Consider the following 144,179-nt stretch of genomic DNA (forward strand, 5'->3'; position numbering starts at 1 on the left):
AATAGCGCTGTTAAAAAAAAAATACACCGTGCAATGGATTTTCACGTTGTGTGGTCATTTGATGGATGTTATCATTTACCTGCGTGTTTGTTTAGGATTAGAGTGTGACAATGAGCACAGAAATAGGGCTCACATAGTGGCTTCCTATGGACACAAATCCAGGAGATGAAATCTAGTTTTAAGTGAATAATTAATCATTACCAGAGGGTGAAAGGTGGCTTGATATCATGGCATCTCCATTGTTCTCTCCAGGGCTACTGGCTACTGAAACTGTTATGCCTCAATCCCACCAGCCCTGCGCAGATGATGCTCTTGAGGAGTTTCCCTGCCTGATGCTCCCCTAGCTCTCAGGTTCATTGCCAGACCTGCAGAGATCTGGAGGTTCTGGATGGTATCTTGAATGAACCCACTGTGTGGGCTATGATGCCATCCTACAAAGTAATCCTTATTACTGCAGCTAGTATTTACTGTTGTGAGTAAGCTGAACTGTTCACAATAGGTAGTTGCACTTCCAACCCCAATAATAAGGTGGCAGATTCACAAAAAATCAAGAGCTCATTATAAGGATAATGATATTTGGTGGAAAAGATTAGTAAATAATGAGTGTTTGTATACATTTATGCTCTACCTCTTTGTTTAAATTTCCTTACTAATTTTTTAAAATTGCATACCCATAAGAATCATCTTTACAAGAAATAAAATATTAACTTGATTTGATTCATACAAAATATCATGACTCCAAGGGCTGGGATTTTTCAGAATACCAAGAAATATCATTAAAGTCCCTCCAAAGTTAGAAGTGGCCACCATAATGAATCGGCACATTCTTGGTCCCTGAGTTAACACACAACACGATGAGGGATCTGTTCCCCTGGGGAGAAAGCGCAGGGATGACAGAGACTGCAGAGTTAAGATCATGCTGTTGCTATGGTTAGTAGTGTGTGAGAGTTGAGGATTTTTTTTTTTAACTTTTAACTTTTTTCTTCTCCCCCCCCCCCCCCGCCCCCCCCTTCTGTCTATGTGCTAGTATTACTGCAAAGGGAAACCCAGGATTACAGTTCTCATAAGAAAGACATCTGTTTTGGTTATCAACTTGAAGGATATCAGGAATGGGCTGTCAAAGATGGATGTCATACAGTAGATGATAAATCCACGGTGAAATTCAGTAAGTGGGTGTTTTTAATGGTAGGCATCTAAAATGTCTAGAGAGACACCCAGTCTGTTTTTTCAAGAGACCTCTATACTGTTGCTGAGACCCAGCAGAATTATTGCATGCATGAGAATCACAAAATCATAGAATCGTTGAGGTTGGAAAAGACATTTAAGATCAAGTCCAACCATTAACCTAACACTACCAAGTCCACCACTAAACCGTATCTCTAAGTGCCATGTCTACACATCTTTTAAATACCTCCAGGGATGGTGACTTAACCACTTCCCTGGGCAGCCTGTTCCAATGCTTGACCACTCTTTCAGTAAAGAAATTTTTCCTTATATCCAATCTAAATCTCCCCTGATGCAACTTGAGGCCATTTCCTCTCATCCTATCACTTGTTGCTTGGGAGAAGAAACCAACACCCACCTCACTACAACCTCCTTTCAGGGAGTTGTAGAGAGTGATAAGGTCTCCCCTCAGCCTTCTCTTCTCCAGACTAAACAATCCCAGTTCCCTCAGCCACTCCTCATAAGACTGGTTCTCCAGACACTTTACCAGCTTTGTTACCCTTCTCTGGACATGCTCCAGCAACTCAATGTCCTTCTGGTACTGAGGCGCCCAAAACTGAACACAGTATTCAAGGTGCAGCCTCACCAGTGCCAAGTACAGGGGCACGATCACTGCCCTGCTCCTGCTGGCCACACTATTTCTGATACAATCCAGGAAGCTGTTGGCCTTCTTGGCCACCTGGGCACACTGCCGGCTCATGTACAGCCGCCTGTTGACCAACACCCCCACGGCTTTTTCCACCAGGCAGATTTCCAGCTGCAATCCCCCAAGCCTGTAGTGTTGCATGGGGTTGTTGTGACCCAAGTGCAGGACCTGCACTTGGTCTTCTTAAATGTCATACAATTGACCTCAGCCCATCGATCCAGCCTGTCCAGACACCTCTGCAGAGCCTTCTTACCCTCAAGCAGATCAACACTCCTGCCCAGCTTGGTGTCATCTGCAAACATACTGAGGGTGCACTCAATCGCCTCATCCAGATCATTGATAAAGGTATTAAACAAGACTGGCCCCAAAACTGAGCCCTGGTGAACGCCAACTTGTGACCGGTTGCCAACTGGATTTAACTCCATTCACCACAACTATTTGGGCCTGGCCATCCAGCCAGTTTTTTACCCAGCAAAGACTACACCAGTCCAAGCCATGATCAGCGAGTTTCTCCAGGAGAATGCTGTGGGAGACAGTGTCAAAGGCTTTACTAAAGTCCAGGTAGATGACATCCACAGCCTTTCCCTCATCCACTAGGTGGGTCAATTGGTCATAGGAGGAGATCAGGTTGGTCAAGCAGGACCTGCCTTTCATGAACCTGTGCCAGCTGAGCCTGATCCCCTGGTTGTCCTGCACATGCCATGTGATGGCACTCAAGATGATCTGCTTCATAACCTTCTCCAGCACCGAGGTCAGGCTCACAGGCCTGTAGTTCCCCATCATCCTCTTTCTGGACCTTCTTGTAGATGGGTGTAACACTTGCTAACCGCTGGGCAACTAGGACCTCCCCTGTTAGCCTGGACTGCTGATAGATGATGGAGAGTGGCTTAGCAAGCTCTTCTGCCAGCTCCCTCACTACCCTTGGGTGCATCTCATCTGGCCCTATAGACTTGTAAGTGTCCAAGTGGCATAGCAGGTCGTTAACTGCTTCCTCCTGGATTATGGTGGCTTCCTTCTGCTCTCTGTCCCCGTCTTCCAGCTCAGGGGGCTGAATACCCTCAGGATAACTAGTCTGACTATTAAAGACTGAGGCAAAGAAGGCATTGAGTACCTCAGCCTTTTCCTCATCCTTGGTGGCAATGTTTCACCCACATCCAATAAAGGATGGAGAGTCTCCTTGGCTCTCTTTTAGTTGTTAATGTATTTGTAAAAACATTTGTTATTATCTTTTACACCAGTGGCCAGATTGAGTTCTAGCTGGGCTTTTGCCTTTCTAATTCTCTCTCTGCATGACCTAACAAGATCCCTGTACTCTTCTTGAGTTGCCTGCCCCTTCCTCCAAAAGTGGTAAACTGTCCTTTTTTTTTCTGAGTCCCAGCAAAAGCTCTCTGTTCAGCCAATCCAGTCATCTTCCCTGCCGGTTTGTCTTACGGCACATGGGGACAGCCTGCTCCTGCACCTTTAAGACTTCCTTCTTGAAGAATGCTCAGCCTTCCTGGACACCTTTGCCCTTCAGGACTGTCTCCGAAGGGACTCTCTCAACCAGTGTCCTGCATAGGCCAAAGTCTGCCCTCCGGAAGTCAACGGTAGTGGTTTTGCTGACCCCCCTCCTTACTTCACCAAGAATCAAGATCTATCATATCATGGTCACTAAGCCCAAGGTGGCCTTCATCTATGCACCATCACGCCATGCTTTTCTCTCTGGAACTCACTAAAGGCAACTCCTGGGTGACCTGCAGTCAGCTTTGCTCTTCAGTGCACCATCCATGCTGTGTTTTGAAATCCCAACACATACATAAGGGAGCTTCTTCCCTCACACAATCTCCCAGCAGCCAGATCCTGAAGCATGAGATTAGAGGAAATGGAAGTTATAAAAACTCACTTGCAGGAGAAATGCAAACAAAACCCAGCCCAGGTCAGGACACGACTGGCATTCACCCAGCTTTTCTATGAGTGAGCACCAGGACCAGCTGTACAAGAAGGAGGGTAAGCGCTTCACTGCTGCTGAAGGACAGAAGTCAGACAAGTGTCCAGAGGAGGATTGCAAGGAAATGCACTGATAGATAGATAGCTGGGCAGGCAGATATGGATATATAGATGTATTGATAGAGATAGAGATAGATACAGATATATAAAAATTATTTATAGATTCTCTTCCTTTCTCCCACCCTTTTGCATCAATACCTTTTTTTTTTTGCTGGGGTCCAAGAACAGCAGTACACCTGCAACCAGATCTGTAACCAGATCTCCACAGCCCACGTGACAGTGGTCTCTGGGGACTTAAAAAATCTGCCTGTGCCTCAGAAGACTTTATTTCCAGTCTTATTTCCTGTGGGTCTTTAAACTCCTGAGGGCAATGGGATGCTATACAGAAGGGTGTTTCTATAGACCTTGCTTTAAAGATATGTTAAACACCAATAACAAGACACCTATGAAAATCTACAGTGAGAGCAATTAATTCACACTGATATGATACTGGGAGCAGCTTGTTTGAGAGCACTGTAAATGGAAGGCGATCAGGCTTTCCTGTAGGTCTAATTAGGAAATCTTCTCATTAAACCCTGATTATGTTTCTTGAACAGGACATTTCCTCAAGGGGTAAATAACTTGCCATGATTTCCTTACTTTGAGTTTACCCATAGCCATTGGCAACCCAGGGGAGGAAGGTATATATCCCCTCTCCTCCCTTAAGGCTTGAAAACAGGGAAAGAATATCAAGAAAACTATGAAATGAGCTGGTTCCTGTGTCCTGCTTTGCAACCACAGGACACCTTGCACTCTCTTGCAGCTGGTACAAGACCGGCTGGGCAGTGCTGTGAATTAGTAGGGCTCATTACTGCATACTTTAGCATTCAGAGCCTTGTGGACGTCTGCGAACCTCCTCAAGAGCCCAGTGGAACATTTAAAAGAGAAGCTGCAGCATTTTCTTTTAAAGAGCTGTTGTTCTGTCTCCAGCTAAAGTGCTGTTGTAGCTCCCTTCTGGGAGGGAGAGGCCTTCTATGGCTGTGTGACTACGCTACTTCAGACTGGAGTCCTTGGGGAACCATCATAAATACACTGTTGAAACAGCCTAATAACCCAGGCAGCATTTCAGCAATCCTTCTTCTGCATGGGAAGGGGATGGTCCTGGCACAGCCCACCCCATCCTATCAACAGTCCCCCAAGGGATGGTCACTTCATGTCTTCCCCTTTGGGAGATGTCTGAATTGGACACCAGCAGAAAGTTATTTTTCTTCCCCCAAACATCAAATTGCTGAGCACTAGAGCAGAGTCAGCTTACAGATATTTTTAATTCAAGTAGCAGCTAAGGGAGCTTCGCTGCCCTGTGCTGCTGTTTGGTTTGGTGGCATCTGAAGAGGCTCCCATCACTCTGGCTCCTCAGATTTTCATTCATTCCCCACAGCCCTCTGGCCAGCTCCTCTCTCTCTTACAATCGCTAGACCTTGTTCTCATGGGGGACTGCAACCTACCAGATGTCTGCTGGAAATACAATACAGCAGAGAGGAAACAGTCTAGGAGGTTCCTGGAGTGTGAGGAAGACACAGGAAGACCTGACACAGCTGGTGAGGGAGCCAACTGGGAAGGTGCCCGATAGACCTGTTGTTTACAGAAAAGGACTTGTGGGTGATGTGATGGTTTTAGGCCATCTTGGGCACAGTGATCATGAAATGAGAGTTTTCAATTCTTGGAGAACTAAGGAGGGAGGTCATCAGAATGGCTACCTTGGACTTCCAGAGGGCAGACTTTGGCCTGGTTAGGAGCCTGGTTGACAGAGTCCCTAGGGAGGCTGTCCCCACATGCTGAAAGACGAGCTGGCGGGGTAGAAGACCAGCCTGGCTGAACAGAGAGCTTTTTCTGGAGCTCAGGAAAAAAAGGAGAGTTTATGACCTTTGGAAGAAGGGGCAAGCAACTCAGGAGGACTACAAGATGTCATGAGGCTATGCAGGGAGAAAACTAGAAGGGCCAAAGCCCAACTAGAACTTAATCTGGCTACTGCAGTAAAAGACAATAAAAAATATTTCTATAAATACATTAACAACAAAAGGAGGGCTAAGGAGGATCTCCATCATTTATTGGATGTGGGGGGAAACATAGTGACAAAGGATGAGGAAAAGGACGAGGTACATAATGCCTTCTTTGCCTCAGTCTTTAACAGTCAGACTAGTTATCCTGAGGGTATTCAGCCCCCTGAGCTGGAAGACGGGGACAGAGAGCAGAAGGAAGCCACCATAATCCAAGGGGAAATGGTCAGGGACCTACTACGCCACTTGGACACTTACAAGTCTATAGGGCCAGATGAGATGCACCCAAGGGTAGTGAGGGAGCTGGCAGAAGAGCTTGCTAAGCCACTCTCCATCATCTATCAGCAGTCCAGGCTAACAGGGGAGGTCCTAGTTGCCCAGCGGTTAGCAAGTGTTACACCCATCTACAAGAAGGTCCAGAAAGAGGATGATGGGGAACTACAGGCCTGTGAGCCTGACCTCGGTGCTGGAGAAGGTTATGAAGCAGATCATCTTGAGTGCCATCACATGGCATGTGCAGGACAACCAGGGGATCAGGCTCAGCTGGCACAGGTTCATGAAAGGCAGGTCCTGCTTGACCAACCTGATCTCCTCCTATGACCAATTGACCCACCTAGTGGATGAGGGAAAGGCTGTGGATGTCATCTACCTGGACTTTAGTAAAGCCTTTGACACTGTCTCCCACAGCATTCTCCTGGAGAAACTCGCTGATCATGGCTTGGACTGGTGTAGTCTTTGCTGGGTAAAAAACTGGCTGGATGGCCAGGCCCAAATAGTTGTGGTGAATGGAGTTAAATCCAGTTGGCAACCGGTCACAAGTTGGCGTTCACCAGGGCTCAGTTTTGGGGCCAGTCTTGTTTAATACCTTTATCAATGATCTGGATGAGGCGATTGAGTGCACCCTCAGTATGTTTGCAGATGACACCAAGCTGGGCAGGAGTGTTGATCTGCTTGAGGGTAAGAAGGCTCTGCAGAGGTGTCTGGACAGGCTGGATCGATGGGCTGAGGTCAATTGTATGACATTTAAGAAGACCAAGTGCAGGTCCTGCACTTGGGTCACAACAACCCCATGCAACACTACAGGCTTGGGGGATTGCAGCTGGAAATCTGCCTGGTGGAAAAAGCCGTGGGGGTGTTGGTCAACAGGCGGCTGTACATGAGCCGGCAGTGTGCCCAGGTGGCCAAGAAGGCCAACAGCTTCCTGGATTGTATCAGAAATAGTGTGGCCAGCAGGAGCAGGGCAGTGATCGTGCCCCTGTACTTGGCACTGGTGAGGCTGCACCTTGAATACTGTGTTCAGTTTTGGGCGCCTCAGTACCAGAAGGACATTGAGTTGCTGGAGCATGTCCAGAGAAGGGTAACAAAGCTGGTAAAGTGTCTGGAGAACCAGTCTTATGAGGAGTGGCTGAGGGAACTGGGATTGTTTAGTCTGGAGAAGAGAAGGCTGAGGGGAGACCTTATCACTCTCTACAACTCCCTGAAAGGAGGTTGTAGTGAGGTGGGTGTTGGTTTCTTCTCCCAAGCAACAAGTGATAGGATGAGAGGAAATGGCCTCAAGTTGCATCAGGGGAGATTTAGATTGGATATAAGGAAAAATTTCTTTACTGAAAGAGTGGTCAAGCATTGGAACAGGCTGCCCAGGGAAGTGGTTAAGTCACCATCCCTGGAGATGTTCAAAAAATGTGTAGACATGGCATTTTGGGACATGGTTTATAAGGCATGGTGGTGTTCGGTTGATGGTTGGACTAGATGATCTTAGACGTCTTTTCCAACCTTAATGATTTGATTCAATTCGATTTGATTCAATTCAATTCTATCTAATACCAGCAAACCAGTGGACCCTGAAGCAGAAGAGTGTCTCCAAGGTGGCATTACACTGGAATATAGAACAGACTGAGACTGAATGGCTAAATAGGGGAAAGCTACGGCAAGGGACAGGGCATCGAGGGAGGAGCATGAGCTAAAGGTGAAGGGGAGCCTGTGTGAGGGGAAGAAACCATTATAATGAGAGAAAAGAGAATTAGGGAATTAAATGAGAAATCAGAGGGAATGTCTGAAGGGCCTTAACGCAATGGCAAAACTGCCAAATCTGTAATGTTGCTGATAAACATGAATAGTGTAGGGAAGGAATGAGGCATCTTGGGGACTGAGAGAAGGACTGGAACTGAGGATTTTGAAGAAAGAAAAGCTGTGCAAAGATGCTAGAGAAAACCAGAAACATTGACCTGAGGCAGAGAAGAGGGATAAAAGATGTAGGACCAAAACACAGAGATGCAAGATTGATTTATGGAGAGAGGAGAGCCTGGAGGAGAACAGCCAAGGGGAAACACTAGCAAGAAGAATTCACTTGAGGGAGAAGTAATGCCATGGACAGGGACAGCCTGCCAGATCTTGGTACTCTCTTCATTTGAGTTTGTCACTTTGCTGTAATTTCGCCTCCATCTATCCCTTCCGCAACCACCTTGCTGAGTTTCTTAAGGATGATTCATTAAAAGCAAAAAAAGAAAAAAGGGAAAAAAAGCAAAAGAAAAGCAATAGCCACATATTTCTGATCTAAAATGAAAGGGCAAACTGTGTTTTCTATTTGGGCTAGAAAATGCTTTTCAGATCTCAGCTGGCATTTAATTTGTTTATTCTTTCTCAGGACTCTCACTTGTCTCTCTCTGCTCGTGTTTTTCACAGTTGCTCCTAAATGGAAGGCAAAGCCAATAACAACCAGGTTGGAGGTGAACTTTCAAACCCACAATATTGGAGCAGGTTCAGAAGGAAACAAATGGAGGCTGCTCGGGCATAATTTAGGAAATGGCTGGAGACAAATGGGCATTTGGAGCTGAAACAGGAACAGGAAGACCATGAAGTTTGGGGCAGCAGGAGGATTTTCTGCTAGTTCAAAGAAGCCAACAGTGTTGTCTCAGGGATAAAGAGGGGTGCTAACAACATCCCCATCTGCGGGATGGAACCCAGGTGAAACTGGCTTTCCCCTTCCTGGAGATGTGACCTTGGCACTGTGGTGGCAGTGGGTGGCAATTAATGATAACAGCTTTATGAGCATATCTGTAACGATGAGGTTTAGCTCCTGAACAGCTCCAAATGGGACTTTTAAAGGCTATTAAACCAGCTGTGCAGTATTTTCTGTTTCCCAAGAACAGCAGTGGCAAGGTCTGTGCCAATTTTCAATGTGAGGGTGTGCATGTGGGCATGCGTGTGTGTGCAAAAACTGGAAGCATTCCAGTGCACTAAAGCTCTCCCTGCTTCCCAAGGCCACTTTCTGATTTCAGGTCTGATCTGAGGAGGAATGGAGCTGGAAACACAATGTCCTTTGAAAGAGGAGCGTAACTCCCACTGGCCTTGTCTACAGAGACGAGGACATTGAGGTAAAAAAGTTGCCATCTCTCACCTTGCTGTGCACGGCCTCATTCCCTAGTTCATGCTGCCCTCTCTCTGTCCCAGACACTCCAACTGCTTCCCTATGTCCTGGAGGTTTAGGGTTTTTTTTCCCCTGAGCTCACACTCTCAGCACTCATGGATGATACCTTCCTCCTAGATGAGGAGTTTCTGATTAGTCAAACTAGAGGTCAACAGATCAGCAGGGCCTTCTGGCAGGTTGTAGTGGGGGAAACCAGGCATAGATGAGTGGTTACGAGGACAGGTTAATCAAGAAAGCAGCTAAGAGAAGCAAAAGGACATCAACCTTTGACACTACAGCAGATCACTTAAAGATGGAAAATAAGTGTAAAATATCTTCATGTTTCACCTGGACAAATTCAATTTCAGAAAGGGTATGTGTGGAGAAATCAAAGGAATGAAGTCAGTGTTTGACTCCTGGGAGGCACTTGACAAGCCAGACATCTCTGATATCCCATCCATCTATCTGCAGCCCAGCCTGAGTTTTGGGAGTCACCCATCACTTAGCCCAGCTAAGCCTGGCTAAGCCACGCGGTCCCTTCTGGCAGAAAATTCGCTACTCTGTCTTGTCCTTGTCTTGCCTCTGCCTGCCTTGTAGCATGAGTCTCTGCAGAGTAGCCAGACCGCCAGTATCTCTTTCACTTTGGGTTTGCACAGCCTTTTCCTTGGGATCCAGGGGACTTGTTTGTATGAACATAATTGGCAAACACATTGTTCAAATATTAGCAGTGGCAGCAAAACCATTGTGCAGGACTAGTCAAGGCAAGCGGTCTCTTCACTCGCAACAGTTAAAACCTGGATGCTGTTGCCAGGCATGTTAGGCGTTGAATATGATCCAGAAAAGCCGTCCAGCTCTGAAGCTGGCTGAGCTGCTCCAATCTTAGTCATTATTAATTTGACTGCGGATAAACTACATATAAAAGCCACTTTCTGCAACCGAAAGTAAGTGACAAAGCATTTGGCATTATGTTCAGCTGCCTCAGTGCAGGGAGTGAATGAGGCAGTCTGGGTGCAGGAGCAGGATTAAGGGAGCTGTGCTGAAGAGGCCTTCCCGTGTCTGCCTGCCAGGTTCACTGCACCCTCCCCTTCACCAATTCCAGGCATGTCATCCCAGCAGGAGGTGAAGCAGGAAGGTTGCATAAGGCTGGAGAAAGGTTTGAATCAGCAGCTTCGACACCACGGGAAAATGCCCTAATGGCTTTGCCACTGCATCATGATTATGTAAGATATGAGTAATGAGGTTTTCCAGATAGTTCGTTGCGTGGGAAATGGGAAATGTTTATAGCAGTGAGCCAAATTCCACAAGCCCACTGAAATCAATGGCATTTTATGCCAGGTATGAACTGGGTCAATATTTTGATGATGATGCCTTCACTGATATACTATTTGCCTAAAAAATGGAATGAAAGTGATCATAAAGCTCAGTTTAGGCTCAAACGTATGGATATGTGAATAATGCAGTTTATTATATGACAATAAAAAGGATGGCAGGAAGATCTTTTAAATTCTTTATTGATCAATTTAATGTAGCAGACAATACCAAGTCAATGACATGATGAAGGGGCTGGGGTTGCCAGGTCCACGTCTCTGATTTGGGCCAGTCTAATGGTTGATGAAAGTGAGAATGTCTCTCCCTTCTGAGGCTGTGAAAAGAAGTGCCAATAAGATCACAGAGATCTCCAGCTTACTTTCATGTAAAACAGAGTGCCAATGAGAGGAAGCTGGCAAAAGTATCGCAGATACTGAGGATTAATAGGAAGGTACTTACATATCAGTGCCCTATATACAAAAATCCCAGACACCTCCTCCTTCATCCCACTGTCCAATGGTACCAGCTTTCTTTGGTCTTTCAGGTAAATACCCAGTTCTTGGAACATGTATTAAGGAATACTCTTTTTTTTTTTTTTTTTTTTTTTTTTTGGGGGGGGGGGTGTAAGAAAACATGCAGTGCTTTTTTTCTGTAATGTAGTTGGAAAAAAAACCAATCCACAACTCCCTTCTCTCCCCGCCCCCCATGATCCCAGCATATCCTAAAGATTTAAACTAGAGAAGACACATAAACAAGAATTCAAAACGTGCTTGTAAAAACCTCATGCATTTTTTCAGCTGTTCTCATGCTGTTTGAGCACAGAAAGCTGGGCACACTCTGGATACAGTTGACGTATCTCCTGTTACAACTCTGTTGGAGTTGAGATGAGCTACATAAGCAGACAATTTGGCCCATAATTTTTCTCACGATCAGCAATTTAAAAAATAATCTCTGAAGGCAGTGGGTGTTTGAACACTGTTATCTCTGCTCGTGCTGACACTTTTCCTTACTGCTCCATCCTGAACCAAATCATGTGTGCTGTTTGAAGCCTTGGCAATAGTGCAGCCTGGAGATGGAGTGGCCCTCCACCTTGTTTAAACCGCCCAGACCATGCTTCTCCTCAACTAGGTTGAGACTAGACTACAATGGGAATAAATGCCTCCCAGCCTGTCCTCTCACTTCCCCAAACAACTGACATTTGAAAGAAAATCCATCCAAAGTTGCCTCTACTTCAGGTATGTCACCGCAATGCCATGTCCTCCCTTCTTCTATGGGTAAACTGAGGTATGGAGGGGACACCTGTACATAAAAACAAGGATCTATAGTAACAATAGAGACTTCAACCCCAAACCACATATCCTGCTCATCGGAGTAATTTTCTTCTTAAGCCCAATCTTATGCTTTAACTGAAAGTCTGTCTTTAAATGAGAAGACAGCAAAACCTGTCTTTCAGCAAAGTGTTTATGTTAGAACTGGAAAACCCTAGAGCTTTGGTACATTATTGTGTTCATTTAAAATTTGTTAAAATTAATGGTGAAAAATAAGAAAACAAAAATCATTAAAGGACGCTTTTTTGTTTAATAGGTAGAAAGAGAGATTGATGAACTGATTTTTTTTTTTCTACACAACTGTTTTGTTAATGAAGTATTTTAATGAAGTTTATTTACCTTTACAAATATCCAAGGACAGATCCACAGCAGGGTGTATGTTATTCCCCAGGAAGCAGGACGTTTGTGGGTTTAAGGAAATGTTTTTATTTAACAGTTATACCAGAATACAGATCTGATTCACATGCAGAATTTTGCCCCACTAAGATATTAAAATATATGAATAGGATTTATAGCAGAAAAAGTTAAATATAAATGTAATTTTGTTGTAAAATAGTTAAAGGATTGTTTGAAAATGCTACGAATTTTGTTTTAAGTTAAAATCATCTGGATATGTCAATTTGCCTCATGATAATGATATTTTGGGGCACATTATTCTCTCCCACGGGCTTCAGAGTAGGGCTCATACCTGTCTACTTCAAAGGAAATGTTGAGGCAATTTCTGTGATGCTGATATTTTTCAGCTGTTCTTTTTTTATTTTATTTTATTTTGATAGAAACCAAATACTTCCTTGCAAATATTTTGATGGAAAATTCCTAGCAATTTCCCACAATTCAATGAACTCAGCTGGATTCCTTAAATTGTCTGAATTCCATGAAAACCATCACCCTGAATCTGTGTCCAAGGGAAATATGTGTACAATTTTTAGTAGTTTTATTATGTTTGGATCTTCCTTGGTTGTGTCCCTGTGCCCCCTCTGATTTCTGCTGTTCCCACAGATGATTGAGCACTATTATAATTTTGGGTGCTCCCCATTTGAGTGTCCTGGCTGCTTGTTACATCCTGTAGACAGTGGCCTGGAGTGGTGCAGGGAAATGGGAGAAGAGGAAGGATGCTTTCTGAGGAGCATAATTTCTGATCCATGCCAAACTTTTGTGACCACCCGGCATTAAAATGGCATTTGTCTCCTATTTCCACATCCCCAGACAACTATTGAAAACAGACATCTTCATTTCCAGCAGGTTGCACTCATCTTTCCAGCCTGTACGTACTGATATACCTGTGACAAACACAGGAACAGGAGCTCTTCAGATGCAGCTGCAGATCCTGGACCATTTGAGATGTTTCCAACAGGCTCCTTTTATTATCTCTACAACCTTCTTTGCTACCAACAGCCAACCAGCCATGAAATAGCTGGCTAAGCCACATGAAATTGAACACATCTCACTCTTTTTTCCCCCTGTGGTTGTATTTCATACTGAGTTTTGATGAGCCTTAGGGATATGTACCCTTGTATGATCCAAATTTAATAAAATAACAATGACATTCCAAAAGTACTAATAGGATAGTATATGGTAAGAAAAAGGTACTGGGGAGAGAAAAAAAGCAAGGGACAATATGAAGGAAAGGTGAGGAAAACAGGGGGAACAAAAAGAAGAAAGAAGAAAAGAGGGACAGGAGCAAAAAGGAAAAAAAATGAAAGTGATGCAAAAACAAAAATATGGGAAAGGATAAAATGAAAAAGTGCTGATGGAGGAGGCAGAACAGAGAGGATGAATGGGTGGGCTGAAGGAAGACAAGGGAAGGGGAAAGCTGAGTAAGGAGTGATGAAAGAATGCCAGAGTGATCGGTTTTGCAGGTGCATCTCAGCAGGTTGCCTCTGATCGGCTCTCTCAGGGACACAGCATGTTACCTGGACTAATTTATAAAGGAAATGAAAAGGAAATGGACTTGTTATAATGAACACCATTAATTCACCTCTTCAGACTTCACTGTTTGAACAGAGAGTATCAAACTACTCAATTGTCATTTGTCTATTCCATTCTTCTCTGTTGCCTGTTGGAAATGACTGGTGAGCACATACACCCCTGAATGGCTACACAGCCAGTAATTAGCATATATATTGTTTGTCCTGGTACAAATTTATAGCAAACAGCAATATTTTACACTCCAGTAAAGTTAATAAATGAGGCTTTAGGCTATAAAAATTTCATGTTCTTTTGTGCAAAGGTCAATTATAAATAGTTAAGCACATATTCATCCAAAAGCTCTGGGCTTCCGCACTGGAAGAATAAAATATATTTTGGTCAGTCTGTTTGCCAGCTGGACAAATGCCTCTCATACAGCCTCTGAGACACTTCTCTCCAAAAGACTGCTCAGCTGTAGAGTGCTTTTGGCTGTGAGATGACTGACATCCCATTTTAGCTTAGAGGAGTGTCCTGGTTTTGGCTGGGATAGAGTTAATTTTCTTCCTAGTAGCTGGCATAGTGCTGTGTTTTGGATTTAGGATGAGAATAATGCTGGTAACACTGATGTTTTAGTTGTTGCTAGGTAGTGCTTACACCAGTCAGAGACTTCTTCAGCTTCCTATGCTCTGCCAGTTGCACAAGAAACTGGGAGGGGGCACAGCCAGGACAGCTGACCCAAACTGCCCAAAGGGCTATTCCATACCATATGACATCATGCTCAGTATAGAAACTGGGGGGGGTTGGCCGGGGGGGCAGCGACTGCTGCTTGGGAACTGGCTGAGCATCAGTCAGTGGGTGGTGAGCAATTGCATTGTGCATCACTTGTTTTGTATATTATTATTATTATTATTTTCCCTTCCTTTTCTGTCCTATTAAACTGTCTTTATCTCAACCCATGAATTTTACTTTTTTTTTCTGATTCTCTCCCCCATCCCACTGGGGAGGAGAAGAGTGAGAAAACGGCTGTGTGGTGTTTAACTGCCTGCCAGGTTAAACCACAACAAGGAGGAAGATGCTCTGAAGTGTTGGAAGTACAATACTGGGCCAGGCTAGGGGAGACTTTAATGACTGGAGTTGTCTTCTCTGAGAAGGAGTTCTGGGGTTAGAAAATCAGATGCATTCACTCATCAGCTCCCATGATGCTACAAAGGACAAGAACACAGGAAGAAGCTAAAACTAAGGAATATGAAAGCCCCTATTTTCAAGATAGAAAGAAATCTGGGTTTAAAGATATCTTTTATTTGCATTATGGGAACACGTAGGAGCCACATTGTGCTCAACACTATAAATATATGAAAGAGAGGTGGCCTATGTTTTAAAGGGCATCATCTGCATGTGAGTAATGGAAAGAGATGTTTGGCAGTTATGTGCATTATTACTAATATTATTCCTTTATAATACAGTTGCAACAGTGAGACTATATCCTATTATATGAGGTCACATGTGAACATCTAAAGATAACATCTCTCCTCAGCACTGAGAGCTTATAAGGTAGGGGATCAATGATATATGGATATATCTTCTTTCTAGTGCAGGGGGAGAGGAAGAGCATTGATCTTTCCTGCAACAGCCTTCTTGAGAATGGAGGCATTAAATCATAGATTCTTTTTTGAGGGATCCCAGGGAAGCTGGTCTTTGACAATGTGACGAGGTAATTCAATCAGAGGACATTGGCGATTACAGGATAGACTACACAGAACATAGGATGCAGGAGTCTAGTTACTGGAAGGAGACACTGAACAAGAGCATCTGAAGACTGGACACTGCAGGAGGTTAGGAACGGAGAAGGCTGGAGCCCAGATCACGGAGCAAGCAGTGTTAAACAAACTGTCATCCAGCATTTGTCATCAGTGTTAACCTGGTAACCAGGCAACTGAGAGATATATAAGAAGCTCACTGCATCATCCAGAGTGAAGGGATGTGTTTGGAAGGGATGAGAAAGGGCTTAAGATCTCTGTGATTCATGGGATCAGCAACCTGCCATCAGGGACTGTCAGGTTGGCAACTCAGGGGACACACACACACACAGACTTCATAAGGTAGATCAAGGGTGAAGCAGAAAAGCATGGAAATGAAGGGAAGAAATCAGCAGAGACAGGGGCTGTACTGCATATCCTAAGCTTCAATTATTGCCATCACGAACTACCTCTGAGCAATTCCTACAGTTGTCCCAAATGCAGTTTTTCACTTTGGTTTTATGCTTTCCTTCTCCCTCTCCAGGGTTGTGCATCCAATGTGTCTCTGTGGAGCTTCAGGTCATATTCAGCTATGGCTTCACAGCTACAGGTCATATTCAGACAGACATATCATCCCTCCACTGCCAGCGACCATGTCAGACACCACCAGCTCCAACAAAGGGAAGGAGAGCCACTGGACTACAGTGAACTTCCCCACAGCAGCAGGTGGGGATGGAGGAATAAAGTTGTTGAATTAGACCATTGACATCCTGAGACTGGCATGTCTGCAGATTGGAGCAAGGAGACTCCCAAGTTGGAGTCATTTCATACAGGGAATGGTTTGAAGTTCCTATACAGGAAGGAGAAGTTTGGCAGGGAACAGAAAGCTGTGTAGAGAAGAGATGAAATCAGGAATGCTTGGCACATGGAGAGATGCAGAAAGATTTTGGGACAAAGGAAGGGGTGTGAAGAAGGGGTAGGAGGAATGGGGAGAAACATCATGCTACTGGAAGGGTTGTTAACACTCTTCATGCATCCAGAAAGGAGAACTCAGCAGTCAAAGCTTAGCTTTCCCACTCACCCTTCTTTTTGCTGGGTGAGCTAGGAAGCTGGCCATGTGAACAGAGGGTGTGCAGAGAGTTACCAGTTCTCAGCTCTCTATGAGGAGGAGCAGTGAGGAGGCACCCTAGACACCACAAACTTCTGTAATGGGCTTAATGGTAAAGTTGAATGAAGCTAAACTATTTCCATCATAACAGCCTGTGAGTTCAGTTCCCCGCATTTCCACCCAATCCATATTTTCTGCTTGACATTAAGGGAGCTCTGCAGCAGCAGGAAATCCAGCAGAAAGCAATAATGGGATTGGAAAGGAGACGCAGTCACCCAAGGTCAGCAGAAGCCTTTGGCTCCTAGTGCCAGGGTGGCTCAACAAAGGTCACCACAAATGGGCAGAGACATCTGTTTTGCAAAAGGATGGTTAGCATATAAAAGAGGCCAGGCCTGAGCTGGGCTAGTCAGGGGTGTTTCAGAGATGCATCTGGTACCCAGAAAGGGAAGGGATGCTGATGGCTGCACTTGGTCAGAAGAGACAAAGCTCAGCAAAGAAGACAATCCAGCTGTGACTGTCATGTTGGCTTTGCTTCATTTACAGTGCCTGTTAATTACACAAGGTTCATGTTGGGAACAGCTGGCAAAGTCCCTCCTCCTGTCCTGCTTCTGCATGAGTTGGTTTGGTTGTGTTCTTCTCAGGATTTCAGTTCCAGGTTCTGGAGGAATTTATTTGATCATTTGTCTCAAAGTTGACCCAAATCAGACCCAGGAGATTCTTGTCTTTGTGTGTCCAGGCACCAGTTCTCATTCTGGTTCTAGTTCTGTAACTTCCCAATTTTAAATTGAGCTGTGAAACAATTTCACAATTTCTTTTCATTTCAAACCATAAAGGTTGACAAAAGAGGGGGGGAAAAAAAGCGCATCTCTTCTGTTTGGACGTTTTCAGGGCCCCTATATTCTTCAAATTACAGGGATTCCTAGAGCCAGATAATTTCAGATCTCACTGCTCCAAACCTAGATCGTCCATATTGTAAATAGGTGAGGATTTTTGCCTTTTAAACTTTTGGAATTACTAGAGCCAGAATGGAAAAGACGTCTCAAGTTTAAGATACAGAACTTTTGTTACTCCCTCAAATTCAAGGGAGATTATATTTGTTAGGCAGTGGTATATATGGAGAGCTCACTTTCAGAGAATGTTTTTAGATATAACTCCTGGGATTTTAAAGCATTTAAATCAAGTTTGGTGAAGACTTTGAATACAGCCTGGATCTCGTTGTATAAGAGCAAAGGCTTGCATTCACCCACCTGTGAACAAAATCTGGTCTGAAGGTGCTGTGCACAAGCAAAAATGACAAGCCTTGTGACAGCACACCACCTTCACAAGGGTAGTTAGAAGAGGTCCTGCCAACCTGGAGTTCAAGCAAAGGGAGCAGATATATGTCTGCAAAAATCCAGGCAAAATGGGTATGGCAATATCTTGCATTAAGAGAAGATTTGGATGGGGGTGGCTACTGGTTGAGAAGAAAACAGCCACAGGAGTGTCCCTTTGTGAGACAAAGCCACTTTCAATGGTCCTCAGTTTCAACTGATGTGTCTTTAAACCTGCCACTGATGGTGTGGGTCAAACCCCTCTCCTGTACTGCAGGAATCACCCAGTTTCCAAAATACTGAGTGCTGGACACTGTGCCGTAGCAAGGGCAGGAGAAGAGAGGCATCAGCCCTGCTACCTTGAAGGCAGGAGCAGATGTTAGAGGAGGGCACACCCATACTAGAGCACACCCAATTCTGCTGCTGTTATTTCTACCTTGGAAGTGGGGCTGCAGGTCGACACAGGGGCCTGGAAGGAGCCTAAGGATTGTGAGGGGGGTGTCCTGTGATCCATATCATCTCCAGTAGCTCCAGCTGTGGTGAGCTGAGTGGTTGATAGATACAGGTTAGTTGTCCATTCTCTCACCTGGATATATTAACCCCTCAGGAGTTCAAAACCTCATATAGATTCAGAAATTTGGAAGCTCAGGCTGGTCTCATCAAAGCTTTCTGTGTTATTATCTCTGCTAGTCAGAGGTAGATTCCAAACACCCTCAGGAATTCACCTTTAATAAACAGTTGTGGGGCGAGGGGGTGGAGAGCATCCAGCAAGGCCCCTGTTATTATATTTTCCCCTTGTTCAGTACCGCTCTCACTCAAATGTCTCTGAGCCATAGGGGGCTGCTGGTGGTGATGGGGATCTTATTGCAATTCATTTCTCATCCAAATTAAAATCAGCGCATTCAGTTCACATTGCTGTGCTGACTGAGTGCTTTTGCTGGTGTAGAGTAAGGCCAGTGGTCCTTGGCAGTCACAAAGATGGGAGGTGGACACTGGAGACTTGCTACCTGTGAAGATAAATGATCACTTAGCTATTGCAAAATTAAAGGTAGCCCAAATTACCCCCTCCTGTTTCGGCTGAACTCCATAGTCAAGCTTGGAAAGCAACAAGACTGCCTTCAGACCACAGTCTTGTGAGGATGTGATGTAGCAAGTGTCATCTACATCTGGAAAAGGCTGAAGCAGAAAAAAATACTAGTCCTATGTCAATATGCAATAGGTACAACCTGAGTGCCACAGCTAGGCTGGCCCCCTGAGGTGTTGGTCAAACCACTTTTCTCCTGGCAACAACCATCCTCTGAGACCTGGGTCTGCTCCAGGCCTCCCCTCAGGCTCTGTTGTCCCCCTCTCCAGCCTGCTGTGTGAGAAGCAATAACAACCTCCAAATGTCTGCCACAGCCACAGGTCCCTTTTAGCCTATGATAGTGGCAACTTCAGGCATTTTCCTCACTGTAGCAGGATTTGGCATCTCCAGGCAATGGAGGAGATGTGGGGGCAAGCCAGGCTGATAAAGCCCTGATCTGAATCATTTGAGTGACTTGCAGAATTCATATGACTAAATAGCTGAAGGGGTTTGGGTAGTTGTTCACGGGCTTATTCCCAAATCTTCTATCACTATCACTAACAGAGGAACACAGCCTTGGCATCTTCAGTGGAGAAGAGTCAGTAGTGGGGCTCCTCTTCACTGCTATTCAGAAATATAAATTACAAATATTTCCCTTTGAAATCTCCTTTCACTTGAGAGTAGAGGCATGGGCTCCAGGATTTATTTTATGTTTTACTGTTTTATTCTCATTCTTTCTTTCTTGTCTTCACAATGTGCTTCTCACAATGCAGAGGGAGGGTCTATTTCTTAGTTTAAGAAGGGAAAAAGTAAATGTGGAACAATACTTGACAAAATGAGCCTATAAGGGAAAATCTTCCAGCATTTTTTCTTTTTATTGCAAATTATTATACACACCCCCTCCTCTGACACTGTTTTATAATCTAAAATACTGCCACACAGTAGAAAAAATTAAACACAAATACATTATTACATCTTTGCCTGGCTTAATGATGGACACCTTGGGTAGGTTTACCCTCAAGGTATAAGCAGCTGGTGTCCCTGTTGCCTTCAACAACTGCTCTTGTCCCCTGCTTTGACTCTGTCACCTCATTTTTATATGCTGCAGCACCTATTTACTTGGCCAAGAGCCGGGAGCCTCCCAAATGAGGGAGGAATTTGAGCCTATGAAGCTATTTATTGTCATATATATATATATACAACCTCTGACATCAATTTCATTTCTTGTTTTTATTGACCCATTTCACACTTCTGAAGAAATTTTCAAAGCCTGTTAGGGGCAGGTGTGCTCCCGTGTCCTTGTTAAATGGCCACACTCTTCAGAGATCCCAAAGAGCACAACTGAGCAGCATCACTTTACATCCAGGGCTCAGACTCCTGGTGTCAGCTGCCGCACACCTCTTCCCTGGAGCCCAGGATTGGGACAGCCTTGGAGCCAGACAGAGAAAAGCTGTGAGAGGCAGAGAGGAGGGGGAAGGACTGGAACAAACTCAAGGAAAAGGAATGAAAATAAGAGAACAGGAAAATGTGATTTGCCATGACAGATCAGGATGGAAAAAAGTAAGACACAAGAACAGGAGGATAAGATGGTGTTAACATATAAAGGGCAGTGTGGGGAGATGGAGGTGGAAGAGCAAAGATTCATGGGAAGAAAGGAGAAAAGAGGGAAGATAAAAAGAAAAATAATTAAAAAATGATTCTGAGGAAGACAAAGATAGAAGGAAAAGTAAGCATAAAGACTTTGTACTTATTCCTCCTGGAGCTGCTGGGTCCAGTTTATGGATAAGAATCCTGAGACTGTGTTTTACAGGCTTTTCTCATTCCATGTGTGAGTGTCAACCCTTTGAGCTGTCCCTATTGATGGTGGCCTGGTAAAAGGACACTACAACAAGAACGGAGTAGTCCCCACCAAAAAGGTGCACTTCTTCCAAGGGTGGGTTCCTCTCTTCTAGGGCAAGCTAGGAGATTGCTCTGAGTGTGCATGAGAGTCATCTTGGGCTTTTCTACACTGTCAATAACACTCCTGCCTCAGGGCAAATACCTTGTGTCCAGCTTCACCTCTTACCAGCCACAGCCATGTGAATTCATCTTCATAAGGCTCAGCCCTGCAAACTGCTGATACACTTGCCCTTGCTCAAGGTAAAGTGCTTCACAGTATATTCAGTGCTAAACAGATATTTAAGTACTGCACAGAATTGGGGCCAGCATGCCCAGTACCTCACAGGATCAATCCCTACCAAAGCAATGGCTTAAGTTTTCATGTACTAGCTTGCGGTAACGATTTTTATGTTACAGACATTGTGGATATCACAAATAAAACAAAAATGTAGTTGATGAGGCAGCAGGGATGGAAGGAGAGTCTTTACAAATTTTTAGCTAAATTCTGCCTTTATTACCCTATTACTGAGGCAAAACTCTCTTTGGAAGCTTCTGAGGAAAGTACATCAATGTATTTCACCGTCTTAGCAGAGCAGAACTGGGTCCATGGATACACCCATTCCTGGGCCTTCAGAGCTCAAAGCCAGCTAGGGCTGGGCAGAGACTACAACCTTCTCCTGCTTCCTCACTTGAAATCACTACCTGCCACCCTTGGAAGCTGCTGAAATATGCTCTCCACAGCTTCTCTGAGCTCCCCACTGTCAGAAGCCTCTCTGGATTTCCAATTTAACTCCTCCAGGGACAGTGTGCCTGGAAGGAAGGAACATAAGCTTACTAAATTAATCTCTTAATCAGTGTCATTGTAATCCTAAAAAACCCAGCCAAAACAATGGTATTTTTTTTGCAGACAGATAGAAGTCCAGAAGTTAATTCTCCCTTCATCTGATCGTATCCCTCTTGAGAAATCTTGCTTGTTGAGGTGATTATACTTTTTTTTTTAATAAAGCATATTTCGTTTGAAATAAGGGGAAAATGCAAGTAAAAATGTTTTATTTCTGTGCAGAAGGAAAAATAATGTGTATACCAGGCTTTGAAGCCTTCTTGACTAAACATACCCACAGCGTGCTCGGGAGGAGCCAAGCCCAGGACGTGCCTTGATAGACCAGGCTGTAACCTGCTATCAGTTTGGGCTAGGACTGAGAGGACTTTTGCCTATCACCAGTGGTGGGTGCACACTAAGACTGAAGAGCAGCACAGACTCATGTTTCCAGTTCACTACTGACGCAGCCATACTCGTGATGGCATTAGTGTTGCCCCTAGCTCCCAGTTGGTCAAAATTATGGTGCACCCAATATGAAGTATCATAGTTAGATGAACCTGAATGCATAAAGTCTGGTCTACTCTCCATGTTAAACTATCATAACACATTCAGGGTCCAGGGGGCAGAATTAACCCGTATTTCTACTCACTGTGAGGCTCGCAGGATTTAATTATGTTCACGTTTGGCCTGGTGATCCTATGCACCCCTTCTGAGTGTGCTGCCTGTAGATTTATTGTGGTTCACCTGTGATTGTGGACAAACAACTTGTATAGATATTTCTTCCTTGCTATTAATTTTCCTGGGGTAAGTCTCACCCCAGGAAATATCTGGAAATAGAGGAAATAGCTCTGCCTAGGAGAAAGTGGTCTTTGAAGAAAAGACTAAAATGAAATAGCAGAAACTCAGCAGCTGCAGTGACATTACCTGCATGCCATGCATAAGAAGGAAAGGTATGGATTGAAAGCTGATCCCTACCGTTCATCCATGCAGCGTGCTTCCTACATCTGGGGAAGGTCATCCCAGATTTGCGAAACAAAAGAAATGCAAAGAAGTCCCACCATCCTCTGCTTCCTCCCCCAGCTGGATTAAAATTTTGCATTCAGAAAGCAAGCCAAAATGGATTCCGTTTAATAAATTCTGTTTGAAAGCTGGAAGGAGTTTTGCAGCCAGGAGAGGAAAGAAGCTCTGGAACAGCCTTCAGCAGGAAGAGTGGGTGGTGAGCAGCAGCCTGACTAGTTTTTTGATGAAGCTTGATCAGTTTACAAGTGGGATTATGTGGTGCAGTTGCCTGAGATAGCAGGGGACTGGATGCAATGACCTTTGAGATCTCTTTCTATCACATGTTCTTCAACTGCAATGAAGTCACAGGATATAATAGGCATAGTTCAATATTTTTCATGGAAGCTACTTTAGTTTACACCAGCTGAGAATCTGCCCTAGCGTGGCCAAAGTCAAGGCTGGCAACCTTTAATCCTTGTAATGTATGATAACACTTCAGTCCTCTCTGCCCACACCTGGCTTCCTGATAATATCAATGATGTCTTTATTCTGCAATGTCTTTTTCTATTGTAGAGATGTCAGCAATGGCCTATCTGGTGGCCGCATTCAAATATATATTTTTCCCTTTGTCTGGCAATAAAAGATACCTTGAAAGAGCAAGGATGGTGGTGAGAGTGTCAGGTGGGGTCACGAGGTACAGGCGTTCCACAAAAGGGAGCAAGACGACAATGAAAAAATACCTCAAAACACTTTCCAGAAATAACAGCCTAATTAGTACAGCTTTTGTTTGCTCAGTGACTGAACCTTCTTTTCCTATGCTTGGGAATGACTACTGGGGAACATTAGAGGGAACTCGACTTTGTTTCTAAGCTTTACCCCTAACAACCTGCTTTGATAGAGAAATGTGTATGAAATCAGGGGGACAGATACACAGCATGTGAACTGTGGGTTGTGTCAGAACTAACCAGCACAACGTGAACATGGGATACAGAGTACTAACAATATACTGCCAATTTTATATATATATATCTATATATCTATCTCACAGAGGGACTGTGTGCCCCCAGTCAAAGTGCTAGATGGACTACAAACAGAGAACAAAAAAGACAACCTGCAGAAGCTTACAATTCAAGTAAGTTATGACACAGAAAAATAATTCCAGGAAAAAATATTTGGCAAATAAATCCAAAGAATTAATGATCTCAATTGTAGGAGGATAACTCACAGAAAGACAAAATTAGTCTAATAAATTAGAAAGAAGCAAAATTAGCCTAATAAACCTTTGGCTAGAAGTTAATCATTGCAGCGCACAGGTAAAATGTAACTTCCCTCTGAGTGACCCCGAGCATGGAGAGTGACTCAGCATGGATGTACCGGTCTGGACGTGTCAGAGCTGGGGAGGAAAGTGGGAAACGACAGTTTGTTTCACTCCTTTATGAAACTCTCACAACCCATTGCTCATCAGATAACAGATGTCTCAGTGTGTACCCAGTACATTCCTGATAGGAGACAGACACCAGGTTTGTAGATCTATCTGTTAAGCTTTGTAAGACTTCCAGCTTTGTAGGGCTTTTTTCCCAGTTTCTGTGGTCAGCCAAAATGGCATCTGTTTTGCTGTTGTTTCTCTAGAGGTCTTATCTGCTGTGCATGCACTGCTAGTGTAAACTTGCAGTGCTGGACTCATCCCTATGCATTTGAGGATACCAAAAGAAGGATCTAGCTTTATAACCCCATAAAATAAATTTGTCCAAGCTGCACAGGAAAGCAAGCCCAGTTGCACATTTTTTGGATTAATCGATCCTACCGGCAACAGCTCAAGGGTACAAAAGTTCATGGTTTCTCTTACTGCCCCATATTACCAAGAAGCACCTCTACATTTGACATGGGAATGGCACTGAGATGTCCCTCCATCTGCGCCTGTGAAAGGGCAGGTCAGAATAGGGAACATGCCAGCTCAGGACTCTGTGGCCCCAAACTATAGCCACAGAGTAGGGAATAATATCCCCAGACAGATGTCTTGCTCTTGCCAGCACGCATAATAGCATTTTTTCTGTGCATCCCCACTGCTAGTGAGGAAAGACTTGAAGTGCTGTCTAAACTCCACTTTTAAGAAACCTCAGCAGCTGCCCAAGGACACTAGTTCACTTAATTGCTGTATCAGTACATTCAAAGATACTCACTATCTCACTATTGGCCCTAGCGAAACATGTATTATCCATTTGTCCTTGAAACCAGCCACCCCCTTGTGAAGTGATTAAAGTAGTGCCGGATGAACCATGCACATCTTTTTTTCTCCCGCTCCCCCCAAAAGATATCATCCCCCCTGCCTTCCTACTAGTCACGACAGAGCTTCTTCCCTGCAATTTATTATGTTTGCACTCATTTGTCTGCCTTCAGACAGTCTTTGAGACACTGCATCCAGTGACCTCTGGCAAAGGAATGAGAATAGCACACACTTTTATCCTGGCAGTAGGCAGCAGCAGTGACAAATTGGTTTACTTTCCTGCCTGACACTGGGGGTTGTGAGTAGGGAAAGGGGGTTTTATTAGCCTGGACGTACTTATGCATCTGAAATATGCTTTGTAATCTCTCCTCTCTGATGTTATTTAAAATATGTATTTGGGCTTGTCTATTACTGTCTGGGAATGCAGAAAGTTTTGCCCAAATGGATGGAACCTTCTGGTGGGAAATAAACTTGTTACCATGATATGCCGGGATTTTTTTTTTTTTAACAGCTAAATATACATGTTCAGTTGTGTATGGATGTATTCAGATATGCTAGGAAAAGGAACAGCAGACATATCCACAACCACACTCTCCAGCACAAAAATATCCAGCCATTTACCAGTGAAAAAAGATTAGGAGGTGTGCACAGCCACTAACACTTCTCAAAGCCTATGGGAACATTTTGGAAAGAAAGTACTTTTCCCACTTCATTCCTCCTAAACTGAGCAAAAATAGCCCAGCAGATGGGGGACTCTGGGTGATTCTTGAAAGTGCAAAGTGATAACAGCGATGATTTGTTTTCACTATTTCATGTTTTGTTAGCACCCCTCCTGCCCCCCAGTGCACATGCCCCCCTGGGGACATCCACCTTTGAGGGTTGCCTAGCAGAATGGCACAGGAACTGAAGCAATGGAGCTAACCTGTGTGGAATTCAAAATATTGACCCTTTTTGCAAAGCCTATAAGATCTACTGATGAAAAGCACTCTCTAACAGGTGGGTATTGTTGCCTATGTTATATTCCTCACTGATTTAAAAATCATGGAAAAGGTGTAACGCTTGAGGACTTTTCCATAAGAGTCTGCATAACCATTTCTAAAAGGACACTTGTATATTTGACTATTCATCTTCCATTCTGGCTCTGCCTGTTGCTGTTGTTCTGAGGATGATTCGTGCAACATACTGTTCATCTCAGTTTAGTGCACTATCAGAATAGCATTTTCACTGTTCCCATGTTGCTGCTATGTCCTGACCTCAAAGGGACGATCTCAATGTGGCCTCGTCAGAAAACTGCATTTGTGTTCCCTCCTCCGCTTTCATTTTTGTGGCTGATGTTATCTTGTGTTATCTTAATTACACACTTTAAGGATGCCTGCTGCACAGATCATTGATGGAGTTTGATGTTTGTTAATATCACGTTGCATTATGAAAATCTGGTACATTAAGACCTTGGTGTCTTTCCAAATTATTCTGAAGATATAAAAAACTTAATAAGCAACCCGCTTTAACTAATACAGACTAATAGGTTGAGAAGGGAGGGGGTGAGTTTGGGAACATGTTTATTTGAGGGGTTGTAAGTAAAATTATTTAAAGAGCCCTTGATCAGGACTTGCTATTCAAGGTCAGGATTTAGTGTCAAAATTAGGGTTAGTGCGGGTGGGGGTAGTAGATAATCAATTTGTGGTCAAATCAAGTCAACCTTCATGCTTGTATTTAATTTTTCCCCAACCAGCAATTTGTCTTTAAATGTGAACACTTAGCTAAATCAGGTGCAGGTGGTTGTTTTTATCAAACGAATGCTGTTTTATCACTTTAAAAGCTTTTGTTTTTACTCAAGTGAAGGAAGTGGGCAGCACTCCCTTGTTTTTGAAAGAAGAAGAGCATATGCTTTTTAATTTGAAATGTAGCACTAATAGCATTATCCACAGGGGGATAGGCTATGCTATTGTGGATTGTGGCTAATGCATTTATGCTCAAATATCCTTTATTCCCTCCTGAGTAAAAGAATTTAATAGCATATTGTATTACCATGCCATGGAGAATACAGTTTACTCTAAGAGTGAATTTTTTGACAGTATCAACTCTGGTTTTGTTTTTGTTTTGTTAATTTTTAGGGAAATTCTTGATGAATTTGCAATGTTTTTATAACACTGTGTTGAAAAAAACACCTCAACCTACCATGAACAACGAAAAAATACTGTCAAGGGGAGATCTGGAGATAATGCAGACAAGAGCCAGAGACAGTTTTGAAAATAGCTTTACTGACACGTCCTTTTTTTGCATTTCTCAGTCCCTGCTCTCTTCTCACCAGAAGCTGGTGCTCATGCTACAATGGTGCCAAGCTGGGGATGCAGCGAAATGGAGAGAAGCAGGCTTGGGACAAGCAAACTCAGTCCATTTGTGACTTTCTGTAGCAAACTCCTTTTCCCCAGGGCTGTAAGACAAATGGTTTAATAACCCAGAATGCTGTGCTCTTTGCTTCAGCAAAGTTGACTCTCTGCATTCAGCCTTATTCACAGGTATCTCCAACAACCTCCTGGGAAAATGCTGAACAAATGGAGATCACAGCATGGACGCCTGGGGCTGGCCTTGCATTGTTTGCTTTTTATTGTAAGGCTTATCTTGCTGTGTCATATGGTTAAAAACTGGAGCCTTGCCTCCAAGATAGCAGTGGGAAGGCAAGAAAAGCTTGTGCGCATTTGTCTTTGGGTCACTTTTATAAATGAATGTACTGATGCAGCCCTCAACAAAAAAGGGAGAAACTATGAGCAAAAGAGAGCAAGAACAAGTCCTAACTTCTTTGCCATCATGTGGTTTTTCTGGAAATGAAAAATTTGAACACTGCTCTCATGCTCTCTCACCAGAGAACTGGCTGTGCTCCAATAATCGTGTGAAGTGCTGGACGGGGTACTTCCACTCTGAGACAGCGAGCATGTCCATAGCTAGCCTAGCTGGAGGTACATTTGGAAAATGAAACCAGGTCTTGTACTCAGTTCCCATCTTCCCCAGGATCTTGGGATGTCCAGTAGTAGTGTCAGGGACAGTAAGCCAAAACTGTTAGAGATATTGGAATAGAATCAGGTGGCTAAGGATGAGAAGCTCAGTGGAAAGAGGCACCACAACCCACAGGGTTCAATGTCCAAGTGGGGTGGCAGAGGAGAGGGAAGAGATTTTTTAAATCAAACTGGACTCTGAGTGTTTACCCACTATGTAGTAGCAAGAAACACAAAAAGAATTCCTGCTGTCTCCCAGGAGAATTCAGCTGAGGCCTCAGCTTGAACCTGAGCTGACTCACTGATGGGCAGCAAGTACTTCAGACCTGTTTAGGACAAGACAGGAGGTCCATCCTGCAGCTCCACTTGCAGGATCACAGAGCAACAGTGGTTTGGTGTTCATCACAATGCTTCATTGAGAAGCATAGTAATACCTGTGCCTTCTTCAGCTAAGTGAAGATTACTTTTACCCAGTTTTAGCCATGTAAAAATTTATACGTCTAAGCCACTGATCTAGCCCTCCTCTACAGGCTGTGAAGAGAAAAGAAGGCATCTCCAGAGAATGAGTCACCTCTTCCTATGTACAGTGTCTAAAGTGGGTGGGATGACTCATCCTCCAAAGGTAATGGTCTCTCTTTCTATGGTTTAAATGACTAGTTTCAACTGAAAGCCTAACTTTTTGATGGCAGAAATTAGCTATCTTCACTGTTACCCACACTTGTCTCAAGTTATCTTCAAAATTCAGAGCGAGGTGAGAAGGCTTACTTCTCAGTAGATGGCCCCTTCAAAGGACCATTTTGTGCTTTCTCCTGGGACCTGCACATCTTTGTCCTTCAAAAATGATGCTGAAATGGTTTGTTCAAGTTTCCTGGAGGCAGAGAAACTAAAGCCTGTTGGAAACATAAAGAGAAGTCACTTGACCCATCCTCAATCCACAGGCAGAAAGATGCGGTTAAGTTTTGTTATCCTTAATGTTTCCTCCTTTCAACAATATCTTCCAACAGTCAGTAAGAAAATTTCAGTTGTCTTCAATGGGCTTTCATCCAAGCCTGCGGAGAGAGCAATAGAGAAAATTCAGTTGCAGAGGCAAATCAACAGAGGGGAAAGGTAATGACACGAGAGAGCTAAAAGACGTAATTGTGAGACGGGGGAGAGAGGGAAACAGAGAGATACTTTAAGATTGAGCAGTGGAGGAACACAGAGGTAATGCTCAGTGGAGAGCAGATCTGGACAGGGGGAGAGGGACAAACTCGTACCCTTGAAATACGCATCTCTCCACTGCTGCAGCATCACTTCCATTTGAAAATGCCTAATTGCTCTTCAGTTTAATCATTGCTGCACTTTTGGGTATAAGATGAATAATTAAGCCTGGGAGTAGAATACAGCAAGTGTTAATAGGGCAGAAGGTACTGCAAAGTCCTTATAAAAAGCTGTGCTTGCAGCACAAAGTGGCTGCTGTTCTCTGCGCCCCCAATCACGAAGTGAGGAGCATGAAAGTACTAAATTTAATGAAGTGCATCTGTATCCATTCTGCTGGACTTTTTTTCCCCTGCGTTTGATACTATTGCTTGCTAAATAATACCCCATCTCTAACAAACAATGAACAATGCAATTCTGAATCGTCCTTCCAAATCAAGCCAGGACAGACATCCTGCCCAGCCCTTCCTTCCATGCCTACACCTGCAGACTCCCGCAAGCACAGTCTTCTCCCTTATGTAAGTTAATGTTTAAAGAAAATATCTGGCACCTTAAAGAGACAATTCAGTCTGAAGTGGCAGTGTTATGGAGTTCATCCTCTTTGATGAGTTCAAGATTGCTTCCTGTTGCTGTCAGAAGACCAAAAATGAAGAAATAAATGCCCACTTCAAACCATGAAAGGCAACAATTAAACAATGTCCGAGAAGACACTGGGCCAGCTACAGTGCCGGCTCATGCATATAGCAAGAGAAGGCACAGTGAGGAAAAGCTGTAATGGAATAAGATGCAGCCGTTAATCCATGTACCATGCAAGTTACTGTAGTTTTCTGCTCTGTCTACTGTTTTCCCTTCAGTCTGAAGTTTGTCTTTCTTTCCCTGACCACACTTCTTCCTCAGACTGTGGACCAGCGGGACAACAAAGCAGTAGCTCAAAAGAGAGCAGTTCATATTTGAATCACCCAAAACATATTCAGGGACAGTGTGTGAGGAGTGTTGTTCATTCCTGTGAGAGATCAGACTGAGTGTCACGCTAAACAGCAAATGCAAAGCTCCTCTTTTAGGTCTTCATTTTCTGCATGCACCCAATTAAACAGAGCTATATAAACTAATCAAATTAGGCTGGGAAGGAAGAAAGACAGATTGTTATTTTTAAACACTTGGGAGATGTTTGGGAATAGGAGGTCATAAAGTCAAAGAGGGAGGTCAATAAATAGAAAGGAGGAAATTATTTTTAACCATTGCAGATAAGGTATTTTTAGAGCAATCACCTGAAAGCTCCCTGAACTACATAGAATGATAAGCACTGCTCAACACAGCAGCAGTAATGGGAGCTGAGCTGCAGCCTGGCTCAGACCCATGTTGCCTTGCTTCTTTCAAGTGAGTTTTCAGTGTAATTATTTTTTTTTTCTTTTCCTTTTTCTCCCACATCCTGTCCTTACTGCTTTCACTGAGGGTACCTCAGAGAGTCTGGCTCTTGTATGGACATTTGAGGAGGTTTTCAGTTGTTGCTAAGCGGGTATTTCCCCTCCTCTTTGGTTTGTTTTTCATCCTTTTCTTTTTGACTGGTCTCCTCTCACCTCTGCACTAAGTGGAAGAGATGAAGAGCCGAGACTCCACAGGCAAGCATGTGTGAAAAGAAACCAGAGGCTGACTTCCAAAAGGGCTGGAGGACCTTGGGGCCAGGGGCATACACCTCTGGCTGAAACCTCATCAAGGGGTGCCCCACAGGGGGCGGGGGTGCTGCTGGAGGAGCAATGCCCCATCCATCAGAGTCCTATGCAACAAATCTCCATGCTGGAGGCAGGAGATACAGGCAGAGCTGCCTGAGGAATCTGTGTGTGTTTGTGGTGGGAGAAAGGGACATCACTAGGTTTTTAATTTCACCTTTGGCTCTTTCTGCAGGCTATCACACACAGTCTCACCAATTATTTATATCACACTTTGTCAGCAAGGAGACAGGATCAACACCTTCATTTTTCATAGTCTGGACAATTGTCCAGGCAAATTTAGGTGAAGGAAAACACCTTTGGATCAGGATAAACTTAGAACAGGCCTCCCACATTCTGCACTAATGCTGTAGACAAAAGCATGGGATGCATTGACCATACTGTGTAGAAAACACTTTTTGTTGATCTCCACTCTTCTTAGAAATGGCCAGATCTTCAAGATGATTCAGCATAAATCAGGCTGTGCCATAATGTGTAAGCTGTGAATTTAAAACAGATGTTTTCAAAGGTAAGGGGAGATGTCTGAGTGTCTTCCTCAACCTGAATTAGTACTTTTCCCACCTGGATGCCAAGCTTTTGAACATGTCAGTATGTTGCCACAGTTTGGGGAAAACAATGATTTTTGGAGCCATCTTCCTATCTGCTCTCTTAAGTCAATCGTATTACTGCATCTTCCTGGCCATTCCATTGAAAATGATAGTGCCTCTGCCTTCATGGTTTTCCAGAGTGAGGGCAACGAGAAGGGATTTTTCTTTCTTTCAAGGATCAAAGCAAAACATGGAAGATGTCAAATTATAAATATTTGACTTTGAAACATGAAAAAGAAGAGGAAGAGCAGCTTCAAGGGAATAAATCTCTTGGGTTGTCCTGCAGTCTGAATGTGGATTTTGTTTTGCTAAGATAGGAGTTGTGGATGCAGTGTGTAAAGATGTTGGTTTTACAAGAAAATAGAATCAGCCAGGAGACCTCTGGGAAATCACAGAATGTGTGTACACTTTATGGTTTGTATAAAATTAAATGATCTTTTCTTCTTAGAAACATTGATCCTTGTTCTTTATTATTATTATTATTTATTTATTTATTTATTTATTTCCACCCTTATTTCATTGTCCATATCCCTGTCTTTCAGGTCCCTTGTTTGAATTGGTCCTATTTATGTGAAACAGGTTGATAACTCTCGTCTCTTCTCTCTTTTGCTCTCAATAATTATAGGTCTCCTAGGAAAGCTGGCCTTCAGTAGAAATTTTGTAAAGGTTTTGAAAGATTTTATTAGAAAAGATTTGGATCCTGCGCAATTATCAGTTCTGAAAGGTGCTTTGCCCACTTCTTCCAGTGGAAGTGCTATTGATCATCTCACAAAAGGAAGGCATGTACTTACAGAGAGAAAAGTTGAGGTCTGGTTGCCTTTTCAACTTCAATGATAAAATTGCATCTAATGTTCACCTCATTCACCTTAACTCCACTGGTCTGCACTAATTAAGGTGGAGCAAGCCTTGCCGGTTAATAAAGAATGCTGTAATTCAGCTTGTGCTGGCCAGTGATTGCAACAAGAGGAAAAACCCAGTAACTGATTCAAAAGATGGGCTTTGATTAACAGAAATATCTGGGGCTTTTGTTCACTGATTGTACAGCACACACTGTAAAACCCTGCCACTATCAATGGCTTAGATGTAAGACTAAAAATACCTTCTCTCCCTTTTAAGTTGGGCTCTAACTTGTAAAGTTCTGCTTTAAAATATTGCTGATAATCATCATAATTCTGCCTTCTATTTTGCAAAAACACTGTTCTACTTGGCCATATGTACCACTGTATTGCTCCAAGGTCCTATACTCAGGGCAATCACATCCCACATGATAACTGACTCCTTTTGGAGCAATCACCTTGTTCCCTGTAAGTCAAACACTAGTGTAGTTTACGGAGTATTTTGCTTCTGGGTCTATTTCAGTATCCATATGTATAACAAGTTTGGTTCTTTCTATCCAGGATAGTTCTTCACCACTGTCAGAACAGACTTTACTCTTTCATATCACTACCAGCCATCCTCACAACATGTCCTCCAATAAGGAGCATGTCCTCTGTGCCATGCTAGCAGAGCTGCAACACAACTCCTTTGCTACCTCCAGCACTTTGAGGTGAAAAAACATACACACAAAATAATTTTCTGGGGTGGTGGGAAGCCACACAAAGGCAAGAGCCAATCTGGGTGCTGTGTGATGTCTTGCCATCACAGCTGATTCCCTCTATGGAGCATTAGCCATGGAAAGTGTAATGGACACCAGCTTTTGCAGACTGGCCTGAAGATCAGGGTGGAGGTTGTAAGCACCTCGAGCAAACCCCCAGGCTTCTCACACCCTAGCCCTGTCTGCATCAGCACATTACAGCAGTGCAGACAGGAGACAGTGTAATCAGGGATCACTCCTTCCTCTGAGGCCTCTCAGGAGCCGTAAGAAAGGTCTACATGTACTCAGCGAGGCCAACTTTTCACACCCCATTAGCCCAGATGTGATGAACTTCACTTCCCATAACTAGCTCTGCCAATAGAGCTGACCAATTTTTTTTTTTCCCCAGCTGAACAGTTTTCTCTTACAGAAATGTGAATTCAGCAAAATATATTTTTTGTTGACATTTTTAATGGGAAATTATTGAAACACTTCATTTCCATTTTAGCATGTGGCCAGTTCTGTCTCATCTGGCATGAAGCAATCAAAATCCAGCAGAGAAGCCCTTGCCTCTTTCAGTCATATACCAGAGTTTCCCTTCAAGAAGGCTGTCCTGAGATTCCTGAGCTGAAATATGATGTTGCCTTTCACTCTAAACTTTGAGAATGGCACTTTCCATTTAACTTTAGAACTTTCCTCCTCAGAATGAAAATATTGTTCCAGAAAGGTGCATTTCTAGGGAGGAAAGGTGTCTTGCACCAGCTGAATCATAGAAAGGATGGTTTGACTCAAGGTTTTTAAAGAATTAAGAGTTGCCACAACAGGACTCCCTTTTATGCAGCCAAGGCGGTGCAGAGAGGAGCTGGTACAGGGAGCCCTGCGTGGTTTAGGCTTTTTATAGTGACAGATTTCTTTGCATAATGCATTTTGGATGAAGCTTCACATTTATTTTGTACTTATCTGATGTCAGAAAAGTATATATTAAGTCTTAAAAAAAAAAAAAAGGCAGGTTTTTTAATCAGCTTATTACAGCCTTCCATGTATAATAAAGCAGTTATATGGCAGTAAACCTGGATTCCTACAGGAGCTGCTTGTAAAGTGACAGATTCAGGTCAGAGCTGTTAATGAACAGCCAGATTGATGTGATGCATAATGATGGGGGAAAAGGAATTATTGTTTTACAGAAGAGTGCAGAAAGGTAAGATATGCCAGGTCCGTTAGAACAACCGGGTACCCTGGCGTTTAATACTTTGCTTCTGGCAAATACCTGATATTTCAGAGAAATTAGAGCTATTCTACAACTGCTGAATAAAGTAGCCACACAGTAGACATGGTTTTGGCTCCTTAGCTCCCTTCACCCTGGCAACAACCCCTAAATTTCCCAGTTGAGTCTTGCTTCTGTAGGTACAGGCTTTGAAGACCACTGACACAGGCTGCACATGATTGGAACAGTGCCGCAAGAGACCCATTTTTTTTTTTCTTCTTTTGCTTCTGCCACTGACTGTGTGACCATAAGCAACTCTTTCAACATCTAATTCTGCCCTCTTTCTTGTTTTAAATACTTTTTGGAGCATGAGTTTCTCACGTCCATGTCATCTAGTTGGCTTTTATTCTATTTCTTGTTCTAAATTTGCTGGTCTTTATTTTCATTAACCGGATCCTATAATAGATACACAAGTAATGCTGACCTGAAGGAAATGCTGCTCACCCTATAAAGAATATTAGAGAGGTAAAAAAACACTTTACAAATGGGAATATATGTAGAGTGGCAAAAGCAATGGCTCCTGTTCAACATTTCCTGGGAAGAGAGGGCAGCAGAAAACCACCCTAACAAACAGATGAAGGACTGGTTCACCTTTATGGGACTGACCCTTGAAAGCCCACTGGGAACTTCAGCTGGTGCCACATGCATCTTCTTAATTAGTGTTCTTCTGAGAAGCTTCCTGAAACTGGATCTCCTTTTTCTTATGTCTCAGTAAAATGCCAGCTACTCTGGGGTCTTGGTGCATGACTGAGGTCCCCCAGTGCTACATGAGAGATATTAATTCTCATTAAGAAGTGATGCAATTGGTGTTCATTTAGACACGCATTGTGCATTCACTGGCTGCTCTAGGGTGCAATGTAAGTGTTCGTCTTGGTCTAAAGGGCTCTGTGTATACACCATCACAGCTGCCTAGGCTTACTGAACCCAACCCAGCCACTGAGATTAAAAAAGTAATTCAGGCTAGCAAGTTGTTCTGTGATCTTGAGACTCCTGGGCCTTTAGCCCTGAGATTTGGGATTCCCCCAGAGCTCAACATACATTATCAGTTATTGAGAACTCTGAATTCAAGCCAGAAAAATATATGGGTATGGTCTTAACTCATATGGTTTTGAACAGTCCCTTTGACTTTCATGCGTCTGTCTGCACACATGCAGACACAGTATTGCAATCCATCGTGCTCAGCACCTTGCAGGACTGAGCCCTTACTAATCCTTCTAAACCCAAGTCTATTGACTTTCAAAGCAACCCACGAGGGTTTCTTATCTACGTTTCCTGAATAAGCTGCTTGTTTAGGCTGAGCCTTTTTGCATTAGTCTTCAACCAGAGTTGATTTTGAGCAATGAACATGATTAAATTTTCATATCAAGAGAGACTGAAAGTATGGAGATCATTCCCAAGTATCCTGGAGTAAGTCAGGAGTGAGGTGCCTTCATTGAGTAGCTTGTAAAAACACAAAAAGATCAGAATTAGTGCCTAAATCCAACCCAGCCAATATCCAGGTTTTGCTTTCTCATCCTGGAATGAATCTTAACAGAACCCTGAATCTAAATGTCTTATGGAAGTTTGAAAACCAGTAGTTAGATGCATGACATTTGTATGATATCATCTTATCACATTGCAGAACAAGATTCAGTCCTAAATTACACCACAGCTTAACTCAGAGGGAGTGCTGCACACTGTCAAGAAGCCTGCCCCAGAAAACAGACTCTGAAATAAGGATTGCTTCATCTCTAGAAAATTTCTATTATGGGCTTCTCTTTGCACCAAAATCAGGCAAAAGCAGTTCTTTCAGGCTTGACATAAACATTTGGGATGTCACAAGTCTGAAACAAAATCCACATCATTGTAGGACATCATTATACATCTTTCTCAAGGTCACTATCAATGCATGTGAGAGCAGGACACTCAGATAACAGGAACTGTCAGTGCAAATAAAAGCATACCTGGAATAACCATTGCTGCCCTGCCATCTCTCCTCCTCTTCATACAATGGTCAGTCTTAACACTGAGGCTCAAGACAGACTGTGGTCCCAGTTCTGTGCAGGTTTTGGCATAACAAGCCAGTCTCTGTCTTGGGCTTGCCTTTCCCACCTATAAAAATCAGGCTAGCCCTAAACTGATCATGTCTATGTAAGTGACAAGCTTGTATTAATTCTGTGTATGCCCAGGACCAAACACAATGAGACTTGGATTGTAATCAAGATCTCAAAATACAGATTAATAGATAATTGATAGATATCTATTAATAAGTTAAAAATATCTAATATAAATATATCAAAATTTAAATAAATATATGGAATCATAGAATCATTTAGGTTGGAAAAGACCTTTAAGATCATCAAGTCCAACCATTAACCTAACACTACCAAGTCCACCACTAAACCAATTAAGGGTACAGTAATAATTAATTTCATGTTTCCTGGCTTGGTGGTTGGATTATTTTTTAATGAAAGTAAAACTAGAGTAGAATCATTAAGGTTCTAAAAGATCTCTAAGATCGTCAGTCCAACTGTCAACCGAACACCACCATGCCTAATAAACCATGTCCCAAAGTGCCACGTCTACACGGTTTTTGACCTTCAGGGATGGTGACTCCACCACCTCCCTAGGCAGCCTGTTCCAGTGCTTGACCATTCTTTCAGTAAAGAAATTTTTCCTAATATCCAATCTAAATCTCCCCTGATGCAACTTGAGGCCATTTCCTCTTGTCCTATCGCTAGTTACTTGGGAGAAGGAACCAACACCCACCTCACTACAACCTCCTTACAGGTAGATGTAGAGAGTGATAAGGTCTCCCCTCAGCCTTCTCTTCTCCAGACTAAACAATCCCAGTTCCCTCAGCCACTCCTCATAAGACTGGTTCTCCAGACACTTTACCAGCTTTGTTACCCTTCTCTGGACATGCTCCAGCAACTCAATGTCCTTCTGGTACTGAGGCGCCCAAAACTGAACACAGTATTCAAGGTGCAGCCTCACCAGTGCCAAGTACAGGGGCACGATCACTGCCCTGCTCCTGCTGGCCACACTAATCCTGATACAAGCCAGGAAGCTGTTGACTTGCTTGGCCACATGGCTGGCTCATGTTCAGCTGGCTGGCAACCAGCACCCCCAGGGCCTTTTCCACCAGGCAGATTTCCAGCTGCAATTCCCCAAGCCTGTAGTGTTGCATGAGGTTGTTGTGACCCAAGTGCAGGACCTGGCACTTGGTCTTCTTAAACGTCATACAAGTGACCTCAGCCCATTGATCCAGCCTGTCCAGACACCTCTGCAGAGCCTTCCTACCCTCAAGCAGATCAACACTCCTGCCCAGTTTGGTGTCATCTGCAAACTTACTGAGGGCGTATTCAATCCCCTTGTCCAGATCGTTGATAAAGGTATTAAAAAAGACTGGCCCCAAAACTGAGCCCTGGCAAACACCAACTTGTGACTGGTTGCCAACTGGATTTAACTCCATTCACCACAACTATTTGGGCCTGGCCATCCAGCCAGTTTTTTACCCAGCAAAGAGTACACCTGCCTAAGCCATGAGCCACCAGCTTCTCTAGGAGAATGCTGTGGGAGACAGTGTCAAAGGTTTCACTAAAGTCCACATAGATGACAGCTTGTATATACCTGTATATACCTGTGTATAGAAATACAAAAGGTATAAATCGTGTTCCTGTCTTCATGATGTTAAATTAAGTCTCTCGGCTTCCTCACTTGAATTTAATAGCACCATAATCCAGGTGCTCTTTCCTCTGTTCCTGGCAGCATCTTTGAGAACTGTTGACCTTCATCTCCCCTTGGCACACCCTGTTCAAGGAGATCTGCAAGGACCTTGGAAAGTCATCCAAGTTGAATTTCTTTTTCCTGTTTAGATAAATATATGTTCTAGACAACACGACTGACAATAATAAAAAGCAGGGTTAACTCAGATACTCAAAAAGTAGTATCTATCCCGCATGTTTCAATCAGAAAATCTTGACTTTAAATTGCTCTTTTTTAGACCTCCTTTAAAATTTCAGTCAAAGTAATTCAGTTGGACATTTTCTACTGGAAGCTGTTGTGTTGTTAAAAACTAAGGCATCTCACAGCAATTTATCACTGGCAAAAGCATCCCTAATAAACAGAATGGGTCTGTGTGTTTTTCCCATTTCATTTTGCTTCTCGGTTCAGTTCAATTTGGTTGACTTTTTCAGAGGCATTAAAATATTATTTTAAGCTGCACTTACATGATGTGTGTTATATATAACAGCTAATGGGCTGGGTTTGTTCATTACTGAGCCAAAACTGAAAAGAGGAGATGATGAGAGACAGGATGGGTTTGGGGAGTGAAAGGAGTCCTCCCTGAGCTGTGAGGTCAGTAATCCAATTTCTTTTGTGCCTGCCCATATCTGTTCAGGGTCACCTAACCAGATCTTGCTCCTCCACAGGTTTTACTGTCGTGATTATTTTTTCTAGCAATACCTTTTGTAGTTCTCCTGGGGAGGGACCCATGGCCTGTTTTTTCTAGGTCTCTACACAAGGTCAGATTTCCTTTTTGTCTGAAAAGCAAGTACTGGAGGCCAACAGGAACCACCCAGTGATTGCACTGCTCTACAGGTAAACACTAAAGGTGGGAACACAAAATGGTGTACCTGGGGCTGTTCCTGTAGATGTCTTTAATAGCACTAAACACGATTAAGATGTTTAGCTAGCTACAACCCACCTCATGTGTACTGCTAAACTTAATCCAGCCCAGACTGGAAAGTTACTCCTATTGTGAGACCCCCTCTCACCACAGTGTCTGGTGATACCTTTGTCGGTATTTATCTGAGAAGCCACACGGTATGCTGGGGAGTACCAATGCTCACCTGTTTCTTGTGGTCAGGATTCGTATGGACAGTCTTGTATGTGAGAAAGTTTGTTTTGCATATCCAAGGGGCATAGACTGGTACCATTTTTTTTTTCCTGGTTACACAAAAGGGAAGTCATTTTGGGTTGAACAATGTATTTGTACATAGCACCCATCTTTTGTCAGTTGCAAATTCAAGAGGAAGGACTGAAATTTCCAACAAGGTTTTTATATAGCTTTTAGTCCTCACTGTTTTCCATATTTATTTAATTTACAGAAGAAGAATAATCCTGATGACATTAAGAGAAGGCAGGTTTAGATTATGGGAAAAAAGATTACTGGAAGAAGTCACAAAGAAAATGTGAAGGGGTGTTAACTGATATGTGGATTAGAAAAAGTATCTTGGACAAGAAGGTCTATAATCTGACTGGGTCCACCAGGTCTAATGTATCATTTCAAACTTTCCAGAGTAGAAAGAACACGGAAATGTCTCCCTTGTGACCTCCTTATGCCTTATCTCATCTGTCTCCCTTCTGCCTCCCCCCTAACACACACCACTGACCACCCTCCTCTGTCCCTGCTTTCAGACAAGAAACTGCAGCACCTAAACCTTGTGCCATTTTTTCCTTTCAACAAGCACCAGGGTAGATTCATCAAGGAAAGCACTTTAGCTGCAGACAGAAACACACAGTTTGGATTGCCACTCAGCTTTTCTCCTCCAGCACTGAGCAGCCAGCTGGGTACCTTGCTACACCCCGGTGCAGGAGATGCCATCTGCCAAATGTCCTCCTGAGTGGTGTTTTAACAAGTGGGCTAAAAAGAACATCCTGTACATGGCAGCTGAAGTCCATCACAGCTGTCACAGGAACATACGCACACAGCCTGGGCTGGAGGTGGATTCTGGCTCTGGAGGGAGGCTGGGCAAGTGGCCAATAAGCCTCTCTTACTTGCCCATGTTTCCCTTTGGGGAAAGAGAGTCTTGGCTTAGCATGGCCAGAGATGGCTCTGAGGAGCAGGACAGCACCAGGGAGCATTGGCATTCACTTATCCCAGGTGCAGCTTACCTAGGAAGATGCTAACTCCATTAAATGAGTTTGCCAGGACCTTGTGGCCATTCTTGATTTCTTTGAGGTCACTGGCATATGTCCCACCAGCTCAGAAAGGAGCAGATCTCTTGTGATCTTCTATGCAACAGCAAACAGGCTTCCTGGGAAGGGGGAATAAGAGGGGAAATTGTCTCCATCCTTTATTTACTTCCCTGCCTTCTGCCTTTGTCACCCCCTCCCCCTTACTTGTCCACCCACTTCTCATGCCTCCAAGAAGACATTTCTGCTCCAGGACGTGGTTGTCATTGGAGCTGTGGAGGGGTCACTGGGTCTGACTGCAGGGTCACTGGGGCTGTGCCTTTTGCTTCTGAGGAGGGCAAAGCTGCTGAGGTCCAGATTCTTCCTGATGATTTCATGTGATAGCTAATTAATGGCCTCCCCACGTTTCCATGGCAACTCCATGCTGTGCTCTTAGCCTTGATCCAAATGGGCATTCTGTACACTTCTGAAGCCATAGCATCAGCATATTAATAAGACTTGCTGACGTCCTTTGCTTTCTGCCACATCGGCTGGTAAGTCTAAATTTGAATAACTTAAAAAAAGCACATTTCTTAGTAAGCTCCCAGCACGTTCTCTCTTGTGACTTGAAGCAAATGATCCCAGAAGTGTTCTGTGTTCAAAGAGAAGCAGCGGGTAGATTCTGCTCTACCTGCTGCTTTTTGCCATGCTTTGCCTTTGGGACACCTGGCATCTGGTATTTCTTTTTTTTTCTCTGGGTTATTTGGAAGCTCCAGCTTTCATGCAGGCCCTAATTTAATTGCAGCAAGGGACAAGTATCTGCCATGATCTGGTAGGACCATCTCTGTATTAGCTGAGCTGGACAATCTTATGGATTGCTCCCTAACTCTTTCTTGTACAAGGGATGGAAGCTGAGTTTCATTCTCATACAGTCAGAGAATGGTTACTCGTATTTCAAAGTATGAATGTACCTTTTATCATTAAACTCTATAACAATACCTACTGATCATGCAGTTTAGTGAATCTAGTTTTATCAGTGAAAGAATTCTCTGGGCCCCACCTAATTCTCCTCTATTAATTACCCTCCATTCTAGTCATTGTCTTGTAAAACATCTTTTTCTGACCAAGTGAAGGACTTGGACATAATTTCCTCAGAAGACCTTTAACACCACTGTAGCACTGGTGTGGCCTCTCTAGGGGGATCTGAACTACTTTCTCTTATCAAGATGGAAGTATGCAAGATGCCTCCACACCTTCAATTGCCTGCAGAACAAATAGCCTAAAACAAACCTACCGGATCTGGTTCTGGATTTAGCTGTCACAAGCTGTCCCCTTACCTGGGGAAGGGCTTATGGGACTGAGCAGTGAAAGCAGTGCATGTGCCCTGTTTGTGGCAGATGTTTCTTTCTAGCATCAAAAGCAGAGTGTAGCATGGTCCAGGCCACATTTGATTGGGTTGTTTGGTTTTGTTTCTTCTTTTTCTCTCCGACATAAACTTTGAGCCCCAAATGGTGACTGAGCTGCCAGATAGCTTCATTTTCCCCTACCCTGAAGGACAAGAGAATTTATTCTTGACATTTTGGCTTCATTTCATCACAAAATTTCATCTAGCCATGTTGCAACATGGCTCCAGATCATTGTGTTGATGTGCCATTATACCCTGGTGTCATGTTGCACTATCAGGTACTCCCAAGGTAAAGTTTCATGCGCTGACAGCATATCTATGCCAAACTTCCTTCCCTCTCCCCACACTGGTTTTCTACACTCCAGCTTCACTGCTCCCAGCCATGGTGGAAATGCTAGCTCAGGTCAGACAATGCCTCTTTAACTCCACTGCTGTTCTGCCATTGCTTGTGTCTGAACTGGACAGCAGTGATTTCAAGTTCTGTTGGCTCCCAATGTCTTGTTTAAGGTTTACAGTGTTGCCCCCTTTGCTGAAACCCAGTATAACTAGGGGCTGATCATCCTAAGGAATCATTAAAAATACATGAGAGCAATTGATTTGATCCCTAACAGTCCCACAAATATGGGACAAGATTTAGCTAATGTGTCGCTAGTTACCCACAAGATCTGAGATTTAATTGCAACTTCTCTGGCTTCTAGTCACTAGAGCTGGATACTTATCACATAGGCAAGCAATTTATCGGATTAATTTCACTTTGTGTTAGCACATTCACTATTCCCAGCCATGAACAAATCCCATCACTGAATGCAGACTGCATCTCAGGTTATAGGTTGCTCATAAGCAGTATTTAGTATTTTTAGAGCAGTAACTATAGTTCTTTTCAATGTCAGCTCTTTGGGTCATACATGTAAATTAAACAGTACATTTCTATTCCCTGCTTGAATGGATGTAACTGTCAGGAACATTATTTCCACTCATAATTACAAATATGACATTCATTTCCCATGAATACGCTCTACTATTTGCTTAAAACTAACTTCCATGCATACTATTGCTGGTGAATTTTCTCTTATTAGAAAGCTGACGCAGGAACATCACAACTCTAAAGAAACCTCTTTGAATGGTGGGGTCTATAAGCATGAACCTCTACTACACAAAACAAAGAGCAATCAAATGAAAAATGAACAAATGAACAAACTGGGAAAAGTAGGCATCCTTGCAAACTCTTGCATGGACTGACCAGTAGAGATAGAAAGAGATCTCAATGCAAGTTAGGGAAAACACAAAGTTACTACCAAAGGAAATCAATGGATGTCCCTAGAAACATCTTTGTTGTTCAATTCACCCAGCTCTTCTTCAGATGCATGCACTTACTCACCTTTTGGTAGACAGACATGGCCTGATGTGTGCTTTTGTGACTAGGACCCCTTTTTGTTTTCTTACTAACCACCCAGATAGTTTCTTATGTGCTCAATTCCTAGTTCAGCAAGAGAGTTCAGGGAATGTATATTTTCCTTGAGGTATCTAATTCCTTCTCAGTTTAGATGAGCATCAACCAAAACCACACAAATTAAACTAAACCTGAAGCCAAACTTAAATGTCTAAGTCCCTGGTGTCACATGAATAGCACCACAATGCATTTAGTTCTTTCCAGAAGAACTGATGTTATTCTCAGAATCTGAGCCAAAGTCTCTAAATAAGAAGGTCAACATTTCTACAAGACTATTTTGAACTTGATTGAATCAACACATTAAATCTCAAGCCAGATCTGAACCTTGGACTTTGGATCAGGACTGTCCCTTCTGCTCAGGCCTGTTTTTCCCCAGGATACTCCTCTAGCTCCAGGAGCCGGCAGGATCAGAGATTTATTTCTCACTTCTGGGATGGCAGAAATTCTAGTCTCTAGACTAGTCTCTAGAACTTCTCACAATCAACTTTAACTAAAAAGCAGTGAGATTAAGAGAAACACCCCACTACTCACCTTCTACACTTCACCTTCAGGCTTCATCACCCAGCTCAGCTGATCCTACATTCATACATTCCATTCAATATATTATTTTTTTTAAATCCAAACACACGTGAACACACACTCCACAAAATTTTACCCACCTCTTAGGTATTTTAGTTATTTTTTTGATAACTCATCCCTTTTTAATTTGGCTTTATCCTTGCAAATTCAGGATAGATCCAGTTATTGTGCTCTTCCCTCCTACCCCTCCCTTTTACAACTTTTGTGGATATTTTAATAAAATTTTCTCATCTGTTTTCTGTAGGGTTTTTTTGTGGACAAAGAAAGTGTAAGTGGAACAAGGAGATTATTCACAGACACAGAAACATAAGAAAATAAAAGGGATTTTGCCTTCCCCAAAGAACAAAAATGACATGTGTACCCTTCAGTGTCTCCAGGTTTCCTTGGAAATGTACTTTCTTGCATTGTGCTTTGGTTTTTGTGGTGATGAGGGTTTCCCAGTGTTATTGGAAAACCCAGAACCTGAGGCAAAAAGCCAAACTCAGGTTTGCCTTTAAGTCTAGGTTTATCAAAGTGGCATATGATTTTGGCTTTCTCTGTTTTAGGGACTCTGCTGAAGTACCTTAAAGATGAGTGAATCTGAAGATTTACAGGTGCTGATCCTCAAGGGGTTAAGCTCTGACATCACTGAAGGCAACAGCAGTCTGATGCAGGGCATGAACTCCAGTTCAGCAAAGTAGCCAAAGGGACCTGACAGGTCCCATTCTTCAGCAAATGCTGAGACTCTACCTCTGGTGAAAAGTCTTCCGAGATGGAAATCCCAAAGTGAAGACACCTGAGACTTGCACCCACCCTCCACCTCTTATGTGTCTTCTCACCAATGAGGTATTAGTTTTACTCTCAAAGGACTGCCATCACCTTCTGTCCTCCAGCAAAACTCAGCACAGGCTGTGTGAATAACTCAACATAAAGCTGGCATAAACCTCAACAGAAGAAATAGTTTTTATCTTTAACCATTTACTCCCACTATAGGAATAATGGCAGTTCTTTTACATTTACATATAACTCTTGTTTGTTTGTTTTGATTTTTTTTTTGTTTGTCTCTTTGTCTTGGCACCTGCATAGCAGAAAACTTTACAGTTCATTACAGAAGTTTGCCCCTCTCTACTGCTCCTCCCTTTATTTACTCTGCTGCCCCTGAGGACTAGCAAGCAACACCCCCAAGGTCAAGAGAGAGTAAGGTGTTACCCTTTTATGATGGATTATAGAAATAACAAACATGCCTGACAGTTTTACACAGCTGCTAGAACGGGTTTAGTTTTCAACAAATAAAGAATTTCCTCTTTTTTTCCCTCTTTTGTATATTAATTACATTTTACAAATCTTGGTTTTCCCTCCTTCCTTTACTTTCCCCCCACTTTCTTTCTTTCTTTCTTTTTACTTTTTTCTCTTTTTTTTTTTTCTCTTTTATTTTTTTTACAGCAAAAGGATCAATCACCAATATGTCCACTGAAAAGTCCAGGTTAGCAGAGTTTGGCTGTCATCTGGTCTGACTGTTTGAGGATCTCGGTGTTGTACAGGTCTAGAGCGTGGTTCACACGAATGATCTCGCTGTTGGTGAGTTTCAGGCGGTGCTTGAGCATACAAGAGAACAGATCCAGCTGGGGCTTCCCTGGGGCCACGGGAGGCGCCAGTCTATTGATTCGGTCCCGAATATCCAGCAGCAAGAGCATGACAGAGGAGGAAGAATAGAACTGCCCGCCTTGCGTGTACGACTGGTTGACCTGCTGCACAGCACTGCGCAGTAGGTCAGCATTAAAACGCAGGCTGTAGCCATACACCTGCACATCCGAGATCTTGATGTAGAACTGACGCTTGGTGGGGTCAGAAAGGTCCACAGGCCCTTGGCCAGTCTCATTACGCAGCAGGGAGGGCAGCCGAGTCCGGCTGCGTAGGTAGATGTGGACGGTCTCGAAAAAGGTTTTCCACCGGTTGCCCAGTAGCAGGGTCCAGTTGTAGCACTGGCTGTTTTGGAGGCGGATTTTCTCCCAGCGTGGGTAGCCATACTCTCCAAAGGGCATGTTCCAGCCCTCAGAGTGACTCCCACTGAATGGGTTGACATAGACAAAGAACATAGGGTCCAGGCTGCTGTTGCGCATCTGGCAGATTCGCATGGAGATCCCGATCACCATGTGGATGAAGTCCATCCGGTTCTTGTTGCTCTTTAAGGTGAGGGACATGCGTTTGCGCCACCTGGGGTCGAAGAAAGTGTCCAGGCGGATCTCATTGCTGATGAAGGTGGTGTGCACATACAGGCGAGAGTCCATTTTCTGCAGCAGGTACTTCAGCTCTAGGTCCTGGAAGTCCAAGTCCGTCTCAAAGCTGATGAACTGCTCACTCCGCTCCGAGTCTACATTTTGAGGCTCGCAGCGACCCCGGTAAAGCTTATAGCCCTTGTTGCATGAGCCGCAGAGAGAGATGTTGGCAAGGCTGCACATGGCACAGCTGTTGTTGCCCCCAATGATGCAGGGGATGGGGCGCTGGCACAGGCTGGTGCCACCATGGCAAACGCAGCTCCGTTGGCTTTCCAGAAAGGTCCCCCAGAACCCATTCTCATTGCAGTAGAGCAGGGACTGGACACGAGTTAGCCATTCCTGTATTGTCCTGCAGGTAGGGAGAAGAAAGCATTAGCATTGTAGAGTCTCACAGAGCCTTTGGCATTAGCATCTTACCAAAGCCACAGTGTTTTCAGGGATATATCTGAGGCAGAGCTCTCAGAACATTGATGCCCTACCGTGGCATCTGGGAGCTATTCCAGTCTATTTCAAGACTGAATCTTTCGTCTGCTGTTTACTCCTTTGGTAGAGAACGAAAACCCTCTAAGAAATAGCTAGAAGTTAGGATTGATCATCTGAAGTCTCTCTCTTCACACTGTTCTAGGAGCTGAGACTGGCACAGCCTCCTGCCAAGGATCCCATCAGTGCCACTGTAACAAAGTTCAACCATGGGAATGGAGCTAGTAAAGCCATGACAGAGGCTGAGGTGCTATCAGACATTGCAGGTCAGCATAACTTCTAGGCTAGCAGGAGAAAACTCTTCTCCATGTCTTTGGCAATTCCCCCCACTCTCCAAAAACAGACCTGTAATGGGATGAGGCAAAGCCAGTAGTAACCTCTGCTTATGGTGCAGAGCTCAATAACAGCAGAAAAGAAGGTGGAAGTCAGGGTGCATAGACACAAAACTGCTAGAACAGCTTCTCCTTTAAAAAAATCTGCTGCTAATTAACCTCCTCTTACAGCCTCTCCCCTTAACAAGCAGACACACTCGCCCATTCCCAAGCCCCACTACTCCCATAATTGCTATATCAGCACCCTCAACTCCACGTCCTGCAGCCCTGGAACAAATCCGAATGAATGACACCGTAACCCACGTTTGCTTTTTGTTATAACCCACTTGCAATGTTGCCTTGCTGCCTCCTCTTCCCCCCTCCCCACCGCCCCGGGAAATCTCAGCACAGCGACTCCTTTCTCAGCAGCCTTCAGCAGAATGCCTTGTTCAGCCGCCTGCTCCCTCCCCTCCGCCTTCCCCCCAGCTAATGAATACTTCATTGTCTCCTCTGGGCAAAAAGTTCTTGGTAGCGCTGCAGTGAGAGGACTGGCTAATGACAAATTAGGATTCAGTCCCTGTAGAACAGGAGGAGTGATTATGGACAGAGGCGCTCAGAGCTGGATTAGTGAAATTCATGGCACCTGCATCGCCTGACCTCCGAATAATCATTAAGCTGTAGGCTGTATCAAAGAAGGCATTAAATGATACAGCAGCAAAGAACAGCAAGATGATTAGGAGGAGGGAACGAGCGGAGAGATGAGAGTATAAAACAGAGGAAAGAGCTGGAAGGAAAGAAATAATCAAGGAGCAGAAAGGGTAGGGGAAGAAAGAGGGGGAAAATGTGCAGGTAAAAGGAAAAATGAGAGAGAAATGAGTAGGCAGGAGGAATAGGTATGGAAAAAGGGGAAAACTGAAACAACAGCAACAACTGAAAGAAAGAGGACAGGCAGGAATGAAAAGAAGCAGGAAGAAACTGAGTGAAAGGGAAAAAAAAATGAGACAGTGAGGAAAAAGGAAGTGCACTAGCAGGAAAATTCTGAAGCCTTGGATGTGGGAAGAGACAATTTTCACATTCCTTCTGTGGTACAGGGCTGCCAGGGTCTCTTTCCCCTATTCACAGCTAACAGGAGCCCTCCTGCTAGTGGAAAAGACAAGGTTGGCTGGGGAGCTTGGGAACAAGGCAGTGACCTCTATAAATATCTGCTGTAGAGGGAGAAGGTGACAGCCCTGGTCCCTAGAAAATATGCACAGGGCTACTCCTGGTTTCTAGGACAGCTCTGCTTTGGAGGGGAGGAGACAGCACAGTGTGACTGCAAAACATGTTGCTGACAGCAACAAGCACTCTCAAAACCATTCCCTGGGGACTGAGTCTGCCTTCTGCTCACAGGAGAATTTTTGCTCACCTTTTCAGCAATAGAAATATTTTTTACCCCATCTGAAGCCTTGCAGTTCCTGTTTGGAAAATCAGCCAAATGCACTTGAACTTAACAAGGCACCCAGCTTCCACGTTTCAATCTCCCTAAGGTGCTGTGAGCCCACCTTGATTCCTCCATGCACCTCCTTGAAAGCTTCTTTCTTTGCTTCTAACCACTAATCTAAGCATGAAGCTGAGGGATGATGAGCAAGTGGAAGATGAACTAAATCCAAAGCAACCCTCCAATATAAGCACACTGGCTGCCTGGGTTCGCTGGGTTGGGGGAATTGCTGAAGGGAAGCACAAGGTTCCTGCATGCTGCCTCGTCCCATGATTGGGTTTGATGACAATGATGAAAATCAGAAGTTGCTTTGAAATGAGTATCTTCTGCAGCCCCAAGCTTTGTCCCTAGCTCCCGCTGTAATTTCTACCAAGACAAGGACAGGGAGAAGCCCAGTAGCATGAAGAAAATGAAAGGCTGAGGCAGGAGGCTGGTGGCAGATAGATGGTAAATGTCCAGCTCCACCAAGCACCCTCTCAGCATCCCTATCCCTGACCATGAGGTGAGGACAGTATTTTGCTGATTTCCACAGCTCTCTCTATGGTCACATCTGTTGGTTTTTGTGGCACTGGGCTTCCAGATGAAGTAGTAACAGTTGCTCACAGGACTAAAGGTGATTTCTGAGGTGGGTTTGATGAGGTATTCGGCACTGTCAGGGGTGTGCCTGTGTGCACGTACTGCCACCACTTTCATACAGCTGTCAATAGCCTCATACAGCTGCATATGCAAACGACAGCCACACACTGAGCAACTACCATGCACAGATCTCAATTCCAGCTCTGTGCAAGTGAACGTGACTCTCCTGATTTCCTCATGCACTCACTTGTGCACAGGATTCCCAGTGTATTTGTGCAGTGCTGTCTTGATGCTTTACATGGGTTTTACATGTTGATAATGTCATTGAGTTCATGGGACAAGGAGTGCAAGGCTATACAAGAGGGTACACGATAAAAATTAGAGTCAGATGATCATATCCTGTCTGTCTTAGGTGTGCTCTCTCTTAGAGGAAAAAAAAATGCTATCTTTCTGTCTTTCTCTTATAGTAACAGTCAGCAGAGCAAAACAAGAAAGGAGTCTCATCTGATATCTTGCAATCAAAACTAGTAATTTTCCTGTTCCCCAGATCAACTTTGTGGAAGAAGGATGGGAGGGGATCAGGACAAAGAGGTTTTTTTTTTCTTTTGGGGTGTGTGTGTATATGTCTTAGCATTCAGCAAAGACACAAGTAGGACAAAAAAAAAAAAAAAGGTGGCTACCCACCATCTGCTGATGGCAGCAATAAAGGATGTAATTAAATGAAAATGCAGAATCCAGGGCAGAGCTGGGCATCAGCTACAAACATGACAATGGGAAGTGTGATAGAGAAAGAGAGAGGAAAAGTGGTATAAATTACCCCATTTTGTCTTGCAACTGGGACAGGATAAGAATATACACAGGACTAGTCACAGCTCTTCAGCTGACAGGAGGTAACTTCTTAAAACACATTCGTGTGACGGCTCAGAATCATGTGAATATAACCAAGAGATGTCAGGGCACAAGGACGCTGAAGAGAGCCACTGTTTAAAAGCTGAAAGCCAGTGGCAGAGTAGCCATTGGTTTTCATTTTAATTATTTCCTCTTTCATTAAGGAGTCATCAGTTTATCTTTCTCCCTCTTAATATCATTGCAAAAGTTATTTTGCCTAATGTTTGCTACCCCTGGAAGTTCAAAGTATAAAGTACTAGAGCATGTGAAATTAAAAAAAGGAAAACTATGTCTTCAAAGGTCACTGTCAAGCAATTTTACATTCAACTTTAATATCTTACATTCCAAACTAAAATGAAAAAAATGGCATCCAGGCAAAGCTGCGAGTGAGAGTTATTTTGCAGTGTTTTCTTGCTGTTGCTCACTGGAGACATGCAGTCCCCTGGCAATGCTGGGAACTGGGAGCCAGGTAATAATGCAGAGCTGTTTCACCATTTAAAACCTATCTCCTGTGACAAAAAAAAATGTTTTGCAGGACAGTGTGAGGCTTTCAGATCAGAAGTGGAGGTCAGGTTATAAAGAAAGGTGATGAATAATTTTCTTTCCTCCTGACTTGTTATTTTTCAGGTTGATCAGGTCTGGGGAGGGGAAGAAGCTGATGGGTGTTCCTTGAGACAAAGGTGCAGCTTTGATGTAGATGATGTCTAAGCTGATTAGAAAACCAAACTGTACCAAAACAAAAACCAAACAAACCAAACAAAAAACACTCAAAAACCCCAATCAAAAACCCAATCCAGCAGGACAGATTTTTTTTTTTTTTTTAATTGCAAGGAAAAAAGTAGGGATTTGTTGTGGTTTAACCCCAGTCAGCAACTAAACACCACACAGCCACCCACTCACCCTCCCTCCACCCCTGGTGGGACGGGGGAGAGAACTGGGGGAAAAAAAAAGTAAAACCCATGGGTTGAGATAAAGACAGTTTAGTAGGTCAGCAGAGGAAGAGAAAATAATAATAATAACAATGATAAAAGAATATACAAAACAAGCGATGCACAATGCAATTGCTCACCACCCACTGACCGATGCCCAGCCTGTCCCAAGCAGCGATCGCCGCCCCCCTGGCCAACTCCCCCCAGTTTCTATACTGAACATGATGTCATATGGTATGGAATAGCTCTTTGGCCAGTTTGGGTCAGCTGTCCTGGCTGTGCCCCCTCCCAGTTTCTTGTGCGCCTGGCAGAGCATGGGAAGCTGAAAAGTCCTTGACTAGCATAAGCAGTACTCAGCAACAACTAAAACATCAGTGTGTTATCAACATTATTCTCATCCTAAATCCAAAACACAGCACTATGCCAGCTGCTAGGAAGAAAATTAACTCTATCCCAGCCAAAACAAGGACAGGATTTAACAAGCTTTTCTTTGCAAACTCACCTTTCACTTTCCAACCAGCACTAGCTGCTGTGGAGGTACTTTTGGGCTTTCTGTATGGAACAGTGAAATAAAAAATGCTATTTTTATTCTCAGCAGCTGTGAGATGTACGCTTAACTAATGACAATCTGGCTGCAGCCCAGAACATGTATCAACCCTCCCTTTCCTTTGGATGTTATTTATATTTTACATCCAGAGTTTTAAAATGCAACGATAGGTACTCATTCAACATTGAAGCTTTAACAACTGAGGATTGGTTTCTTTTTTAAACAGACTTGCCTCCAAAGAGGTGTTTTTTAAGCAAAAGCAGTGCAGAGCAAATACATATCTATATGTATATTTCGTTCTTCGGTATTGCAGAAGGTCGTGGAGAATCAGCCTAATTGCCAAAATTCCTACTCTTTCTTTTGGAAACACCACCTCTTCCTTTCCCTGAGGACAATCAACAGCAATCCTATTTCTTTTTAACATTGCTTTTGAATATATAAAGTAGGCTTACTATTATGTGTATTAAAGAGAGAGAGGCTTGCTCTTAATAGAACCTTTCCATCCTTTCAAAGCCACTGGCATGCTTGATAAGTGTCTGTCCTTCTATACAGTAACAATTAGAAAATTAGAGTATTTCCAAGCCCTGTGAAAAGAACGATGAAATGCATACCGCTTCCACTACACATCTGTCTACTGAGCCCCTCCCCTGCCTTGCTACAAATGCAGAATGACAAATAAGAAAAGAAATTATAATATGCCTGGTGGTGTTGACTTAAACAAATCAAGCACATCAGTCAGTTAAAAACCCAGCTGCCATCATCCATTTTGTCCTCCTTCCCGCAGATTTTATACTACTAGTTGGAGGCTCCCTTTCTGTATGGCTGACTTTTTAAAAATAGAAGAGAAACGCAAAAGACATATTTATCTGAATGCTTTGCAGCAACATGGTTGGCTGGATATTTGCTCGCTGATGCTTTACTTTGTTGTTGTTGTGGCACAACTCAAAATAACGCCTTGACATGCTTGTGACTCCTCCACCAGTTGGCTTGTTTATAGCAACTCAGCTAATTGGCAGGAATGGGCCAACTTTAGGAAGTTCTCCAGACTTTTTTTCACAATCTCTTAAACTTAATAGATATTTCTCCTCATCCCTAGTAAGTCCATCAAGCCTTTGCCCAGAAACATGAGGGTTTTGAGTAATTAAAGAGTTGTTAAGCCCTGGAAGACTTTCCTGAGCTGCACAGCGATGAAATGAAAACTCGGTGTGCTTAGCAGCCAGGGGGCTGGATGATACCAGGAGACAACAGTCAGTCAGTTTATTTTCTCTTGAGATTTAATATTTAGGTGATGAAGGAGGTGAAAAAACAATTCCTCTACAAACATTAACTTGGTCTGACCCTTCCAAGAGAAGCATGAAAGAAAAGGCACTTGGACTCATTTTTTCTGAGATTTTCAGTGTTACTTCACTCCAGACAAAGTAGAAAGAAACAGCAAGAAGTGTTTATTAAAATCCATGGATGCAAGTCTCCAAAAATGATTGGAAGCTAACTTAAACTCAGCCATAGGTCAGGATTGAAATGAGCCAGCAGGAGGTGACTATTGGATATCAATAGTTGCTGTAGCTGTAATGGAAAATCTACTCTCTCTGTCTGTAATAACATTGCTAGGCTTCTGGTCAGTGCAGGTTTGCAGGCTCACTCTGCATTTTGTAGAAGAGATGTGATCTATTTCAAGTGAAACTGAAGCTTCTCTTTCCCTCTGGCTATATTCATTGAGGACCACAACTCAAAAATGTTCTGAAGCATCTTGTGCTCCATATGTCCACGTTAACAGCAAATGAAGGCTTAAAGCTTGGCTGTGGTACATGATGCAAGACCTTAAAAAGCAACTTAGTCTGCTTGGCTGTCTGTTGTCAGCCCTGTAATAGTCTTGCAGAACACTACAGAATAAATGGGTGCCTTTCACCTGGGTAGGTAAGACCACACAGAAGGGATGTGAATATGCTGAGGTATGTGATAAAGGTTACTTACACCTCCAGAAATGTCAACCCACTCCCAGACTTTACCATTTTCCCCCAAACCTCCATGTTAGCCCACCCTATATCCAAACACTTAGGCTGTTGGGCTTAGGTCCAAGCCCAGGCTCAGCTCCATCAATCACCCATCACAGCACACCCATCCCCAATGAAGGATGAAGGTACCTTTCTCTAGGCAGCTGGTGGTTAGGATTGTGCCGACACCGGACACTGAGGCCAAAGAGTTTGCGGGCAGTACGCTGGATCTTCTGGCGCTGGGCTTCCAGGGAGCTCTGCAGCAGCTTGTAGCGGTTCTGCAGATCCCAGTCATTCCCCCAGTGCTGGTGGATGCTCCCAATGGTCAGGAAGTGGTTGCTAGGTAGCCTTTTCATGAAGGATTTAAACTCATCTGGAACACACAAGAACGTGGAAAAATGCAGAGGTTTCTGAACTGTAAGAAAGTTACAAAGCTTTTCATTAGCAGGATGGAGAAACAGCAATGATGTATAAGGCCATCAGTGCTCTGCTAAAGGAAGGTGATGTTCATTAACTCACTGATCTGTCATTCTGCCCCAGGAAGCTAATTCCATGGCTGTTGCTGCTCCCATATGGGAAATGAAACCCAGAGAGTATTAGGGTGAAACAATACGGTTAATGTGTACAGGGTGGAGAAAAAAAGAGAGCAAATTCCCTGGAGCATGGGATTATAGTCTAGGGGTTATGAACAAAAAGCAGGGTGTTGTAATCATTGTCAGTTAAAGAGTTCTAATTTAAATTGTTTTTCCGCTGCTCCTAAAATGCCGTTTGTTGTTGAAGTCAAATCACTTTGGCTCTGTTGTTAAAAAAAAGAGAAAAAACAGCTTTAAAAAATCTCCAGAGGAAGGGTTTGGGTTGTGTTAAAATGTCCTACTTTCTTATTTTTTAAAAAGAGGATTCTGATTCTTTTTTCTCATTTAACTTAATTTGAAGTTAAATGAATTGCTTTATGTAACAGTGAAAATAAAATAAAATAGTTTGCAGGGCTAAAGTCAGAACAAAATGTGTCAATTTTAGCCAAAGGAAAAAATCTAATTGATCCAAAAATATGTTGTTAAATGTTGTTTTGTGATCACTTTATTTCAGTTTGATTTTGTCTGATAATGAAAAAACCATTATGTAGGGTTTGAGTTTTTTCATCACAAAACAGAAAATCTGATACTGTTTCTGTTTATGACCACCCCTTTCTTCCTAACTGAGAAGTACAGTTTTCTTAGACTCTGATTACCAGGCTGGGACACCCTTGTATGGAAAAAACAGATGGTTCCAACTTTCTCAGTAGAAAATAACCCAATTTTTGATACCAGAAAACTGTGTTTGACACACTGAGACCTTGAGAAATGCAAGGAGTGAGCCAACAAAAACCCCATAAAGTGCAATAGAGAAAAATAACAAAGCTCTGCACCAGGGCAGAACAACCCCGCGCATCTGTACAGGCTTGGAAACAACCAGTTGAGTAACAGCTGCTAGAATGGTCCTGGGGGTCACTGTGGGCACCATGCTGAAGGTGGGTCAACACTATGTTCTCACTGGAAATAACACAAACTGCATACTGGGCAAAACCCAGTAGGTTGGGGAAGTTAATTCTTCTTGGCACTACTGAGGCTGCACCTCCATTTCTCTGCCCAGCTTTAGGGACACGCAAAGATGGGTGTTGAGAAACTGGGGAGGGCACTGTTGAGGGCTACCGAGATGGTCAAGGGCCTGGAGCACAAGTCCTACAAGGTCAGGTGGAGGGAGCTGCACTTGTTTAATCTGGTGAAGAAGAGGCCAAGGGGCAATCTAATTACAGCTTACAACTGCTTGAAAGATACAAGTACTAAGGAGATAAACTCTTCTTATTAGAGACAGATGGTATAACAAGGAGTAATAGACAGTTTGCAGCTTGAGAAGTTCAAATGATTTACTGAAAAACTTCTTCACTTGGAGGTAATGCAGCACTGAAACATGCTGCCCAGAGATGTAGAAGAATGTCTCATTTTAGACTCATTTTAGACAAAACTGTGGCTGACTTGATCTAGTGCTGGTGGTAGTCCTGGTTCTAGAGGGAGGTGGACTAGAGACCTGCCATAAACCCCACAAAGCATCCAACAAGAAATGCAGCCATCTTTCCCTGTAAGTCATCTACATTAGTTTTCTTCCTTTCCTAATCCTTTTTTTATAAATTCCTTCATCCCATTTTCAGAAGGAAAAAAGGACAATACCCAAAAAAAAGGAAAAAATGAAAGCTTGTAAAAGCTGAAATCTTTTCAAAAAAAGAAATAATCCATAGAATTATTAGACAAAATCAGACCAGATAATTTACAACCTATTCTACAAACCTTATATATATTTGCATAACAGATTTCCTATTATTCAGCAACTTGCAGTTTATGCTTAACTGCGTAACAAAGAATATCTATGCATTAGTCAGTACCATCATTATATAGATGGTAAATGGATGTTCATGTCCTACTCGTCACATGGTGAAACTGAGCACCTAATAAAAATAATTATCAACATTGCACTATCAAGATCCACAGGACATCTGCTTGTCTCCTTTCTTCCCCAAAGATAACTGAGATTTTTTTTTTTTTTTAATCATCTCTCAAGTTTTCACTCTATTTGTAATGCTGCTTTCAGTGCCCTTCTCCTCCCCAAAAATGATTCTCTCCTGTTCAGTGGTCCTCTGAAACTATCATCATGTATAATTGCTTATGTTGACCATGCTGATTACTCCTGGTACCTTTCAGCAGTAAAAGCCTTGCATTTGCTTCCCGCCCCTTATAAATCAATTTCCTCAAAAGCCTGTTTGTGCAAAAGACCAAGCTCTTTTCCCTCTGATGATGAATGTGCTACATTTTTCATAGAGATGGGTAAGGCAGAAATTTCAGTGCAGTGTGCACATTTTGATACTGCAGTGCAACGTTAAGGGAAAAACAAATGAGCAAAATAAAGCTAGATGGGGTTGTTGTTTTTTTTTTTTTTTTTAAAGGGGGGTGAAAAAAGAAAATGCTTTCCAAAAAGAATAGTTTCTTCATTATTTATTTATATTTATTTATAACTATCCCTGGAGGCCCCAGCCAAAACTATGGTGGCATTTTGCTATGCCTTGTACCTTTCTGGGAATAGTTCATTCTTAACCCTGAGAATTTCCTATTAACTAATACGGATGTTTGCATTTGTTTTTATTTTATTCAGCAGCACAGAGAATGTTGATGAAGGCTAGGACTACATCTCCCATAATGCAACATGTCCTTCTTTTTGCAGAGTCACCCAGTGCCTGGAGGCAGTCCCATGGCAATGACTCATCATCACACATGGTACAGGGCAGAAGGCCCTGCCCCAGTGCGGGGCTCCTGGAGAACGGTGGCATCACAGTGAAATGGCCATGTCAAACACCTCTTTCAAAGATGAAACTTTCATTTTTCCAGTGCTTGTCTTTTCAGTTAAAAAAAAAAAACAACCAACCACATTTTCATCAGAAAGCAATATTACTGCAAAAAAACCCCCATGACTTTTAATCGAACGGCTGTTTTAAAATCCAGAATCACAGTCCTGACGCAGAATCTTTTGGCCAGCCATACTAAAATGCCACGAATAAGGCAGTGTTATTTTTCTCAATTTACACATGAGCAATGAAGCACAGGACTAAGAGAGAGCTCCTGGGCTGATTTAAAGCAGCATCAGTTCACTGCAGCCTTCTTGACTTTGAAGATGCTATCCCAAATCACACCAAGTCTTGATTTGCCCTGCATGATTTTTTCAAATTGACATAGGAATTCAACACAGATCAGAAACAGAATATAAATCTTTTAGGCTGTCAGCAGCTTCCTGTGCAAATGGTATTTGCTTTCAGAGCACTTATGTGCCTTTCAGCCCACTTTATTGGAAAAGTCTTCAGATGTCATTAGAGGCTTCGTTTCTGCTGTTCATTATGAAGAAAATCCTCTAGTTATTGGGAATATTTATTAAAACAAAGAAGCAAAATACTAATACTACATTGTTTTGTGGTAGCAACTTTCGTCTCAAAGGATAAGTTCACGCATGATGCAACAAAGTGATGAATGAGATGCAGCAGCTTTAAACAGAAGATAATCACTCCATCTAGCCCTGAAAAGCCTCCAGCCCTGGGTGGAATATGGCTACAGCACAGCAATGAATTGCACTGCAATGTGTCACTTTAACTTTGCAAATGAAAAACACCTTCCCCTGTTGAAATCTCAAGGGAAGGGAGACTGAATATAATTATCTACCACAGTCTTTGCTTAGATCAAGTGCAACAAGTACAGAATGGAACAGTAAAACAATCACTGTGGGACTGTAATTCTTCTCTCTCCATAAGGCTCTCACCTTCTAAGTGTCTGGGTTAGATCCCCTGGGAATGTAAAGGGATTTGATGAGTGGTGGCCAACATGTGGCTCTTCAGTACCTTGTGTGAAGATTCTGTGCCAGAACTAGCAACTAGTAACACTTCACTAGGGGCAGAGCTGTGCTGGCAGGTATGGCCAGTAATCCTAATTTGCATAGTACTAAGCTAGCAGAAGCTTCTGAAATCCGCAGTTCAGGTTTGCCCTGGTGTACCCACCCCATCCATGAATCTATAGAAATTCCCAGAAAGCCACTGACTTCTTCAGCTACTGACCTACTTCTGGAACTGCCCCAGCCTTGTGGTTCCCCATAGTGTATGGGGGGCTCTTGTCAAGATGGTCATTCAGCCTTAGGCCATTAACTGCTGCTCTGACTTTGCTCAGCTAAGCACCAAGTTGACAGTGTGAGCTGGACATAAGAATCTGTGCAAAAGCAGATGCACCAGCAGGGTCCACATATTGAAGTATGAAGTAGTCCTCAACAGCCTGTTGAGGAAACATCATAGGCTGCTTCATTTCAACCATTAAAGGGATTAAGGTAAACTTCAACATGAAGAAAGAAATTGCTTCCGGGAAGACTTCTGAAGAAGAATTCTTCAATGCCTTGAATGGAGCTATGGTCCCTTCCTCATAGTTTTTTTTTCTAACATGGAGACCTGGACAGTTATGACAATAATCATTAAAGAAAATGTGTTGGAAAGTAACTGGCTAAGACTAAGAGATGAGAGGCAGCACAGTGATAAGTTCTTGACCGAGTACTGCTTAGTGCCTGTGTGGCTTCAGGATAGGCAGACCACTTGCTAAAGGAAAGGATTTAATTACGCTGATAATATCGCTCTCTTTCCTATCTCAAGCCCTTGAAAGTGATGTTGCACACCTACTATGGGTGTTACCAGCATCAATGTGGAACAAACTCCGCTGACACCCCCAGCATCACACTGGGAGAAAGCAAAGGGAGAAGAGAAATGTTCACACAAGCAGACATCGGCACTGTAGGAGAGAAAAGCAATTTTCCCTTCTCCTCTCTATCTCAAATGAGGTGTCATCTGCCCGTGCTCTCTCTCTGTGAATTGCCTTTCACCAAAGCAGAATAAATCATTCATGCAAATCTGAAAAGCAATTTCTGCATCATTCATATTGTGGAAGTTTCGCTGTAGAAGTATTAAAGAGAGATTCTGAGCTGGTTTAGTATGAAAAAAACAGATTTTTAATCAAACAAACTCTTCCATGGAAAATATCCCCTTATACATAGAATTACATGTGGTGTGTGTTTTTGTATGTACATGTATAGAGAAAAAAAAGCACTCCCTCAAGACTAAGATCACATTTTTAGGTTTAATATCCTCTATTTTTTATCCAAACTGGAACACTATATTAAGGGAAGAAAGGGTTCTTAACTGGTATAATCTGATGTTGCTTTGTTTGAAATAAATCAATCGGAATACATGTTTTGCTTGGTTACCTGAATTCTCCAGATCTTTATAGGCTTCTGTCCAGGTCTTGGCCATGTTTGCTAGTGTGTACTCCATGATCTGGATGTCGGTGATGGGGCAGTTGCACTGCGGGAACTCCTCTGCACACTGGCAGCCACACTGGCTGTTCCGGCAGATGTACTCCCCCTCGCCATTGCACATGATGTAACTCAAGGCAGACTGGACAAACTTCTCTTGCAAATACTGAGGGAAGATGATCTGGAGACCTGGCATAGAAACAAGAGGCAAAGATGTGGAAAAAAAAAAATAGTCATTTCAGGTATCTGTTCTTCTTTTCAAAACCTGTTTCATTAACAGTTTGGAAAAGTGATGCTGAGGAATTAAAAGCTGCTGGGATATTTCTCTCAGACCTGTCATGAGTAAGGAAAGTGGGGTACAAATTGCATGCCTCCAGTGCAAATGGTGAGTTAGCTGAGAGCAGAGCCTATCTGCTCTATGAGAAAAGTGTGACAAGTAAATTCTCCCTCCCCAACACCCAGTGTACCCCCTTCATCCCAGTTCTGGATCCCAGTACAGTACAAAGCATCTGAATGCAAAGCCTCCCTTATTCGCAGGTGCAGGGTTTTTTATGCTTTGCAACCAAGCGCTAGTTGAGAAGTGATGAGCATTATGCTGTTCTGACCTGTTTTGAGAGAGACTAAATAGGTTTGGTACCACAGAAACAAGGAATCTATACACTGAAAGAGAAAAGAAGAAAGAAAGGAAAACAGAAGAAAGAAAAATAATACAAGCAGGGATTTATAAAAGACCCTTGCAGAGTTAAGTGCCCAGCTCCCACAGTATAAATACAGGAGCTGGGTACCTGAGTCTTTTCAGCTTGCTCCCTGCTAGGAAGGCTACTTGCCAAATCCTATAAAAGTGCAAATGGATTTAGTGCCAATGATTTCAGTGGTGCTTTGAAGATTTACATTAGCCGAGAGATCTAGCCCCATGTCTCTTTCTCCAAAGCAAGTGTTTGTGTATCCATCCATCTGTGCAGGCATTAGTGTACGTGTACACTTGCTCAGGTACCAGAGGACATGATAACAGTTTAAGTGTTTGCCCTGTGTACAGTGTAGATGTTTTTCCATCCTGTCCTTCTCCAGCCCCTGTTTCCGGGCTCCCTACAGATGTCCCTGAGGATTCACAGCTGTTTCCTTCTACCTGGCAAGTCCTGCCTGTCAAACTCAGTCAGCATCTGTGGTGCATGAGGCAGAGACGACAATAACTCTGAGCGAGCCTTTTGCAGGAAGCCTGGCCCGCTTTGCCTTCCTTGTAAAAGGCCCAGGGATTTCAGAGTGGCAGATAAAGGAGTTTATGGCTTGAACAGCAGTGCTGAACTCCAGTGTAATGAAGGCACGCAGGTCAATTACCCATCTGTTTGTGTTTCTATTGTGCTGAATTACTGTATCTGTGGCTGACAGCTCATTGGAGTGGAATGAAAATAAGACAATAATTCAGAGGATGAGAGTGTACAGGAAGGGCAGGAAGGGCAGGAAGGGCTGTGACTCCTTTCAGGAGTTCAGTCCCATCTCTGTGATGGGTCATGTTCACCTCAGACAAGAGAAAAATGGCAGGCGGTGCCTCAGGGACCCCCATTACCCTTTTGCTTTTGGTTCCACAGAGATACCTCAGCCTTGACAAGGTCCTTCTGGAAGACCAAGTCTGGGGGGATCAGGAGGGTGTTGAAGGCACAGGGACCTCTGTTTCCTCTCTCCTCCTGCTATTGCCAGGACACAGTCTCTGAGAGCACCATGCCCGGTGGCAGCAAGCTGCCCCAGTCTGACCTAATTCGCAGTCGAGTGTGGAGCAGTAGCAGCCAGGCAGGATAAACACAGGGCAACGTTCAGCTGGAGAAGACATTAGTGACACTTGCACAAGGAAGGATTTCAAACCCAGTATTTGGAGGCACTGTGTCTGTATAGGTCCTGCTGCCTTTTCTGCATCGCTGTTGCAGGAAAGGGAGGGAACATGCAAGGGGCTGACCACAGTCTACAGCATCCCTGTGAACACCTCAAGACTAGTCTAAGGAGGATCAGCATTTTGAGGTCCCTTTGGTCTTTCCTGAGATTTTTCTCAATAAGAAGCTCAGCTTTTTCCTCCTGTTGTCTTCAGGAAGGACTGAAGTTCAGTCTCTTTTAGGGATTTATCTGAAGCAACCACCACAGAGGAATGGTCCCTTTCCAAACCTGAAGGTTTGGACACACTGAGATGAAGGATGATCCCACCTGCCAGACTCCAGGACTTTCCTTCAGGATGGAAAGAAAATGCAGCACTATTGGAGAACTGAGATCTGCAAAAGGGGCTTGGAGAGCCTGAAGGCTGCTACACTCACTGAGCTTGCAAGCTCACAGGAGAGGTTGGCTGGACTTCTTGATGTACATTGACCCTCTTTATTCATGGTCCAAGTCTCATGAATAAATCTTTCCACTCTCTGCCTCATGGACGAGTGTCGTGGTTTAGCCCCAGCCAGCAACTAAGCACCACGCAGCCGCTCGCTCACTCCCCCTACCCCGATGGGATGGGGGAGAGAATTGGAGGAGTAAGAGTGAGAAACACTCCTGGGCTGAGATAAGAACAGTTTAATAATTGAAATAAAGTAAAATAGTAATGCTAATAGTAACAGTATAATAATGATAATAATAATAATGATACACGAAGCAAGTGATGCACAATGCAATTGCTCACCACCCGCCGACCGATACCCAGACAGTTCCCGAGCAGCGATCGCTGCTCCCCGGCCAACCCCCCCCCAGTTTATATACTGAGCATGACGTCATATGGTATGGAATAGCCCTTTGGTCAGTTTGGATCAACTATTCTGGCTGTGCCCCCTCCCAGTTTCTTGTGCGCCTGGCAGAGCATGGGAAGCTGAAAAAGTCCTTGACTAGCATAAGCAGTACTCAGCAACAACTACAAACATCAGCCTGTTATCAACATTCTTCTCCTACTAAATCCAAAACACAGCACTATGCCTGCTGTTAGGAAGAAAATTAACTCTATCCCAGCCGAAACCAGGACAACGAGCAACCTGCCCTGGTTGCTCCTCCAGCCTTTGAATATGAGGCCCAAATGCCCACAGGCTCTTTACCTCACAATATTTTCTCTTTGAATTTTAACTTGGCTAACAGCGCCTACATGCTGTCTGATCCCAGCTACAAATGATACTGGATTTGGAGATTTTTTTTCTAGAGGGGAGAGGGGTAAAAAAACCAACTAAAGTTTTGAGGAAAGAACTTCCCATGGCAAGGAATATCGTTGTGTATCTCAGCACATGCAGAAACATGAATACCCTCTAATCTCCAAAACATAACATGGTCCCATCCTAGACTACAGAGTGCCTTATGTCGATGCTTGATTTTCTCCATAAAACTCATGGTTTCTAAAACACATTTCAAGGATAACCTTCTCTGGTAAGAAATAATCTCATGTTTAAGAGGTAATCAGACCCCCTGTACACTTAGGACCAATTCAACAAAACACTTCTATAAATACTTAACTTTAATCAGGCAAAGAGTTCTGCTGGAATCCATGCAGTTAACTGTAGCATTTAACAAGCAGCACATACTCAAATATGTGCTTAGACCAGGAACAAGTGACACACAAATCCAGCTACTCATCAAAATACAAGTGTGCATACACCAAACACAAAGCCCTAACTTTAAAACTGTAAACATGCTGTAGGCATTACATGTGACTTGGAGATCTTCCAGCCAGGAATTTCCTTGTGGAAGAAATCAGCATTAGCATTACTGAAACACAACCACGACTGCTTTCAAGTTTGTGCATTGATATGTATGTATAAATAGCCACACATTTATCATCATACCCAGACACAGGCAGATTCATATCAATATTTTTGATTTTGTATTGACCATCCTTGTGACCTGATCCTAGCAAGATATTTTACAAGTACTGGGCCAATAGCATCTCACCCAGTCCTGGTACCCTCCTCCATCATTCCTATGCAGTTCTGTACCATGCCCAGTGACTAAATATTGCTGAAATTTAATTGATTACAGCTGTCAGTAAAGCACAGGTGTCATTAATCATTTTTAAGGTAAGCTTTATAAACATGAGATTGTAAGAAGGCCATACTGCTTGAGGCCACTGTTCTGGGCGCTCCAGTTGCCACTTTAAAGGACTGTAACAGCACACCAGCCCCACAGAGCAGCTTGCAGCCAGCCACGCTAGCCAGGAAAGCCCTGCTGTCAACCACAACTTTAATAAAACATCCTAAGATAATGTTTTGTTCTCTAAGAATTTTCTTTGAATACTGCAAACATTTAAAAAAAAAAAAAAATCTTTCAGTGTTGTCTACTGATAAAGCAACCTCATCTCAGCAGCCAAGCATTGGGGCAACCTGATCTTAAAGGCTGAGATACTGGACCATTTTCATGGGGTGAACACCTCAATCCAAGCCAGGGTACACAAGGAATGGGCTCGTCCTCCACAGCAGCCTCAGGAGCTGATAATACATGCAGAAGGTACATTTGCTGGTGACAAGCGTTAGTAGGAATACCTTAGTTTTGAAGGTAACTTACTGATCAGAAGGAGGAATTCTGCCACTCTGTAAAGTGTAAAGTTCCTCTTAAAAATTAAGAGCAGCACAGATATTGTTTGGAATAGATAACTACAGGCAGAATATGAAGTGTCTGACAAGGGAACATGTCCTTAATTCACCTAGAAAAACTATTAGAGATGTTTGGCTTTGGACAGTATATAAAAGGCTTCCTGCATAAAAAGAGGTAAATTTCCCCAGCTCTAAATTAGAGCTATTTGAAACATTTTCCACAGAAGAGTTCTCTGTTGAAAATGCAGTTTCATTGAAGCATTTTGTAAGAGCATGTTGACTCCAAAAGCACTTTTGACAGGGGAAGGTCTAAATGTATTTTTCATACTTACTCATTTTGTTTCACTGAAAAGCTGAAATGTTTTGTGTTGTCATTGCTGCTCTGCCCATCTTGGCAAAGACTTTAATATTAATTGTAATGTAAATTTTAATCTTCTATTACCATATCTGACGTAACAAACTACCTAATATACAATATTTCCTGTTTCATGTCACAATGTTTAGAATAGCACAGAAGGATTTTATCTTATTGAAACAGTGCCATGTTGCAATATTGACATATACTGTCACACTGTCCAAGAGGATACGTCTCTGTAATTTTAATTTCCCAAAACTGTTCAAAATGTTGCTTTTTTTCACTCAAATTTTCAAATTTCAGCCTAGGACACTCTTCCAGGGAACACAAATTCCCATTTCCCACCAGACTGTTGTAGAGCTGCTAGCATCTTCCCCTCCCATTCTCTGGTTTACTCTTTTTCCAGGCAGCACAGGCAGCTCATGCATCAGCCGCACTGGAGGTTTCATGCTGGTGGCAGGGACAGGGGGATACGAAGTGCAAATAAGTGCAGTCACCTGTGAGATCCTGGCCTACAACAGGATGCCCCCAGTCCTGTGAGGGGAGGCTGCATCACTGCACAGCTCCCCCCATGCACGGGACAGGGAACCTGCCCCCAAGTAGTGCTAGGAAAAAGGGGAACCTTCTGAGCTACTGTGATATATGTACCTGTATATATACGCCAGTGCGGGCATCTAACACAGATGTACACGCATACTGGGTCGACATGGATACAGGTTTATAAATTAGTGATGCTTTTCTGTCCATGTAACCATAGGTGCAGAACCAGATACCCTGCACTGTGCACACATCCAGGCCTTCCCCTAAATCTCCAAGCTGGCTGACCTTCCCGTACCCTACATACAGGCATGAAGGTAACTTAGCTCTGGGTCTGGCCATTGCATCTCTTAAAGAGCATGTCCTTAAAACCACGACTCTCAGGGCTGGGTGGCAGCAAGCAAGTTCAGAAACAGAAATTCTCCCTGTCACGAAGATGCTGCTCTTTTATTGAGCTGGCCTCGGAGCCAGAGTGACATGAAGGTAGTAACATGGATTTCTGTCAGCAGCTCATGCTCGGCTGCTAATCAGATCAGAGGAGACTCGGTCACAATCCATTACCTGCAGCCCTGTGACTAATTCCTAATGAGGCCTCTCAGAGCAGAGGAAGGATCCTGGGTAATTATCCCAAGAACCGCACTCCAGATTAGGCGGAAAACACTCAGGTGTAGCTTTAAAGGTCACTTTGTTCTATTAGAAAGAGCTCTTACCTTCCTCCCTTCCTTCACTGTCTGCCTTGGCTTGGACGTGGCCTTTCTCTGTGTTGGGTTATGCCATGAAGCTCCATGAAACCCACATGTGGTTGATAACTGAGGTCCTCTGTCTGCTCCCATCAGAAATCACAGCCTCATCCAATTTATATCTCCTCTCTCTCCTAAATTTTCCCTCTTCCTCCACCTCCTTCCCCCTCCCAGACATCTTGCTTTTTCTCTTCTCCTGTGGGATCAGATAGCCAATAGAGATCTACTGATTTACCTACTTACCAGTTTGTCTGCCTATAAACCAAGCTGTCTGCTTATTTAGCTGTTTACCTAGTTATCTGATGTGTCATCCTTGGGTTTTCATTACCAGCAGCCATCATCACAGTATATAAAAAGCCTCAAATGGTTTACTGTTAATTAGGTAAGAACCAGAACTCAGTGATTTAGATAGTCATTGAAATAGTGAAAACAACCTGCCTATTATTTTTAAAGGCAAATAATAACAACAATAATAATATATCCGCAACATGAGTCAGTAAATGAAACCCAGTTTCTGTGAAACCAAGATTAAAACAGCACTTGCCAAATTATACTCAAAGCGGAAGATGTAATGTAGCCCATTCATCTGAAAAATTAAAATTTGTGCAAGTACAAGGATTCCAGAAATAAAACCATCTAGGCAAATGAGCAATTAAATCCCACATTTCCTTATTTTGTCAAAAACTTGGGAATAACCTTAGTAAATTACACGCCCAGTGAATTTCCTCCTTCTACTGAAGTTGACTTCTTGCTAACCAGCTTGTATTTATTTATTAATTCAGTCATGACCTCTATCTGTTGACTTCTGGACTAGATCCCCAACTGGGACTGAAGCCATGGCTTCTAGCATCCAAATAAAACCTCTGTGACTTTTCCCAAAGATTACAGTCATTAGAGAGTCCCAAAAGCTGATCTGCAAACCTCTTAACACAAATCAGCAATTTGGGAGGGACAAAGAGAGACGTGGACAGAAACACCCTTTCAATATTAATAGAAAAGGTCACATTTATTTATATCAGTGTATGTATAATACACAGAAGTCCATCAAAATTCAATGGCAGGGTGCACCCAGACACTTCACTGGAGTCCAGTCTGCAGTTCCTTACGCCTCTAGCTCAGTCCCTGTCAAGCCCTGGCTCTGCTACACTGAGGATCATATGTAGTCACCAGACACCACCAGTCCTGCTTCAGGAAACTTACAGCAAAAGGCAGTGATTACAGCAAACAGAGGGGAAAAGGCTAGAAAAAAGGCCACTCCCCTCTCATTTCATGCCCCCACCTCATGCCCTGTATTCCTGTGCCCTACCTTGCAGGTGGAGTTTGCTCTCAGTGCTTTGCAGAAGGACAGAACTCACAGAGTCCAGATTGTCGTAGCTGTTACAGCCCAGGGGGCCAGTCCGAGTTTCTGTTACCTACGGAGGATGTAGAAAAGAGAGAGTGTTGCCTTTGATTGTAGCATCACGTCTTCCCCAGGCAGGTTAAGACCTTGTAATATAATGACCCCTTGTCACCAGCTGATGCAATCCAAAATGCATCTTCCCTAATTGTGAAAATATGCCCCACACTGGACAGACACAGCTAATGTGTGGCATATTCACAAGCTGAAAAAATACAGTGAATTGTATCTGCTTTCTTTATGGTACTGCATGTTATTCTGGGCTTGGCAATGAGGTCCTGCATATCAATGTTTCTCATAGAGGATCTCCATTGGAGAACATCAGAAGCCAGTATAGAGGAATTATTCCCTGGCTTCTCTTATTGGAAAGCAAGATACAGAGATGGATTGCCAGCCCACAATGGTGCCTAGTGCTCCCACAACATATGTGCAGACCATCCTTGTGCTGAGGATAGTTGGAGGCACAGATGACCTGCAGTGCTGTTGCTGTTGGTTTCCAGCCATGGAGGAGAGCTGCCCTTCCTGAATTCACAAAGGGTGATTATCTGCTGTCACTGTTTCAATATCTCAATTCGATTTCCCATCCAGAAGGGAACAGACTCAACCATGAGACACTACAGAACAATAACAAGAGCTGAAACCTTTCAGAAATGGCTAACAATGACAACTCCATCCACATCGCCTTCCCTGGAGTGAACTCTGCAACAATAAAATCCCTCCCCAGTATAGGATGATTGCTTTCAGAGAAGGCAGCCTTTGTCTGCAGAGCCATTTTCCCTATTTTGTATGCTTTGAGCAGCTCCCCTTCCTTCCTGCTGCAACCCCCAGGCTGTCTCTCAGTCCATTTCATTCCAGATGCCTCAGTAATGCCACACTGAGGTTTTCACCTTTTCTTGTAGGAAATTCATCTGAGAGATGTTTGGCAGACTTACACCCACAAGAGGAAAATACTTCTGGGTTGCACGGGGTTGGGTTGCCCATTTCACAGACCTGTCTTTCCCTTCCAACCTCCATTGCTAATCTGGATTATGTGTTCCCTCTCTCCCTTCCAGGGGTCACTGCCACAAGTAGTGGAAGTCTCCTATCCTACATAACCATCACACTGAATGCCCATCTCTTTCCAGATACTACTGTCCCTGAGGAAATCAATTCTTCAGTAAGGTCCATAAGAAAGCAATTTACCCTGGGAAATCAGTGTGGGAACAAAACAACTTGTGATCAAAAAAAGACATCATATTAGACTGGCAAAGTCCTGCCCCAAATCCCTACAGTATTGGTATGGACACGCAATCTTCTTTCTCTTCCTAAGGCAAGACACAGTACCTTGATTGCTCCGGTAGAGATCTGGATCTCATGCAGTCTCCTCATGGTGCCATCACGGTCTACAAAGTAGGAGGAAGCAAGCTGGTGCAATGCTTCAACGCTCTGGGTAGCGTTTCCTGACTTTCTGTCGAGGCGGCTTTTGTCCATGTACATGGTCAAGGCCTCCTCTCCTACGGCAGAAAGAAAAGGAGATTTCAGTAAAGCCCAGGAGGCTGCCATGTAGGGTCATCTTAACAGGAACATATGATGTCACATGTTGCACCTACAGAAAGAGAAGTCCAACACCTAAAGCACTCTTAAATGAATCCACCCTTCCTCACCCATACCAGAACCTCAGTGTAGTATATATGAGCCTCATTCTCTACTCAGACAGAAAGGCCAGGTCCACCACCCTTGTAGATCAGTTCCACTGAATTGAATAGATAATATTTTGGATGCTTATTAGCCAGCATAGCTTTACCATAACTGATGGAAAAAATTCAGACCATTTGCCCCACTTGAGGAACGCTTTTCTCTGTGGGCAGTGCCTCTGGAATGATGCACACCTGACTGGAGAAGATGCCACTTTTATGCAATTCTCTCTGACCTGATTTCTAGAAGGAACAAATGATGATTTAAGTTGCAAATAGGACATAGGGACATAGGTGGGTACAGAGAACAAACAGATGCCAGTTGTACCTCTTTAACTTCCAGTGACCATGCAAAAGAGTAAGGGCAGGGGGCTGAGTAAAGGAGAGCAATTAGAGGAAAGAGCAAATGAGAAAATTAAGTTAAACCAACGTTCTGCTTTTTTTTTTTTTTCTGTCTCCTACAGTCTCATTCAGTGAATTTTAGTGGAGAGTGAAAAATATTGTGCAAGGGACAACAGGTGATTTTGAGCCAGTAATCACAGAGAATCTGGGAGTGAAGCAGTTAAGACCTGATAGCACCAAACATCCTAAACTTTAGCAGAAACGTGAATCTAACAAAAGATATATGAAAAGGACATGAAGCCGAGAAATAATATTAACCTAAAAGTTCAATTTGTGCTGTATGAGCCAGATTAAAATCCAGTTCATTCTTAACATAAGGCTGGCATTATAGAAGGAGTAAAAAGGCAGAATACCATCCTGCTTTCTTAACACCTAAAGTTCTGATTTTAATAAATGAAGAGAATTGATACCTAGGGTAAGAATGTGCCATTTCTACATAGCTCTCTTAATGGGAAGAATGGTACTTGTTCCGATTTGACAGAGGAACCACTGATGAATACGTTGCCTCTGGCAATGATAGCATGGTCAAAAAAACGCACCACCACTTTTTAGGCCAAGAAATATTTTGCTTTTAAGCATTTTTGCATTTTTTAAGCGAACAAGCACTTACTTTCCTTAAAAATTCATATTAGCTGAAATCATTTGATTTGTCCAAATAATTTCTTTTATTGCATACATGAAAAAAAAAATAAAAAAAAACCAGTAAGCCCTCCTCCTTGCTTTCCCTGGAAATTTTCCAGCTTTTATCTGGAAGCCAAATGCCTGAAAACAAACCAAAAATATTCTGGCTGAAAATCAAAATATTTTTGTTGGATTTCAGTTTTTTAAGTAATTGATAAGTTGAGGATTGAACCTTTGGCTTTGAGATGAAAAACTGAAATTTTTGGTGGAAAGAAGATACTTTTCATCAAAAGAATTGATCAGTTGAAATCTTTTAATTGGCTTCAAGGGAACTAAGTGAAGTTTGGCACGTAAAACTTTCTCTCTTCAATATTTTGTTAAAAATAACATACTATCCTTTGACCACAATCAAAGCTGTAGTAGTAAGAGTACCATCATTGTTACTTCTCACAAAAACACTTTCCCTGGAAAATGACCAGCTTTGATTTCCTTTGTCACCGTTAACATTATTATGCATTGAGCAGTGTGAGCAGACCTTGGCAGGGATCGAGGCTCTGTCACATCAGGCTCTATCCACACAGACAGTAGAAAGATGGTTCCTGTTCCAGAGGATTTAAAACCCACACATTAGATGAGACACAACAGGTGTGTACAACAAACAGCCAGCAAAGCACAAGGTAATAACATGACTGTGATTAGTGTGAGAAACAACAGTCACCACACATCAGATGCCTGGCTGCTGCCAACGCATCTTCAGGTTTCATCTTTGAGGTGAGTTTTACAAGGGGATTTGAAGGAAGGTCAAACTTTGTGACTTTTCATGGGGCAACTCATTTGCCACCAAAAGAAGGTCTGCATGGGAGTTAGCCAAGAGGCTTGGGGGATATAGGCTGGATTGGTGTGAAAGTGCTGTATTTTGAGCCAAAAGTTTTGTAGCTCTCATGTAACAGAAGTATTTATCTGCATGGAGATGCAACAGACATAAATGATGCTTTGCCTCCATTTCACAAGGCTGTGAAAGGAGAGGGAAGACCTGGGATACTTCTCCTCTTAGCTGCAATTCTCAGAGGAACCTGTGGGATCCAAGTATCAACTTTTCTCCCATTCCACTAGTAACTGGAAAAAACAGCTTTTTGTGGAAAAATATCATGCCTTCTCTTAATAGCCAAGGTGCAAAAATCAGGACCTTTTCAGTCCAGACCAGTTTATTTTAGTAGAGGAATGCCAAGACTGGAGGTCCCTTGGACAGAGAGCAACCAGGAAGTGTGGGCTGAATTGCATCAGGCGATAATGCTGGCTTCAGATCACCAGGAGATTCACCATTAGCTTTCGGTCACCAGACAACACGAAGCAGGCAATGAGCAGCTGAGACAGCTTCTAAACATCAGACAGGTGAAACCTGTGCTCTATGGCAGTGGAGATCAGTGATTTCCTCACAAAAGCTGTCATTTTCCTCCCTGAGGTGTTTCAACCCCTCCACTGGGAAGAAGAGGAAGAAAACAGGAAAGTAAAGCACAAGATAATTGATGTTTCTCCTGAGGGACACATACTGTCCCTAGGAGTGAAGTGTGCTGAGCAGAAATAATGTTGCTGGAAACCTATTCTGTGTACATGTGTGCAGACCTGGAAAAGCACAGCATCCCCATGGAGAGTGCGCATAAGAAAGCAACCCTTAGATCAAGAGAGGTTAATAGACTTTTGCTACATTATTAAGTCTTAATTTCTCATTTATTAAGTGGATGCTATGTTCAAAGTTGTCTTTCCTTCAGGGCTTTCCCTGCAAATTGGCTCTCAGCTCTGTGTGCTCCATCCTGGAGCATGGATGCCCTCAAAATGACCCTTCACCAATCCCTTTGTCAGAACTAAACTGGAGCAGAGCTGGTTTTTTCATTAGGCTCCAGGGGGACCTGGCTGCTCTGTAGGTTGAAATGCATCAGAGCTGTTCCTCATGTGGCCAGGTGTGAAAATAACTGCTGCATTCAGATGGGCTGGACTGATCCATCACCCAGCCTCCTGGTGTCCATGCAACAGCTGGCATTTGAAAGCAAAACAATTTCCTGTGTTTGTCACTTGTTTGCAACCTAATAAGACATCAGGCTAAGTTTACAAACCAATGTAATCCAAAGCAGAATTCTTGTAACTTTTCTGAGGACACCTAAGGTCTTGGGAGAGAAAGGGTGCCAGAACACGTCTGCTTTTATATCCCAGTGGTCTTGTTTAGCCTACAGTCTGTGATTAGAGTGTGTCCTCCTTGCATAATGCATGCTCAGCTTCATCTACATTTTCTCTGGGACTGCCATTGCCAAGATAAATCCTTCTTTTCTCCCCCACCATTGCTCACCATGCTCTGGGCTGATGGAGCATTTAGCACTCCTCTCCAACACCAGTTCTTGTTACAAGCCTCTGCATATTTAAAATCGTTGTGTTGTAAAATCAGGAGAAGAAACAAGCCACTGTGAATAATTCACAACCTCACCCAGGCAAAATTAAAAATATATTTTACCATCAAAGGTCTTTCTTATTTTGAATTTGCACAGACGTGAGTGGCAAGAAGAAAAAGGCGTATCAATGGAAAGAAAAGTAAACCCACAAAACAACTCCCAACACTTTACTGGATTCTTACTTGGCTGGCTTGGGCTCTGTAAAATACGGTCCTGAAAAGCAGTTTCCTCAATAAACAGGAGTTTATCTTTACACAGACTTCATTAAGGCCTGATGCAAGCAGTCACTTGCACTCTTCAGTGCATGGAAGCCTGCTCTCTCTCACATTTCTTGCTGTTGGAGGAGACTGTTTGAATGCCTTGACCAGAAGAGCAGCCCAAGGTTCTTTGAAGGACATGTGCCACACAAGAGGCTATTTGACCTCAATGGAACCATGCCAATTTACATACCACCTAATCTGTGCATGAATCATATGCACACATCTAATCTCATCTACATCTCATCTGAGTGTCTGCAGAATGCTTTGGGAACAGACAGATGGCCAGAAATTCCTCAAAGTTCACTACAAACTTTGCAGTGTGGTAAAGCTGGAGGTCGGGTACGTTAGAAGAAGCAATAGCAACAAACTCTGTACTAAAATTAAGACCCTTTACCACTGCAGAATTGAATCCCTCTTACAGATAAGTAGTTCTCAAGAGAAAGGCATTTAAATGCACAGCCCAAAGGGGTAAAGAATGGTAAAAATAGTATGAGAGAAAAAAATAAGAAAAACAGCAGCAACTATCAAGAGGAGTTGCTGGTTTTCACCCCTCCTGTTTTCAATACTCAGGACTTGAATTGTCTATGCAGCACCAATAGCACTGCATGCACATGGATTAATGGCCCTACAGTACTCTGTCTTATGTCATCACCAACATACTCTGCTTGCACACAAAAGCCTCTCTGCACTCCTTGCATATACATTTTGAATTTTACTTAACTGTTATTTTTTCAAAGTCTACTTCATGTTACTGCTTTCACTTATGCATTCAGTACAGGCCTTTCTGGCCATTTCTTCCCCTGCTGCACATGCTCCCTGCCCAACTCCTTGAACTCCTTTTTCCTGGAGCTCTTTAAAATTCCTCCAGTTCCAGCAAGGAAGGATGTTTTTTTCCTCCTGCAATTGGTTTCATTCTGAAAAAAAAGGGATCAACACACTCCATTGTCAAATTAAGGACAGGGGCACAGGAATGACAGACAGGCTCCCCGGCTAAATGAAGCATGTTTATCTTGACGCACACCAGTACACACACGCTGTTGTCAGAGGAGCACAGGCGCACACGTATCACAGATGCTGAACTCTCATGCATTGTGCTGTGAATTCATTTGCAAAGGCTATTTGTACTCTGGGGATTTGCACACCATCTGACGATGAGCCTGGCTCTATGCTACCAGCCAGCTTCCACGCAACATGGCCACGGTTTGCAGGTGCTGTCCAGTGCCTTCACCACCCCACCACTGACACCTGCATAAGAAAACAGCCCAGGTTGCCACCTACCTCCCAGGGTGGCAGAGATGAGGATGTGGGTGCCGTACTTTTTGATGATGGTATCAATGAACTGCTGCGTGGTGGGTCTCCTGCCCAGGAGGCGGATGCTCCTCTGAAACTCAGGCATCAGGGGCAGTGGATTGTGGAGCAGGTCCCTCCGCTCGATGGCTGTGTTCCTCACCTTCCAACGGGCAAATTCCCTATGCGACAACACAGGAACACAACAGGGGTGAGGCTTCAAGTCCAGAGGGGCAGGGAGAGCTACCAAGGGCAGGGAAGGAGAATGGCAAAGGGGACAATCTGTTGGACACCCCCACATGGATACACATGTGAGGCCACAAGGCTAGACAGAAGGGGAATGGGAGGAGAAGAGGAAAAGTGAGACATTACTGCACAATAACAACACACTTTGAGGATCAGGATCTGGGCTGATGAGGAGGTAGTCTCAGAGTCTCCAGGGATGGCTGGCAGAGGGCTGCATTTCCCTACAAAGAAAGCAGCCTGGTCCTTTCACCCTCACACACTCTGGGGTCTTACACTTCTCCATAAAGCAGCAAATTCTGGTTTGTCGGCAAAAGAGATGGTCAGTTAGACTGTAGATCCAGACCAGTCTGATCATTTCTATGTCCCTGTGTCCACAAGCCTTCCTTGTAGCTATTGTTTTTGCAAAGCAAGGCTGAAGGAAACACACTTTCTCCAAACATCTTAATCTTTCAGCACCAGGGAGTACAGCAAAAGATCATTTTGAAAAACAATACGCTTGATAAACCATCTAAAAGGATCGATTCAGATATAAGCAGAGGCCAGGATGAAAATGGAGGTTTTTTTTAAAAAAAAAAAAAAACAATAAAGTGATTTTCAAATCCCTTCCTTTAAACTGATAGCAACTGGGAAAAAAAATAAAGTTAATGTCTGCAAAAGCAGTGCTTTATTACAGGTATCCATTTTGAAACAACACAGAAGGAAATGCCTAGAGAAAACCCTGCACACCTGCGATCTGAAAATCAGGCCTCTGAAATACATCACCAGATGAGCACCTAAGAGATGAGAAACCTATTAATGTCCTTTGAAAAATATTGAGCAAGGCCTTCTTAAAAGGAAAGGATATTATTTATAACCACTCTCCTACAATGCACCTGCACTATCTTAAGCCATCTCCCAGATAATCAAGTCACAGGCTTCTCTGTCACTTTTCATTCACTTATTCCTGTAACTCAGGTTTAAGACAAAAATTTCATTTAAATAATAGGAACGACAATGCCTGGGACTGATGCGGCACTTTCTATCAATGTGTGTCAACTAACACCGGCAATCCCACTTTGCTGGTAGAGAACCTGACGTGCAGGCAGAGTTAGGAGATGCTGTAAGTCAGTTGCAAAGCCACGATCTCCAACCAGGTTTTTTTTTCCCAGGTTGATTCTATACCCAGTCCACTTCATGTGTGTTAGTTTATTTTATTTAACACAATTATGCATGTATTTATTTTGATTGCACCCCATCACAACACCCCAGGCTGCCTAACAGCAGTTGCATTGATTAAAATAGCAAAGTGCCAGCTTTTTACTTCAAAATATCTCCTTATACCTGAGATAATGCCCACTTTGTAGCTCCTAGGCTTTCACAAGCCAAGTAAAAATGCCAAAACAAAACACCCCTCTTACCACATCCCAAGAGTCATTAGTGTCAAACCTTGAAATCCACAGAAACATAGGTCGGTCTTAGAAAAATCTGTCAAAAGGCCAAAAAACAAACCCCCAACCCAAGAAACCCATAGACTAGGATCTTAATACCAGGAGTGGAGAAAACATAGACCATTGGCTCTAAAATTGTCTGCAGATAACAAGAGCATTACCAATGTCCATGTATTCACTGTATGGAGCAGAATACTGTTTCTCCTCTGCTGTCCAAGAATAGTGTAAAAGTCCAATACACAGTATCTGTGGAAGAGATACATCTGGGGTCCCAAGGTTGCTTTTATGATAGATAGAACCTTAAAAGTAAAGACAAATAACTTCTCTCTGACACTAGAGAGAGGTTGCTCTAATCATTCATTATTAGAGTGGTGATCCCAAACCTAGCTATGCAAGGAAATCCCCTTTGCATGAAGAAGGAATGGTCCCCTTCAGGATGCAGCAGTTACACTGTATGGGAAGACACAGTTCTGGATGCTCAGAGACAGGCAAGGTTTTGTAATAAATAGAATAAATAGAGATTCCCATGTTCTTATCGTTAGTATCATAACCAGCAAGCACAGGAGAAATGCCATCTGTGCTTCATCTCCAAAGAGAGAAGTATTACTTCCTGTAAAACTCAAGCATGTTTTGCTCTCAGATTACTGTTTCCTGCAAGCATTATCAATAAAGTCAGGAGGGACTAGAGCCCTCCAGAGCCAGCACATTTTCAGTGATGGCTGGGGGAATGCTTCGTCCAGCAAGTTTGCTTTTCTTACTGTCAAGTTATCTACTCCAAAGCAAAGACCATGGAGTTGAAACGTGCAACTGTTCAAGTAGGACCTTACTGATATATCAACACCCAAACCCTAGGAGTGCCTCCATTCAGTGTGTGGAGATGGACATGGCAAAGAGTTACAATTAGGATCACGTACTGGAAAGCAGTGGGCAACACAGATGGGACAAGGTAGGAACAGAGAATGAAAATTTGGTAAACAGTGTTCGAAGGGAAAATGGGTTCATTTTTTACATCAGGTCCAACATCATCTCATGACACCACTGGCAGGAGGCAAAAGGAGGTGTTTAAAAGAAATCATCACTGTATCTTCAACCTTGCCTGCTGCCAAGGGACAATTCCAGTCACTATTCATGCAGTAGACAAGCCCTTAGCAGAATCACATCTAGAACATCACAGTGAAGGAGACTTTTTCCACTCAGTTCTTATGCATGCCATCCCTCCCCAGGGCTTTCCTACTTTATCACTGAGGTGAACGCCCAGTTCTATTATACTCTCCAAATGCTTGGATGTGTGGCTTTCATAGCTGATGAGAAAAGCTGAGCAAATACATTATGATGAATAATTTATGCAACTAACTTAGATGTTTATCTTCTGCTCATAGAATATCCATGAGCCAATTGCAATCCCCTCTAATTTATGCATTATTTGAATTTACTTAGTGATATTTTTCAAGCTTTTTTTTTAACATTTTGCATAGTATTTGGCTGTATTCTCTTTGTGTGTTGTTGATTAGTTGGGACTGGTCAAGCAAATGATATGGTATTGTTAAGCTTCCTGATTAATGACCACAAATACATTCTAAACTTGGCTTCCCCAGTTCCAGAATATTTCACATTGAACTCAACCCTCTAAATACTAGCAATCTTCCATGCAACCTACAGAAGTCTGTGATGTAAGATGCACCCAAGGCCAAGATTATGGCACAATTTCAGAAAATAGACTTCACATTAATCGATACGGCTAGTCAAATCACTTAGAAGTATTAAGATGATTAAAAAAAAAAAAAAAAAAGAGAGATTTGAAGGGAACAGTATAGTTCTGGCCTTAGGGAATAATCCAACCTGTAACTCCTGAAGTCTGTGAAGAAACATGAACAAGAACAGGTTATCTATTAGCTTTCAATGCTACACTTAATTGCATTTTCTACAGAAGCAGCTACTATTGGCCAAAACTGAATCCATGGCACTGGGCTCAGTAAGCATACTCTCATCTGTTTGTCACCACTAAATCCTTGAATCTGTAAATCTCTGGAGGATCTACCAAGGCCTTGGATTCATGTGTGCAAAAGGGCACTGAAATCTTTCCTCCCAGAAATCATTCTTGGATGCCATTTCACCGATCATTCCTTCTCAGGAACCACCAGTGACACCACAGGTTCAATGCCACTGCCTAGAAAGCACAAGTGAGGACACTACAGGTCTCAAGGCACTTTATAAGAGATATATTGCACTGTTGCTTGCTCATTTTCCAGGTGAAAAAGTTGCAGACTTAACCAGCATTATGATGGCACCCCATGATACAGTTAGGATTAGTACAGTCTTCTGACCCTCAGGGAAATCCCTAGCAAGGACCTGAACTTCTGCCAGTGGGGAAACTTTTAAGGGCTTCAGAAAGATTACAAAAATCTTAGCAACAAGAAGGAAGAGTCTGTATCCCCGATGCAAAGACAGGATAAGGAGAAACTATGACCTCACGTCTGAGTAGTGGGGGAGAGGCACTTATGTTCTAATGTCTGGCCAGTGGAGACAGCCCATGCTAAAGTGGAGCATACCAAGAAAAATGCCTGCCAGGTCAGCAGAGGGGAGTCTGCTCTCTAATGTCTGGTGAAAGTGCTGAAGAGCCTACTCTTCTAATGGCTAGAAGGGGTAGGAAGTGCTAATGCCTAAAGGGGGAAGGGAGGTGAGAGGAAATGGAGGGATGAAGTACTGCCTCAGGGAGGCAGATAAGCATATTTCAGGCCTTCCTCCCTGTCACAGTAAGGGGATACATTTTATTTGTATATGGCTATATCTGAGAAAATACTTGCCCTTTCAGAGTTTGCATTAATGAGCTTGCCATCAAGGCCATGCATGTCAGAGACAGAGGGAGCCACTAGGGATGTCTCAGTGCTCATTAGCACTATGACCCCTCCAGGGAAACAGAAAAATGGGGAAAAAAAATGCTGAAGAGGGAGGAAAAGTCAAAAGCCTGGAATGGATACATCACCCAGACCCCCCACTGGACCAGCAGAGAGGCTAGGAGAATCCAAGGACGTAAGCTTCTCTACCCAGGGAGAGAAGGCTGAAAAAGGCAGGCCGTCGGAGCGAATTAAGTTCCCCATCTTCAAATGGCCAAGACAACCAAAGGACATAAGTGAAGAAACAAGTTCAGTACAGACCTTGGGGGCTGGTGCTTGAAACCAAAAAGAAATTAGATGCATTAAACAATGATCAAGACAGTTTCTATGAAAAAGGAAAAAAAGCAGAGCAGGAAGACACTGAACAACTGTCATGCTAACTAGAACACCCCAACGCCTCCTGCTGCTGGATATATTGCCTTCAGGGCCCGCAGGGCAGTTAATGCATCCCACTCACAGTGCACACTCAAACAGGACTGGCCCCACCACTCCCTGGGAACTGAGCAAGGAGAAGGTATCAGCTCCTTTTTGGTCAGTGGTTCTTCATCTTTTTTACACATCATAGCTCAAAAACCATCAACTGCTCCCATAAGTGATGAGCAGACAGAGCCTTTCCAAAGGCAACACCCTGTTCAGTAACAGCAAGATACAAACATTGCTTTAATGTCCTCTACCTGGCATATTGCACACATTGACTCTCTGATGTCAGTAGGATCCCCAGTCAGAGACAGAGAACTCCTAGAGCCTTCTTGCTCGCTTGGATTTTGGTGTATATACAATGGCATCTGCCTGGGCATGTGTCTGCCCCTTGTTTTCATCCAAGCATCTCACAGTCATCAAGATAAACATTTTTGGACACCTCTGTGCATGTTGCAGGCAAGTGCTACTTGCTGTTAGAGGAACGTGAACCAAAACAGACAGATTATAGGCCTTGCCCAGGTAAAAAGTAAGTCTTGTGTTAGCATCAGGAACTTAGCCCAAAGTCCTCCAGAATCCTGCCAGATGCTCCTACAACAGAACTGTTAGTTTAGGGTTTTTGTTTTGTTTTCTCTTTCCTTTTCCCAGCCTAATTGTCTCAGTCAAGGGCTGCACAAAGTAATAGTTATCTTCAGTCCTCAGGGTGATAGCTCTTCCAGGTTACTGTGAGCCCTTGACTCCGCAAACAATGCCATAGGGAGAGGATACAAGCATGACAACAGCACTGTAACGCTTATCTTTTACTGCCAGATCTCACTTAATGTGAGTCTGTATGGGGTATCTGTGATTATGGTGGGGTCAGGGATGTTTTATTTCTAGTCTGTGCCCTCAAAATGCCACACAGCCCCAGGCTGAGCAGTGCAATATTCCTTTAGCAGTTTCCTCTGCAGCTTGGCCTCTTCTCTATCTAGTCCAGCATGAAGTCATCAGTCTTCAAAGCTGAGCTTTTCAAAGGACCTGCAAGAATTAGTTTCCTGTGAGGGTTTGGCACTCATCCCCCCCCAATCTATTTGAGAAAAATCCAGCCCATAGATTCAAACTAGTTCCCAATTAGACAGACAATGAAGCTCTGCTGTAAAAAAAAAAGAGAAAAAATACAAAAAACTAATTCCAGAGAAGTATGAAAAAGAAATCACTTAAGCTGAAAGTCTGACAGCATTTTGCATACCAACCAGGCAAGCAGACAGGCTGACATATGACAGCTGGCAGGTGAATAAGGTAAATAAATTGACTATTGATCTATTGATAAATGCTGTGCTGTCTGCAGCAGTTTTATTCCTGTAGGAGCATTTGCCTGGATAGGACTGAACCCAAGACAACCATCAGTGTTTGGATTATTCAACAGAATCATATGGCACAAATAAAAGAGCCCTGTTGGACTACTTACTCCTTCACCTGTCACCACAGGACAATGGAAAAATCTTCTGTTGTTTTTTCCTTGGTCTATACTTTGGCCATGTGCTTGGTGTTGGCTAAGGTGTCTGAAAACTCAACTACTTCCCCTTTTCTGGGCAATCATTCAGCCTGTTTGCTTTTCCTGTACAAATGGAGGTTTTTTTCATCTCTGATATTTTTCTTTAAAATATTAAATTGATCCAGGGTTGAAAACTTGGAGTGTTTTTTTTTGTAGGAGAGGGAGGTAAATAATAGGCCCAGAATGACATGAAGTTTGCAAGAAGCAAAAAGAAAGAAAATTACTTCAAAGTTAGGTGGATTTCATGCGACCTTGAAAGTGCTTTGGTAAACAGATTGTTCCAGCACCAAATTAAAAACCAATCAGACAGACATGACTCTGAGTCTTGTGTTCTCTCTTAGGATGGGAGTACACTTGGGTCTCTTAGGAGGCAACATGTAATTGTTGGGTGCTGAAAAGATCAATTTGTTTAAAAAAGATTAAGCTGGAATAAATTTATTACTAGAGTGTCAAAGCAGAATGATTCAGCATAAGTACAAGCTAAAAGATAGGTGATTAAATTTGGTCATTACTAAGTTTGCTTATTATTAAATTTGATCATGGCCAGCACATAGCTATGATTCCTAGCTCTGACTTCAAATCTAAACATAGCTACCATTGTGATCAATCACAAGCAAACATGGCAGAGTAGGTTACTACCCCTTCAACTGAATGGGGTCACCTCCAAGTCACATGTTTATGCATCCTCAGACAAGTCATAGTAACTTCTAAACTTCTTCAGCACAGAGTAAACTTGACAGCTACATTGATCTGTCATCTATTGATCTGTTCCCATATTTCACTTGAGTCAGCTGCTACAATTCCCTTTCATCACACCCATCAGGTTACACTGCAGACTGCTTGTGGGACATTTATTTCATTTAACTTTCCCCATGAAGTTCTTTGTACAGACTTCATTGCAAGCAGCACACACCTTGGGCACTAGAGATACCCTTTCCAACACCAGCCTGCTTAAGCCTTGTCCACCCTGGAGACTTGCTTATAAGTAGATCCCATTAGTGTTAACACCATTTCAGCTGTTTTCAGCACTGGGCTGACGGCACTTCTAAGCCACTACAATTTACATAGTGGTTGATATTAGCTACTAGAAGCTGGAGTGACATCTCTACAAGAGCTCCCAGCGTTGTTAGCACGGCTGCAGCTTAACAAACATTATCAACAACAGGAAATGTTCTGTTCTGTTGCTGTTTTCTTCCTAAAAGGTTACCTAAACCAGACATGGTTTATTAAGCTACCGAGGAAGCTATTCTAATAGGCTGCAGGGCTCTGTGCTCCAAGCACTGGAATGGACAATATAAAGACACCCATTCCTTCACTGTGAATTATGATAAAAATGACAAGAGATGCAGCCAGAACAATTCTCCACTAAAATACCTGAGGTAGCCTAGAGAAACTTGGCTATGAAAGAGGTATTCTGAATTCTACCTTTATGATTACAACAACACTGATACTATTTTTCATAGCATGGTCTCCTGGATTTATGTTTCTATGAGTTTGACCCAGAATTCAGGATCAAGCAGATCCTGGGAAGTCAAGGAGCTGTCAAGATGCTTTCAAAGAACAGCACTTTTGAAGAAACAGATGCAAACATCTGAGTCATTGAAGGAATTTTAGATAGTCTTGAGGAAACCTGGGATAACCGGTAGAATTTTAGGTTCTCTTCTCCACCCCACTTCTTCCAATTTCCTTCTTGTATGCTCCTTTGCTCAACACATGATCCTTGTCCAGAGAGCTGATGGCATACATCAGCCAATTAGACTTAACCAAAACCAGGTTGGAAGGGAAGCTAAGACACAGGATGGTGAGACAGTTAACTAAGGCTCTTAGGAGCATGGGGCAGAGACAGGAAAAGGCCCCACATTGTTCAGTCTTGTGCTGTAGCAACTGAAAACAACAAAAAAAAGACCTTTTCACATTGAAGTGTTTGGACTCCAGCAGGTTAGAGGATTAAACTCTTGAAGAAGTCCCTCCTTATATGGCTAAATAGTACACGAAGTATTTAAATCTGCTATTTTTGAAAGCAAGTTTGAAATGGAAGACAGGCAGATAGATTTTGATTTATAGAGCAGATAACAAATCATCCAGGGGAAAATTGGCCCCCACTAAGTCATGGTGAGCACTCTAACCCATGGAGCTTTTCAGCAAGCTGGGCCTGCCCTGCCCCAAAATTCACCATCTAGACTGGGTCACAGTTGCCTACCTGTGTTCATATGAGCATGGCAGCATGAATCAAAGGCTATAAGAACATAGTTTGGAACAAGTCATTTCATTAAATTGCACTTCCTTCATTTCCTGAAGATATAGGCGTGTGGACTACAGGGTTTTTTTTCCTAATTTCAGCTGTAGCAAGCTGATAACCTCAGCCTGTGACACCACAGCCCCAAGCTTTGCTCTTTACTTATCATGATTTACAGCTAGCTCAGATGAAAAAACTGTGAGAAATGTGGACTTGAACCTTAATTTCTCATGCTACAGGCTAAGGTACCTGGCTACTGCACTACTGGCAACTTAAGCACAGCATTTGTCAATACTGGGAAGGTAAGTATCAGAAATTAAGCCTTGATTGCCCTTTTTCTCAACAAGCACAAAATTTTCTCCAACGCAGCATGCAAACATGTTTCAAAACTTTAACTGTTGTTAGAAAATGAAGCCATCACCCCCCTCTGGTCAGTTGTGCTACTCACTTGGCAAAGGCTCAAATTCACCATGTCAGGAGGAAAGAAAAGTGATGTTTAAATACAAAGCCTCTCCTGCCTCATACACCCAGCTGTGCCCTCAAGGCAGTCCTGGCAGAGCCACCTGGACACAGTTACCACACTTGCAGGCTCAGGAAGACCAAGCAGTAATGGGGAAGCTGTCCCCTCTCACCCGCCCCCTCGCCCCTGAATCATTCTCAGCTGATGGAGACACTAGCAATCGTGTAATGCAGATGCTGGTGGGCAGCTTGGATGCCTAAAGACAGCCAGTTGGCAAAGCCACCAGTTTACATCAGGGATCTCTTGCTGCAGGCCACTTGAGGGGCTTTCGTCCAGGTTAAGTGAAGTGAGGGGGGTCCATATCCTTCCCTGCCAGGGAATATCCTTCAGAGGGAAGTGTGCTCCAGACTACATGTAGAGAGTATGTAGGGAAATCATGACTTGCAGAGATGCAACAGGACAGAGGGACCAGTCACTGTCTGCCCCTAAAGGAAGGCATACCCAGATCCAACACATGGTCACCAGCCTCAGAAGAACCCAGAAGGTGCGATGAGGACTGGCATCCTTCATTATCCATGCCTTTGCAAGGGATCTTGCAGAAAGCATTCGTGATTACATGGAGGAGGTATGAGAGTGCAAGTGAACAAGATCTGTTTTGTCATTGTAAAATAAAACCACCCTCCTCTCCCACACTGATACTTGCTACTTTATTCCTATAGTGTTGTGACATTATTTCCTCCGAAAGCTGGTTTAGGAGAAAACAGTGGTTCCTCCTCACAGTTTCTCAGGACACCCATTTCTCTGCCTTCACCCTAAGAGCTGTGGCTCAACAACCCTTTGGTTTTCAAGCTGTGCTGTTATGTTCAGGCTGCTTGCCAATGGTTGCTATTCTAACAGGGACATCCAGCAAGCAGGGATATACACAGTGACTATATGCAGAGACTATCCCCTCTCAGCCTAGGATTCAGATGGTATCTGGGTCCGAAATTACTAGCAAAAGGCATAAGGTGAAAGGTGAAGGGCTAAATAAATTAGGCTGCAGCGTATAGCTGCAGCAAAATTCAAGCTATCCATAATCAGAGACATTTGTGCTTTGTTCAGGATTAAAAAAAACTGTCCCAAAAAGCCTGTGACATTTCAGAATTACAGTAAAATTGAAGAAATTTTCTCTAGGAAAAAGGTGACCCATTTCCTCAGACTACATCCTTCTTCAGCAAAAAACTGAACACAAGCAGTGAGAAAACCTTGAACATTCCCTGGTTGCTCCAAAATCTCATTTCAACAAAAATCAGTTTTGATGTATTTAATTTTCATTCCTAGTCATGCCATTTCAAACTCAGACATGTTTTGATGGAGGAAATAAAAAGACTACAATAAAATAAAAATTCACAAACTCTTGAAGAAAGGCAATCTTTTTGCATGCTGCGAAGTGGCCTGCAATAAAAAGACAACCATGCTTTTCATGCAACATTTCATAAAGGAAAAGCTTTTTTTTTGTCCTGTCCTATCCAGGGAACAGACACTAGTGAATGCAAATGTTTTTGTTTTCTGGGATCTGTTTGTAAAGCTTTGAAGCACTTGGTTATTCATGCACATGCTTAGCAATTTCCCAATCATGAGTCATGTTTCCTTTAGCTGTTATTTGTGACTTTGATGCATAGATATCAAAGCACTTTTAAACAAAGGTTTCACTGTAGACATAGAAGCTAGGGCAGCAAGAGATGAACAACTTTTCCAAGGAAGAGACCTAGCATACAGCACAGCCATGAACAAAATTAGTCCAGATCTGGAGCAAGTGCAAAGCATTTCACCAGCAAGGACTAAAGTAGATAGAATCGTAGAATCATTTAGGTTGGAAAAGACCCTTAAGATCAAGTCCAACCATTAACATAAAGGTATCAGAAGAGGGGGTGGGGGTGGTGGAGGTGCAGTCATGGCCAAACTTGCTGCCCATTTGCCTGGGCCAATAAACACTCCTGCCCAGGGTCCTTGCTGCCTACTCAGGGCTCAGTTCAGTAGGGCGCACTGCTTCCTACATAGTACTCAATAATGCTCAGGGTAGCAGTGGCAATGTGCAAACACAATCCCACATCAGCCACAGGGAAGAGAAGCAGGGGCAGAAGTATATGTCTTAAAATCACCATTGCACATAAATTCCTGAATCCCAGCCCTCTGGGGAGGACACAAGAGCCATGTGCTTCAAAACATGAAGTGGAGTGAGCTGGAATCATACCACAAGGATGGTGTTGGACCTGTTCTATAACAAGAGTGAGAGGGATCAAATGCACACCCATGGCATTTATCTTCTGCAAAGTAAAAGGACCCTAAAGGCTGTGAAATCAATCTAATGAAATGCAAACCACTTCCTGCAGGAAGGTTATGTTGATTGCCAACTCTGTTGTGTTCAAATTGGCAAAGAAGAATGTGCCAGATGGTCTGGGAGAGAAGGTTGAAGACCTCTAAGGCCTCCAGTGATGCTAGTCTGTACCATTTCAGGTTGTGCCTGTCTGAAATCCTGCAATTTTATGAATACATCATAGCCAGATGATACAGGAGGCTATTTTAGCATAAAAAGGACCGCCAGAGTGCTTCCTTAGCTCACTGAGATTCAAGCACATCTAAAATAGCTGAGAGGGGTTGTTATACACATGCTGTGGGCATAAAATCTGCAGCATGGTGGAGGGAAGGGCTTCAGTAAAAGGGCAGTACATGCAAACTGCTAACTGCCTTACAATACACACAGAGCCACATAAGCACCTGTCCACATGAATCACTTAATTCAGTTACAAAGCAAAATCCACTCACATGCTAAGGTCCAGATGTGAAATTCAGGTCCTGGAGAAGTTAAGAGCAAAACCTCCTCGACTTCAGTGCAGGCAGCGTCCAGCCCCATGTGCAAAGGCAGCCTCAAGGCCCAGCAGGTCTCTGGGCTGTAAGCATCAAAATTCAGGGTTTGGGACAGAGGGCTGGAGCTGAGCCCTGCTGCTAAGCAAAGGGCACAATCCCCTTCCCTGAATACAGGGCTCTCTCCTGTAGGGCAGAAAAAGGCCAGCTGCAAAAATGTATAGCCTCACCACTCAAGGTCTGTTTGGGGAAAAGAGAAGCCAGCTGTGTGGGGAGGGTTGGTTTGTTTGGTTTGGTTTGGGTTGGGTTTTGGGTTTTTTGGGTTTTTTTGGTTTTTGCAAGGGGGGGTGGTGTTTGGGGTTTTTTTGAGGGGGAGGGGTTTTTTTAAGTTTAGTAGGGAGTGGAATAAAGGGTGAAGGGTGTTGTTCTTTAGTAAGGGCCCTTATGTCTCAGATTTTCATTTTGGCTTGGCAGGTATTTGCTTTGTGCTTTTATCATGGCTCGGGAATCCTTTGCTGAGGTTGGGTGGGAGCTTCTATGGGGTTGGTTCTTCCCCTTTCACCTGCACTGCTTTCTTTCATGATAGGCTTTTTTGTTTATGCTAAGTTGAAGTCAGGATCTCTCTGAGGCAAGGTACCAGAAACTCAGTCTGGGGGGATCCGATGCTGCGCAAAAGCTAAGGAGAAGACCTCCCCTCCTGGCTGTTTCAGGGGGTGAGGACTGGGCAAAGTAAAAGCACCAGCTCCTATGCTAGCTAAACCTGTGCATATGGCTGGATAAGGGATTATGTGCTATTGCACATCTAAGCCTCTGCTCAGAAATAAGGAACTGGACCCCAGAATTTTGGAGCACATGCATATGTATATATTTATCTACTGAACAAAACAACAATATCTGCAATGCTTTTTATTTGCCTTCTGGGTTTTGAGATTTAAAGACTCATATTTTCTGGCTTTTCTTTGCAATCCTAAAAGACAGCCTATTCTTATTTTTTAAATGGAAGTTGTGAGTTATACAATAATATGACTCAAGCCTGGAGTACTTAAAGAAGGCAGGAAAAAAGCTAGTATGAATCCCCCAACTCTTACAAATACTGGAGGAAAAAAAAAAAAAAATCTGTGCAGTCTGGTAGAGAGCTAGTCCCAATGTTTCCTGCTACTGACTGGAAACCTCACAACTCCCAGTGCCCGAGCAAGCATCAGGAAGAAGGGGGACAGGTCAAATCCTGCCTCCTTGCCATGGGCTAGGTAGTTATCCCCTGGGGTATAGCCCTACCCTCTCCTGGACTAGGCTAAACTGCCAGATTAGCTGAGCTGCTGCTCAGGCCAGCAGGATGCTTTTTAGCACTCCCCTCCATGCTGAGGCAGTTGGTTTTCTTCTTTCTCCTGCTCTTTGGTGGAGTTTCTTCCCCTCTTCATGCTTCCTAGCCCTCCTTTCTTTCTTTCTTTCTTTCCCCCAGCTGTTTCATTGTGCTGAGCAGTACAGATTTAGGGTCCTAAAGACCATATTCTTGTGGCAGGACGAGGGCCTGATGTAAACTTCAACTTGTTCGGGGCAGGGGCTGTTGCAAGCCTGATGGGGGGGAGCGAGGCATCCTATAACTGCCTATAGTGGGAGGAATCAATTATACGGCCCTGTGCAAGAGCATCACCCAGAGGCCTCCACAGTAAGTGCATGTTTTTCTCACTCAAATGTCTCTGCAGCAGACCTGTTTGTCCCTGCTCCTCGTACTGTTACTTATAAAGCCCAGCTGCTGGCAAATTTGCTGATCGCCAGATATAAGAAGCAGCGACTCCATACTAAGGTGTCTTTTTGCAGCTCTGATATTGCTCCTGTTTTAACTTACTCCCAACAGAAGATGTACTGAGTATTCCCACTTCCCTGCGCCTCATGCCCCTGCCTGCCCATCTCCCCTTGCCCCACTTATCCCTGTGTTTGGAAAGGCAGGTGGTGGCTGTATTTAAAGCCTCAATCTTCCTGGGCACTGAACCGTTACAAGCAGCGCACTCATCAGCAGTGCTGAGTTTCACTGGCTGATTGTTTTCTGATTCTGTTTGGCATTTTATCCTGGCTGCATAGAAAACTTATTATAAAATCATGTTTGTGTTCCATAGATTATATCTGTGGCTCACTGCGGCAGGAGTACGAAGCATGACAGACAGAGTCTGAGGGGCATGGCTGATGAAAGCCCCTGCCAAGGTGACAAGGGCCAAACTGCAGTGCAGTCACAGTGTTCGCAGAGATGAAAATAGGAGCCCCTTGATCAGCCCCAGGTTATCCTGGGGGTAGTTTAGCTGTTGCAATTCTCCTGACCAGATCCGTGCCACACGCCACAGATAAATGTTCTAAACACAGATTAGTTTTATATTAGATGACTGCAACAGTCCCTGCTGCTATTAAAAATCGGTTAGTCTTTCTCTCGGGTAGCCCCAGGCTAGAGCCTGCCATCCAGTCACACCTGTATCAAGTCCAACAGCCTGTGGTAGAACTAGAGGAAATTATTATTTAGGTTTTCAGTTGTTATTTGGGTTCTGGGAGCAGCCAAGGTCTGGGAGATGTGGTCTGCAAAGAGACCGTCTGTACTGTCCTAGACATTTAGGACTGCAGTTCTTCAAATGGCAAAACCCTGTGCCTGGCAGAGTGGGAGATGGGACACTGTGATCCTGGAGGGTCTTTATAGTCCCATGTTCCTTGGGTTGTGATACCAGATGCTAAAGCCTCTCTGTCCTTCCACCTTCTTCCATGTGAGCCAAAAAAATGGTGTCCTGCGAGGCCAGCTAGGCATGGCAGCAGAAGAAAAGGCATTCTAAGTTGCATATGCCACAAAAATAAAGCCAACACCTTTTCTAACCATGCTTTGTTCCATCTTCCTCCTAGCTACATTTCCTGAATGCCTCCCGGAAATGAACAGAGCAGTATGACTAGGATCTGACTGGTGGCATTCAACCTTCCTTCCCTTGGCCTTTCTCCTGGGGAGAGCTAACCACGTGGACGAGCGTGTTGTCAACTGCTTGACACAAACATTCCCCAAACAGGAAAGGTGTCTACAGGAAAAGGTCGAGTAGGAAAACAAAGTATTCACCTCTAGAGAAACAACTAGACATGGCGTGTTGGAGAGGTGGAAAAATGTTACAGCCTCCCTCTCTCCAGAGTTGTTTCTGGTCTCTAAAACATGCATTTCAGGAGGGGGCTCCTCTATTTCCCCCATCCCTGAGCACAGACAAATCTGCCAGATTCTCTTACCCACTTGCACTGCTTGTCTAAGAGCAAGCCATCCCCCCTCATTCAAACATTGTGGATGCTGGTGGTGCAAGAGGCTTCACGTCACTGGGGCTGGCCATCTGGAACAACCTTCATGTATCTCTCTGTCTCATCGACTCTGTTCCATTTCAGTCTCAGCTGAAATTGTATCTTTTTTCTCTCCTCCCTTGCCTGTGACTCTTTTATTTTCTCCCTCATACTGTCTCTGCTGCTATTTATGATTTGTTCTCTGTAACTGTCCTATTTAATGCTGCAAAATGGTTGGGAAGATCGTTTCTGTGGATGATGTTGTAGAAAACAAAGGGGTCCTGTCATTTACCCATCACAATGGAGCTGACTAAACACATCCCAGCGTCATGGGAGATGGCAGTCTCGCACCAGCACCAGCACCAGCTCTTTGCTGCCCAATACAGTCAGGAGCACAGTGTGAAATTGCCACAGTGCCTTGGAGAAACTGTCAAGGAGATGCTTACAGGGACTTCTGACTAAAGCAAACAGCCTTCAGGATCAGACTGGGGGCTCCTCTCCTTCCAGTGAGCTCAGGGCATCACCTTACTCTAAAAGGACTGAATGACCTTTCATGGAGGAGCAGCTTGGGATGTTACGCATGCCATCGTACAGTCTTCATCCAGCATGGAGCATGCTCGTGAGAGCACATGGGTCCTACGATCTCACCATTTCTGGAAACCCTGGGAACTGCAGGAGTCAGATCGGCAAAACACGAATCTATGAGGCTTCTTCCTACATTGGGATTTCTTATCACGCGAACGCCACACTGCAGCTGGTTCTGGGAAGGCCTCTGCCCACACACTAAATAAATTCTGGTGTGGTGCGCTGCTTCTCTATGGAAACCGTACCCTGCATTTCTCTCTATAGGATTTTTCTCATTTCAGGCTCCATAATAAATTAACGAGAAGATGTTTTCGTTACACCAACCATAGGAGAGACTCTTTTCTGTACTCGATTAATCTTTAGTGATCTATATTAAATATTTATCTGAAGAAACAAGGCCTGTATTGCGGCAACATTTTCTATTATGAGACACTACCATATCAAAAGATATTTTCCTGGGGCTGACTCCTTCGAATATACCCAGCCAGAATTTCCGATGGAAGGGCACCCTTTTTTTTTTTTCTTTCTCTCCCAGTGACCTTTTCCCTCCATAACAAGCTGCTGATATGTTAGAATTTACTGGGTTATAAACATTTTTATCGAGTAGGAGGAAGCTGGATGATTTGGCATCAGCTTCCCTAATAAAACCCAGGGGAGAGGCTGTGATGTTTGACACCAATAAAGGCATGGAAGAAGCTGCAGCCTTCTGGGATGCTGGTCACGAATGACAAGGGGAGACAGTGAGTGTCAGTCACATAGCTTTGCTCTGCTGAGGCACTTTTGGAAGGAGGCCAGCTTGCTGGCATGGGAGAGGGAGCTGGGAGGGACCTGGTAAAGGGCGCCTCTGTTCTTTCCCACCATTACAGAAATTGTGTGATCTATCATATGGAGCAGTGAGCTGGGCTTCCTAAACCCTCTTTTCCTGCAACTGCGAGGTGGAGAAACACTAAACAGTTGAGATATCTAAGAAGGGACAAGGACTTTGGTGTTGGGTTCAGGCACTGGTCCTACAAGAACATGGAGAACTCAGATCATAGTTTGATCTTGAATCAGCGGTTCAATTTTCCTACCTGAGACAGACTTGCCATTGGCTATAGATAAACAGAATTTTAACTATTTTTACTGGGGTAGTGTCAGAAAGAAACCCACACACAGGACTCTGCTTGTGGTGCCAGGTGCTGGACAACAATGCAGCAAAAAAGATGGTGTGAGTTCACCAAGAACTCACAACCTAATACATCTCTGCCTCCCAAGGGAGCAGTGATTTAAACTGGTCAATAACTAACTCATTCCACAAAAGCCTGAATAAATCATCTGGTGACTAGATATACACACATTATAAATGTTTAGTTCTGATAATATATGACTGAGCTGTTATTTTGACAAATAGCTAGTGAATAATATATTTGATGAACCGCATAATATTTTACTAATGATTAATTTATTCATTCGAAACAAACAAACAAGACCCAGCCTTTTCCTCAGCTATCATAAGAAACCTTAAGTAATGGCTGCAAAGAGCTTTGAGATCCCTGGATGAGCTGTGTCTGCTATTCCTCCTTTTATCGTTGTGTATTTCTATTGATTTATTACCAGGGATAATAAATCCATGGCTTACGTTATGGGCAGCCTCATTTAAGATTGTGACAGATCCTGTTCAAAAGCTCCTGATTTTATAATGCCCACTAAAATCTACAAGAATTTGGCACTTAGGCAGTTAAGTACCCACACAAGGTGCTTAAATACCTTTTTTAAGTCTGGGCCAAGCTTATCTGAAACATCACCTGCTTCTTCTGACTGAAGTGTTGTGGTTGGGGATAGTTTCGGTAGGGCTAGTTACTACAAGACGGTGGTCTATAAGATTTAGTTGAGGATTGCCCTGGCTGTAGTTCTCCCTCTCCCTCACTCTTAATCCCATTCAGAAATATAATTTCTGTGAGTTCACACAGAAGATAAAGGACCAAAGAGCAAGAGTGCTTCCTCAGAGCTTTTCTGCAAAGGCGGACTGATTGATTACAGATTGGACACTGCTCCAACTTCCTTTCCTAAATGAAAAATTGAGAGCTCTTAAAAATTGAATAAAATATGCCATTCTAAGAAGGATTTCCACTGGCATGAGCACAATAGGAGGTAGTAGTGAGTTGCTCAATATTTCTGTGTGCACTGGCTAATCCTTTACTACTCAGTCCCTTTGCACTGTCCCTGTGGCACCTGATGATAACTCATCTGTAATTGGTAAGGGCTTCAGTTTTGTGTCTCCAGACAAAGCTTAAATCACTCACATTTGGGAGAGCTCTGCCTTCGGTTGCGGCTGGAGCTGTCCAGGAGATTATTACTTTTTGTAGCTACTTTCAGAGCTGCCAAATCTGGCTTTTTTCCATGCTGGAAGAATCTGGAACAGTTTGTAATGTTTTCACTAGACAAAATTTTGTCAAAATAGCTCATTTCTTAGATCTCTCTCTTTTGCCATAGTCACTAGTGACCAGAGAGGCTGGGACTTCAAAAATATGTTGAATCCAATTCATCAGCCTGAAACACTATACTTACTAACAAAATAAAGCATTTTGACAAAACCTTACTTTGGAGAAAATATTTTTCTACCTCACTGAGACAATTTTATTACACCTAAAATGCAAAGACTTTGCCATCCTGTCATTTGCCTTCCACCATACTTGTAGAACTACCCCAGATCTGCTCCCCTTTCGGTGCACAATCCCCACCACTATGAGTGAAAATCCCACCCCAGTGGTATAAACACTTGCAAGACTCTGACGGGGAGCTGAGCTACTTCTATTCCAGCTAGCAGACAGCAGCTGTGCATATAAAGTCTTTACTTTCAGATGCTCACCCACAATCGTACAGGAGACAATCGCCAGTGGAGTTCATATGTTCAAGTGGGGAGATAAAGCACTGTCTTTTTTAAAATACATGATCCAAATATCTCAGTCCCCAGGAGTGAAAACAATAAACTTATTTTTATGACTCTTCTGCAGAAAAAAATTAAGTCCAAATACAGTTGGCAATTATCCTGTAAGTTTATCATACAGTAGCATTCAGCCTCTTCCACAGTCTTGGTTCCTCCTTTGTTATATGCTAGAAGAGCTGGTAGGACTTTTTCTGTCCTCTAATATAGAGCCATTTCACAGGAAATCATTCTCAGATTTCCTTTAATCCACCATAGGCCATGCAAGATGCTTCAGCCACCCCAATATTTGCGTGCACCTCAAACATCAATGCTCATGTCTGCACAGAGACAGGTATGAGGCTCTGGAACAGCTACAAGCATGATATTCTCTGCTACGTCCCTACCTCTTCAGTATGCATGACTCAAGCTGAATGTGGACAGCCAGAATAAACATGTATGTGGAAGCAAGCCCACCACTTAAGGGTGACAGTGGCAATCCCCCTTCATCTTACCACAAGAGCACCCCTGTCTTGCTGTGTGTGCAAATATTCCAGGAATAAAGTGCCCCTGGGTGTGCATATACCTCACAGAAACATTGGAACAGGTTGTTTCAACATCCAAAGTCTTTTCTCCCCTTTCAGATCAATTAAGCTCATCTGAAATTATCAAATGATTAGCAAAACCTCTGGCATTGCTAACTTATTCACATGTGTCTGTTCGGTGTGCAATCTTGTGGTAGGATGGAAGACTCTAGAATATATTTCTCTTTGGGTTTGCAATGCTATTGCTCTGTGGCTTGTTTTCCCTGCTTATGCACGCTGACGAGATTTACTATTATGAATTGCCCCACAAAACTACCTTCAAACTCAAATTTAATAACCTAAGTATTATGAAGATCAATATTATGGCTATTCTCATTCATATGATTAGCACTAATATAATTCTGGGAAATATTTATGCTGCAGTAGTGACTAGAGACCTGGATTAAGAGGAGATCCTCAGCATCTCTACAGAAGAAAAGACACTATTCTCTCCAGCTGTGTGCTGAAGTGCAATACTCAATCTCTGAGTCTCCATGGGTTTGGATATTTTATGTAAGTTATCTAATAAGATAACAAACCAGTCTTACAATCCCTACAGCCATATTGCTAACTGTTTGAAAATCATGAGTCAGGCTCCGAAAAAGAATTAAGAGATTGGTTTTAAAATTCATGAGACTTTTAAAATCTGATAAACTTCATTTTTTTTTCTTCTTTTTTGCCTTCTGCTTTCTGAGTATGTAGGAGTCATATTATCAAGTTTTTCTCTGCAATTATGAGGGCCATAAACTTTCTTTAAAAATTGAGTTGAGGCTGTTACATAATCACAGGACTCTGAAAGTGTGGGCTTTGAAGAGACACTAAACAGTCTTGAGATACAGTTCATCATGTGACTCGGCAACACTCGCCTGCTGAATCGGTACAGCACAGATTTCAAATATCAAATACTCCCAAGAAACAGTCATGAGTCTTTTACGGGTGGGAGGGGGGAATCTGAGACTTTCACAGCCTGCTTATGAATGGGGGGTAAGGTGAGGAAAACAGGAGGAAGGAAGACAACATGCAAGGAGAACATATTAGTCTGGTGGGGTCTATTCATTTAGCTTTAACCAGAGATGAAGCTAACAACCTTCTTTTCTTATTCCTGGCTCTTCTGCTTGCTCTTAACCATGCAACACGCAGTTCTCCCTGTGTACCAAGCTCTATCTCTTATTAGCCTTACCCAGGCTGTGCGCCTGCACTCCCCAGGGAGAGCCCCAGACATTTGGAAGGGAGTAAAAAGTAATGTTCTTTCTGGGTTTTTGCTCAGGAGCTGGAAGCTAACACTGAAATATTTAATGCTGAATACTCAATAAGCAGGTTTTCCTTTGCTGAGAGGGAAGGAACTAGTATGAAAGACAGGGAAGGAAAAAAACAAAACAAGGCTGGGCAGGGACGCACAGGTAATGAAAACACCTTTGCCCTCCTGACATAATGCTCAGTTTCACCTTGTCCTTTCTTTTACCTCCAGGTAGCTGTGGGGAGGCAGTGTCCCTCACTGGTCAGTGTTTGCATCCACATCCAAGCTGAATCCCCTGAGTGCACTGTGATGGTCAGCTACCAAAATCAGTGCTGAAACCCAGTCTGTGCTCCAGCAGACCTGCCAGTCACTGCCATTCCATGAAACCTTTGTTTGCAGCTTGCAAAGGGGCACTTTTATTGCAGGAATGACAAGATCTGTAGCCATATCAGCAGGGGCATCAGTGTCAGGATGATTGTAAGAGCTATCACTAAGTCAATCAGATTCCAGAGACAGGTCCCAGCTATATGTTATAGGGAAACAGCTCTTCCACTGCCTTTTCATGGTACTCATTCATGGGAATGAGAGGCTGTTGCAATATCAGGCATAGTTGAGCCTCCAGACCCTGGTGTGCTGGCCAAGAGCATAGCCCTCAAATAAGGTTCTTCTTCAATGAACCTTGCCAAAGGTGTATCCCTGGGAGATGGAGAGCATCCAGAAGCTTCTCCTTAACTGGTCTCTAAAACATCTAGTTGCTCCCTGCCCTTGCTAAAACTGATGGCAGGAGAAAGCACAGCATGGGTTTTTGAGCCAGCAGGCGTTGAAGGCTTGCATGCCATATAGGCGTAACAAAGGAGTCCCTTCAATTTGGGCAAAGGAACTCCAGGAGGCAAAAAACCTTCTGCCATAATCCCAGAGCAGAGAATTTCCATGTTGCTGCTTAAAAAATGCTGTGCACCATCGGCACAATTCTGCCTGCAGGAACACAGTGGCAGTTAGCTGGCTCTTGCCACCTCTTGATGATGGCTGTGCACAAGCAGGGGCTGTGTTAATGTAAAATTTGGCCTTGCAAGGCTGCACAAGAGCCATGTACAGCAAGGGAGGGCATGTTGGTATAATTCTGCCATAGCACAGGTTTCATGGAAACTCCCCATTCTTCAAGCAAGTGCTTTCATTGCAAGCAGAAACACAAGCAGGCCTGACCTGATTGGGAATTTGATGTAACGGCTTCCTCTCCTGGCTGCTTACATCTTTGCTGGGAGCTGTCAGCACATTAAAGCAGATTTTGGTTGCACTCAGGTCATGTTTCCAAGCTTTCTTTTGCAGTCATAAGGGCTGGAGACTCTTCCCTCCCTCCCCACACTCATTTCTTAATTAAAGCTTAAATTCTGATGTCATCACATGACTGTAGGAGCACAGCCCCAGGCAGGCATTCAGTGCTCTGTGTTGTCAGCGGGACTTTGATTTAGAAGCATAGCAGATACTTTAGAGAATCCCATCCCTCCACTACACCCCAGCCTGGCCCTGCTTGCAGCTGCCAGCATCAGACCTCAAGGCTTGCCTTTCAGGGCAGGTGCTGGAGCAGGTTGGAGGCTTTCCCACGCTGCAGAGCATGGGGACAACTGGGAGGATCTCCATCCTGTTGAAACAGAGTGGTTGGAGAGCTAGGCAGCTGCGAGGAGTCTGGCAGGGAGGGAGGAGGAGGCAGCACCTGCCTGCACCTGCACTGCAGAGTGCCTCCAGCCCAGACAGCTCAATGGATGTGAATACCACTGTGACCTGCAGCTCCCTTCTCTACCCCTCTTCTCCCCTCCCTCTCAGTATTTCTCACCTGGCGGGATGTATTTAACCAGCAAAAATGACTCCCTGCTGAAGGAAACCTCATTGTAGTTCCCTGTAAATCCTTCGTGGTCACTGTGTCAGTGGTGGAAGGCTGCGAAGTGCTGCAGATGTGAAATTGGGTCTGCTCAGAGATTCCAGGCTTGGTCACCAGCAAACTGTATTCCTAGTGCACAGATCTGGCAGCCTAAATACTGCCTCCACCCCGTTCCCCAGGAGCAGACCAGGTACCACCTGCTCAGGGCTCTCTGTAGGAGAAGCTGAGGCTGCACCAAGCCGCCTGCATGCTGTGTCAGCTCCTTCGCCGGGCGCATGTGTGCTGCAGCACACAGAGGAACTTCTGTCTCCGCACAGGCATATTTGATTTCACACAGCCTGGAGAGGAGCACCTGGCACAAAGGGCTGACCCAAACCCTTCTCTCTCCCTGCTGCAGGCAAAGCTGATTCCTGGGTTTCTTTTCAGATGTGTCCTTGGATTCTGTACCTGAGCTTAGTAGTTTAACACAGGAAACCAGCCTGGATGGCTCCGACTGCTCCAGTGGGACGCATCTTGTTCCATTTACAGAGGCTGGTGGGTGGCAATCAGCAAAAAAGAAAGGAAAAAAAAAATACTTGCTGGAACCCAAGGGAAACATTAGAGGGATCCAGAAATAGAAAAACCCCTATAATAGGTAGAGTCATGCCATCTCCCAGTGCTACTGGTGCCAGAACAAAATAATTCCATGCATCTAACAGGATGACTTTTTTTTTTTTTTAATGTAACAGCTTCTCTGCTGAAATAAGCATCTGTCTGATTTAAAAGTAGAATTAATAATCTGCTCACAAAAAAAAAAAAAAGAGTGAAGGCTTCTCCTTGGCTTGTTAGCCTTTAAAATATGCTCCCAAGCCACTGGACCATAGTCTGCTGGTCTGAAGAAACCTGAGATGAACGTGCAGAGTCATTACTGTCGCAGCATGCTGGGGAGCAACCTTGGGAGGCCTGCTGGGCAAAACCTTCCACTTTTCATGCAGAGGGGAAAAGATCCCCCCCCCAAGCAAGACCTCAGAGGGGACTGTGTAGACAGCTCCGTCCTAGCCCAGCAGGATGCAGATCTCTTTGGAAAGGTTCAGTGACTAAAAATATTTCTCTGTGCTGCTTCTGGGATTCATTTGGAGCACAGTTAAAATATTTCGTTCTGGATTCAGAAAGGGAATTTTTGTGCTTGAGCATGCAACTCTGCAGAACTGTGCTAACACTCAGCTGATCCAGCTAAGAGCTTACCTGGGTCAGCAGGCAGGGCAACCAGTTAGTGATATGCCTTTCTAGGCATACGGCTCACGTGCATGCTTTTTTCCAGAGGAACTGGTGTGTCCTAACCACAAGCACCCTATCAGAACATGAACTTATCAACTGCATTGCTTCTGGGCCATTCCCTATGGCCTGGGCATGCGCTGCCACTTGAGATGAGGGTCTGCCCTTCCCCAAAGCTTGGCCAGATGTTCTGTTCCCATATCTTAGCAGTTCTGAGCATATCAAAGGCTGGTGCCATTTATCCTTCTGTGTGCCCTCTGCTCTCTTTGTTATTACAAAGAGAAGGAGAGGTGTGTCCTTCTGTCAAGTCTTGCAGCTGCCAGTGATGTTCGCAAGCCCTCGCCGTCTGAATCCAAATGCAGCCAGAGCAGCTGTTCCTCCAGCCCCAGAGAGGGCCAAGCTCCTTGTCTGCTCAGCCCAGCACCCCCAGGACTAAGCGCTGTACAGCTCAGCCCGAGCCATTCCCTGCCTTCCGCCACCCCTGCCTTTATTCTGCTTATGCAAATATATTAAAAGCTTCCCATACGCAGGAAGATGCATTATGCAGGGAATGTAACAACACCAGTCCCTGAACTGTATGAAGAATGAAGGTTGTAGCTAAAGGATAGGCTACGTGATGGAATTGGCTGGTTTACGCCCATCACTGAATGACTTGTGTTTGCCAGGCTGCTGTGTTAGAGCTGGTGAGACAGGAATGTAAATTGTGGCTTTCTTGTAAAGTTGCATAAACTTGTAGCAATGTCATTTTTAGATTAACATTTACATTGAAGAGAACACTAGAAGGCTTCATTGTTTACATGCACTATGGAAATAGATTTAAATTTTTGGTTTACACACATTTATTTACAAGGCATTTACTGATTACAAACCAATGTACATCACTCGTTTACATGCATAATGTAAACTATGGAGATTTTGTATTTTTTGCCATGCAATGCTGTACGGATTTCCATTGCTCATTCCACACAGAGGCAAGAGCCTCCTTTCATCTCAGCTCCCTCTGTCCTTCAATTGCTGCGTTGCCTCTCCTAAAAAAGCCTTGCCTCTGACTGGAAAACATAAAAGTTGATGTCCCCTTTAAACAGATAGCATAAAAACCTGATAGGAAAACCTTGTCAGCAGAACTTCAGCATGATTAAAAAAGCCAAAGCAAAGATTAAAAAGCCTAACAGTGCCTATCAATTTGTACCAGTGCAAAGCATCACCTTAATGCTGTTTGAGAAGAACCTTCACGGTGCTTTTTGGATGCTTCAGGCATCCAAACAACTGGAACAGGACTGAAAACTTGCCAGGATATGTGTGTGAGAGAGGAACTATGACTGCACCCGTGTTGTACAGTTTGTCTCAGTCAGTAGCACCCAGGTCTCAGCATCTGCCTTAGTTCTGAACAAGCATGAGCCTTCCCACAGCAAAGCTGCAATCCTACTGCTCATCTTGGCTATGCCTCCTTTGCCCAGTGGTGCTGGGGATGTCTTTTTTTTTTTTTTTCCTTTATCCTAACATGCTAAAAGCTGAACCCAAGGGAAGTCAAAGCTGAACCTTAGGGAATTTTAAGATTTCAGAGTCTTCCAGTGAACAATAAGGACAGCCAGTCTTTTTTTTTTTTTTTTTCTCCTTCCCAAGGACATAAAAACTACTTGCAAATTCGACATAAATTGAATGAGCAAGTTGAAGAGCAAACAGCTAAACAAAATACACTCAAAATCAGAATGTTTCCCTTTTGACATTTTTTAAGTGGCATTGGTTGACTTTGTGTTTTGAGATGAACTTTTATGCCTTAAAAATTGCAAATAAAAATGTTTTTCACTGGATTAATAAAATGAAAAGCAAAGCTTAAACCTTTCACTGAGCCTAAAATGAAATGTTTTGATTTTTTCATTTTACTGAAAAGTTGAACAAACATCCATTTCAGATCAACCTATTTTTAATGTTATTTTTGTTCCGTACAAGCAGTGAACCACAAAATCAATTATTTGTACAGCTCTAGTGACCAGTAGATTAAATCCAATGCAATAGAGAGACAGCAAAAAGAGTCAATGAGGAGTGGAGAGATGGGAGAAGAAGAATAGACTGAACAAATGGTGGAAGCAGCTCTAAGAGATCTTGTCTCTGCCAAAACTTAGCATGCATTTTCACAATCACTTTAATACAACTTTAATCCACATTGCTGCTGAAAACAGCAGTCTCACCAGTCCCCTTAGTCCCCTTCCTGCCTCCATTCACGCAGTCCTGTGCCTTTACTATCACCTGACCACACAATGAACAAGACCAGAAAAGTGATCTGGTTGAAAATTAACTTTTTTTTCCTTTTTCTTTTTTCTTGCAAGATTACTTTTCTGCTGGATCAGTTCTTCAGTGGTGGAAATCACAGGTTTGCATGAAACCTACCTGGAAGGTCTGGTGAGGAAAGGCAAAACTTCCATAATAGAAGCTGCAAAAGCCAATCATAAAAACCTCACATTCACTAGCCAGATTGTCCAAATCCAGTGCCTGGATGCAGGAGTTGCAGTCTGCTTTTGCTTAGAAATAATAAAAACTCATAATGCTCCCCGACAGCCAGGGCAAGCAGCCTTACAAACCATGGTGCTGTGTATGCAGGTCCTGAGGTAGTGGGCAATGCTGGATATGCTAGAACAGATTCTCCAGCCAATAAATTGGTGAATTTTCCTTTAAGTCAACAGCTTCACTTATTTATGTCACAGAGAATCTGGTTCATTGTTTTTAATTTGTGGTGCCATAGAACTTTGAAAGTTTTGTGAGACCATTTTTTTTTCCTCCTTTTTTATTTTTTTTCCTCTAAGGGAAAATTTAAGCAGCACAACAGCATATGCATTTCTAAGTCAATTGTAGCCCCTGCTATGTTCGCAGCGAAGATCCTCACTTCATGATAATTCTCTTCCTTTTGCTGAGGGAATGACACATTTAGAGAGCATGTAGCTGCTCAGATTTGTGGGTTTTCTAGGACTAAATAAAAATCTGTAGTATGGCCGAATGCATTCAGTAGTGCAAATCCCTTTATGAGCACCCAGTTTAGTGTCCACTCTGAAATCGGAGAAGCAGGGAAATCACAAAAATGTTGGTTAGATGAGACCCTGGGGGTCCCTAATCCAACCTCCCACTTGAAGAAGGACTATCACCAGCTCTTGAGCACATCAGCTGTGGCTATGTCCAGCCAAGCCTTGAAAACCACCAAGGATGAAGATACCCCTCACCTCTCCATTCACCTGTCCCAGACCTGCACCACCCTCCTGATGAAACAATTTTTTGGGGGGGAGGGGGGAATCAGCTTTTTTTCCCCAGGCACCATCGCAACCGATTTATAGGTAGCTTATGCAGCCAGTTACTCACAATTTTTCCTGTCTCAGGAGCTGTATTTCCTTTTTATATATCCAGGTACCTTACTGTAATGAGTGTATGTAAGCAGTCAGTTTTGTCCAGTCGCCCTGCAGGCGGAGGGGTGGGACAGGACTGGCTGGTTTGTTGTCACATCCCCCACTAAGTTTTGAATTTGTTGGTGCATTTTAACCAGACTTGGCAGAGGTCTCAGAAGTATTCTGTATTTGCAGGTTTCATGAAATTAGGCAGCCTCTAAATGGTCCTGCTGCAGGAGAAGTTGCAAAGCAAGCAGATCTCCCTTTTATACCCCAGGGTTTCCCTGCTCTCTTACATAGAAAGCCAGATTTCCCTGTCCTTAATGTCATTTCAGAAAATGGAATTAAACTCCCACACATGGAAAATCCACATTTCTTCCTGTACATTCACATTCCCCTTCCAGCCCCGTGTGATCATCCACTTTATATTGCTGTCATCCCTTATGTCCAAACATCTTGCAGCATTTAATTAAGTCTGCCCAGCAACGCAGAGCAGACAAATGCTGTCATCTCCCATTCTCAGGGGGGTGGGGAGGGAATCAAGGCATGGAGAAGTGAGCTTACCCACAGTCACACCATGAACCTGGGGCAAAAATATAGCTACTCTCTGCATTACCTCTCTGCCAGTCTAACTGTGAGTCCCTCTTTACAAAGCAGTGTGTCCTGTTCCTGCTTTGCTGTAGCAAAACTGGCAGTGACAGCCTGTCTACCTGGCTGGACGAGACCATCTCACCCCTTCCCTCTTTCCCTCCTGTGTTTCACCTCTGGCATTGAACAACAAAGCCTCATTCTTTCTAGAAAAAATTCGTTTTTCTAGAAGTTGCTTAAAGTGAGCATTGGCATTAGTGAAATGCCTCTGTTTCAGTGCTTCTGCCTGGCTATTTGCGTAGTGTATTCAAGTGCTCGGTCTACTGTTTCTTTTGTTTTGCCTTATAGCTAAATAATCAGTTTCTGGGAGAAGAAAAAAGGATAACAACAATATACTTCAAAGAAGGGGACTGAAGCTGTTAACTACTGTCTTGTGGTAACAGGAATGTTTTCTGGCCTGAGCAGTGCCCTAGTCCCAAAGCCAAGCTGAGGTTCATCTGTTTTCCAGCCTTCATACAGTACCTAGTACCCAAGGCTCTCACAACTAGGAACAACAAGGATAGTGATAATGAATATTCAGACATCCCACAAACCACTCTCAGCATCTGCCACCCTATCTGCATTAGCATCAGAGTGCGCAGATAATGATCAAAGCAGCATTTTCCTGCCAGAGGCCCCCCTAAACCAACCTTATTAGTATGATTTGATGCTGATTAATGTGCTTCCTTAATGCAATTGTATCTACCCCTACTGTCCATGATTTAATATAAAATATCTCCCCCTTTGCTTGACTTCCTACTACATGCAAGGTGCAAACCTTGACTGAGGGTACCAGGAAAATCAGTGGTTCAAGTTTTGCAAGAAAGAGGCCTAAAATCTGCTAAAATACAATACACAGAAGGAGGGAATGATCCTTTGGAGACTGTAACAGTGAACCGCCTTTCCGTGCTAGGATGGTAGATTGGGATTCAGGCATCCTATGAAGAGATATCGGCAGCTATGCTGTTCTACAGTGATTCTGTTTATACAGTGTATAAAATAGTCTTGCTTACTAAAACAGGCTCTTTGCTTGCTGCTGACAGACTTCTGGACTTCAGCTGTGATGGAAGGATGGGTGTTGCATATTTTAGTTTGGTGCTGCTTCCTTTTTAACATCACCTGTAAAAATGAGAAAATGCTGCATTTTGCCTTATGCTGCTGTGTAGCACTTAGAGTGGCTTTATCTCTGTGGGTTTTCAATGTAAATGACGTGGTCCTAATGCTCTGTGTCCATGCTCCCACACAGCAAGACACTGGGGAAATCACCGCTAAACAGGTGACAGTGTTTCAATTAGGGATGGGTGAGGTCCTCTGGCCTGATTTCAGATCTACTCCAAACCTTTGGTTGCTGTGGCTGGTTTGAGGTCTGCTGCTATTGGCCTTAGGAGAAGAGCAATGGTCAGGTCAAACCTCATTCAACAAAATCACAAGTGCCCCAAGGAACTATCTGACTGAGGGACAAAGAAAAAAACAGCCAACCAAAAAGTATGGGAGAAAAGGTACAATGAAAGAGAAGACTACACAGAAAATTCCCATGCTCCAAATCAGCTGCTTTTCTAAGGAAAGGAGCGATATCCTTAATGTAGAATATGTGCCTCCCTTGGGCTAGTCTAGTGCAAAGAGCAATTGAGAGACATCATTTGGGAGGAAAGAGGCTTCTATGTTGGAATTAAACAGTTGACAAAATCCCAGCAGCTTCACAGATTCTCGAAGTCAATTTAAGGAGCCCACAAAATGAGATTTTACCCCTGTGGGTTTCAGTAAAATTGTATGTTCTGGAGGGTGTGTGTGCTCAGAGTCCAGCTTTTAACTGCTAGAACTGGCTGTGACTCCACTAGTTCACTATAGCTAGACTGATTTTGACATTCCTTAAAAAATGCATGGGTCCAATTTTTAAGTGACCAGTTCTGCTAACAGGACTGGATATTAAAAACAAACAACCCTCCAACATCTAGCCAGCCTCCTACCTAATGGCTCCATCTGCTCTGCTGAAGTACATGAGGTTTTCCCCTCCTCCTCAGCTGACCATGGTTGGACCAGAATTTAGTCCCAGAGAGTGTTTCCAAAGTGCTCAACTCCCAGCGACTCAAACCATGACACACATGGCTGGATTTCCCCAAGCCCTCAGCTTCCTCCTTCAGCTTAGTGCATGGTATTTCGCCATGAGATGCATCCCTAGGTGCCCTTGCAGTCTTCCCATGTCTCTCTGAACGCTCTACCTATTTCCACCAGACTCTGTCTCACCTCCAGTTTCTTTTGTGAATAATGACTTCTCCAGCATTGTGACCAGCTGCAAGACCCTTCTCAGACACCCACACACCACCATGACCTGTGTGTGCAGAATGCTGCTGCCCATTTCCTCCCATGTTGGATGCCTTCATCCATCCACATTGTTCTCAGCATGCTAGAAGTTTCTTTCCTAAGTGCTTTGGCAATATCCATCAAAGATCTATGGAGAAAAACAGATCCCTTTCCACTTCTCATGTACAGAGTTAATCCTGAACCAAGATAAGCCTTCATATTCTTAGAAGTCTCCTGCAAACCAAAGGGGAATTTGTTCCTCACCCTTTAGCAGATAAAACTAGAAATCACAGGCTTCACATACAAGCAAGATTTTAGCTCTTTTATAAAGGTTGGGACAGCAAAGCTGTGGCGCAGACTGCCTGCTCTGGGTGTGTATTCACCATCATGGGAAACCTTTCAGGAGAGGTTGTCCACAAACCTCTGTCAGATGTGACACAGGTATGTCTGAGTCTGCCTTGGGGAAGAGGCATGGATTAAATGACCTCTCAAGGTCCTTCCAGACCCATTTCTCCATGATTCTTAGAGACAGGATCCCAGGCTTGATGGATCTCTGGCCTGACCTACAGTGACAGTTCTTAGATGTGTCTGAACACATACATTGCATGCATTTCTCTCCCACTACAGCCCCTGTAGACTGCTGCCGCAGCATTCAGGGCTGAATAGCTCTTTAGCAAAGGGCAGAGCCACTGCCAGGGGCACCGTGTGGGGCAGACATTTGCAGTCTTGATCAGACTGCATGTTGTCAGGCAGGGCAGGCAGAGAGCTGGGGATATCTGCAACCAGGAAGAAAGTCTTTTTGAAAAAGGCATGTTTTCTCTCCTCCTCTGTGCAAGCAAAGACAGTGAGATGTCCTTAGTGGAAGTGTGGCAGCATAATTTCTAGTTTCTGAGGCTGTCTTCCCCCTTGAGCTGTTTTGAATGAAGAGGACAAGCCAGGACAATATATTCAACCCACGCTAACCTGCCCTTGCTCTGCAGGCTGGTGCAAAGGGAGGGGATGCTGCACTCCCTGGAGGCCACGAGACAGGCACAACTCATTTTTCTTCCCCACACATAGATGATGTCTTGTATATTGCTATTAATCTGTGACTGATTTTGGCTCTCTGCCCATGGGAGAACGCTGCCTGCACACATGTGATTTCCCTGCTCCCCCCATCCCCCAGTTGTCGTGTATGTGTTATCTGCATGCATGTTGCCAGTAGGCTATTCAGTAGTACTTTCCTACCTACTAGTTTACATGGTAGTGTTTGCAAGTGTCTTTCTGAAACACAACAGGACTATATAATTATGTAAATGTGCACATGTCTATGAGAGTTTTGCAGTCTCTTTGGGTTTTAGTGTGAATCTCATGACACTTGCTGGCTTATTCCCCTTCACTCCAAAGCACTTGCTGCTTTAATAGGAGGCCCATATGAGCACCCCAGCTTTTCATGTTAAAATGAAAAAAGAAAAGTGTGTTTCTGGATATCACAGCTGGCAAGAAGAGCTTGAAACAGGCAATAACAAAGGCTTCAAAACCTAGAAGGCAAAGGAAAAATCCAAATTCTGCCTATTCTCTGTAGTTTTTTAATTGGAAGACTTTTAAACCAAGATCACAGTTCTGGGGGCAAGTCCAACTCATACATGGAGATAATCTGCAAAGGTCTGTGGTAGGCAGTACACAGCTAAGGCTTATGCACAGCAGTGTGACAACTGCCATACTTATGTGTGTCTTGAAATCTTTATGTCTGTTCTTGCCCATGTGAACCTTAAGCTATTGGCAGTTCACATGTATGAATTTGGTACAGGTGCTTGTTCTGCCAATAGGTACATTGGTTTTAAAAACATTCTTGTGAACCTGCCTATGAACTTATCTGTTGCTGCAAATGAAGTACACCCAGACCCTTGGTCCCTTTTTATCTCAATCTATCTTGTGCACATTACCATGGTACCGCAGTGCCTTCATCTCACTGTCAGAGCATTACATCTGAGTCTTTGAAGCAATTTGCATTACCAGCTGAGGACCGTGAAGAACCAAAGAACTATTTCCAGGTAGAATGAGAACAGTGATGCATCTCCCCATTGACTACGAGCCTTGAGCCTATGGGAACTGTCTGAGTTCCCACCACCTAACAACTTATCCAAGCTACAAGTGCTGTAGGAAACCAACGTACCTGTATATTTTATATCTGGTTGTAAATCCTTGACGATGTCTTTCCACAAAGGATAAGTAGCTCCGTGAGTGGTGGAAAGGCCCCCTGTCTGAAATAAGCCAATCAAATTCCTTGGAGACATGTTGGTTGGTAGCAGCTGGGTCCTGGTGGGAGGGCTGTACTAGTATATGGTCCCATATAAACAGGAGGTAGAGGAACTCAACAAGCCTCCAGTTCATGCTTTTCTGTCTGCCTTTTTCCTCTCATTCTTGCTCCATTCTGTGGAGTCCTGTTGAAAAAGAGAGGGAAGAGGAGGAAGGAAAGAGAAAGAGAGAAATGGAGGGGAGGAGAGGGAGGAGGGAGAGAAAGAGAGAGTTTAAAAATGGGAATTGCTTTGATCCTTTGACAACCATCTCTCAGGGTGAAAATAGACATGACAAATCAAGTTTTAAAAGACTTCAGTCTGCCTGTGTTACAGCTTAGAGTATTTGGCAGTGTTTTATTCATGCACCTAAGTGGTGTCTTTAACCTCCTGAGCATATATCACCTTTGAAATAACCAGGTCCTGACCTGAGACATCCTCATCCCAGCTTTTAGATCATTTTCCTCATGAAGTTCTCCGCAGTGCTGCAAAGGCAAGTGAAGTCTGGGCGCAGAAGGTGGCCGCACCCTAGGCTACAATTACCCCGTTATTGTCCCTTTAATGCTGTGCCAGAGAAACATGTCTTCTGCTTTCATGTCTGTCTGATGATCTGTAATCCATACTCCATGCAACCTGAGCAATCTATAAAGACACAGCTCTTACTTTAAAGTGTTGCCAAAAAAGAAATAAAACAAAATAATTACCCAGGCTTCATTGATGAGCACATGCGGACACAGACACACACATACACAACTATGAAATCCTGCCAAACCTTGAAAGATAAAAGTCACCTCAACCTGCTTTCCTGCCTGGGTGTTTGGGAGGTGTGTGTCTGGTGGAGGGGGAGAGGGTCTGTTGCTATTTCAATTACAGTAGGACCTCAAGGTTCTTCCCAAGATCAAGGCTCTGTGGGGCGACATACTGAACATGCATATTCAGTGTTGGAGATTTACTGGGGAGATTAAGGGGACGCTTCACACTACCTGGTGCTGGGCACACTGTCGCTCACATGATGGGAGAGTGGCTGTCCCACTGCACCCCCACATCAAACGATGGCTGCGGACAGCCCTGCTATGAGCCAGCTCCTCTCCCTGATGCGTTTAATGGCTAAACAGACAAGACATATGATGAGTGGGAAGGGAAACAGGGGGGTGAAATGCTTTGCCAAAGGTTACGCAGCAAGCCACAGATACAGCTGGAAGACAGCCCTCCCCTCCTGACTCCCATTTCCAGCATTTCAGCCATTAGATCATCCGCCTCCGCAGTCATGCTGTTGGCGCAATGCCCCTCTCCAAACGAAGCTGTGTGCTCCTTTGGTGGAAGGTGAGTGGCATGCTTAGCTGGCACCCTGTGCCTGGCATGGACCTCCTCCCCTTCTGCTTTCTAACCACAATGCAGCTGCAACAGCAGCCCAGTGTGTTGGGTTGTGCTCCTCATCGCTGGGAGTTGCTGATGCTGCTCTGAAAAAGTCCTCTCCGTACACAGGACGTGTTCCTCCTCCTGCCCACCTCCTGTCCATCTGGCTGCCTTGCTGAGTTTTGTGGGGGATGTGCCAACACGGATGGCACGCATGGGTAGGCAGAGCGATCTTGAGGCTGCGTCCCCCGGCTCGGGGAGCACAAACCTGGCCAAAAGTTTTCCTCAGAACAGGTGATACCCACCTACGTCTGCAGAATATAGTGCAGAGAGACTGTAGCTACTTTTCAAAGCAGGAGAAATTAGGGTATGCAGAGCTCTGCTACAGTGAGGTTTAGTGTTGGGCTTATTTGTACATCTCCAGAAACACTTCTGGTTTTGAGTCTGAGTCCACCATAAGCACTCTGAAAGTCTGTAATTCCCAGAGAGAAAAGGTTTTGCTAAGAGTGTAGGAGAGGCAGGAGAGGCCAAACCAAGGTGTGCTAGGGGTGCCACTCACATTTGCAGCACTGCATGTGAACGTGAGACCTTGGCTGGGGTAAGCAGCATAGTATAGACCAGAGAGCATCAGCATTTGCGGCCAGTGTGGCCACCTCCTCAGATCTAGGAGCTTTCACTGGGAGCATGGCAAAGCTGCAGCCCATAGCGGCAAGCGTGCATGTCTTCTGCATGGGTGAATTGAACCCGGGAGTGTGATGGGGAGCACAAGTGCTAAGTGTGTGTGTGTGCCGGAGTGTGTGGGAGTCTGCACGTGTGCACAGCATGTGTTTGTGGAGCTGCAGTGAGCTCAGCAGCACTTGACAAAATAGAGTTGTGTAAGCCTGGTTAAAAAATGACAGTCAGCTGTTGCATTACATGAAGAAATGAAAAAAATTAAGTATGGGAAAGTCAACGAATGTTCACTTTTTCTGTTGGGTACATATAAACCTCTTTCCAGTTGCAGATGGAATATTACTGTTATGAAACCTAATGGTACCTGTAGCTCCTGACTGAGGAGGTTGTTCCTGTTCTGGAGGCATGTGTTTAATATTAGTCTTCACCACGAACTCCTACTTCACCCATAAATGTGGCAGTTCTCGGTGCTTTAGTCCCCCGCCTCTCAGAAAGGAGTGTTTTTACTTTACCTTACAAAACTGGGGGTTGGGGAGTTTCTAGCTCCACATTGAGGGAATACACTATATTCCAAGTGGGCTACAGTACAGATCTGCTTCCACTCACAGTGGTCATGAACTTGAGATGGTTACTGGGAAATGCTCCCAGCTACATGCCACTTTCAGTATTTCCAAATTCCAGTTCAGGAGTTTGTTTCCCCCGTTTCTCCATCCAGGCTGCTTCTCTGCCTTGCTGCTCTTTGCAGATCTACACCATCTCATCACAGTAACCAGCTGCAAACTCAGCATATTAGCCATTAGATGGGTATGCGGATTTGCTGCTGATAATAATCAGTTGTTCTGTACACATTGTCCAAACTCGCTTGGTTGTCTGTTCATTAAACTCATCCATAACTACTTCCTTCATCAGCCAGCCTGGATCAGGTTTCCTTTAAACATTTCACTTTCTATTGAATTTCTATTGTAAATAGAAGAAGGGAGATTTTACATACCAAAGTGTGATAGCTCACCTCCAGTTCCCAGCACAGTGCAAGTGTGAATTTAAGTATGAGAAGAGCCAAAAGAAGTGCGTTTCAGAGAAATCCCAGTGTGTCCTCCCACATGCAAGCATTGTACATTGGGGAAATATCAGCTTATAAAAAAGAGAGGAGATATTCACTAATTCCCCCCCCACACCTCTTCATCCTCCCTTCCTTTCCTTTTAGGTCAAAGTTAGTGTCAGGATGATTAGAGTTGTGATGGGTCTTAACCAAGGATTAAAACATGGGGAGAATATGCCTTGAGATCACTAGAAGAAATGGACACATCTCCAGTCTGCTAGCTGGCTGTGAGTATCAGTGCTGAGAGCAAGGAATGGTGCCTGAGGCAATGGAGGATGGTAGAGCGCATTTGGGTCTAGACAACTATCACACCATCAGCTTTAATTTTTTAGTAGTATCTTTTTCCCCCCTGTAGCTGCTGTAGAGATGTTGTTTCACATTAAAGATTAATACACACCATGGGGCTGGTCCCCATGGAAGCTATAAGGCTTACTAAAGTGGGATTATTTTGTGTCTAAGGCAATATTGTGAGGTGCATTCAGTCTAACTCCTAACAGGTTTGAATCTGAAATTCATTTGTTAGGTGTCTTTATGGGGCTCCACTGATGTATGATATGTTCTGGGGATTTTGCAGAAGGGATGGAGGAAGAAGGGGCAGGGAAGCGATGTCTCTAAGTATGTAGCCCTTGGGTAGGAGACCCAAGACTAACTAAAAGTTAAATCTGGCACAATCAATCTCTGCACTAAAGGGGAGGCTTGGGGGAGTCAGACACTGTGTTTTGATCCAGGAATCCAGCACTCTGCTCAGTTCTGCCCCAGACACCCTCTAGGATCTTGGGCAGTGCCCTTACATGTTTTTTTGCCTCACTTCCAAATTATCAGCATGGAGACACAACAGTATCCGACTACTTGGACCATGAACTTGTTGGAGAGGCCATTATCTGGGTACAGCACCTAGCAAAACGCAGTCCTGCTGCCCACATGGCTCACTAGGTGTTCTTTTCCTATAAGCAATGAATGACAACCATCTCAAGGTGTCAGCAAGCTTTGTAATGAAGCAGTTAAAAAAATCCAAGCTACAAAGCCTGTTTCCACTCAGGAGCACTACAGAGCAATGCAGTGATCTGGGTCCTTCTGATTCATGTCAACAAACATGATCATGCGATTGTCACATCTCTTAATAAACATGATCTTAATAAACATGTGGGTGAGCTAGGACATAGGCTAGAGTTCACAGTAAATAAATACTGGGAGAAGAAAATGTTAGATGTACTGATTCTGAGTCACATTACAGTCAGTTTTCAGCTTTCAAGCTTTGTCCATCATGAAGGCACATCCATCAGTGCAAATGGAGATTTTTGTTACAACCCCTTTTAGTTTGTTAGGCCGTTTAAAATGGCCTTATTCTAAGCTGAATTCAGCCTGGAACATTAAATGTTCCTTGTCTTATGACTATTCAGGATTCTTGGAGGAAAAATAGGCAAGTACTTTCTGTAAAGTGCAAGTTGAATTTGAATGTACACTTAATTTCATCGTAATTGATATCTGTGTGTTAATTATATTCTATTTTAGGCAATACCTTTGCTGTCACAAGGCAGCGCCTTTTATCCAAGGAGTTCAAATTGAATTAGAGACATTAATTAAAGCTCTCAGCACTCCAGTAAGGCAGGCAAGTGCTGTTACTCCCATTGTTTCTTGAAATAAGAAGAAAGGAATAAAGCTGGGCATCTACTTAGCCACTTAAAAGGTAATTTTTATACAGTGGGATAGCTCAGAATGATAGATTTTGCACAAAATGATATTGCAAGGTCTGTTTCATATGAGGGAGGGTGTGTAGCCCCAGATCACTGCTATAAACAGGAAGGCAGAATGCAGGAGCTCTGATGCTTCATCGTTTGCTGTAAACACTCCACTACTCCTCTGCCTCCTGGGATTTTCTACCTTTCTTCTAACCCCTGTACCTTTCATTTATACTTTCTATTAGATTCAAATTGATCTTGCACACATCCCTTCTGTTTTCTCATGCTCATTGTTGTAAACTATTTCCATCAGAAATGCAGACTCAGGAAAGAGAAATTACTGAACGCATTATTTGCAGTAAAGAAATAAGTCCCCTATCTCTTCAAGCTTCATGCACCAATAATTCTTTCTTGTGGCCCACATTTGGTTCTTGGCAGGTTGAGAGAGGTTTCTGCCTGCCTCCATTTACCAGAAGGAAGAGGCTAACAATTGCTATTTGTATCTGAAACACTTCTCTTCTGCAGCAACTTCACACGCTGCTTTAGGATGCTGATAAATTAGTAAAAGACTAAAGTGTCAAGGGAGAGATGAAACAGCTTATGTTAGTTTAGAGCTCGACCCTGTAAAGTGACGAACGCCTGACCTCATTTCAGCAAACAGCTTAAGTGTATCCTTAATTTTAAGTATGGGATACACTCTCCTAGATTTTATTCAACTATGCCTGCTTTAAGTTAACTGTACACTCACATTCCTGCTAGACAGGTAACTACTGCCCTACACCTTCAGGATTTAACTTGTGTTAAGTTGTTGGGTGCAACTGGAGCAATAACATTTATGTCCTGCACCTAATTCAGAGACAGCTCATGAAAGTGCTGGAAGGCAGTTACCGCCTATGAAGTAGCTTTAGCTGTCCTTTGGAAATGCTGGCCAGCAATCCAACCAAGCTGAGGACATCTTTTGTGTGTCAGGGCCAGGGGAAAACAGGGAACGTGGATAGAAAGGGATGGGGAATCCAATCTGTTGGGGTTTGTTAAGTCATATTAACTTCTGTGGATAAACCTGAGCCCTGGGACAAGAGAATTTGGACATTTCTGCCCTTTATAGCTCAAACTGCAGAGGCTGATATCTGACTAGAATCAGGGATGGAGCTGCAATTCAGCAGTGGCTCTGACTTTCTGGATGACTGTGGCATGCAACATCCTAAAAACCCAAATGACTGCAAAGCTATTTCTTTATGGAAGTGTGATTTCCCCATTTCAGACAGTAATGAGTGAATCCCCCCCCAAACCTTGGTAATTCTGCACCGATCAGTGTCTAAATTTGCACTTATTCTTTAGCCATTTCAGTTTAAAATATGCATGAGTCATTAGACCTGAGGGATATTCATCAGCTGAAACATTTTTGGGTGAAGAAAGGCAAGGAGGAAGGATGAGAAATACCTCTCCAAAAATACAAACACAGTCCATGAATTCACTTCACTTTTTCCAAATTTTTCATGCCAAAAAAAATGATTGGGAGATGTCAGTGTTTTGGTTGTGAGAGCACCAAGGGGAAACATTTCCAAATCTCCATTTGAAACTACTAGGGCATTTTTCTTTTTCTCCTTTTGAGTTGTCTTTCCAGCCTCTTAAGAGAGAACAGTGATAAAAATATTTCTTTTGACCCCAAATGACTTAGAGGGAAAAAGGTTTTTTCCTTTTCAGATTGTCAACACTTTGCTTACAACTTGTCAGAATATTCAGTGAACCAAAAACCCCCTACAAATCCTCCATTATTAATGCAGTTCAACCAGCAGCCTAAAGGGAGCAGGTTTTGTGCAGAAACTCTAATTACTCCCTGCCTATAGCGAGGCGAAAATCACACAGTTGGTAACAACTAGGTACCTGTTTTCAGCTTGTTTGTCCCCACACTTCAGCTAATTATAAACTCCTGGTGTTATTATGTTATTATGATGAGGATGAGAAGCGGCTTGAAACTGAAGAACTGTGGCAGGCGTGCAACCTCTATCAAGTCACAACATCAGGTGGTGCTGGACAGAGGAAATTAAACTCCCTTAGTCCTCATCAAAAATCTACTAGCCAATGTGCCAAAGCCACCACTCTGAAATCCAGGATCCACAGACCCTTGGTTCAGGGCTCTGCTTAGAAAGGGGATCCATCTGACAGTGCTCAGTAAATTGGGAACGAATTAAAAGGATCTTCTACATGTGCACACAAATATGTGGTGAAGACTTAAATTTTGAAGACAGTCCTGCTGACTCTGAGACTGGAATGGTATTGTGCTGGGTGCTGTACAAACATGAACCAGAAAGGCAGTCCATGCCCCAAAAAGCTTACAGTCTAATTAGAAGACCAAGGACACCAGATGGCCAGGGACAGATGGGGGAATGCAAGGGAACAGTGAGATAATACCGCTCAGCGGGCTGTGGAGCAGTGGTGTCAGCACACCAGCAGCCCTACTGTTGGCAAGATTTTGATAGCTATTGTCATAAATGAGAGTTATAAATAGGGAGGCTGGATAATGAGCTAGCTTTGTAGATGTTTGTGAGGAACTCCTCTCATTTGTGAAGTGGCAGAGATAGGATGAATATAGATGATAATAATAATGACAAATTGCACTTTTCTGAGCTGCTTATTAAAAAAAAATATGGTGGGTGGTGAGCAGTGATTTCTATTAAACACTGCCCTGAACTTGAAATTATTCCTACTGTTATTAAATTATTGTCCAAGCTAGTCCACTTCCCCATAATTTCATTCTAAGTTACGCAAAAATGCAGCTGTGTCTTCTCTCTTCCTCAGTATTTATACACCTCATATCAAAGTCCAGTAATCTCATAAGTGTTAATTGGTTTTTACCCTTGCAGTAGCTTTAGGAGATCGGGAAATGCTGTTTTTCCCATTCTGCAGAATGGGAATTGAGACACGGGATAGAGTAATGGCTTGTTCCAGGTCATTTTATAGCTGCTTCAGGAATTCAGCCCAAATCTCTGAAGTCTCAGCTCAACGCTATATCTCCTTGCAGTACCCTTCCTACGCACCTTCATGCTACTATTCCAGAATTAGCTAAGACTTGCCACAGAGCTGCTTTGAATTTTTTTGGATTGCTCGTTTTATGTCAGAAAAATGCCAATTCATCAGAGGCAAAACACTTTGCAGAAATTTGTTGATTTAAGGGAAAAAAAGGCATTTTGATAAAGTCAGCTTTTCTTTGGAACAGAATGTGTCAAGTGTTCTGTTTGGAAAGGATTGGTTGAAGATTGTGTTTTGTTTTTCATTACATGTTGAGTAATATACATTAAAAATCAAAATGAAGTGTTTTCTTAAACAGTATGTTTTGACTGAGCCAAAATAGATTTTGTAATTTATGCATAAAAGAAAATGTCCAAATTCATTTAATACTTTTCTTGCATTTTGGAACAAGAAACACCTGCAAACCATACACAGTAAACTGAGCAAAAATCATACTATTCCCTACAATTTTTGCTGGAAATTTGAGAAAGAGAGTAACCTAAAAACTAAGTTCAAAGAGGCCTGTGTCAGAGTCCAGAAACCCTGGTTTTTGCTTTTATGCCTGTTCCATTCTGTGTGCCAGCCTTCCTTTCTATTATATTCCATTGCAACATTTTGGACCTGTAAGCAGAGACCTTGAAGGAAAAAAATCAATGCCAAAACTGCCCTGAAGAGCAATAATGTAATGTTCAATGCAAAAGGTCAACTGTTATCCCACACCTGACATTCTTTGCAATATTTTTGTTGTTCTGAAGTTCATTCCTGGGCAGGGACTTTACCACCACAGCCACATGGAGTGATCCCACTCCACAGAGTTTGGGAAATGCAAGCTAATGTTGCTTATTTTGGTATGCTAGGAAGCTGAGGTTACCTAATGATCCCTGCAAATGATATATCATCCTGTTTTTCTTGTTCCTCAGAAAGGAGCTTAGCTCTTGACGTGGGTCTTTTGTGTTCCTCAGCCCTTACTGGAGGAGCAGAAGGGGTTAAAATCCACAGGCCATTGCTTTTCCTGGTACAGCTCCTGCTGCTTGGATAATGACAGCCCTGCCTGCCAGGATGAAAAGCACCATTTAACTCTGTGCTTCCTATGGGCACCAGGTTCTGCCACCATTCATGCTGAATGAAGCCAAGGAAACCAGGGGCAGCTGAAGAGGGGAAGGAAAAGGGACTTGGAGTTGTTGGCGGCTGCAAATTCTGGCCCCAGGCAGATCCGCCTCTCTTATCACACTGAGTGGATGAAGAATTTGCTGTGGCCATAAAAATTGCCCTGTGCATTTAGCCACACCAGCTCCTGCAGCCACTGCCTTAGACCCTTGTGCAACAAGCAGTCCTGCCAGGCCACTCAAGACGAGCTGAGACCTCACAAGGACGGTGTAGCTCAGACTTCTGCAGAGGAACAGAGCTGTAACCAGAACCAGGGTGAGGATAACTGGTCACTGGCATGGGCTTGATACCCCCGCAGCTACCTGATGGATGCTGCCCTGTGACTGAGAGGTGTGTTAAACAAATCGCTGATTTAAGTATTGAGGACAGATTCCTTTAGTGCATAGGCCACTGGTCTGAGGCTGAAAACACTCAGGTTCAGCTCCTTCTGCTGCCCTGCCTCCCCACATATGGGAAGTTACATGCACATTAATGCACAGGAGCTTAAATTCAGGCTAGAAATGTGAGCTAGAGTGTGTAATAGCCCCAGATAACACCATTTTATTGGCAGCTTCTGAAACAGAAGCCAGAAATCCTGAGCATAGGTCTCCTGCTCTAAGCATGCATCTATGCAGTCTCTGCAGTCGCAGGTTCTGCTGGAGGGTCTATTGAAGTCAATGAGCCTTGGGCTGGATCTCATTGCAAAAAGATAATCAAATATCATATTAACTCTTAATTCAGAACAGCATATTAAATTAGAAGCTCAAATTAACCTGAAACTGCATTTATATAATGAGAAGATTTAAAATCTGTGTATCATGAAGGTGGGAGAACTCCTAGCCAAAGCCTTTCTCACTGGCCTTGAATCCCAGAGCCAATCTACCTGCAGCACTGCATTTCAGCCTATTACTTAAACCCCGAGCCTGAGATTTCCACTGAGGCAGAAGGATGTGTGGAAAATAAAGCCATCTCATACTTACCAGTATTAAGCTGTCAAACACAGAGGGCTGTTACTAGCTAGACCCCAACCAATGCCAAGAACAGAAAAATCCCAGAGGATATTGAGAATCTGCACTGGCATCTCACCATCACAAATAGCCTCTTCCATCAGCACCCCAATCCTGCAACACAGATTTGCTAAAAACTGAAGGAACTCAGTCCTTGTAAAGTCCGAAACCACTCAGGTCTGAGCATCTCAAACATTCAAGCAGTTTGGTACCCAAGTTTAAGGCCACCTCTAGCTGTGAGTTTTATTTATTTCCTTCTTTGAGACTGTTCTGCTCTGTGCTAAATCCATCTTCTGACCACCTGGAGCGTTTGAGAGTCTTGGCTGTGATGCTTGTCTGTTTAGATAGACTGTAAGTAGAGCTGGTCAAAAAATTTTGACAGAACAGTTTTTCGCAGGAAAACGCAGTTCTCTTGAAATCGAAATGTTGCATGGGAACATGTCAATTTTGACAAACTTTGTTATGTTTAAAGTGTCAAAACAAATCATTTTGATTTTCTCTATTTCAGTTATACTGAAATGTTTCATTTTGAGGAGATAAACACATTATTTTTATGTTGTTTCAATTAATTTGTTTTGACATTTTTACATATTCTGCGTTGTATTGATATATGTTTAAAATATACTATATATTGCATAAAATATTTGATGGTGTTTTATTTATTTTATGTGTTATCATTATACAATGCTAAATATCTCCCATAGCATTTTAGTGCTTCAGCACCACAGAAACAGAAGATACTGATAGTCTCAAATTATTATTGCTTTTGAATTTTTAGGCCGTAAGAGCTTTGTGGGAGCATGGTTCTCATTCAAACCACAAATCAAAAGGCGAGAATTTCCCAAGGAAATAGCATGTCCATTTTCCAAGCAGCTCTGTCAGCTCGATGACTGCATAGCACAGCTCCAGTCCTCTCTGCACACCAGCAAACCTACTTCTCTGCTTGTTTAAAAAAAAAAAAAAAGAAAATGCAGATTTTCCTGGAGTGGAATTTGTGTGTGATGTTTTCATGAGCATCCGGGATTTAAAAGTCTGAATACCACTGACCTCCTGGGGCCTTTGGCTTCCAAACCACTTATGTACTTTTAAAAGATGCATTCCACCTCCTTCTTGGAAGTCTACCTGATTTTTTTTTCCTTGTTTTAAACCATATTTTTGCTCCTCCGTGTGTAGCAGAGGGGAATTGCTACCCATGAATTTGCACCATCAAGTCTGTGTAGTGGTGGTAAAAGTGGGTTGAAAAAAAGGGCAAGACAAGTGGCAAAAGGAAAGGAGAGAACAGCGGCACGGAGCAGAGCCTGTAATGAGGGAACTCTATTGATTCTTCATTTCATGGACGAAAATGTCCCCAACGGCTCCTGTGCATTCGCTGCAGTTCGATGAGAGATTGAGGGCAGCGGGTCTCAGTACCGAGGTCTGAGCACTGTAGTGCTGCCAATGCCTGTTTGCAGGGCTGAATGGCAAGAGGACGGAGAGTCCATTTTAAATGTACGTGCAGAGAACAATATATACAAAGGCAGGGCCGTAATACAAGCCTGTGTGTGATGGTGGATGGAGCAGGAGGCAGATCATGGCTATGCATGACCACCCTTGTTTCCCTTCTCCTCCTTTTCATCAGGCTAAAAGAAAGTTTGAATAGGTGGTAAGGGCTGCTCCTTCCCATTGCAAGGCTGCCAGCACCCCTCAGAGAGAGGGGTTAGTCCCCACCATCGCGTGGGCTTCGTGAGCATGGTGTTTTGTGCGATAGGAATAAAAAGGAGAAGCATCCCCAATCTTTGGAGGTTTGTTTAAAGTCGTGGGGGGGCTTTTCCATCTGCTTTTCCTTTTAAAAGGACCTGCGTCTACCACCAGGCACTGGAGTTTGAAATCTGAATTCCCCCACGCAGCTGCTCAAAGTGCACCTCTGCATGCAGATTCGCCTGGTTATCTACTGTTGCTCCAGCTGGCCTGTCACTATAGATTACAGCTTTTTGCTAATAGCAAGTACTGCTGTAGTCTGAGACTTCCATTAAAGGCTGACGTTTCCACCTCCCCACCCCACAAATGGCTCCATCCCAGCTGACATTTCTGTACACGTGGCCTCATCTCTGAGGTGGGAAAGGAGCAAAGTGCCTCAATTTGTTTCTATGTTAAGCAACAATGGAACAAGTTGAAGGCAGAAAAAGATGTTTGAGGATGATAAATTTTGAAAACTGTGGATAATTTACTTGAAAGTTGATCTTATCCCTTGTCATCAGTGCATCTGTAATATTGTAGCCCCATCCCTCTGTCAGCAACAGTACAACTGAGCACCGAATTACCCCCTGGGAGAGTCCTTGAGGGAAATGCTTCATTACTCCAAGCCACACTGTGGACTCTCTTTGGAAAAGAGGAACGCTCCTGCAGGGAGAGATTGCCCATCCATGCCAGACACTGCAAATCATTAGCCCTTCATCCGCAGAGGATTTGAAGGCTGCTGACAGATCAAAAAGAATTGGCGTGGACACTTGACCTTTCTCCATTGCCAGGAGGAAATCATTGACCAGGAAGAATAGCACATGCTCTACTAGGCACTACAAAGGGAGGGAAGAGAGTCTGGAAGAATTCAGAGCTATTTGTAAAACAAACACTGCTGCTTCAGCACAACCTGTGCAGTTGGCCAGCTTTGCCATCACTTGTGGGCATGCTGAAGGGGTGGATTCCAGTTTGGCATGTGCCAGGTGCCATTACAACTCCTCCTGCTCCAAAAGGGACATTCAGAACCAGGCTCTGCCCAGAAGGCTTTCTAGTGGATGCTGAAAGATTCACACCTTTGTAGGCTGGGAACAGGACAGGACACACTAAACTGTAGTTTACAGTTTCATTGGCACAGTGTCCTGCCAAAGGGGGAGAGCAGCCCCTCCACCAGCATGCACACAGCTGACTTCTGTTAGGTTTTCCACACTGCTTGATAGATCCCACATGCCTCTGCAGCCACCCAAAGTGACTCTGTCTGAAAGCGATCCAGAGCAGGCGTCACATTTGTTTCTTCAACAGCCGGACCAGAAAGACCCTGTGCAATCAGCTGGCCAAATCCAAATCTGAAAAACACCTCCATCACTGGACATGAGTAATTAATTCTGCTTTGATATTCCCCAGGGCACCTAGCAGCTAGTCAGAGCTGCCGGAGAAAGAGACACTGCTGTGGAAAAGGAATAAACAGACTTTCCTCAACTGCAGCCATGGAATTAGATAATAAATAGCTAGCTAGATAAATAATTTTCTGTGAGTGGTAAATCAAATGTAGAACAGGAATACAACTAGCTGGCTTATCCCTGTGAAATCAAAGGTCTTTGGAAGGAGTTTCTGAAGAAAGAAGGGTATTTAGAATCTACTGAGCTCATGAAGACATAGGCCAAAGTTATCTATCATGTCTAATGTGACTGTTTACAATGACAGACAGCTATTCTTGGACATTTTATTCCTGGTATAATATTCTTGGACCAAAGCAGCTCAAGGAAGCTTCATCCCAATTTGCATTTATGTTTTCTCCCTCTTCCTGACTGGATTGCAGGCTAGACAACGTCTTTGTTCCCATGGCATCAACACAGTTTCCCCCCACAAGCTGTTGTGTGCTTGGGCTCTATTCATCAAAGAGCTATAGGTATCAGCCCAAAGTACAGATTCTTCAGCCACTTCTCCTATCTGACCCTGAAATGCCTCTCCTCCCTAAATCCATACACTCTGTCCAGATAGACCATTAACCACACAACAGAGGCTCTAGTGACAAAAATGTTATTCTGCAGGACTTGAAGAGATCTGCAGGAGTTGTAGCAGTGTCCTGGATTCAGGTACCAACCCTGTGATATGCATTGTACCAAGCAGATGGCGGTCTAATCCCTGCCAGCATGCAATGCCCAGTGCGCAGAGAGCACCCGTAACCCCTGTCTGATTGAATATGCATATTTGCATCTGATTTTACTCAAGCACTAGAAGTCCCTGTGCACAAACTCATCCAGATGAATCAAGTGCGGGACACCCAGGTTTGAGGTCCTTTCACAGCAAAGAGGAGAAATCTGCTGGTTCTCCTTTGCCCACACATCTCCCAGTCCTGTAACTTTTTGTTCTCCTTTTGGCCCCTGTATCCCTGAAGATACAGGTCCCACCTTTCAGATACCCTTATGCTCTCCTCCATAGATGTCCAGTTTGGACTCTGCTGCCATTGCAGTGAGGGTTTCTGAGCTTGCAGCTGGGTCCTCTACCTTCCTGCACACCTTCACCTGGAGTCTGAAATCAGTTCAGATCATTCCCTTTCCTCCCTCTTCACTACTCTTCTCCTTTGCCCACCTTGCTTCTTTATCCATCACAGTGGGCACAGCCAATGCACATTACTAACACTTGCCACTTCATTAGTAATCTTCTACAGGAGGAGCAGAGGAGGAGAAAAGAGGAAAGCATGCAAAAATGGAGAGTAAGGAAAGTCAAATTAAAGGAAGAATAAGAAAGAATTGAATGTGTGAATGAGAAAGTGCAGGAGTAGAAGAAGTATGAGAAGATCTCATGAGTGAGAAAGAGATTTATAATTGATCTGCAGTCTAGTGAGAGGGCAGGGGAATGGAAGTCAAGACTGCAGGCTTCCCTATGTGCTTCTGCTACGGATTTACTCTGCAACTTCAGACAAATCTTTTTATTTTCTCCTTTTATCTCCCACTGCTCTGTACCCTTTGAGTATATGTTATTTGAGCTCTGAATTGTCTTTAACTGTGTGTAGCATAGAGGAAGCTACAAACATAGGCACTAAAGATGTGAGACATTATTTTTAACACATACTAAATTTAGGCACAAAAAAGTGCTTGGGGATTGACTGACAATGTTTACTAATTCAGACTGAATCCATTAGATAGTTACTGTCAAAAAATGGGATGGGAAAAATTTAAAAGAATCAAAGTACATGACTGCATCATTTCTTAAGTTAAATGCTTCATATTGAAATGTTTACAAAGTGGATCTAGAAGGAAATTAAAAAAAAAAAAACCAAACAAAAGTGAAATAATACAGTTGTGAAAAAAGCTACACATTTCTGCAATATTTAAAGTTTTGAAGAGATTTTCTATTTTCCTTTCATTCTAGTCCCACACATGAAAAAGTCTTTTCATTCTTGTCCCCACCCCAATTATGTTTGAATTGCTAAAATTATTTTTTTCCCTTCATTTTTTGTTTCAGGAGCAAACTGACAAAAAAAAAAAAAAAAAGAAAAAAAAAGAAAAAAAAAAGAAAAATCATTATTCACCTATCCCTACTAGGAATTACAATAACTGTCTGTCAGATCTTCATAACAACATGAGGGATCTCAGCAAGGCTGAGTTTCTGTGAGTTTCTTAAGCTGATGACTTTCATAGTCCTTTGCTCTCTTCTAGTCTAAACCTCCATTCAACAGAGAACTTAAAATAGTTAGATTTATAGGAAAATAAATGAACAAATCCTTGTATCAAAAACGAGAGAAAAGTTCCCAGGAAATAACTGGGAGAGAGACTGGATTTACTTTTTTCGCTTAGAAATTGCCATCTACTGCTGTTTTATTTTAAGACAGTCACAGCATCCCTTTTTTCCCTGTTTCTGAATTCTTTCTTTCGCTTCTCTTGGTTCTCCTTTTTTTTTTTTTAAGCACCACTACCTCTAACATGTAACCAAATAGGCATGAGGTCCCTACAGAAAATTGGAATGTGTGATGTCCAAGTGCATCTGACATTAAGCAAAAAAAAGCATAGCTCCCTGCAATCAGCCATCCTTGATTCAAACCACCAAAGTGCACTCTGAATGAGATACCGACACGCAGGGATGGGAACAGTGTGTACTGGGGATCCTGCTCCTCAGGCATCATCTGGCATCCGTTTCTGTGTCTGATCTCTCAAGCATAGGACCCTGCTCACAGCCACCCACTGGCAATCTCAGTCCCAGAAGTATTTAGGGAAGCATCACCTGCTTAGCTTCCTGTATCCAGGGGATTTAAAGAAAATGAGGCACATATAGAGGAGTTAGGCATCTAAATATCTCTGGGTGTTTCTACATTGTCAAAGAACTTGGCTCCTGGGTTCCTTAGCCATAGACACTGCATTTGTATTAGTTTGCTTTTGGGGTTTCTTCAGAAGGAAACAAGCTTCCACTAAGAAGAAACCCAGTTCTGAGTATATTTTGCTTTATTAACATCAGTTGTGGGCGATATGAGCAAGCACAAACTCTCCAATGGCTTATTGTCATCTTCCACAGTCCTTCAGCACTGCCCCAGAAGACACTGCACGCTCAAACACTCCACAAATGCACATGGGGCATGCAAAATGCATCCTGAGCATCTTACTACAAAAATACTGCACTAATGAGCTGGAAATCAGCACTCATATCCTTTCAAGAGCCTGGAATTTTAAAATTACACATAAAAATAAAATCCAGAGTGTATCTCAGCTCTCCTGTTGATTTTCCCCAGCTCCAAATCTTGTTTATGGAGGTCTGCAGACAAGCAGTAATGCTGCACAAGGGCAGCAGAGTGTGTATTTGTCCCCAGCCCTTCTGTCCACCACTATTATGGCACCCGAGGGAGGGTCATGCCCCCAGCATCAAAGGAGTGTCCCTGTTATCTGAGACACAAAGTGTTTGGGTTCTGTACTTCACCGGTCTCAAGACTCTAAGGAAGAGCTCTCTTGGAGGAGCAGCAGCAAGAAAAAAATGCCACGGACAAGATTTCTGTCTTCAAACTTGAAAACAAAGTAATAAGAAGCACTGCAGGAGAATCCACTGGTAAGAAGGACTTATCAGCCTCTTTTGCTCTTCTTTTTAATGTAAGCAGCTTTATCATTAATTGTTATTTACTGCAAATGCTGAAGTTGGTAAAAAGACTAATATGCTGCACTGAAACAGCAGTCTTGATTCAGGCTTCTTGAAGCACAATGCACGTATGTGTGTGTGTATGTGTGTTTTTGTGTGTGTGCACATGCACACTTGCACACTTCATTGTGGATGTTGTAAAAAAGTAAAAGCCCCATATCTGTGTGCAAGGGAAGGAAAGAGATACAATTAGCATATTCATCCCTTATATATTCCAGTAAAAGGCCAACTGCATTAGTGGTCTTAGGCAATGAGAAGAGAAATTAATTCAGGCCAGACTTCTAAACACCGAGCCATTTTGCTGGGGTGGAGGGGAGTTAGATGCAAACCAGTGCTGCTTTTGCCCAGCACTGGAAATGTAAAGACTCAGTACTACTGAATAGCAGTATCTTATGGGGGGGGGGGGGGGGAGGGGGCAGGCTACATTTCATGAAGAGATGGATTGCTGAATTCTTAAAAAAATCCAGATTTTTTCCTCATGCCAAACTTGGTACCGAGTTCACTGAGTGGTTCACATACACTGGGTGAGCTGGAGGGCCCAGAACCACAGCACTGACTGTAAGAAATTCAGGTCCTATGCATGGAAACACATGCATTTAAAAGCTCTTCTGAAAGATACCAGCCTAAGTGACCTGCCCAAGGTCATACATAACATGCCAGTGACAGCATCGAGATTGAACTATCTTGCTACGGTGCTGCTTTATTCACACAGTGCCGTTGCATCCCAAAACAGCTGCCGCTCCCGGTTGACTGCTACCTTCCACTCCTTATCACAGTCTCCTTAGAGACACATCTGTCTTGTGCTCCGTAAACCATAATATACCTACAGTCTTTTATTCACTAGCTGTCACCATGCAGTTTTATTACAGATCCCTGAATTATCCAGCCTAGTCCCCAATCTGCTTATTCCTGCCAGCCATTCTTCCTTTCGACCCTCACCTCACTTTTCAGTCTTGTCAGTGTTTTAAGTCTTCCAGGTACATGAAATGCAGGGACAATTCTGATTCCCTGGGGGAAATCCAGCAGAATTTCACTGAGGCCAGTCTGCTGGTCTCTCCCTCTCTCCATCTCCCTCTCTCTTTTTAAAATGCAGGTGGCTGGAAATCAGAAACTAGCACTGGTCTCTGCAGTCACATTTGAACCAATCCTTCAAGAATACTAACTCACAACTGCCATTTTAAAGCTCTGATCCCCATTCTTGCCTTCTATAAAATTTTATTCCCCTCCCTTCTCTGCTTCTTTCATCAGAAATCAGTCTTTGGATAATGCAGGTAAACCACAATCCTACCTCATAGCTAATTTTTTTTGCATGCATTTTTCTCATGCATTTTGCAGAAGAAAGCTCCTTTGTCCATCCTTCCCCTTTCCAGCGAAGCCTTATAAGCACAGTAATCATCACACCTACACAACACCTCGTCAGTAGACTTGCACCTGCCCGTCACATCTCTCTCTTGTTTGCAATCCAGGAATCAGAGGAATCATTCATCCCGATGTGGCAATTTGTCTCAGCATTCACACACTTGCCTTGCCAGTGAACTTTAGTGTTCCTACCTGCCAGGTCTCCTCTCCCTCCCTCCCAGCCCGTCACGCATCTCTCTCAGAGCTTTATTCCATCTGGAGTATATGCTTTCCTCACAGCCATCAGCTTTTCATCCTTCCCACCTTTCTCAAGGAAACAGTTTTATTACCTGTCTCAGTCCCAGTGCAGCTGGCCGTGGAAGAGCAGTCTACTCTCTGCTCACCTGGTGATTTTTTTAGCCACTGGACAAGTGGCCCTCAGAAAGCTTCACCTGCTGAAGCTGAACACCCCTGTCTGTATACAATAGCCTGTTCTCTCTTCACCCGAACGTCTGTGTATGGCAACAGGAAAAAAAAAGAGTGATATGAGAGGAAGAGTATGGAGAAAGGCAGTTTCCTATTTCCTTCCACCAACACGGTCCCAGTGATGGTGGAAGACTGCAGGCATGATGCAGGAATGTGCCCAGCACATGGCAGACAGGGTGGGCCTCTGTCTGGGGAGGGGGGGCACCTTGGGACCCTCTGGTGGGTGCATGGGGCTGTGGCACTGGAGAGAAAATGTGAGGAGAGGAGATGGGACACTACTGGGCTCCTTAACTGATCTCTCTCCACTCTGTCACTCCTACCAAGCTTATTCAGTTAAATCTCTAGATGCACTCAGGCATGTATCTCTGCTGCAGCCTTCCTGCGTAAGCTTGGGCAAATTCTTTAAGGTGACATTTTACAAACACCTTGGAGGCTGATTTTCCATGTGTTCAGCATATCCCACTATGATATTTAAGGCCCTGTTTTCTAAAACATTCTGTTACCTTGCCACCAACTACTTCTAAAATCTGTCAAGGCCAAGCCTGAGCTCCTATTCCTGCAAACTGAAATGCTTCCACTGGCTCTAATAGGATTTGAATTGATCCTCAAGCCTTGTGCTGTACTTCCTCTGATACAGAACAGAGGTGACGGCATTCCCTGTTTCTTTTCATCCTCCTCTGTCTGGACTGCAGACCCTCGAGGGCAGGGAGCTTGCATCTGTACAGTACCTAGCACTGGGAGACTCCAGGCTCATCTGAGCTCTGCACCATCCTGCAGGTAACGGTGGTGATAGAGGAAACTGAAATGTGCAGCTCAGGGTCATTGCCGCTGCTTATAACCACCCATTTTGTGTCCTACTTCAATATCTACTGTAATCAGTGAAATAACTTTTGTGGGAGTTGACATAGAAGAAGAGATTGTTGGATTGATATTCTGTCTAGCATTGATGAAAACCTTTTTATAATACTTTAATCCAGCACCCACAGAAGCAATTTGCTAATCTCTTGCTGACTTAGCTTCTAGTAGGATACACCATATCCAGTCACATTACCTGGCCAACCATATTATGTTCCTTCTATGCAGACAGAAAGTGTCCTTCCTGACCCCAGAAGATGGTCAGCTTTTGCTTTGAAGCATGAGATCTGATTACCATTGTCCTAGATTGCAGAGCTGCAAATGCTATTAATTGCTACAAAGTTATGTAGCCTTTTACACTTCAAATCCATCCAGACTTTGATCTCAGTGACATCCTGCAGCAGGGAATTGTGTAGCTTCACTATACACTGAAGAAAGGACTATTTCCTTTTAATTTGCTTTAAAAGTTGTGCCCTTTAATTTTGATGTGTCCCCTTGTTCTTATATCATCAAAGCGTTAAAATGTTTCTGATCACTTTTCATTCTAACCTTCATATACTTTTGTACCGGAACCCAAATGTCCCTTCTTATTCCTAGCTTTCCCAGACTAATAAACTATTATTTCCAGGCTTTCCTTATTTAACTTGTTAATATTTGCAAAGCAATTTAAAATATATTAATACGGTTCAATTATAATATCACGTCTATTTTCCAGCCTTCCTTTTAATGTCTCAAGTATCCATCTAATTTGCCATCAATCTCCATTGATTCTCCCTCTGATGATATGTTAGTCTTTATAATATCCCGGGGAATATTTCTTCTGCCTTCCTGACCAGCATTTTGGAACAAAGAAGCTGAACTCCAGTGGATCATAAACATGATTCACTCTGCTCTCAGCATGTATATGGATTTGCTGTTGCTTAGGCTTTGATGCTGGAAACAGGTTTCATTATGTCCATGGGACTGTAATTCAAAATTTGTCTATGTGATTCAGATTGCAGGATCAGGCCCTTTGCAGTCATGATTGCACTGGGTCAGCGACACTTGAGCACATGTTTGAAAGCGAGTCTATATTTTATATTCTTTGAGCAATATCTAAGCACTCTATTACATATCCTGCAGAAAAGGGGCCTGCATGCCATTTAGACAAGAGGTAGGAACTGAAGTCTATCCAGTCACAAACAGGGCAGAGATGGACAATGATGAGTGGTTATTCACTCCTTCTCATCCCATAGAAAGTTGAAGACACGGAAGGAAATCATGTGGTACCAGATCAAAGAAAATACTTTTGCACACGACTCATAACTAATTCAATTACTGCAGAATATTATGAAAACCAAAAGCATAAAATTACTTAATAAAGAAATAGCCACAAGAGCTAGGCTTCCTGGTGACACTCCACATGACAGTCCCGAGACAACTGATGACTTTGCATGTCCCCAAACAGCTGAAATATTATCCCAGGTTTGATAGCACTCATCCATGCCTTTCTGATCCTTTCAGTGTCCTACTGTTTTGCTTAGACCACTTTTCAGTTTTTCCCAGTCTTAAGAAGACCCGATCCAGCTCCATCACCAAAACATATCACTCCTTCCTCTATGTCACCAGCAAATACCCCGAGCAACACATCCAGTTCCAATCACTGTATTTATCATGAACTCTTCTCCCTCAAGAAGCAAAAAAGAGGACTGACACAAATGTATCTCTAAATGCACAAAAAGGATTTTATCAAAGTACTTATGAGAACTCAAATTACCACTATTAGGTTACTTTAAGCGAGCACTATATAAATATTGTGGGAGAATCCTAACTGGTGGCTTTTCCCTGGCTGATTAGATTTTTCTATCTGCTGGCCTAAAATATGGTACAGCAACCCACCATCATTTTCAAATACTTCCTGGTTCTCTTTTAGGAGAGTGGAAATGGCAGATAAACACATTATCAGCATTCTCAGGCATAAAACAGTGAAGCCTGGAGTTGTTTTGCAGAAGCAACTCCGAATGTGGACGACATGACATAAGCAATTCTAGAAATAGCTGCTGGTCTTAAGGCTACGTTACATGTATCCTCGTTGCTGCTTTTTTATCTCCGTTCACAATGTTAGCACAAACATGATGCTGTCTCTGTTAGTTCATTCCTTTGACTTTCTCGGTATTTCTCAAGCATTCTTCAGTCTCACCTTGTACCTCCTAAACTCTCACTGCTCCCTCAAAACACACCTTTGATTTTGTCTGCAAATCTCCCCCAGCACAGAGCAGTGCAAGAAATGCCTGGAATAACTCTAGCATCCTCATATACTAGGCAAGGAGGTGGTCTGAGCCAGGAGGGACCCATAGCCACATATGTACCCCAGCATATGTCTGAGGGCTTTGCTTACCCGCTCACCATCTGTACCTGTTTGAAGAGCAGTCATATGCTGAAAGCAGCCAGGCTGCTCCGGCACTCGTAGCCTGCCTCACTGCTGTTTATTCCACTGATCCCAGAAGTCCAGCTGAAGATTCACACTTGCTTGTCCTGATTCTCCTGCCTTCCCTGAATTGTCAGCCTCCTCCCTAGGGTTGCAGTTGATTTCCTTCCATCCTTCCTTGGTTAGTTCTTGTTTCCTTGTACTTTTCTAATTATTGCTCTGAACTATTGAACAAACTTCTTTTATTTATTCTTCTGGTCCTGGTAACCACACCTGGAATGTACTGCCTGCACAAGGCAATGGTTTTAAAGCTTGCCGTCCCCATCTTCCACCCTGCTTAACAAGTCAGCATCCACAACTGCAAGGATAAATTACCACAAAGGTCTCCAGTGTTAGCAATGTATCTGACAACCTCACACACAGCTCCAGCAGGGTAAAGAGATGGCTAAATGGGATCAGTTGTGCCGACTCAGGACTTCTGGCCAAAACTGCATCCAAAATCATGACGGACACAGCAGAGTCTAGAGTGCAGGCCAGGTTCTAAATCACGCTCTAAATCAAACCTAAGAGATCCTCACTCACCATGATGCCAGTTAACTCCCCTGGCTTCGACAGGCTGTGATGATTTACAGCAAGTGGTTCCAAGCTTTTCACAGGTACTCGCTGTGCTACATATTTTGGCTGTAATATGCATAGATATAAAAGTCCGAGCTCTAAGAAGACCTGTTGTAAGGCTCCAGGCTTTATCTTCTATAAACACCAGGTGAGAGATCACACTTTCTATCAGGATAGCCATGAGACAGGTCCCAAGCATGAAGAGACTGCAAGAACCAGAGCTACTCTGCTGGAAATCAGGTGATACGGGAGAATGGATGGGAGCGAGAGCTCCTTCTGCTCCTATATTCTGTTTTGATTTCCAACAAAAAGCCCTGGAGCAAATTGTTTTTTCTGGAGCTTCTCTTATGTGTGAGAACCTCTCACCGCTTGGTTTTCAAGCTTTTTTGTCATTGCTTGGTATGTGTCAGCCCAGAGCTGGCTCTGTTGTAGTTTGTGAACCTCTGGGAGGAAAGATGTCACTGTGATGGCAATACTCTGCTGAACAGTGCCCATTGCTAACACACAGTGAGAATTTGTTCTAGGGCTTGAAAGCCGTACTGGTGCTTCTGGCACCTGAGCTTCTACCTCTGCCCAGCTTTTCTATCACCAATATAAACAGTGAACAACAACAGTATGTGTCTGGCAAAGGCTATTCACTCTGTCCTCCTCTGGAGGCCACCATCTGAAGCTGTTTTAGATTATTTGCTCCGATCAGTTGCCGCTGCTCTGACTTACTGTTATTTCTATTGCCAGTGTACAAGGTGATCCATCAGCAGTGCAACTAGTTGTTTTTCTGAAATAGGAGCAGAGAATCATGTGTGTGGGAGTTCAAGCATTGGGGAATGCTGTGTCAACACCTAGAGACATGCCATCACCAGAGCCGCAGGGGCATTGGTGCCGCCATGGGTACCACTCTCACCCAGCATTGAGCTCTGAACAGGCCTGTCAGCAGACGCAGCAACAGTGTTGTGCATAGCTAAGCTCTGTCAGCTGTGCCTTGTAGGCAACAATAAAATGGATGTAGAGCACATGACTTCAGAAGAACAAATAGCAAAAATAAATAAGCCTCTTTCTCTCTCTCCTGTGATGCTGCTTGCAGGTCCTGCCTCAAGGCTGCGAGAAAACAGCTCATGGAATGGGGAGCTACAAAGGTTTAGACATGTTGTATTAAACGCCTCAGCCCAACCACAGAGGAAATCCTGGGCCTGAGTCTTAGCTCCTTTTCAAAATGACGTGTTTATGCCCAATATATGCCACCTTCACTTAGGATCTGATCCAGCATGCCTGAAGTAAACTTGAGTCCTTCAGTTGTCTTCAGCTCAGTCTAAATCAGCTGCTCCTCTGATTTCTGTGCTTTCTCACGTTCCTCCCTCCCACTAGTCCTCGCACTTTTTCTTCCATGAAACAGTACAGCTTAGCCCATCACGTCAGCAACAGCTGTCCTACACCTACACTCGAACCCTAGTGAATGTCACCTCATTTGTCTAGTCCAGCTCTGCCCATGTTTGACTCTCTCCAAACAGAAGAACCCAGCAGATATACCCAGTTTCCCTCCCCAGGCCTCTCTGATAATGTTTCTCTTCACACTGATTACAAGCCGCAGCCTGCTGCAGCCCTGTCCAGCCGAGCTCCGGTCCCAGCAGGTCGGCTGGACACGGCAGCGCAGAGGCACAGTGAGCAGGGAAAAACCTCCCCTGGCATCCGAGAACACTCTGGGGTATCACATATAGCTGGGAGGAGATGCTCTGCCATGGCTGAGCTCAGCGCCATTCGGTAACTCAGCATCCTGCTCTGGGCAGCAGCCACCTTCCAGGCAAGAGGAAGAACCGCAGGACTGGACCATGGTCCCTGGGTCTATTTAGAAGCCGGATCCCTCTGTGCATGGATATTCTCCCTTTCTGGGAAGCTGCTCTGTGTGGCCTGAAAGGAAACGGGCCAAGGTCCTTACGGTTGGTAAAAATCTCATGATACTTTTGCAGGAGGGATGGTGTAAATCAAATCACAGGGCACAAGCTACCTAACTCCGGGTAATTTATATTCTGCCTCACTAAGTTCATCTCTGCACTTTCAATGCATGAAGTGATTTTTCACTTCCCCTGTAGTATTTGCTGGCACGGAAAAGCTGCTGGGCTCTGTCCCAGAAGTAGCTGCATTTCATCACCGGGTAAAAGATTCCTGCATGTATCGGGCCAGATCCTCAGCAGAACTCCCCGACGCACCAGCGGCTTTGCAGCCGGAAAGGATCCGGCCCAAACCCATTCAGCTGCACCTGGGCTCCTTGGAGAAGAGAGCCCTGTTGTTATTTATCGTTCACCCCCCCTCCCGCCTCCATATTATTATTAGCGCTTGGCTCCAGCTCCGCGAGGCCGGGGCAGGCGGGGGGGAGGCGGGCGATCGCGGGCGATCCCCGCCGCTCGGCTCCGCTCCGCTCCGCGCCCCTCCGCGCCCCGCCGCGCCCGGCCGCTGCGTGGAGCCACAGCGCCCCCTCCTGGGCCACGGCGGCGCCGCCCGCCCCGCGGCCGCGCAGGGGCTCGGCGCAGGGGGCTCCGCGCAGGGGCTCCGCGCAGGGGCTCGGCGCAGGGGGCTCCGCGCAGGGGCTCCGCGCACAGGCTCCGCGGAGGGGGCTCCGCGCAAGGGCTCGGCGCAGGGGCTCCGCGCAGGGGCTCCGCGCAGGGGGCTCCGCTCAAAGGCTCCGCGCAGGGGCTCCGCGGAGGGGGCTCCGCTCAAGCGCTCCGCTCAAGGGCTCCGCGCAGGGGCTCCGGTCAAGGGCTCCGCTCAAAGGCTCCGCGCAGGGGCTCCGCACAAGGGCTCCGCGCTGGCGCAGCGGGGCGCGGAGCTGCGCGGCGGCGGAGGTGGAGGGAGGTCCCTCCCGCGGGGGGATCTGTGGCGGAGCGCTCCCCCCCGCCCCCCGCCCCCGCCGTGGCGGGGGCCCCTCCCTGATTTTCCGTCTATGAATGTCAAGCCTCGGGGTGCTTTCGGGGCCCTTCACCCTCATTTCTGATCATCAGCGATTTTTTTTTTTAAATTCTTTTTTAATTCTTTTTTTTAAATTCTTTTTTCCTGCTTTCTCTTTCTCTGCATCAGCTGTAAATATCGTGTTGCCACAGAGCCCTGGATAAACTCTAGAAATCTACATCCATTTCTGGAGGTGGGCAGGGAGACGGGTACGGATGCGCTGGTTCTCGACTGGAGTCAGTTCCTGCAGTGCTTTCCTGAGCAATGCGCTCAAAGCAGGCAGTGGGACTTTGGCCTGAGTAAAGGTGGAAGGATTTGGCTTTGAATTATTTCTGTTACACAGAAAACAATCATTATTGTCTGCTGGCAGACCCATTCCCACGTAGTGTTTAGCATCAGCCTTACACATACTTCCAGTGTAGTAAACAGTGGAGGTGAGGAGGGAACACAGATACATTCTCCGTCATCTCTTTTGGGACACCTTTTACCTATAGCAAGCCAATTCACCATACATTTCTCCTCTCCAAAGTTTTAACATGGACTTTTGTCGGCCTCGTTATATTCCTGCTATTGGAGTGTTGCACAGTCTCCTCACTAGGCCCTATGGAAAGAGGGGAAGGGGAGGAAGGTCAGAGGGGGATGTTGATTAAATACATCTAACACCAGTGACATCATCTCCCCTGCACATACTATGCCATTTCTGATCGAAGGGACTTGCAAAGGCATGGGATTATTTGTCTTCTAAGGATGGGAGGGTTTTGCTCTGAACCAGGGTAAGACTGAAGTGGAGCCTTGCACCATGTGTATTTTAGCTATAGATGCATATGTGGTTTTGCTCACATGCACACTCACACACGGAAAAAAGCAACGTAACTCTAGCAGAGCACTTCCCATACTCACAGACTCCAGCTCTTGGTCAGAGAGGGCATGATGGGTATGGGATTGCCACGGCTCCCCCCCAGCCATTCCCCTGGTCCCCTGTCTGCCGCCTGTCTGCCTTTCCAGTAGTGAAATCATTACTGAGTCCTGGGAACATGCAAAGAGCAGTAAAACAATCATAGATACACAAAACGTAGCGAGCTTTTTCTGCTGAGTCGCAAAGGGCTTTGGAGTCAGACAAACCCCAAATCAATGCCTGGAACTAGCTACGAGGGAGAAGACTACACTGGAGGAACAAACCACCTACTGAGAGACCTGCAAAGAAGACAGCATGTGTATGCTCATGTGAATGTCTGGATGTTTGAGTCATGTAATGAGAGTATGGTCCACTGGAGTAATGAGAATATCAATGCAGTTATTTCTGCCCGTTACGGTGTGTGTTCATGTGTGTCTGCATGTAGGGGAACTGCGGGGCTGCATAGCTTGAATAGGTGCTTGCATCCATGTGAGAGTAAGACCAAGATGCTGTATTTAAGCATGAGGTGGACTGCGAGTTCGACAGCATGCGTTTTGTGTGCTTAGCGTGTACATGCATGCAAGAGAGACCACGACTGCTTGTCTATGTGATGTGTGGGAGGGAGAGAGCCCGGGTTTGTCAGTCCGTCACTCACAAGCAGATCCGATCAATCTTTTTCCTTTATAAGGAATTAAAAAAAAAAAAAAATCCTTTCGTATTTCTTACACCAAAGCCTCGTCGCCTCTTTACTCACTACCTCCTCCTCTCACCATCCCCCAAATACTTCACTACAACTCTTGTGAAAGCAGCTTTACTGCCATTAACAAATTATTATTATGCACCCAGATGAGCAGCCAGAGTAAAGCATGAAGGACCCTTCTGTCCTACCTAGTGCAGATGTCAATCACAAGGCTAAATTCACACGAGGACTGCCAGCATTTCAGCTGCTGCTTGTTTCTCTCCATGAAGAGGAGACTGCATCTAAGTGACACCCCCTCCCCTTCCCCACTCCCAAGTAAAAGCACAGGGGGACTTTCCAAAGCCAAAACACACAGTCACACCTACAGCCCACACTCACACCTACAGCCCTCCTCTCTTTGGATCATCGTTGGGTCTTTAGACCCAGGCTGCGCTGGACCTCGGGTATGATGTAATAGCGTGGAGATGCCCTCTGTCCCCCTATTCCCCATGGACTGGAAAAGGCAAAGTTACGCTCCACACCAGCCTCGCAAGCAGCTCGGAGAGCTGAGCCGGGGAAAACCAATCTCCTGCGCTACGGGATGCAGCCCCCCCGCCGCCATCGCTGCCCTCCCCCGGCTCCGCCGCTGTCTCCCAGTCCCCACTAGAAGTAGAGGCAATCAGCCCAGTGTGGGATTCGAGTCGACAGACTTTCCTTTTCCTCCGCGATTTGCTTGTCACTTGCGAAAACGGAGCAGTGGATTAAGAGGAGATGACACTATCTCCTTGGGGACGGTTCCTCCCCCTCCGGGATGTATCGATACTCCGGAATACAGATGGAGCCTGGCTGCCTCCCACCCCCACCTCCACCCCCGCCTCGCCGCCAGCCCAGCCGAGTCGGGGGCTGAACCCCTATTGCCGGGCATCCTCCAGGGGCTGCGTCTTTCCCCAGCAGGACCCGGTGTTCCCCGTCTTCCCAGTCCTCCCAGTGCCGGCGAATCTCGGCCCCACGCTCACCACACACGCACGATCGCTAACCGGGCTGCAGGACTTCTGCCATCCAGGTCCCCGTGTCCCCCCCCGTCACTCTGTGCTGCCCAGGGCGGGGGTGCAGCGCGGAGGCAAACGTGCGGGCGGCCGGGGGCGGGGAGGTGCCGCGGGGCGCGTTACACAACGCGGCCGCGCAGGACGGGGAGCCCGGCCCGCGCCCGCAGCCGGCGCCGGGGCAGGGACAGCGCTGCAGCCGCAGCGCAGCGCTCGCCTTACCTGATGCTAATGTCCCTCTCTGGCGGAGATCTGGTCGCCCGTGGGTTTTATTCGGCTCGGTAGGAACTTGTGGGAGAGCTTCTCTGTCCAGCTCGCATACTGGGTGCTGGGCTGATAATGCAGGCGTGAAAATCCTGGGGCTCTAGCAGTCCTTTTCATGCTCAGACAGAAAATCCCCTTCCTTGATCCAGATCGCGGGCATTAAGGGCAGAGGCAAAAAAAAAAAAAAAAAAAAATCCTTTTTTCCCCCTCTCTTTTTCTTTTTTCTTGCTTTTTCCCCCCCCTTCCCCTTATTCCTGTCCCCCCCCCCCCTCCTGCTGCTCAGTTCGTAGCCATCGGGGGAAGGAGCAGAGGCAGCAGGGAGAATGGAGAGGGGGTTAGAAATAAAAATGAAAAGGGCTCCAGGAGGGAAGGGAGAGGCTGGGCTTGCCACCGGGGGAGGGGCTTGGAGAGGTCTGGAGAGGATGAATGGGGAAGAGGAAAGCAGGGAGGAGCCCCAGCCTGGCCATTTTATTCTAAGAAGTGTTTTGTACATAATTAGGGAAGGGGGAGGGGCGGGGCAAAAAGGAGGGACTTAAGCTCCGGCCAGACGGAGCCTGGGCCGTGGGAAGGGAGGATGAGACAGGGAAGGGCCGCTGGACGGGGCTCGAGGCGGGGGGAATCTAAACTTGTCTGCCCCTCGGATTTGGGGAGGAGGCTGTAGAGGGACTGGCTGCGATTTCAGGCAGCCCCCATCCATTTAATGTATATATTTTTTCTCCTCCCCCCGCTCCTCACCGCAGCCAGGCAGCACGGGGCTCGATCCGCCAAGCAGGGAGCTGCTGGGGGGCGGGGGGCAGCAGGCTGTCCCCCAGCCTGACTCCACACTGGGGGGGTTCCCATCTCCCCCAGGGGAGGGGGGGAAGGAGCCGCGCCGCTCCCAGCCCCGTGCGGGCGCAGTTCAGCACCGCGGACAGAGCCGGCCCGGGGCTCGGCGGGCCCGGGGCCCCGCGCCGCTCCGCAGCCCGGCCGCGGCGGCTGTCCCGCGCCGGTGCCTCCGTCGGTTCGGCCCTGCCTCCGCGGCAGCGCCCGGCAGCAGCTGGAAGCAGGCTGGGCTGGCGGCGGGCGAGCCCAGCCGAGCCGTCCCGGGAGGCAGCGGGCAGCCGGCTGCGCTCCCGGCACCTCCTGGCCCGGGGTCCGTGCGGCAGGGTTTGGGATGGGGAATGGAGATGGGGGTGCCTCAAGGGCATGACCCACCCAGACAAATCTCAGCAGCTCAGCAAAGGCAACCCAGCATAGGAAGAGCATTTAACAATTCCTGCCATTGTGTGAGGTTTCTAGCCAGGGACCCCTCGAACAAGTAAGTCACTAACTGTGCTGTGCTGACAGAAGGAAAAAAAACCTCAGCCACCTTGTGCAGTGTACGTGGGGCAAGGAGGGCAATGGGAGTCGCCCTCCTTCCATCCCTCTTCTCTGGCCTGCAAGGACACACTGTCCTTCTCTCACCCTTCCCCTGTGGCTACAGAACATTGTCTTAAGCTAAATCTTCAGCAAATCTTTCTTAAGCAGAATTAGAAGCTGTTTGGTTAAACTCCAAGCTGTTCCAATAGGGCTGAAGCTTAGCTTATCTCAGTTACAGTGTACCCAAAGCTCCTGAGTTTTACTTTTTTCCAAGTGACTGTTCAGCCACAAAGCACACTTCCTGGTAAGCCACCCCTGATTCTGTCACATTGGCTCAAATAAAAGCCTGAAATGATTCTCACAGATTCCCTTGGTACAAGGCCACAGAGGAATGGCGTACACCATGGCAGAGAAGATTGAGAAATCAGGAGTTACACAGAACACATAAACAAGTGCAAAGCACTTGTTTAAACAAATACGTGGTGTTTGCGGTTATCACTAGTGTGTCCTTTCATTGGTCCTGTTGGCATTTACCAGAAATGGAAGAGGAATTCTTCTGTCTTACATGAGGTTGGTTGAAATCAAAGCAAAGGCTCCATGAACAAGCATTGTAGTCACATGGGATTTACCAATTCATCTAATGCAACAACACTGGATGCCTTTCCTCACTACATCTGGGAGGGCTATTGTGCGATTTGGTCTAGCAGGACTTGGCACCACCCAGCCTGATATTTCATATTCCTGTGAAGAAGAGTGAGAGAAAACAGGCGAAATGATACTATTCAAGCACCCAAAGGTCTCACAGACCTAAAGAACATTCTCTACAAAGTAACACCTTCTTCCAGAAAGTCAGAGTCAACAAACTCTTGGGACCAGTGTCCTGCCTGGAAATAAGAATTGCTATCAATATCATAAAAATATAATAAGAGGAAAACAAAAAAAAAACCAAAGAAAAGAGAGTAGTCTTGCTCATAATTTTCCTCTTCCAGAATGTTTTCTGTCTTTTCCCCCCAATTCATACATACACTATTGCTGCCTCTTTCCCAAAAGCTTTTCCTGTCTCTGTATCAAAAGAGGATTATTTGGTGCATTGAGTATTCAACATGTTCTCTTACAGTATTGTTGTGTTCAATGAGCTTTGCTCATCTGAATGGACACTCACTGCATAGTCCACTGGTTTAATTTGCTGCTTTGGAAACCTAAGCAGGTTATAGCATATTTAGCTATGTGTCTGTTCCTATGTGTCAAAGATAAGGTTTCTGGATGCCATTTTTAAAAACAAAATTATTTCACTTCAGTAGCTTTCTCTTTTCAGTGGTCTTTTCTCTTTAGTCCTGGATATTTCCACTTACCTTCTCCCTGCATTGAACAAAGCCTGGATCTTCACCCCAAATCAGCAAAGCTCCATTGAGCAAGAATTTCTATTTCTTCTTCCAGTAAGGACTTTTTTTAAGCTGTTAACAATTTTAGTATGTCCTATCTTCATTTTTTTTTCCTCTTTCAACAGTTGTCTTAAAAGCAATGTTTAGATTTTTTTAAACTATAATATTCTTCCCATGAAGAAAATAGAAACTAGTTAATCAAGGGAGGATATGAAGAACAGAAATTCACAACACACATGGTGTAAAAAGAGAGTTTCCCATTTGCAAGTACTAGACAAAAAAAAAAAAAAAAGAAAAGAATTATGGTGGTGGTGAGGATGGGGAAAGAGTAATTTGGACTGTCTATTAGAAGTTTAGGAAGACATCACATGAAACTGAGAAATCTAGAAAGCAGGGAGAAGTGTCCATGTTGTTCACATAACAGCTGCCACAAAAATGAACAAATGGATTTCCACTGTGTGCTCCAAGTGTGTTGTGGGTGTGGGTTAACAACAGTATTCAACTAAACACTGCACAGCTGCTCATTCACTCACCTCCACCCCCACCTTCAGCGGGATGGGGGAATAAAAAAGGGTGAGTAAAAGCAAGAAAACTTGGGGGTTGAGAGAAAAAATGTTAATAACTGGAGGAACAGTAGAAGATGAGAAAAAGAAAAGAAAAGAAAACAAGTGATGTAAAGGCAATCACTCACCACCTCCCACGGGTAGACCAATATCCAGCTGGGTCCCAAGCAAAAGATGGCTAACCTAACTAAAAACCCCCTTTTCCCCTTTTTATTGCTCAACATGACGTTATATGGCATGTAATATCTCTTTGGTTAGCTCAGGACATCCACCTGGTTGTGTCCCTTCCCAACCTGTTGTGCACCCCTCAAGCTATGTACTGGGGGAGCACAGTGAGAAACAGAGAAGGCCTTGATGCTGTGCAAGCACTGTTCAGCAATAGCTAAAACATCAGTGTGTTAACAATGTTGTTTTGGTCACAAATCTAAAACACAGAACCATATGAGCTGCTACAAAGGAAATTAACTCTATCCCAGACAGGCCAGTACAAGGTGCCATTATGTAGTGCAAAAGGATTTCTATGTGCCAACTGCATACGGTGAATACTTCATTTCTATTTGTGATTCTACAGCAAAAATTGATTTTGGAGTCCCATGAGCTGGTGAAGATTATCGGACCCTGCTCTGAGTTCTTCTCATGCTACCGGCAAACTTTTTCTTTCCACATATCCTGTTGTGTTGACCTCCTTGAGGATGCAGAATGTATTCTTGTCAAGGTTTTGCAGACTTCATTGTTTGTTACAGGTTAAAAATGGACTAAACTTGCTTTGTGAGCATTGTATTGATATTCTGGTGCTCTCCCAGTTTCTTGTGAAATGTATTGCCTCTTTCGCCTCTGCAAACAATATCACAGTACGAAGTGATCTTATTTAGACTGTGCTTTGTGTTGGTTGCAGAGATATCCAACTCCTAAGCACCAACCATATTCATTTGCTGTTGGTATCCCTCAACAAGTGGGTGGGTGTCTCACCATTCACAAGGCAGGATGGGTGATATGAAGGGCTGAGTGGCCAGACAAATACCAGGCTGTTTTGATGGATGGTGGGAAGAAGACTGGAAGTGGGCTCAAGGGTGAGGGCTAAGAGGCAAGGAGGTAGCAGAGGCTGTTTCCACCATCTCCAATGCAGAATTCAAGGTTTACAGTCAAGGCTTGAGCAGGGTTTGGGGGGAAGGCTGGAACCCCCTGCCAAGCTAAGCAAAAATGTTGGCAGGTCTCAGCAAAGTGGGAAGAAACAGCTGGGAATTGGTTTGGGGTTTTTTGTTGTTGTTGTTTTTGTTTCTGAAAGGAGTTTCTGCTAGCTAGCTCCTCTGCATTAAACTGAATCATCCTCAGTGCAGCTCTAGAAGCTTGAAAGTCTCTGAACTCACTGAACATTCCAAGTAGGTGCTTCTCCATCTTTGCACTGCTCCTGAATTAACATATCCCAAATTTATCTTTTGAGATAAATCCCTTTCCAGCGTCAAACTAACAAAGGAAGAAATGCCACTGCTTCAAAATTGAACTTCAGCCGTCCTAGGCACTCACCTTTCAGGATACTGGTTCTGAGCACTGTGAGCTTCTGGGGGTTGCAGAATGAGATTTTCAGTCTCCTGAGATCTAGCTTTCTGATTAGCTTCTTTAGTATTTTTCCTACTGGTCTTGGGTAGGAAGCAGATGTCTTGTGAAAAAGAAATAATAGTGGTTTGTCTCTTATTGAAGATTAAAATAAGACAGCGACCACTATAAGGTCAATTCTAGGAAAAGGTAATGGGCAGAAAGAACAGTGAGAACTGATTGTTTCCCAGCTGTCATTGATATGAACATTCCTGGACAAGGCTAACTTATGAAAAATAAATTATTTGATCCATTGAATTCATGGGGAATTAGAACAGGCCAGGCATTTGGCTTCAGGTATTTGTCTAAATATTCTCTTCAGTTAACAGAAAGGGGTAATTCTAACTCTACAGATGTAATCTTCCTGTTATCTTAGACACTATCTTTGACATGGGATGAATTTCCTTCTGAAATTAGTTCTCTCTCTGTGACTCTGAAGGGGACCAAATCAGCAGCTTAGACTCAATTCCTGAATTTTAGAGGGATGAAGCTAGAGGAGTTGAATACTTTCCTCTAGAGCTTGCTGAGATGCACGGAAGAGCAAGCAAATGAACCCATATCTGCTGATTTTCCCATCTTAGTCACAAATCCATCCTCTTTATTAGCAGTCTTTCATATTCACTATTGTTACTATTGTCTGGTACCAAGTACAAGTCATCAGTATTCATCACCTGCAGCTTAGTTTCCTTCTGAACTTGGACTAAGGCTTTCAAAAGGGAACTACTTGTAACTCCCAACCCATCATGAGCTGTACACTGCACAGAAGGCTTCAAGCCTCACTCTGCCTCTACCTGCAATCACTCAGCACTTCAGACCACTCAAAAAAATGTTGGTAGATGAAACCTGCATGCAGTCAAATGCAGGGACTAGAATGTTCAATTGAGCTTTTTTCCTTATTCGTCACTCCAACATATCTATGTTCTTGTATCTGTTTCATATCTCTCAGAGCCCAAAAAATGTTTATTGCAAAGGAGATGGCAAAGCAAGAGGCACTGATATCTCTCAATGTTTATGAAGCAGGCATGAGAAAGAGATATCTTAACTTGATTAACAGGGGTTGCTGGTGAAAGTGGACAGACACTGCTGTCAGTAGTCTAAGCTAATTCTGAGGTACACCAATGAGAGTTAGAGGGTCAGTTCTTCTTTTCTGATTTACCCAAGAGAAGCCAGTACACACGTAGCAGTGCTGTGCTAAGGTTGTACAATCAGATGTTAGTCCAGAATAACACTACCACCCACAGCATAAAATCAAGTCATAACATGTATACACATCCAACTGCATCACTGTTAAATTGATGCTGATATATTGTAACTGTATGGGCACTTTTTTTCAGCTTCTGGAAGGGATGGAAAAAGACTGTTTCATCTTTGTCTTTTTATCTCTGGATTATAAATAATGACCAAGCCACCTGGCTATCTTCCACACAACAAAGTGTGTAAATTCCATTTTCTGGAGCCCGAGGATACATATCACCAGGGTAGGGATTCCGGCACTTTACAACAGATTCATGCAACCAAATTGCACTTTTTGATCAACAGTAGTCTAGGTCAGAATGGACTATCACCGTTATCTTTGCACAAACCAATATACCTGGCAAGTATTGAATATAGGAAGAGAAGTAAAACGTAATTTTTATTTTTTTTCCCCTTGGATATAATTTATTATTTATTTGGGAGAAAATTTGAATTTGAATCACTATGGAATGACATGTTTTAGAGCATGCTGCTACTCTGAGATAACTGCACTTTGCCTCAGGTATTCAGTGAGTCACAAGGTTGATAGCTGGTGCATACCGGCACCCTGAGAAGTGGGGTTATTGTTACCATACAGTAACCACATGCCTTGAGCAGGGTTATTTCTCATATACAATAAGGACTTTTCATCTTGTTAAGAAAAAGTTGATACGATCGATTTTCAGGAACTATGCCTAAGTGCTTTACAAAACCTCTCTGCATAAACACAGCCTCCCAGTCTGTTCTGGTTAGTGGTCAGAGCAGGAAAGGACAAATCAAAATATGCAGGAATCTGTTTCCAGAAACATGGTCAAGTAAACCAAGAACTTGTCCCCTGTCTAGGTGTCTAGGACCAAGATCTTAGTGTGTAGTGTGAAACACAGCTGCCAGACTGTTTAGATGTAGCTTTTATGCCACAGTTTCCCAAGCAGCATGTTAAAGAGTGTGTATAAAAACTCCACCTTGTTTATTTTATTTGGATGCCTCCCAAAGCAAAGACTGCTACTTAATCTGTGTATGCACACCTCTCCCTGAGCAGTCCTGAACTCAGCTGCTACCTTTCCCTGCTAATGGCACTATTACTAACAATGAACTTTGCCTACATGCTTCTTCACCTCCTGCTGGCCAGACACGCTCTGGTACCAGCATGTTCCAGCTTTCCATACCAAACATTTCATTCACTGCATTTCTTCAGAAGTGGGTTGAACATTAGGCAGAAATTCAGTCTAGGGGATCCTGCAGATTCTTATTTCCTATCTTTTCCCCTCTTGGTATCCATTTGTTCATGGCAGCTCTGAACTAGCCCAGATGTCTCCCCTAAAGCACTGTCATCCCCAATGTCCCAGTGCTGTTACAGTAGAATCATAACCTAGGTTCAGTCTTTAAAGCTGACACTGTTTTTTGGTTGCCAGCAATGAATTCTGCACACAGACACTCAAGGCAACTTAAAGGGCTGTGGCTGTCAAGTGTTTCTTTATGTAGTGTTCAATTCTTGTTTTCAAGCTTTTCTTTTGCTTGTGACACCTTCTCCAGAAATGAACATTTCTTTCCCTGCTAGTTTTAGATCATTCCCTCCAAGCCAGTCAGCATTTAACTCTTCCCATGTTTCTCAAGGAAAATCACCCAGTGCACCTCTGGAGGGAGTGATCTATTGCATAAAAGGTGCAGGACCAACTTGGACACCTGTGTTCTATTTTTGGCTCTTCTGTTGGATGGCCACATAATCTCAAGGGGATCACTTCGCTCTTCTTCCCTTCTGCTTGCATCTATGTAATACAAGTGATAATACACCAATCTAATGCTCTCATCTTGTTGGGATTATTGTTGTTTGTATAACTTTCACCTAGAGGCCAGAACTGAGCTAACTGCAGTTACCCACCCAGCTTTTTGTACACACAGCAGCATGAAGGCACAATGGTAGCAACATGTTGAGGTATTTGTGGGAAATGTTAGTATCATGGTTTGCACCTACATCTCCAGTCCTGCAGTTATGCACACTAGCAAGACTAAGCCATCACAGGAATACTAGTACACTCTACCAAAGCCTCATTTGGCTTTGTAGATTGTCCTGAGGGAAGTTATAAGGCTTGCCTCACAGACCTCAGTATTGCAACAGGTGAAATCAAAAGGAAGCAGTACTCACCCTGTTGTTCACCCTGTTGTTTATGAGTGGGATGTAGACAGAGTATGTTTTACACAAAAGTAGAGGCAGAACTGAGACAAACCCAGATATTCCAAGCCTCAGTTAAACATCTTTAATCTCCAAATCATCCATCCTTACACATGTGCTGACAAAAAACACTATATAAGGGCAAAGTAATTATTTTTATTCTCTTTCTTTCCTTGCTGCTTCACCAATAGTCAATCAATATTGTCTTTAAAGCTCTGAGAATAAGTTCATTTGGTTAATCTGCACCTTGAGTACAACACAGAGAGAAAGGAAAACAGAAACCCCTCAATCATGTAGTTCTTCCATAGCCATCACCAGTCCCTTTGTTTGGAAAAAGGAGCACATCCATGGATGTCTCTCTCACAAACAATATGGCACAGGAGCCTGGGTTTTCAATAGGCATTTGAAGCCTAGGAGATATTTCTTACCAGTGACAATTTTTAGGTAGGTCAAGTTTAGAGGATGAACTGACTGAGGTATCCTTTAAATAGCTGGCTTATTGTATACTTAGTGTATTCCTTTAACAGGCTTATGCTATCATTAAGTCTTCTGTGGAAGGGAGCCATTGTGCCAGTATAACACCGACCTAATTAGCTTTCTGAGGATTTATTTAACAGGTTTATTCTAACAAGTTTATTCTTTAAACGTCTGGTAACTGATTTGTTATAACTCTTTTTAATGAGTCTCTGTCTTCCTCTGTTGGGTTTAATTCTTTTTGCTGCCACTCAGTAAGGTTTTGCATCTACATAGAAGGCTGATCGTACTGTGTTTAGGCTTTGATAAGATTTATTCCTATAGCAGATATTCATTTCAGTGTACTGAAGTAGGTGGATGTACCTATGGTCATGTGAATGGGAAGGTATGGAAGAAGGAACTTTTTTGTATTACATTTCAGTACTGCGCCTTTCATCCTAGTGAGGCCCAAACAGTCTTACAAACTGTCACATTCACATCCTGCTCGCTGAAAGAAAAGACTCCTATTGATTTCACGTGGGTTTCCAATCAGACCCATAGACAAAACTCCCAACTGCTGCACTCACCAACAAAATGGTAGGTGTAGAATTCTGTACAAGATGTACCCAGATGTGGTGTGATCCTGCTTATATATCCACAGCACCCTGAGGTTCCCTTGGGTGACAGGGTAAGACGCTCTAGACTTTTAGAAGAGCAATATGTTAGGACCTAGGGTTGTTCTGACCTTGATGCTGAAAGTGAGATTCAAATCTTCTGACTGGGCAAAGTATTCTATTACAGCCTCTTGTCCTGAGAAAGGGTAGTGTATGTCAGAATGTGCATAGATGCACACTTAGCTGCTTTGTATATCTCCAAACACCTCTATTATGAAGGTACTTAACAAACATAATTTAGCTTCACTCTAATGAAGCATTGTTTCTATATTACTTCTGCAGGTAAACTCAAGCAAGAGCTGTCAGGGCATTAATCAGAATTACCCCATGGATCAGTGGAATAGATTTTATTTTTCCCAGCCCAGTTCTGTAATATCAGGCTTTGTGTTCTCCACACAGAAAGAAACATCACCTTGGTATAGACTAAAAGAAGAGAAAAAAAGTGCCTATATTTAGGTCAAAATATATTATCATTCTTCAGACTGAAAGAATAGGAATTATAATAATACATAATTTGATTAATATTTGAGCATTTTTTATGTATTAGACATAACTATAACTAGGAAATATGGTTAACGGGTTTTGACCCACAATGTTATATTACATACCACTTGATTCAGATCTTAGTGGACAGACAAACTCCTCTTTTTATGAGCTTATTCACAGTCACATTCAAACAGGATGTGCCTCAGCTACAGAGAGCACCATGAAATTGATGTCTGGTGGCAGAATTTTGTGTCATCTTTAGAATGTTATTTTGCACAGCAAAAAGAAAAGAAGGTTCAGGGACAAGCCAACACTTTTGCCTCTTAGAAGCTGTGAATCTGCTGTAAGAATGAAGTAATGTCTCTGCAGAAAGGGAGGAGGGAGTGTAGGTATATGTCTGTGTGCACACAGG

The 144,179-nt window shown here is 43.9% G+C and overlaps 1 protein-coding gene across 1 annotated transcript; it reads right to left on the reverse strand.

Moving 5' to 3' along the window:
- Positions 1 to 45,095: 45,095 nt before the first annotated feature.
- On the reverse strand, positions 45,096 to 105,648 carry BRINP1 (BMP/retinoic acid inducible neural specific 1). Its single transcript, XM_009482113.2, has 7 exons — positions 105,431 to 105,648; positions 73,184 to 73,374; positions 67,832 to 68,001; positions 66,419 to 66,524; positions 58,898 to 59,134; positions 53,237 to 53,459; positions 45,096 to 46,236 (listed from the first exon to the last, which is right to left on the reverse strand). Exons 1-7 carry the CDS (start codon positions 105,646 to 105,648, stop codon positions 45,096 to 45,098), a joined length of 2,286 nt encoding a protein of 761 aa, XP_009480388.1.
- Between the last annotated feature and the right edge of the window lie 38,531 nt (positions 105,649 to 144,179).

The sequence above is a fragment of the Pelecanus crispus genome, chromosome 9 (assembly GCF_030463565.1).
Source record: "Pelecanus crispus isolate bPelCri1 chromosome 9, bPelCri1.pri, whole genome shotgun sequence".
Classification (NCBI taxonomy): Eukaryota; Metazoa; Chordata; class Aves; order Pelecaniformes; family Pelecanidae; genus Pelecanus; species Pelecanus crispus.

What these genes read in the sequence shown, in the direction of transcription:
- BRINP1 (XM_009482113.2), bottom strand. Translation starts at nt 105,648, where the DNA reads ATGAACTGGAGGCTTGTTGAGTTCCTCTACCTCCTGTTTATATGGGAC. An exon ending in ACCAGATATAAAATATACAG is followed by an intron (nt 73,375 to 105,430) that starts GTACGTTGGTTT and finishes GTTGTCGCATAG; the next exon opens with GGAATTTGCCCGTTGGAAGG. An exon ending in CATCTCTGCCACCCTGGGAG is followed by an intron (nt 68,002 to 73,183) that starts GTAGGTGGCAAC and finishes TTTCTGCCGTAG; the next exon opens with GAGAGGAGGCCTTGACCATG.